This window comes from Drosophila hydei, unplaced genomic scaffold (assembly GCF_003285905.1).
Source record: "Drosophila hydei strain 15085-1641.00,03,60 unplaced genomic scaffold, DhydRS2 tig00000060-arrow-pilon, whole genome shotgun sequence".
Classification (NCBI taxonomy): Eukaryota; Metazoa; Arthropoda; class Insecta; order Diptera; family Drosophilidae; genus Drosophila; species Drosophila hydei.
In genome coordinates this window covers 1,888,406-2,023,848 of record NW_022045656.1, presented here as the reverse complement: position 1 = coordinate 2,023,848, position 135,443 = coordinate 1,888,406, and the positions used below count along the sequence as shown (strand labels likewise).

The window sequence follows — 135,443 nt, the reverse complement described above, 5'->3', positions numbered from 1 at the left end:
TCCTCCATTAAAGAATATGCTAATATGTATGTGTGCGTATGTAAAAAAAATTGTTTGTTTTTGTGTAACTTAATGTGTATTGTGACATTGAAAATAATTTTCAAATTTATTGTGTCAGCTGTTACTGATTTCAGTGCTACCCATAAACGCAGACTTGCATTCCGATTGTCTCTGCCATTAGTAGCTAAACAACACTGGACACATTTCGCGCATTAAGACTGCAGCATTTCATAAAACATTTGTGAATGTTTATGTAAAATGTTAGAGGACGAACTTGATATCTATGATGATTTGGATCAATTCCAAGAAGTTGAAAATAAAGTAAGTGCATTTTCGTAATCAGCTAAATGAAATTAATGCGTTCCATTGCTAGAAATGCAAAGAGTTGGAAGCCTGGGAGGCGAAATACGACGCAGCCCAGTTGGAAATTGAGAATTTGCAAGCGGAAAAAAAAGCACTTGCCAAGAAAATCAGGACCATGGAGATAAATTTTCAAAATTTACTTGACACGGCTAAGGCGGAAATCAAGCGCAAGGATGCACAAATAACACAACTACGCAAGGAGTAAGTAACTCGGAGAAAACCGCAGATGCATCAATATCTGATGTTTTAATATTTGCTTATTTGTTTTAATAGGAAAGATGATATATGCTTTAGACGTAAGCAGGCGCCCAATTTGGGGCTGTCCAACTCCCAGATGCAGCCTTCGCCCGAGCTGCAACGTCAGCCACAAAAGCGTTTTAAACGCGATGAAATAACAGACAATAAATGTGAAATTGCATTTAACAACAATAACGAGAACTGCCGTGAGGAAACAAAGAAACATCGTAAGCAAGACACTATTGACGAGGATAAGAAGGAGAAGAAGACACAGGACAAGCGTTCTAATGCAACAGCAAAGGCTCAGTTGTCAGCGAATATAAGGAATCCACACGGCAGAGATCGAGAAAAACAACGAGAAAGAGATCGAGGACGAGATAGAGGTCGCCGTCGCAGTCGCAGTCGTAGTGGGAGTCGTAGCCGAGAACATGGTAAAGGCATAAGTCATGACAGGCACAATTCTAAAAGCAAAGATCAAAGAAGAAAACGATCACGATCACGTTCACGTTCGCGTTCGACTAACAAAACAAGCAGCAGGAATAGGTAAGCTCAATAATTGCAAATGATACACTACTTCGCAATATTTACATGTTTCTAAAGACACCTATCTCGCTTAAAGTAAACGCAACAGCTCACGAGAAGTCGACAGAGGAAATGATGCTAAATCCACGGCCAATACCAAGCATAATAAACAAACAACGATGGATGCACTCTTTGGCAGCACACCTACACAGAATAGTCCAGCGGAAGCTTCGAATGATGACAACAGCGGCGCAGAAAGCGACAAAGTGATTGCAAAGCTCATAGCCAATGTGGAACCGCTTACACCAAAAGAGCTATACACCCCACAGAGCCAGATTGCAGCTCCAGAAGTGACAATGACTAGCAAAAAATTCGAACAAGAAAAGCTACCGGAGGATATTGATAACTATTTTGAGAGCAATGTTGAAAGTAAAGAAAGCCCGCAAAGAGTCGAAAGAAATGCGCATCAAGTCGATGTTGGCAACACAATAAACAAACTAAATCCAAGACAGCATCCCTTAATAAATGAAACTGAAACTTCTCCGAAATCCGAAACGAAGTCGATTGAATTAGAAAATGAAACAGACAAAGAACTGAATAAAAGCGCGAAAGAGCAAGCCGAAGATGAAGGGGAAAACCAAACGTCCCCACAGCAAAACTTGATCCCAGCCAAAGAGGATGTAATAGAACAGCCACCTAAAAGTAAAGTGCTAGACGACGTCAAGATGAATGATGCAGCAATCCATCAGCAGATACCAGGCTTGACTATTATAGCCGCAGAACAGACTCGAGAATTCGGAACTGACAACGGCATAGACAATGTTCATATTCCTGGCTTGGATTTAATCAATAATGAGGATCAATTAAATGAAGTGGAGAAAGCGGAAACTATTGAGCATATTGAGCATCCTGGGTTAGATTTAAAGAAGGATGAAATCGTGGAAGTAATGGAAGGAGAAGAACAGAACTTAGTCGATCATGAAAAGTTAATTGATGTGAATGATAGACAAGTCTTAACTTCTGAAGAAGGAAAACCCGGTTTGTGTAAGACAACTGAAGAAACAGTTCTAAAAGAAGTTAATTCAGAGGAATGCAAAGTAATAGCTAACTTGAATTTGACAAAAGATGGTAAAGTAAGCAAAAAGAAGAAAAGAAAAAATGGAAAGGTCAGTGTAGATAATGAAGCTCAACAGAAGACAACAAAAGCCCCGGATAATATAAATACAACAGAACACATTTCTAATCTAATTTCGCTGAATACTGAAGAAAGAATTACAAAAGATGTGGAAGCAGAAGATCAGGAAAGCAATTTTATAGATATTTCAATCAAAACGAAGTCAAATAATGACGAAGAACTGCCGGTTATGGTATTAGCTGTTGAAGAAGAGCTAACAAATGAAACAACTACTAGTAAAATGATAGTAGAGAGTGTCAATAATGAAGCTTCGCTAGGCAAGCAGTTGGCCACTGAAACAGAAGTTGATGTTGCAGCGAAACTCAATGTGGAGTCACATGAATCTGATAAACAGAACTGTGTGACTGCTGAGGAATTAAAGAGCAACCCAAATGAAACTTTGTTGACTGATAACACTGAAAATATTAAAGCAAATACGTCTAAATGCAACAAGTCGCATGAAGATATAACGCATGAGCCTCATCAGGAGCAGACTGCAGTAAAGACAATAGTGAGGAAACCCAACCTGACCACGAACCAACACCAAAGCCCTTCTCAATTGGCTTACACGTTGCTGGCAGAGGAGAATTCAAAGACGCCCAAGCGCCCAGTGCGCAGCATGGAGAGCATACAAATTATTGAGGATATACGCTTGCCCATCAAAATGGACATTGAGAATATTGCTATTAAAGTAGATGGCTCTAACGAGGAGCACACTTTGCTGGCAGAAGAACAAACAGAAGAAGTAAGCTTAAATATGGACGAAGTACCGCAGGCAGCGTCTGAGGTAGAAGAGTCGAAGTTGCAGTTTATTACAGTCAATCAGAATGAAAGAAACTCAACAATTGTTGCTGTTAATACGACAATTACGCCGAAGCTAACAGTTATGGCAGCCACCGTAATGTATGCCCAGCCGGATTCTACAAAGATTGATCACAATGAAGACGATGCCACGCTCGAGGCAGTGATGAATGAGCTAATACCAGATAAGCAGGGCACTGCATTAGAGAATTATCAGAATTTAAGCCTGGAATCGGATACCATTGAAATGGCACTGAAGCAGCTGCATCAGCCGTCGAGTCAAAAGGAAGAGCAACCGGATGAAACAGCTGTCACATCCACCTCAATGAAGGGCGGACAAACGCCCAAGCAGGATCTCATACAAATACTAATGCAATCGCCATTGCAACAGACTGCGGCGCTTTGCCCTGCGAAAGGGAAAAACAAAATTAAAAAGTCTGGAGCACGTACAACCAGCGAAAGGACAACCCCAAGCAGCGAAAACGTTGACAGAGTAACACCAGATCAACGTGAGCAAACGCCATTGAAGAAACGCAAGATAGAGCTAAATGATGAGCACATAACTGCTGATCCAACTGTACCGCCTACGCCACCAAGGGTACCAGTGGCAACGGAGCCATCGATGCAACATGTGACCATCGATGAGACATTCAATGCCAGCAGCCTGGACCAAAGTCATAGCCTTAACAGCAGCGACTCATTTCTGGTGACCAAACGCTGTTCCTTAGGCAATAGCGACTATCAATTCGAGCGGATCAATGATGAAGTTGTGCTCCGTGTCACTCGACGTCGACGACAACGACCAGTAGCACCAACGACAACCATCGAGAAGTAGTATATATATATATATATATATATATATATATATACATATATATATATATATAAATATATATATGTATGTATATGTATATTAAACTGACCACATAGTCTGGTCAATTAAGCTATAGATACAAATACATAAATGCCTATGTAAGTACAGGAGAAACGTAACGTTATATAATAGTACATATATTAATAATAATATTAATAATTTTATACAATTAAAACTTGTGATTTTAGATAATAAATAATATTTTATTTGATGAAGTGCTTAACAAAATTTATATTAAAATAATAAAATTAATAAAAATTGTGTTATTAAATTATTGTTCAATTAACAATCCTTGACGATATTTACAATAAATAATTATATTACACATTGCTTACAATTTTCATTTTTATTTCGTCTTCTCTATTCTAAGTAAACAAAACAAACTGGTTTTGCCCGCGGAAAATTTGAAATTTAAAATTGCTATCGTATTGTAGTATTTTTATGTATCATGTTGCGATGATTCTTGTCGCAAATATCGTAAGAAAAATGTAAGCAATTGTGCGCTCTTCGATAATGCATTGATGTCTTGGGTCATAAATTATCGTGTACAATTAGACAATAATTATCGATAATAATGTTATCCATAATTAGTAGATCGATCATCTTAAAGCTGCTGTCAGTTGTGCATAAATAGAAAATATGCATATACTTTTTTGTCGAAATGGGCCACAGTTAGGCCTGCTTTTCCTTTTCCTCTCCCAGCAGGAAACGTCGCACTACACGAAGTTTGAAAATGGGTACTGATAGCAAAGCGCCTAGGCAGGCGCCAATCCAATATACGATTATATGTTCCAGATTGCTGTGGCCTCGGCAGCCCCATTTGAGGGCCGTGGCCAGTACCGGGTTGAAGTAGCCGCCGGAGAAGTTAAAGGCTGCAAGCAGGGCATAATTAAAAGCGTAAACTTTTTGAGAGGACATGGCGGCAACTGGTAGCCACATTTTAAGCGGGCGAGCACTCACCTGCCACCACGAGACTGGTGCCAATGAAGGAATCAATATAACTACTGAACTTCGGATCCTGTTCGCTGATTGTTTTCGAGGCGAGGCGGCACAACAGCGTAGCCACACCCTCAATGACAGCACCCACGTAAGGACTGACCTGCAAGTCGGCATTGCACTCCTCAAAGGCGCGTCCCTTGTGCGTCTCAGCAAACTCCAGCCACCAGAAGACCTGCACAATACGATACACACAACAGCCTCCCATCAGCTCCGCCCAGGTGCGCAACGCCATTTCTTTGAAGCTGGTGCGTCCCTCCAGCACATCCTCCATGTGAGTGTACGGGCAGGCGGAGGCATCGCCCCACACCTTGCCCCACCAGATGGTCAGCAGAAACAGAAAGATGGCATATGTGGCCACACCGAAGTTGTCAGCCACTGCCAGCCGAATCAATGAATCTCATATTTAGTACCGGGTGCTCTACATCACTTACCGATGATCAGTTCAAAGCAGCAGGCGCACAGTTCTGCCGCGGCAATCGCCTCGTTCATCAGCACCGGCACAAGACCATCCTGGCTCAGCAGTCGTTGACTCACTCGGCGCGCAATCTGTGCTGCAGTGCAGCAGCCGACCATGAAGCCGGCGCTAATGCCTAGTGCTGTCAGTGACATGCTGTTCAAACTCTCTTTAAAGACTGGAAATATTACTATACTAGAATTATTAGTTTTTATTATTAATATTTTATTAATTTTTTTAAATTTATTTTATTATTTTTTTATTAATTTCTTTTATTATTTTTAATTAATTGTTTTTATTTTTTTTATAAACTGTTTTTATATTTACTTTTATATTTTATATTAATTTTTTATTATCAATATTTTATTATTTATTTTTTATTATAAACAGTTACTATTATTACAAGTCTAAAGTAAAAAATAATACTTAACTATTATTTTTATTAATCTCATGATATTTAATTTTTAGTTTGATTGTTATTAATCTTTGTAATTTTTAATGATTAGTATTATTTTTCATTTTTTTATTACTACTCTTGTATGACAGTTAATTGGATAACCTTAAAATTCTACTTTCTTAAAAAAAACATTTTTTTCGAACTTATTTCTATTTTGAAATCATTAATATTTTTGAAAAGTCTGTTAAATCTATATAAATTGCGTATTTCAGTTCAGTACTTGTAATTGTAGTCAAATCATATCCATGTCCACATCCCGACTCAGGCTGTACTGTACCTTAAAATGAGTTTTAATTTAAGTAATTTTGCAAAACAAATCAAAAATGGTTTTTAAAAATCTTAATTTTGTGTATAAATTTGCAGTGTTTTGTTTTGCTTTTATTTGTTTTTTTTTTCCTATACATGTTTGTATATTTACATAAATATATAAACTTTTTTTATTTACATACTGCACTTGTGAGATATTTGGGTAAATATATTTACGCACACACAAACTTTGAAAACTATTTTCGAATTTAGCAGCACGCCAAAATTGTGCTAAAAATATTTGCAGCTTGTTAAACACCGCGAACGAAACAAATTGTCACGATACATCAATCTATTGTATTTTGTGTTTAACATTGATTAGTTGAACTATTATTTAATCTTTTGTTCGGCAATTTAAAATTATATTTCGATTATAACACATGTACATAAATATATATTTTTTTCACAATTGCCTTTTACGCGTTAGGCGCTAATTGGGTTTGCCAAAAAACGAGTTTTCTTCTATTTTCAAAAATTTTAAATATTTCCTTAAGTTCAGCAATCTTAAAACAGTATTATTTATAAGCTTAACGAAATACATACTATGTATTTCTTTATTTTGTAACTTGCCAAATGAAACCAACCACACACGATCGTAGAAGCGACAACGAGCTCGCAGTCGTTGTCGACTCGTACTGAACAATAATAATTTTGATCGCTCTGGGCTGTGTCGCTCATCGTTGGATCTATTAGATCTATTATTAAACAAATGCGCTGTGCTCAAAATATGCTCACTTTATATTAATGCCAATCACGTAGCTTGTCAAAAGCTCAGCTGGAAATTGAGTGCATAACTATTTCACGCTCAGGTTCTTTACTCTCTAATTATGTTTTCGCGGTTCATTCATTATGACAGAATCATTTTAATTACAGTAACCGTTATATTTAAAAATTAAATAACCGTGCAATAAGTACAATCGTGTTGGCATATCGATAACAATTTTAAATGTTTACAGCGCCAAATCGAGTATAGCAGCACCAATTTGAGTTAGCTTAACAGCGATCAATAGTGTTTATCCAACAGCCGCACAACAAGTGAGTTTTTACTTTTATATAAACAAAAATATAAGTTTATCGATTTTATAACTCAGAACAACATGTTTTGCAGTGCTGCAACGCTTCTGCAGTAAACAAATTTTTAAATTGCCCTTGTCATATTGTGGGAGCAGCTGTCACCGCCATGCAACAACAAAAACTCCAACGTCAACAACAACAAATGCTGAGAAATGCACAGCTTTAGACGACGGTTTTACGGATTGGCGGCCTATATATAGGTTGCCCTTAATACGCCTTGTAGCTGCATTTAATCGTCTTAAAGTCTATCAGGCAATATTAACTGCAGCTGGAACACCTCTCGTTTTTGCTCTGCAAAATGCTGGTCACGTCTCGGGTGATGCGCTGGGGATCTACGCAGCCATTGGAGTCTCGGGTCTGATGACGCTCTCGCTGGGCAGTTATTTGTCGTCTAATATGATTGGTTTCATCTACGTCAACGATCAACATGATCAGTTAAAACTGGCCTATGTGGACTTCTGGGGACGACGCAAAGAGTCGCTCGTCGACATTGAGGATTTGCTCCCAGATTGGGAACCAAAGAGCAAGCAACGTCTGGGCTTCTATCAGCCCATCTGTCTGCGAGACAATGAAAAGCAGCGCTACAAGCTCATTCATCGCTTCGGAATCATAACAGATCCTCTTCTATTCGAAGGTCTGTTTGGGAAATGATTTGACTTGTTTCTAAATGATCATTCGCTTGTTTTAATTATAAAAATGTATATATATATACTTTAATATAGTTTATAAATGAAAACAAAACAAGTTAAGCTACATAGCAAAAAGTTTAAACAATCTATGTGCGTTGTTTTATTTAGCTTGTTTATATAGGAATAGCGAGTATTGTAAATAAACTGAATAATGGCGCTAAGTTAAGATTCATACGGACATATATCAATATATATATACATATACGTATATATTATGAGTACAAATTAAGGTGCTACATAAAATAAAAAACAAGTCTACAATTTCTACTAGTGCTTTGTACTAAATGAGATAATATTTTCTCTAAAATAAGCCTCATCCAATTATGGAATCGTGCGGTTGTTCGTTTGAGGATAACGAATTGTCGTTCGTATTTAGTGTGGAACGCGTCCTGCTACCCAAGGCGATCGCCTCTGCGACCTGTAGAGAAACATATATATAAATATATGATATAAAATATATGATATAAATGATATAAATATATAATATCTTTGTGCAACGCACCGTATCGGGCAGCTTCTTGTGAAAGGTTTCTGGCAGCAACAGCGATAAGAGTCCTGCGAGCATTGAAATAGCTCCGAATAATAGCAGAGGTAATGGCTCGTAGTAGCTGCCCTGAAATAGATAACATATATTATTAATGAATAATAGCTATAAATGTTAGTAATACTGGAATACACACCAACAAAGGCACAAAGGGCGCCAGCATGGCACCAAAACGTGCAAACGTTGACATCACTCCAACGCCTCCGCTGCGTATGACCTGCAAATCAATTTTCATTATTAATTGAAACATTAAATATATGAGAAAAGATCGTTTCGGACCGTAGGCATCATTTCCGCCGTATACGTATAAATGACGGCAAATGACGAGGTAATGCCCAGTTTGCCCATCAAAAATAGAGTTACGATCAGCCAGTTGGCGCCTGTGGATCAACGGAATATATAAAAGTTTATAAATCATTTGTAAAAAAAATAAAAGTGGAAAAAAATGCATAAAAACTATTTGGAAATTGTTTACAGATATAATATACAGTGTCATGGGCTTTAGCTTACTGAACTACAGTAAAAACTTTCTTGAACGAATCACTTCTCAGCATGAAATAATTTATTTATTTTAAAATCTTTTTTTAATTGTTTAAAATAGTATTGACTAGTAGTACTAAGACTACAAGTTCGGCACGATTCGTTCATAGAGCTTTTACTGCATATATTATTTTTTTAGTTTAGTAAAAGTTCAGGTGTTATACATACAATTTAGAGCCTTAACAAGATCTTAAAATCATTATACATTTTTAAAATATTTCTTTAATAATTAATATTGAAGGTTTACGTTTTCGTTTATCGGCATAAACTATGCAGGCATGCGTGGAGAGTTAAGATTATGAGAATATGAGTATTATAGACACATTTATATAGAGTATTATTGGAGAGGTTAGGGACATACCCGTTGTCAAGTAGCCGCTGGCTGCGCACGTGACGGCGCAGAGCAGCAGCGAACCAGACAGAGCCAGACGACGTCCGAGTTTACGTAGACACAACTATTTTTGGTGAAGAGAAAATATATAAATAGCTATAATTTTGGATTCAGTATCGTATAGTATATGACATTTAGAACGTACCCAGGCCAAGCTATAGCCGGGTATTTCGATCAGGCAGACTAGTGCGAAGTTTAAGTATTTGTTGCCACTGAGGTTGGTCGAGTTCAGTGACAGTCCATAGAAGACGATTGCATTGACCGCCCTAAAGAATACACATGGGGTTAGAATGTCAACTCGAACTCGAATCTGAGAGGGCTAGACCGTACCATATAAACAGCAGGATAATGTAGCGTCCAATCAGCTTTTTGGAACCAAACACCTGCTTCACGGATGGCCATATCTCGCGTTGCTGCTGCCGTTTCTGCAATTGTTCCTGCTTGTCGGAACTGTTGTCCGTAGCATCGAGCTGCTGCTGCTTTAAACTGGCCATCAGTTCCAGGGAAAGCTCGCGCTGATTGACGTGCGCCGCTCGCCGGATAATGTTGCCCGCCTTAACGTGCTCGTTGCGTGCCAGCAGCCAGCGCACCGACTCCGGCACCAGCCAGAAGTAAACGACAAAGAAGAGCGGCGGTATAGAGAGCGCATACTGCAGTATCTGCCAGTTGGATAGCAACCAGGCAGCTAGTCCCAAGAGCGCCTCGCCCACCGCATAGAAATAGTTGAGCACAATGGAGGTCATTTCACGCTTGCGTGGTCCCACCATTTCCACGCCTATGATGAAGGCCAGCGGGTAGACGCCGGATGTGCCCACGGCATTAAGCAGAGCAAAGGCCAGAAAACTCGAATAGTCCCAAGCGAGCGCCTGGCCAATGCCTGTCAAGCCCATAAAAATGGTGCAGAAGAGAAAGATAAGTTTACGCCCGAAACTGTAAAGAGAGAGATTAATGAGTACCCCTAATGGCACAATCACCAATCAATGTCGACTGCTGCCACCTGATCGCAAATCTGTTGCTCTAAAACAACTGTTGCACGTTTTAGTAAAAGGTAATTTCCCAGCCGTGACTCACCGATCAGCCAGATAGCCAAAGAGCGCGGTGCCAATCACCAGTCCGGCAAAGTGTGTGGTGCCGACGAAAGCCAACTTCCAGGCATTCTCCTTGCATGTCAGCTGCCAATCCTGGACAATGGTATACTCACCCGTCTCGTAAACGAACTGCTGGCAACGCTGCGTCTGCTTTGGTAGAAACAATGAGGCGTTGCAAGTGTCCCACTGATCCAAGTGGCTTTCGTTAGCGGCAAAGCGAAGGCATGGGTCATGTGGCGTAAAGTGGCCGTGTTTGTCCCTTGTGCCTGGTATGGCAACGTCCAGCCAATCGGTCTGGTAGTAGAGCTGCTTGTTTGGCTCACATTCTTCAATGTGGCAGCGATATTTTGGTGTGCCGGCCGTAAATACATACGACAGACTATTCGCGGCCGCAAAGAGCACCGGCAGACAGATGAGCAAATAGTTGACTCTCTGATACCGTCCGAACTCGCCAATTTGACTGAGTATCTCGTCAAAGTCCATAGCTGCGACTGATTCTGCCATTCTCAGGCAGATGTTGAGTTTCGTTGATTTTCGTCTATTTTCGCTCTTCAAAATGGCCAACGCGCGTTTGCAGAACTTAACGTGACTTTGACACTTGTGCAAACACAAAATGCAGTCTCTTTCGTGATCTGATGCCGGCCACGTGCGCGTTTGTCTGATTTTTCACTCTTAAATAAAATACATATAGGCACAGCGAAGTCTTTTTGCTCTGGTGTTCAATTCAGTAATAAGACAACACAAAGGAAATTTGTAGAAGAAAGGAAACCAAACAAATGGAAACTTCGGACGTGTAGTAAATGGTGAATTCAATGGTGAGCAACGGTATTGGCTCAAAACTGGATATTTCTGTAATTTCGTTGGCAACACTAGCAAGTGCAGTGTACTTATTGTCGAATGCCTGTTAGAAGGGAAGAGAGAGTCCGAATAATAGTCAGAGTAATGTGCGTGTGCGTGTGCCTATACGTGTGTGTGTGTGTGCGTGATGGGCCATCCCCAATTGAGCGTATGACGTCGCCGCACAAGTGAACAGGCTCTCTCAGTTCTTATTGGAAAATCTAGTCGGCTTCTTGTGTATTCGTATTGTTAATATTTAATGTAAATTGAATTTATTTTTTGATTAGCATTAGTAGTGTTAATAACGATAATAGCTGTAACTTTTATATGTTTTAAAGTAATTTTTGCCTGTCGTTTGTTGTATTTAGTTGTATCCAGTTATGATATATTAAAATGATTTTTTAAATAAACAATATTATTTGATAATTATCAATAATAATTGATCGCTTATCACTCTATAAAACTTATCTCTTAGATTAGTTATTTTTATTTTTATTCATGATTGGGCTTAATTTTTGTTTGATCGGGAGTCCGGTCTGAGCTTGTTTAAGTTGCATGTCTGTTAAGGCGCATGCAATTGTTGCCAATTGATACAAATTGTTGCATGTTGTAAGTATGCGTCAGTTGGGTTTTTAACGTTTCACATCTACAGCTGTTGCTGCTGGATGAATCTTAAAACTGAACACCAGCAATAATTGAACGAATCAATCAATCAGTTTAGATAGTTTGCGTTTACTATTCATTATTTATGACAGTCACATTGTTTGCAAATTCAGCACATTTATAATTCATGGACTTTATGAGAACTTTGGCGGTTTGTGCACTTAAACGTGGCCTTGATTAATATTTAAGGTTATCTGCAAGGCGAGTCTGCCTTTGCCGGTGATAAGTCGATTGCGCTTTGCTGCCAGTCGAAATTATCTTATCAGCACCTCCTGCACTGCACTGCACACTGCCAAGATTCTCCTAATTAACGGTTAACAGAAATTAATGTGGCCTAAACACTTGTCAGCTGTTTACGCCACCTGTATCTGTTAACTGTAAGGGCCCAGTTGCTGATAGTCACCTACCGCACGATGCTATGCTTGCCAATGCACTGAAATTTCTAAAACGTTTCAGTAACATTGCAGTTCTATAGACTAGAGCTTTCTTTTGCTTGTGTGTTAGTAAATTTGTATACTTCTGAGTGCATATCAAGACGCCGGTCTGCTGAAAATCAATAAACACAGCTAAGAACGAAGCGCACCGTAACTAAAGATAAAGAGAAATATAGAGACAGGCAGTCAGCGCGTGCTTTTTAAGAGCAACGTAAGAGAGTGCCAAAGCTACCAAACGCATATTTTTATGGAGCTTTTGATCTTTTTTTGTTATTATTATTATGCACGCGTATCTCGGTAGTTCTTGGAAATTTGACTTTTTTGTTGAATATGTAACTGAAATAATAAAAAGCACAAAGCAAAGCTTTGGCATTTGCCAAAGCATTTTGTGTAAATGGTAAATTAAACATTATTGGGACTACTTTTGGTATTTTAACTAAAAAATATACGAAAATAGCAGCTATAAGTAGATACATACATATGTACATATGTATGTATTTGCTAATAAAATGGATTAATTCGAGATGTTATTAAGTAATTTGGTATTACAATACACCGATATTGACTACATATTTTTTTTCAGTCAGCAAAAACAATTATTTTACTTGCATGTCAACATATGCATATACTCTGTTTATACTTGTATCCGAAGGTAAAAGAGAGTATTGGTTATACCCGTAGGTAAGAAGTTTTGCACTGCTCTCTAATAGCTTTCAATGCACACTCTCGACCGCCGCAGTTCCCGTTGCAGCAGGGAACAAGAGGTGAATAAAACTTAACGTAACTCAACGAACAAAGCGCCGCATCGCTGCAAAAGTTTGCTCGCCATTTAGTTTCTTCCCTAACGTCTGTGTGACTGTAACTCAGAGCACAGAGTGTAGTTAGGAACACAAAAGAGAAAAGAAACAGGCATATAGTGTGAGCACAAAGTTCATCAGCGATAGCGAAGGGAAACGACAATGGGGTTTTTTGCCGAAAATATGTTAATCGATGATAGCACTGGTTCCGATTCCAATAACGATCAGGCGCTGCCACAACATCATCTAATCACAAGCGCTGCCAGCGTAGCCAATACGGCTGACCAGCAATCCACACATAGCATGAACCCCAATCCGACGGTGAATCACAGCCGACCGGAGGAATTGGAGGTAAAGCTGGAGCGAACATCTGTGTCAGAAAACAATGGCCGTACTGTTACGCAGTATGTGGAAGCTCAGCAGATGGGGCTAAGCCCCAGCCAAGCTGTCTCAATTTCTAACGCTAACTCATATGCGTACGATCCTTCTGTGTCGCCTGCTCGGCTAAAGCCACTCGATGCAGGCACAATTATGGCGGGCAATGTATCAGAAACTAGCACTCCCTCTGAGCTTTCCAATCCCACAGTAACTAGCTCTGTGACTTCCAACTCGTCTGTGTGCTGTCCAATCCAGCCAACATCGATCTGCACTGTCCTTGGCACAAAGCCAACACTATCGACCCCAAGGACAACCGATGCGAAACTCTTCATAAGTCTTCATTCTAGCATAGGCACAAGCCCTGAAAACTCCATGGGGGCACAGTCCACTCAGGGCCCAATACCCAAAGGCGAGCCAGATATCAAGAAAAGACTGGAGCCCGCAGAAGTTGTCATCTTCAACAATGCGCTCTTCGACAACAACAAAGAGTTTCAGTTGGGCAGCAATGACGATATCGGATTGCTGGAGAGCACGTTTAGCGCACTCAAGTGTAAAGTGACAATCTTTTCGGATGCAACGCTCAGTGACATAAGGAGCAATATGCAAAAGCGTGAGTCTAATCTTATATAATTGTTCTTTCTTGTGGTATGAAAACGTAAAAAGACTTCAAATCGAATCAAAAGGTTCAATATCGAATTGCATATGGATTGATCTCATTGGAGCCCAAGCCATCCAGTTACGTAATATTATTGTTAACAAATTTGTTTATTGTCTAGTATAAGACAAATTGCAAATAAAAACAGCAATTAAAAAAAAAAAAAAAAAAAAAAAAAAAAAAAATTTTACATTCTTGAGTTTTCTATACATTTCTCGATTGTTTTATGCCTTTTTGGATTTCCTGATTCCTGGTTCCTGACTCTAATTTACAGTGGAAGTGAAAAGTTTCGAGGATCGGTCAGCTGTGGTGTTGGTTGTCTTGAGTCATTGCCACCAGTACGAGACGATAGCAGCCAAGGATGGGTACTACAATCTGGACACTGAGATCATCTTTCCCCTACTGCGCAATGAAACGCTGATCAACAAGCCGAAAATGCTGTTCGTTCAGGCCGGCAGGGGCTCTAGGGAGTTGCTCAGATATCGCACAGATACAAATTCAAATAAGGTAATATATATATTGTTTATCGATCAACTACTATCAGACATTTTGACAGTGCCCTCAGCTTTATGCTGCGCCCAGCGATATACTAAAGTGCTACTGCACCTACGAGGACTCTAAGTCCTGTCAAAATACTAGTGGCACGTCCTTCATTCGGGAACTCTGCAATACGTTGAGCTCCCGTCCGAATGTTGATATTGAAAGCAATGTAAAGAGCGTCTCGAAGTGTGTAATGGCCTCTACCAGGTGAGTCTAATTACCTTTAGATCCAGTAATCATGATTTCTTTAGTACGCATGTTGCATGTTGTGCCTATCACAGGAAAAGCCAAGTGCCATTGATGACTAGTACAATGACCAGAAAATATACTTTTGGAGACTATATCTGAGTCGCTAACATTGGCTGTTGAACGTATGCTGCTTGGAGAGCACTCGAAAGATATGCTTTGACTGCGGCCAGAGAGAGATTGAGAGATGGCAATGTGTCTGTGTATGGAGGAGCGTGTGAGTGTGAGAGAGCGAGAGGGAGAGTATTTTTCTGATTGGAAAATAGTTTCTCATTCTTTTTGTGTACGTATCAGTAAAAGTATTTAGACTTAACGCAATTTGATTAGCAATAGTAGCGCTAACAGCTGTAATATTAATAGGTTTTAATGTAATTGTAATCGTGTCTGTTGCTTGTAACAAAGCCTGTTGATAATTAACTAATGTAAACGTTGTTTTGTTGTTGCTTAAATATACTTATTTACATTCTTGTTTGACTATGTACCTGATCCGGTGTGAGATCTGAGCTGGCTTAACTTACATGGCGCATTCAATTGTTGCCAGTTGATACAAATTGTTGCATGTTGTAAGTATGCGTCAGTTGAGCTTTTAACATGTCACGGCATTTGCTATTGGCTTAATCTACATCTGTTGCTACTTGACTAAGCTTACAGCTGAACACCATCCATCAGTCAATCAATCAAGCAATCAATCAATTTAGATATTTTGTTTTAATTTTCGTTATGAGAACTTTATCGAATGCTGCATTTAAACGCGACCTTGATTAATTTCAGAGGTTATGTGCAGAGTCTGCATTTGCCAATGATAAGTCGGTTGCGCTTTGCAAGGCAGTTGGAATTATCTTATCATTGCCTTCTACTCATTGCACTCTCTACTTATTGGGAAACTCTCTTAGCTAACGGTTAACAGAAATTGACGCGGACTCAGAGATCTCTCTTAAACAATTATGCACTATTTACGCCACCTGTAATTGTTAACATACAATGTAACTCTTGTCAATGTACTGACATTTTGAACATAGCTTTTTTTATTTATTTATTGCACATAAAGAAAGATACAGATCTACTGAGACACAACGAAACACAGCTAAGAGCAGCGGCGCACGAAACGCAAAGAGAGATAGAGTGAGAGAGGAAAAGCAACGCCAAAGAGCGGCGAAGCTGCCAACTGCGCTTTTTGTTTGCTTACGGTGCTTTTGATCTTTTTTTATTATTCGCGCTCGTATCATGGAACTTCTTGGAAATTTGTTTTTATTTTGAGTGTGAACGAGACAATAACAAACAATAAACAAAGAGAACTTGCCAAAAAGCTTCCAAATTGATTTGGGTTTTATGCACGCGTTAAAATTGTTATTTAACGAACTTGCAATAGGAAGTGTCCAACATAGATACGATGTACATTGTATGTATGTGCATATGTACATATGTATGTCGATGTATGCATGTACAAATAGAGCTTATACGATAATCAGAATATATTTATAATTATAGATATATTATATATAATTATAGATATATATACATACATATATATATATATAAATATATGCATTTATATAATTCAAAAAGATTTCTTTAAGGCGTGGCTAATCAATATGTCATATACATACATTTATACATGCATGCATATATTATTGATATTTGCGAATGTTTTATTATACGCCACATACTTTTGCTAAAGCTTTCATGCTTTCATGCGCAAGCGCTAATTATTTAAATACTAACTTCAACAATATTGTGGTAGCTTTTGCCTTTTTGACTATCCCAACAACATATAACTTATATGTTCATACAACCCGGAAACCGGCTGATAAGCTGGCTGGCATTAGTCGTACATCTGTGTATAAAAATAGTTAACCAGATTGTGATTAATGTACGTTGATATTGTTTCGTTCATTCATAAGACAATGCATATATGTTTATTAGGTCAACGCGTGAAAACGGTAAAAACAGTTCATTGTGTACATATCTACATAATCTACCTTCTTTACTGTTTAAGAAAGTTGTATTTTACAGATTTGGCATTGGGTCCGATTGGGACTTAGCTGTAGGTGAGCAGATTTATACAACTTTTTGGTAGATTACGCTCTGCGTATGAGTAATAATCAGGGGTATTTTCAAGTAAAATAAGCCACTGCTGTGGTCCCCGTCGTTAATGTGGGCAAAGGTGAATAAAACTTAACGTAACTTAACGAAAGCAGCGCATTATCGTTGCAAAAGCTTGTTCTCCATTCAGTTTCTTCCAGAGCGTCAATGTGGACGGAGTGAAGTACGCGAATCGGAAAACGTAAGAGAGAAAGAGAGGGCAGAGACAGGCAAACCAGCAATAAATCAAAAAGTTCTTAAACGAAGAAAATAACAAAAATGGGCTTGTTTACCAAAAAGAAGAAGTTCACCGATAATGCCAGCTCCGATTTTAATAACGAGCAAGCGCTAGCGCGACAGGATCCACGCACGCGGGTGCACACAAGAACCGCTGCCAGCGTAACAACTAATACGGCTGTGCAGAACTCTACGATAATTGATAGCAACGCAAAGACGGTAACATACCAGTCCACCACACAGACAGTGACTCACAGCCAGAAAGCGTGTGTGACGGAAATGACAACGCGCCGCACACCAAGCCAGGCCGAACTGGAGGATCTGTTGGCGCAGCTAAGGATGAATGGGGGTCGAGCAGGCAGCAGCTCAACCACAACAACAACAAACAACAACAACAGTAGCAAACGTGCTGGCCCCACCAGCCTCTATGGCGTGGCTTTGCGTTCGACCACATCTTTCAAGCCCAACGCGGAAGCCAGGAGATCCAGCACCTTGGTCAAGTCGGAGCAAACATCTGTCTCACAGAAGCAGGGACGCACTGTCACTCAGCATGTGGAAACCCAACGAGTGGTGCTGAGCCCCAAGACAACTGCAAACCCCACTTCCGCAACAGCTGGCGCCAGCTCTTCTTACAGGTCGAATATGTCGCCTTTGGCGCTAAAACCAATCGATTCAAGCTACGTATCACCCTATGCTAAGACGACCCCTGGAATCAGCTCTGTGTTCTCGAAGCCCTCGCTAATTACGTCTTCCGCGCTGCCCAAGGCGGCTACTAGTAGTTACATTCCGTACAAGCCCACAACACCCAGCTTTGTGCTACCTAAGTCTACATCAGCTAACTCCGTGTTATCCAAGCCTGCATCCACCAGCACTGCTCTTGGTACAAAGCCGACCCCAAAGACAGTAGTTCCCAAGCCTTTTATAAGCCTTAATCAAAGCAAAGGGGCCGTGCCCAAAACTTTTCCAAGCAGTGCAAGCTCCGTAGATGCACGTGCTGAAGTGAATCCCACAAAGTCTGGAATCGGCCCAATACCCAAAGTGAAGCCGGCTATCAAGAAAAAGCTGAAGCCCGCAGAAGTGGTCATCCTCAACAATGAGCGTTTCGATAACAGCAATGAATATCGTTCGGGAAGCGCCAAAGATGTCGAATCACTGGAGAAAACATTCCGAACACTGCTCAAGTGTAAGGTGAAAACCCATACGAATCCATCGGTCACCGACATCCGGAAGATTGTTGCCGAATGTGAGTATCGAGATATAGAGGGCTCGCTCGAGAGGGCTCGAGTGGAAACCAAGAGACTTACTTCACTTCAATTCAGTTAAATTATTTATGCCAAACTTATCATAAGAACATAGTTTTGGCTGTCTAATCGCAGTTGTCACCTAATCCAAGGCAGATTATTAGAAACGACAATGATAAAAATCCCCATTATTGTTAGCCCAATTATCAATTAATTCAGGTGATACAAAGTAAGCAAATGATGTCATTTCCTAATTGCAACTTGCAGTGGAACAGAAAAACTTGGAGGATCGTTCAGCACTGGTGCTGGTCATCTTGAGTCATGGCCAGCGCTACGAATCGATAGCCGCCAAGGATGGGAACTACAAGCTGGACGATGATATCGTCTTTCCCATATTGCGCAATCAATCGCTGGACGACAAGCCGAAGATCCTGTTCGTCCAGGCGTGCAAGGGATCCCGAGAGATGGGCAAATTCAAAACAGATGCCATAAAGGTGACATGAATACTTCTAGTCAATAACACCCTTTGAACTCTACCCACGCCTTTCACGCGCAGCCGCATGGTAATCCGAGCGAGATTCTCAAGTGCTACAGTACCTATGAGGGGTACGTCTCCTATCGCTTGGACACTGGCACGCCCTTCATTCAAACACTGTGTGACACATTGGCGTCAAACGTAAATATGGACATTGAAGCTATTATGAAGGAAGTCATGAATCTGGTCAAGGTCTATACCAAGTGAGTCTATGCCCAGTACCTCTTCAATGAGGTAATCAATGTTGTCTCCATTGCAGTGGCGGTCAAGTACCATCGGTAACCAGCACAATGACCACCAAATACACGTTTGGCGATTATATTTAAGCGGTCTCAGTAAATATAAGATGTAAAGAATTTGGCAAAGGCCTTTATGAGGTGAGCCTAATGAGCAGTTCCTCGCTTCTTTGCGTAACTAAATCTGGTCTTCTTTGCAGGGGTCGCCGAGTACCATCGATAGCCACTACAACTACGGAGATTGATTGTATTCTTGCCTTGTGATCATGGCAACGCTATAGTCACACTATATTTCCTGTGGCCAGACACAAAGCCAATAGCAAATGAGACTGCATTCCGGCTGTCATGTATTCTGGCCAGAAACGAACCAAAACAAATAGCTTTTAATAGGAGTATATTTTATTTTTTAGCTACACACAACTGTGCCCTCTTATTGTATCAGAAACATTCAATTTATTTAGCTTAATACATGTGTACAAAATTCCACAATGAGACCCGCAATCCTTCTTTTACTTTCACGCGAATCATGGTCAAACTAGAAAAAAGATTGCAGATCTCATAGCTTCCTTAGGTGGTGGCAGTGTAGGGAACGCTTAGCTGCCGGTAATACGAGAAGACAACGTACCAACTATACGTGTTTAAAACTGAAACCCATTTAGAAATAGAAATATTAACAATTCCATAATATATGAGAAGAGTCTTATGTTGGCGGTACTTACACACCATCGTGAAGCACACAATAATCATGACTAAGTTAGCAGGAGCATAGTCATGAGCTAACACTATGATGATAATCAAACTGATAGCGGTGTTGACCACGCAGGTGATCAAATAGAATACCAACAGTAGCGTTGACACCTAGAGAAACGAGCTGATGCAAGGCGGTCGCTTCAACCAGATATTAACTTACGACCAAGGCCCCGATGAACAGCAGGCTACATCCAATGCAATGACAAATGGTCATAGCGCGCTCAACCATTGTGACTTGTGCTTCTGTGAACAGCATATTGATATACATATTTATTGACAGGAATAGGAATACTTGGGAGTTACTGTTGGTGAAAATTATGATATTTAAATTAATGACGAGATCGAGGACGGCAATAATGTAGCAGCCCGTACGCAACTGAAGAACGCAACAAAATTTCCTTAGCAGGAACATGGTTCAGCTAATAGCAATAAGAACAATAACAGTAACAACAATAGCAATAACAATAAGAATAATAATAATAAATTTGAATAAAGAACAAACAATTTTTGTGGAGTAGTAAATATATTTCGTATTTCTCTTGTTTTGATTGCTAAGGCAAGGCAATTTTGTTGACATCCACATTAGAATTTGATCACAACGATAATCCACTGGCAGCCGCTGTCTAACACTCAGATGAATAGACTGCCTCCGAGGGCGGCGTAAAACGAATAGACGACAAACCAGAAATATATGCCGAGCACTATACAGAAAGAGAAGTACTTGTATATACGTACATATCCAACTGCAGCTAAATGTATACAGATATATGGAGTACTTACCAAACATAACCACATACATGATTATAACTGGCACCCAGATCAGCAGTATTATGTCCGATATGATCAGTATGACCATAGCCAATATTTTGACCATGGTCACCAATATATAGAACAGCATGCAACCCGGACGCAGCTACAAGATGGACATATCAATAACTATATCTGTATCTATACCGACTGGACACTCACCTTTATTGCGCCAAACAGGAGACATATAGCGCTAATCAAGTGCAAAATCATGAATGCAATAAATAACTTGTGGCACAGATCGGGTGTTCCTGGAAAGACAGATCGTTATCATTGGACAGTCCTACGGAACAGAGAACTCACCCGACTCGCCAAACACCGCTATGAATATTCCAAATATGATATCCATTAGTATTTCACAGGCTGCTATAATGAATGTGCCAATGCGCAAATCCACACAGAAGCAACAATATTGTAAATAGATCATCTTGATATACTTCTTCAGATAATGCTCCTCCTCGCAGTTTCTATACAAATATAGCTCACGACTCGAACTAATTCACTTTCTTCGCTCTATATCTCTGCAATTCCTGAACAACCGTTTCGAGCTGCACAGAGTGGTTCAACAGTTGCCCCTATCTGCGGGCCTTGGCTTAATTTAGTTTTGGTGTTTTGCTTTACTTTACGTATAAATCTTAAATAAGTGTGTGTATATAATGTAAGCAAAAACTTATTAAATACTGATACAAATACAAATATTACTTCATGGACTTTACTTCCGATTTGACAGTACAAAGAAAGCTTGGCTGATGTGAGTGCTTGTCGAGTGAAATTTGCAAACCGAAGTCCAAACCAGAAACCATACCCAAACCCGTAGAATCCAATTGTGATTCCCATTACCTCTATCGTATCTCTGAATCGAGCCTAAATGAACAGGATCTTCGGTTTGTCGAATCATTAGGATGTCATCGTCCAGATGCTATTTCCCAGTCGTGACCATTGCTCAATGTGAACACCACCAGCAGTGCTGAGTGATCCTCACAGTTTCTTTAAACCACTGCTAATTGGCATAGAGGAGTGCCCGACTAGGAGATACCCTGAACCTCGCCCAATCTGCGTTTTTTAATCTTTTCCTAGCATAAAAAGAAAAAGCTAAACCGACTTTAGGATACCAGGACTCGAAACAACATCTGCTCAACGCACACAAGCTCTAGCAACAAGAAGCAAAAAAAAGTAAGACAACTCTAGTCGGAGATGCCCGACTAGCAGATACCCCGAACCCAGTGAACATAGACATTTTTTAAAATATTTTCTATAACTAGCAGACAAACAAAGAAAATGAAAACCCGACATTAGGACACGATGACGCGAACCTGCGCGAAATAAATAAAACCCACTGCACCCAGAACTTCTCGACAACGAGGTCTTACAAACACCGCCATCTCAAATAAAGTAGCAGTTTCTATTCGAAGCATTACACCTGTTGGCCCTATTTTCAACTCAACTTAAATTGAAATTATTTGTGATAATTTTTAAATTTAAATATTAAAATACAAAATCAAAATTGTATAAAATATACAAAAAACTAAATGCAAACTTTGGAGGGTCTGGCTCTTAAGCCGTCCGAGATATATTTTAATAACTACATTTGGATCATGTTGTTAATCGATAACTATAAAGCGGCAACAGTTATCGATAGCTAGCGATAGCGATAGCTAAGCGGACCTAGCCACAGGTATTGTGAGTTGGTTGAGTTGAGACACAGAAATGCTGGATTACTGGAAAAATTTTAAAAAATTTGTATTTTTTTATCAATCATATATTATATATAAATATGTGTATCTATATAAGAATGATTAAGACAATAGCTCTGCACGGCGTCTATGTTATCTTTATCACAGGGTAATAAGAGCTAACCCTGTGCAATTTACAATTCGACATTTAAGTATTATCTATAATAAATGTCTCAATATTTGGTGAATCTAAACAGTGCTAATAATAGAAAAGATGATGACTCTAACTATATATATATGTATATATATATTCATATCTTTATGACTAGCTTTCTAATCTGACCTACATTAATCTAATCTTTAAGGTAATTAATTGTGAGAGTTTTACGCTTAAAATTTTGCTCTTAATGGTTTTTAATGACTTGAACAGGAAAACCCCATTGAAAATATTATTTCATATTTATGTAATTGCATCCAGTGCAATTCACAGAGTTCGTTCCTTTGCATCAATCTGCAATTAATGTTCGAGGGAAAGTTACCAGACGAAGTCCAAATTGAATAAAGATAATTTCTCTTTGCTCTAGCATGCAGAGTCCCCTAAGCAATACCCCAAATATGATTTATTATTGCTTAGGTGGAGCATAAGCTGCACTTGTGAGCTAGTTCCAGGCGAGGGCGTCATACTTACATACGTTCTTATAGAGGTAGGGGTAATGCCATAGAAGGTAGGGGCAGTGCCAGTTACACATTTTACTAATAATGAAGCTTCTAGTGCTAATATTGCTGGGCAATTGCCACAGTCCTATGGCAAAGGGTCTTTAAGTTTTATTGGCTGAGGCCCGGTTTGAAATTGATTACACAAATTTGCTTATTGACTCTAGTGTCTGGTCAACGCCAATGATGTGTTTCTCTAGGACTCAGACGTAATCCCCAAAAACATAGTCGCTGCTCATTGTGCTGCTTATCGATGGGACTTGAGCACCACTGCAGTAAGAGAAACAACATTAATTAATTCTAAAAGTGACAGGCATCGGCAGCTGATTAGACTCACCGGGTTGAATTTTTTACCAAAATGCGAACATGCTCCATATTGGTTTGAATGTCCACAGACGGCCTGGAGCGCAGCGTTTCGCATAGTGCTTTAATAAAGTGCGTGCCATCCTCATTTCGATAGGAGACGAATCCCTCAAAGGTGCTGAAGCACATTAATACATCGCTGGGGAGAGATGGAATCTAAGGAAAAATTTGGGTGAGTGATAAGAGCTGATGAATAAAGAATATTTTAATTACCGATTGAGCCTCTAATATGTCCACCTCTTTTTCGCCCTTGCAGGCCTGAATGAAGAGGATCTTCGGCTTGTCGTTCAGCGTTCCATTGCGCAATATGGGATCGATGATCTCAGATATCAGATCATAATCTTGACCATGAGTCAATATGACCAGCACCAGAGCTGAGCGATCCTCATAGTTTTTCTTTTCCACTGCAGTTAAAGCCAAAAGTTATCAACTGGCAAATAAATATTATTGCCTGTAAATGGCCCTAATAATGTGTGCATTTCCTATCACGGTTAAATTTATATATAATATATTACGTTTTTGGCCTGTCGGATTTTATTTTTAGATCTAATTGAACCACTTGAAAAATAAAAAAATATATATATATATATTTATATATTTACATATATATAAATAAAAAAATAAATAAATATATATATATATATATATATATATATATATATATATATATGGACACTGTTCGATGATCTGCCTTTCCGTCCTAACTAATTATAATTTGGATTGTTTACCACATTTCAATAAATTCCGCTAGAAATAAGCTATTAAGCATTCGAGCTTATCTGACGGAGTGCATGACTCAGTCAACCAATGTTCGTCTGCCCAACACTAATATGGGAAATATATATTGAACTTGCAATATGAAATATATTAAATACTTGAAAATAAATCGTAAATACCTAATCAGATCTTCTACAGATCAAACATAATTAAGACTAAAGGGGGATGGCAATATCGTTCACTGTTCGCGCTATATAAAAATATGTTCTTGATATATCTGTGAACATTGCAACATGGCGAATGTGAAGAGTTTTATAGCTGGAAAGAACACTTTAGAATTCAGCTAGTGTAGACCTTTTCTAATGATTTATCAAAGAGTTTCTATGGCCTTGGGTCTGGGACAAATGATTATACTACTAACAATTGCTACGTTTTTACATGAAAACCCTCCAAAATTATTTAGTTTCTTTTAATCTAAGCAGCACAGACTAAAATTGCACTCACACTTATTCATAGTGTTTCTGATCTCTTTGAGCGTTGCATCCTTAATGGTTTTCACGTCACACTTGAGCTTGCTGAAGGTTTTCTGCAACAATTCTGTATCCTTGGCGCTTCCCACACGGTTCATATTTTTGTCATTGAAATGCTCATTGTTAAAGATGACAACTTCTGCGGCCTTTAGCTTTTTGTTGGCATTCATTATGCAGCAGATTATGAAGGGTTTCACTCCGGTTGCCTTTGGGGTTGCAGCAGTTGATAATACGAAGACACACAGCAGGCGTCTTCGACAGCTCTGTGTAGTTTGCAATTGATTTTCAGGTAACTACTGAATAGCTGGTGTAATGATGTTGATATTTATACCTATGCGTATAAGGCCCTAAGGCAAAGAACATATATAATATATAAAATTGATTCATTCAGATAAGAAAGTAGCCGTACAAGATAATAGTCATTGGCAAGCAAGTGCAACGACCAAGCATTTGTTTCGAGTAACTGCTTCTTGTCGTCCTGGAGTTTGCTGTTTTGCTTCAGACTGTTATGCATAGATCGAAGATTTCGACTTCTTAGCGTCAATTAACTTTTTACAATTGTCTATGATATGATATCCAAAGAGAACATATCATCTCCTGCAATATAGATTGTATACTATTGCCACTACTGCTCAAGGCTGCCTCTGTCTCAAGACAATTGATGCAGTGCCTCAATTGTTTCTAGCTGTTTGTGGACCACCTCACGAACTGCATTTTGCAAAAATCAATGGCCACATTGGACTTCATGGCATTAATGTTTTACAGTGGTTAAGTGCGTTGCTTCAACGTCAAAAGTCGTAGTTGGTTGATCGAGACTCCTGACTGGATTGTCCACGTATAAACATATTGATAAATTAATTCCACCTTTTGAATTTCTCAACTTTAAAAAGGCGAAATATAGCTCGTAAGTGAAAAATATATATGATTGCTGAATAATGCCTCGAAACTCCCAATTTCAATGGCAACAGGTTATATAATTGTATATAAATAAAATAAATAACAAATAAAAATAATAAATAAATTAAATGCTTCAGATTGTCCTTAAAGACCTTTGCTCTACGACATATGTAAGTCTGATTGTGTATGAAATTGGCCAGCATAAGATAAGATTAATTGGACTCTCCAGTTTGATTATATTTTGCCATGGCGCACATACAACAATTTGAGGATATTTCAATTGCCACAGAGCTTATCAACTTTTTTGTTAATCAGAATTTGGCTTTTAGTTTCTTGTTAACTTAAGTTAACTTACAATAAATTACATTTAATTGTTGAGCAGGCTACATCGAGCTAAGCTGATTGTCTTGAGGAACGCCTTCTATTTAAAATTAATTTCTGATAGAAACATTGAAAATGTATCTCTAAAAGAAAGCATATTCCAACTAATTTATAGATATATATATTATATCTACGTGTAGATAAAAACTAGGTATCTTAAAATATCGACATTAATTCATGCATATATTTTTATGTAGACTTATGCATAAATTTTTCGGCTCGTACAAGTCTACAGATTCGAAATGATCGTGCAACAGAGAGGCAGACCGATAAAGGCAAACTTTGCTTAGCTGTTGACCTTGATTAATCAATAGATATATATGCTGAGGGGTCGGCTATGTCTCCTCCAACAGTCAGATTAACCAAATGTATGCCCGCCAGAGCCATTGCCAGTGGATCCAGGGTATGAGGCAGGTCAACATAACGTCAAGCTTTCGGAAAATCGGTTGCAATGACCGTCCATGGCCTAGCAACGGTAGTTTCGAGCGTTACCCGTACAGGTGTTATATCATAAATAACAGGCGTGCGTAACGCAATCGAGTTTTGTTAATGTTTGTTAATGGTTTTTGGCAAATAGCGGCTAAAACCGAAAATAAGGCCGGGAAGTCCAGGAAAGGCACAGAACGTGCCCGGCTCAACAACACTTGATGTGGGCGGCGGGGTCGTGGGGGGCCGGCAGCTACTGTTTACTGTATGTGTTTGCAATTTCGTTTTCAGTATTGAAATATCGAAAACGAAATTGGGCACAAAATGCGCTAAACAATTCGGGCTCATTTGTATGCCAAGTGTGCAGCGGCGATGACGACGGCAACGCCTCCGTAACGATTGCATTGGGAGGCAATCAGAAATATTATGCAAAGGGCTGTGGCTGCGAGGGGGTTATACAAACACGATCCAAATCAAAACTGTTGCGGCCCGCTCATATAAAATGCCACAGCAATCTGGCTGAATCGAATCATTCAAGTGTGAGCCAACGACGAGCTGAGCCAACAATGAAAACGCAAGTAGCTTTACTGTTTGTCCTGGCGGCCCATGTGGCCATCGTTGTGGCGCGTCCGGAGCCGCCCAGGCCACGTTATGGCGCACCACCGCCGCCAGCACCACAAAAGGAATATGGACCACCTCAGCCGGCGCAGCCGCTGCCCATTTATGGACCGCCTGCTGCCTTCTACGGGCCGCCAGCTGCGCCCACGGCCGAGGCGATTGTCACCAAGAACGTGTATGTGCATGTGCCGCCCGAGGAGCCAGAGCTGTATCCGGCCGCGTCGCCGATCCAAACGTCCGTGCCGAAAAAGCACTACAAGATCATCTTTATCAAGGCACCGAACCCACCGACACCAGTGCGCCAGGTGCTGCCACCTCCGGTACAGGATGAGCACAAGACCTTGGTCTATGTGCTGGTCAAGAAGCCCGAGGAGCAGCTGCCCGTCATCCTGCCTTCGCCCGCACCCACGGAGCCCAGCAAGCCAGAGGTGTACTTCATCAAGTACAAGCAGCAGCCAAAGCCAGCCACCCAGTACGGACCACCAGCCGTTGCCGCTGTGCCAGCCGACGAGTACGGCGCACCGCCTGCGCCACGCACCCTGGAGCAGTTCTAAAGATAAGGCCAAGTCCCGTCCAAAGACTCATATACAAACATGTGTAAATATTATTTATATGTAATTGCAACGTTCAAGTTGAGTTTCTTGATATTAAACGATATAAAATATTGAAATTTGAATATGGATTATGGAAGATAGTGAAGATTGAAATTTTAATATGGAATATGGAGGATATGGAAGATTGAAATTTGAATATGGAATGTTGAAGATTGAAATTTGAATATGGATTATGGAAGATATTGAATATATTAGATATCTCTAGTCTTTGAAATATTAAGATCTATTATAAGTCAAACATAGTAGAGATAGAAAGAAAGATATATAGATAGAGAGAGAGAGAGATGGGGAGAGGTAGCTATATATAGAGAGAGATAAAGACTGAGAGAGAGAGAGAGATATATTGAGTAAGATAGAAAGAGAATAAGAGAGAAAGATATAAAGTGAAAGTGATATGTATATAAATATACATATATATATAGAGAGAGAAAAATAAATAGTGGGGGAAAGTGAGATAACGAGCGACATAAAAAGCGAGAGAAATATAGTGTGTGACAAGGGATATAGAGTGAAAGAGAGATGTATATAGAGAGAAAAATAAATAGAGAGGGACAGTAAGATAATGTCAGGGAACGAGATAAAGAAAGAGACTTATATAGTGTGAGAGAAGGCATACAGAGTGAAAAAGAGATAAAGACTGAGAGAGAGAAATTGAGTAAGATAGAAAGAGAATGAGAGAGAAAGATATAGAGTGAAAGTGATATATATATAAATATACATATATATATATATATATAGAGAGAGAGAGAAAAATAAATAGTGTGGGACAGTAAGACAAAGAGTGTCAGAGAGCGAGATAAAGAAAGAGATATATAGAGCGAAAGATATATATATATATAGAGAGAAATACAAAGTGAGAGAGAGTGTAGGAAAGAAAGATATATTGTTAGTTGGTTGGCTTTCGATTTGAATCCTATAGTACTTTGGTTTTCCAAATACATTAATGAAGGTTGCAATTGGCTTATTCAAACAATTCCATTTTTATTTATAATTTCTAAATGCTCTAAGAAAAATGAGTCAATAAAACTAGGTTATCGCTTTCCTTTTATAACATCAGATTAGATTAGATTAGACTAAAGATTAGATTAGATAAATTAGAGTTTATTCAAAGATATTTCAATTTAAAATATTATAAAATATAAAATAGAATTATAAAAGTCTTATATAGTATCGTAATATGAGTAGACAACCAGGCAAAAGTACAAGCTGAGTACTATAGGCGAAATTAAAAAACATTTTCTTTTCGGTACAATACATGGTCTGTCAGCTTACCCGCTTGAAATATATCAAATACTATGAAATCGTAGAAGTCGTCCACCAACATGACATAAGCGCATTCCCATATTAAAACGATGACATGTACCACGGCAACGAATATATATGGCAAGAGGAGATAGCGTGTGCCCTGCAAATGGGAAAGACGTGAAGATCTGTGCTCACACTTTGGGAAATACCCACTAGGAGCGCTCCAATCAAGAGAACTACGCAGGATATCAGATAGAGCCCGCTTACGACTAATTCAGTGTAGCCCAATATAGAGTTGGCTGGGTGTACGAATATGGCTCGATGAAATATTTCGCTGTCTGCGATTGTCTCACTTACGGCCCAAAAGAAATTGATCTATGCCGCGCAGTATCACCTCGAATATAGCAATTAGAATGCAGCCACATCTCAGTTGGACGCAACAGCAGCAATTGTCGGTATAAAGCATTGCGATCCCACGATATATAATCTACAAAAAAGGGTTTATATAAAATGTTCTATATATGATTTTTGGCTTTATTGTTGGCATAGAAGTCAGTCCTACTAGGCATAGGGCTAAAATCTGTTCGACGTTTGCTTTCGACTATTTAAATTGATGTGCTTATAGCACGTCTAACTGTGAATTGTATCTATAGCTGCCGATCAGCGACCATGACTTACATTGCGGCTACGAATAATTATGGTCATTGCGAAGACTCGACATCGTATTCCACTCACGTCTCTTTCAAATTTTAGAGACTGCATAATTAATTTAATTTTGGGTTTATGCCGTTTGGCGGCTGCAAATAAAATGATGAATTTGTTATGAAATTCTCAATAAAATATAATACTTTTTGTGTACTAATTTCATTTAATAATTCTTTTATCTCTTGTGTACATCGAACCCAAGGAGTTAAGGGTTATTTTTGTTTTGTACCATTGTGTAATGCTGATATATTCTGGACTAGGGTGCATTGTTCGATAAAGTATTGTCAAGTACTTGACTATTGTAAACAAGTAGCAAAACTCTAGTCGAATTGCCCGACTAGGTGATACCCTGAACAAAGTCCTATTGGCGTTTTTTAATATTTTATCTAGCATCAAAATAAGGCAAGTGTAAATAAAAAGGACGCTGTGGGGGAACTGAACGCAGAACTTCCCATCAGCGAGCGTCGCTTCTACCTACAAGAGATTATTATAAGAGATTATTTTAATAGATTAGGAGAGTGTCCGATCTAAACTCAAGTAGCAGCTGACAATTTAAACACAAAAGTAAAAATTCAAAAAAAATGCATTTGAATGTGTGAATATATAATAAATTTGGTTTTAGTTAACGAATTCGAATGGAATCTTCAACATTTAATCTGCGTATTCGATTGGTGTATTTGCCAGTTTATTAAAAATACAAAATCTTTCACATACACTACAGTTGCAACTGAACTTAAATTGAACGTATTTTGTCAAATTTTGAGCAAGTATCCAAAATATGACAAATATTAAGATTTTATAAAATATACAGAAAACCATATACAAAATTTATAAATTTTTTATTTACAAATTTTTTATATAGTTTTCTGTATATCTCTAGCTCTAGCTCTGAAGCCGTCCGAGATATAATTTAATAACTGCATTTCGATCATGTTTTTAATCGATAACAATAAAACCGAAAAAGTTATCTATTATTAAAAACAAACTTGATATAGCGCGGGCTATAGACGGAACTACAACAAATTTCTAGCTCTTATAGATTCTTATAGTGCTAATTCGACTTGGTTCGTCATCCTGATCAAGTTTATAAATACTGTCTGCTACATGTACTTTAACAAAGCAATTATACCCTGATTTTCCATATTTAATGGGTTCAGGGTATCAAAATGTATATGTAGTAATTATTTTGATATATAATTCGATTATGCAGTTATTTTATTGAGGTAGTGTTTGCACGCCATGGACTTTCCGGGAATTTTTCCTCTGATAATTGTTGCAATAGAGTCGAATTATAAATTACAAATTTCGAATGTTTATCGATAATGTTACGAAATTATTTACCCCGCATTTGAGCCTCCACATAATAATATTAATAACAAAAATAAAAAAAACATTTCAAACATTCAATTTTATAATTTATTTATTTTTTTTTAAAGTTTCTTGGGTTTGCGTAAATTTCTCACAACAACTATTTTACAACTACATTAATGTAATGCTGTAGGATGCCCCAAGATTGAGATGCTCGAAGCATTGGTACAGTTAAACATTTATCATGAATAGCCTCTCTATGCGCTTCTCAATTTCACGACAACAAATAAATAAAAAACGAAGGTGTACCAACTGGAAACAGTTTGATGACGTTGACGTTGACGTTGACGTTGTTCATCGTGTAAACCTACAGCTAAGTATAGTTATATGTCTTGTATTTCGGGCATTAAAATACACACAATGCATTTATCGAATATTAATATATATATATATGTATATATATATATCGATTTATATATACACCCATAGGTTTTATTTGTTTTTCTTATTTTTGGTGTTCATGTCTTTTTAACTCAGTTCTTTGCGCAACTTTCGGTGCTTTTCATGCTTTGGGATAACATTATTAAATACACAATTGTTGCAAATATTTGATAGGATAAACAGGCAGATGATATACCATAAGTAAGCACTATATGCAGACGTGACGAACCTAGGATTGCATTTAAGTGTTTCCCTTAATGTGTTTAAAGTGTATGAGAGCTGAGTAAAGTAAATGTGGCTTTGGGTTTCTTGTGTTAGAGTATCAGTAAGAGTATCAACGATATCGGTGAGGCATTTGAACTCAGGTTGTTAACGTTTTCTGTGTCTCTTTGTATTTGTACTGGTATGGAAAACATGCTTAGGTGTAACTGTAACCGCTACTAAAAACACGAACAACAAACAAGTATTTGTTTATAACTTTGCTAAGCAACAAACTGAACCAAGTGTGTGCCCTAGGCCTCCTCGCACTCGTCCTCTTCGTGCTGCACGAACAGCCGATGGTTGCGTGCCTCCAGTATGGTCCACACCACCAGGGGCGTACAGCCCAAGGCCATGCATGAGCCCATGCAATAGAAACAGATCTCGTAGTCCCCGGACAGATCCCGCAGCAAGCCCGCCAACGGCGGCACCGATATGGCCCCTATGCTCTGGAACATGCGCACCAATCCATAGCTGGAGCTTATGCGATCCGTGCCAAACACATCCGCCAGCAGCACGGGCATCAGCACGTACCAGCTGCCGAGACAGAGGCCGTATACGGCAGCTGATAGACCCACCAGTACTAGGGTCTTGGCAAAGGGTATTGTCAGCACTGCCAGGCCAGCTCCCAAGATGCTGGGAAAGATTAAAAGATGTTCATTAAATTTTACGGAGCTCCAGAGCTTCTACTTACCATAGTGTATAGGTCTTCTTGCGATCAAAAAGCTGCAGATCCGATAGCCAGCCCAGACCCAGTCGTCCACACAGATCCAGCACAGCGCTGATGGCCACCAAATACCCCGCTTCGCTTTTATTGTAACCTAAAGAAAGAATTACAGCCTTTAGCCTCTATACAATGCATATTCATTTTATAACTCAGATGGCTCTATAAACCAAAAAGGAATCTGAATAGCTTGAATTAAAATCGAGAATCGAAGGCAGTTTAAAATGAGTTCATATGTTACATCTGAGTCTAATCTAAGAGAAAACTAATCCAAACTTACTTTTATTAACTCTAGAGAATTATATATCTCAAGGACTATGCATTTAAATGAAGGATATACTGAATAAGTCTCTCAATATACTCTGTAGAGCATGTTTAGATATTTATTATATTTATTAATTTGCCAATTTGAAACTCAGTTATAGATATGGTTAGATTAAGCTATAGACAGACGATCGATTATGATATTTATATCTCCTCATTTCTGCGTCCTAATTCAATAAGTAAGCGAGACCGACCTGAAGATACCCTGACCAGAACTGATTTCTTATTGATTCTATAACTATATAGCAAAGATTAGAGTAAAATGAAGTTGACAACTAAGTAGAGTGATTCATCAATAGTAAACCCACCGATGGATATGACATGCGCGGGTAGATAGTAGAGCATATAGGGACAGCCGACAGACATGAGCGTGACGGACAGGCACATCAGGATGAATCGGGGCTCCTGCAGCAGACTGAGGTCCAGATACATCTCGATGCGTGCGCAACAGCTGGGCTTCAACTGACGTTCATCATCGTCATCCTCGTCGGCAGCATCATTGTCATCGTCGTCGTCGTCAAAGACGGCCGTGGACTCTAAGATCTGAGAGTCAAGAATGCTGCCATCGGATGGCTGTTGCTTCAGCTCGCTGAGATTGCTGACGGGCGTGGGTATTTCCATGCTTTTGCTGAGACCGCGGCTGACCACGCTCGGTGGGGAGAGCGGCTTCTCGAGATGGGCATGGATCTTGCTGATGGTCTCGTCGTTGGCAAAGACATTGCGACGTCGACGACTGCCGCGATTCGAGTCGGTACCTGAGTGTTTGCGATAGACCCAAGTGGAGTCTGTGCTCAGATCCTCCACAGAGTGCAGCAGACCGGAGCTGCGCACCTTTTTCATGGGCTTTATAAAGGTGGTTTCGCCAATGATGTCCTTTACCTCATCGTCGCTCTCCTGCGCCGACTTGTCTTGAGCTGCCGAACAATAGACTATTAGACTATGAATTCCTAAGTCTTCTGCGGTGCAACTCACCTGGCTGCTTGCTGGCATAGTAGTTCAGGTGATTCTTACATTCCTCCAGAAACAAGTGCTCTATGAATTTGTCGTTCAGCTCATTGGCACCCACCTCGCAGGTGCCCAAGTACGTGGATGTCGTCAGCATGCCCGTGGTGCTGGGATTGATGTCATCACTGAGGGGCTTGCTAGCCGCATCCTGCGCCTGCGCCTGCTCGGCATAGTCGCTTAGCGGTCGGTATAGAGTGGCCGACACACACACGTGCAGCATGCAGCCGCCAAGTATGAGTATCGTGCCATGGAAACCACAGCTCTCCGCCAGATGCTTAATCAATATGGGCAGCACAAAGCTGCCGGCCGCCGTTCCCGACACGCAGATCCCATTTGCCAGGGCGCGATGCTTGTCAAAGTACTGCGAGACAATCACAATGCCTGGCGTCGTCGAGAGACCGCCACCAATTCCTAAAAGATATAACAGTGGCTTCAGTTCTTGATAATATCAGAGTTACTACGGTAATTGTTTTACTATTTTATTTTAACTACTTGGAAACACAAAAGAAATATGTTAATTACATAAGTATTTGCAAGCTAATATAAGAATTATTTTAATTGAAATATCTAATTATTTATATTTAATTTAATTCTAGTTTAATTATTCAAGAAACTGGATATACGTAATTTACTTACTTAAGTAATTGGACCTATCTCATTTAATTTCTTATGTAATTGCATTAATCAAGTTTAATTACTGAAGTAATTGTATCTATCTAATTTAATTACTTAAGTAATTGGATCTATACAGTTTAATCGTTTAAGTAATTGAATATATTCACTTTCATTTCGTAAGTAATTACAACAAGCGTAACAACTTAAGTAATTGCATCTATCTAGTATAATTACTCAATTCATAGCATCTAACTAGTTTGATTTATGAAGTAATTACATCTATCTGGTTTGATTGCCTCAGTAATTACATCTCTCAAGTTTAATTACTTAACTAATTCGATCTATCTAGTTTAATTACTTAAGTAATTGAATAAATGTACTTTAATTTCTTAAATAATTGCATCTATCTAGTATAATTACTTAAGTCATTACGTCTAACTAGTTCGATTACTTCGGTAATTGAATCTATCGAGCTTAATTTTTTAAGTATTTAAATACATTTCCATTAGTTTCTTAAGTAATTGCATATATCTAGTACAATTACTTACTAAATTGCGTCTAACTAGTTTGATTTCTTCAGTAATTACATCTCACAAGTTTAATTACTTACTTAATTCTATCTATCTAATTTAATTTCTCAAGTAATTGCATGGTTCAAGTTTAATTACTTAAGTAATTCGATCTATCTATTTTAATTACTTAGGTAATTGAATCTATTTACTTAAATTTCTAAGGTAATTGCATCTATCTAGTATAATTACTTAATTCATAGCATCTAACTAGTTTGATTTATAAAGTAATTACATATATCTAGTTTAATTACTTAAGTAATTGAATCTATCTAGTATAATTACTTAATTAATTGCGTCTAACTAGTTTAATTTCTTCAGTAATTTAATCTCACAAGTTTAATTACTTAAGTAATTCGATCTATCTAATTTAATTTCTCAAGTAATTGCATCGTTCAAGTTTAATTACTTAAGAAACTGTATATATCAAGTTTAATTACTTCAGTAATTTCATCTATCTAATATAATTTCTAAAGTAGTTGGAACTATCTAGTTTAATTACTTAAGTAATTCGATATATCTACTTTAATTACTTAAGTAATTTAATCTATTTACTTTAACTACTCAAGTAATTGCATCTATCTAGTTTGATTTCTTAAGTAATTGCAGCTCAAAAATTTAATTACTTAAGTAATTCGATCCATCTAGATTAATTACTAAAGAAAATAAATATATTTACTTTCATTTCTTAAGTAATTGCGTCTATCTATTGCTTTCATGTATCTAGTTTAATATTTTAAGCATTTTCTTCTCTCAAGTTAGATTACTTAAAAAGTGTGTCTATCAAGTTTAATTACTTAAGTAATTGGGTCTACTTAAAAGCATTCCCAAAGTAATTATACGAACATTTTATAATAATTATACTAATTCTGCTAAAAGTATTTAAAAACTAGTTGTTAAATGAAATGAGTCTAAGGTATTTAAGGTATTTTAAGGTATGTATGAATCATTTTCTTCATTTGATTACCAAGTAATCAATCCTGTTTGGCAACAAGTCAAGTAGTTTCTACTGAATTAAGTAAGTCTAAGTAATTTTTCAACTCAAGACTTCAAAAGGTAAACAAAAAGCAAATTGGTTTATGATGCTAACCGCTCACCTGTAAGAATGCCAAAGGTGAGGAGCAGGTGCAGCAGACTGGTGGCAAAGTAGCTGAGCACCATGCCGAGTGAACAAAAGATGCCGCCCACAAAGACAACCGAACGGCAGGAGAAGCGCTGGCAGAGAGCGCTTGAGAGTGGCGCGAGGACCAGGCAGAGCGCAGAGAGTATGGCTGGTATCCAGGAGGCCACTGTGGCCGTGGAGCTGGGAAATGTTTCCATAATCTCTACGTAGAGCACGCCATAGGATTTGACCAGCCCGGCCACCCAGAACTGCACAGAGAAGGCGCCAAAGACAATGAACCAGCCGTAGCCGCCATCGGGTGGCTCTGCAGCACAGCCGCCGCCGCTCTCCGTCGTGCTGGTGGATGAGTCGCGATCCTTGGCCAGCTGCTTACTGCGACGGACTGGCGCGCGCTCCAGCTCCTTGGCGCGCTTCAGACATTTACTGCGAGCCGTGCCCGACGACAATTGCTGCTTGTGACTGCTGCGCAATTCATGCGATTTGGCTATCAACGGGCGAGCCGTTATGCTGGACACGGTCAACAGGTTCTCATTGTCATCCTCCTCCAGCTCTGAGATCTGATGCTCCAGCAGGCTGGCGTGCAGCGTGCGCGGGCAACAGGGCGCATCCAAGCTGAGCGTGGCGGGTCGCAGCGCTGGCGAGGCGCACGGCGAGGGTGAAGGCACGCACAGCGCCTCCATTTGCTTGACATCCAGCTGGGCCAGGGCCATAGTGGGCAGCGGTGCAGGTGGTGCGGACACAATCGAGAACAGTGAGCCGCTTGCGGGCTGGCCGGCAACACTGCAACCAGCATTGCCGGCTGGCCCCGCCGTGTCGTTGAGAACGAGCCCTCCCGACTCGTACTGGACTCTACCAGCTGGGTCCGGTTCACTCGCGCAGTAAACCGATCCCCGTGAACCCTACAATACAGACACAGAAATCAAATCAATTTTGCGAAGCAGCTGGAAAATTAAACAATCAACAACTTAACTTAGATCCTTAACTCTGCTTCATTTTAAATTAATATCCCAATGACACGCAAACCGCAGCCGAGGAACAGGCAGGCATACGATATCGCCGAATGGTTCTCGAATGCTTGTCAGGCATTGGCTTTTCATTTAGTTAATCTTTTCAGGCTATGGCTTTGTCATAACTCTATAAATAGTTTTCTTTATTTGATAGCCAAGACTTGCGAATCAAGCTACGAGCGACTTATTTATTGTGAGCTCAATAAAATTTCTTGCCAAATCAACAGCCAATCAAATGTGACTTTTCCTCAAGCAAAAATAGTTGAGCCTGTGGCCCTTGACCTTATCAACTATGTTTCAAATTATTTTTTATGATTATCATCTGCATCTACAAAACTCAGCTTAGGCCTACAGCGAGCTAAATGCTTTGCAGTCCTGAGTTTGTAAACTGTTAAGATTTTTTCGGTTTTTCCCACCTAGGGCGTAGCTAGTCTGTAAATACTTTTTCTGGTATAACAAAAAAACTAATAATTAAGTTTCTAGAAGGGCACGTAATAAATAGGGGCAGATTATCTTCCACTGTTTTTAGAACTCAATACAGATTGAATTATATTAAGGTAAATCGCAATAAAAAGCTATGTTCTTTACAGTTTTGTAGCGAGATCTTTAACAGTTGACAGTTAGAATAGACATCTTCTTGAGATTAATCAAAATTAAATTACGACTACAGAAGGTGAAAAAGAAAACAGAAATCAACTGTCTCTATGCATGGTACTAGGAACTCGGAAATCGGAAAATAATTACTTTTAAATACACTTAATTTTAATTTGAGTCGTGTGTGAATATCATGCAGTCGGCATACGACAGCAACATTCTTATTTTGGGTAACATAATCTAATCATCACTCCAGATAAACTATTTAAAATATCCATATTTTTCTGAAATTTGTATCTCTTACTGTCCGTTCCTCTTTCGAAAATTAAATAATTTGAGATAATTTCATTCTCCAGATACACAAAAAAATAATATATATAACCTTTTCGATTGGGGTACATAACCACTAAGACTACTGGATGACTTAAGCAACCACAGGCGACTCAAAACATTTCATGTCCTAGACATGAACCTTCGAAATAGATAAATTTGGTAAATAAAAAAAGATAAAAATAGGTAAATATATGGATTGATCTCATTGGAGCCCAAACCATCCGGTTACGTAATATATTGTTAACAAATTTGTTTATTGTCTAGTACAAGACAGATTGCAAATAAAAACAGCAATTAAGAAAATTAAAATTTAAAAAAAAAATGGGGTAGATGAGTAATTGCCAAAACTTGCTTGTGTTTCAGTGCTTAAATCGGCATGTGAGCATTTTCATTTCGATGACTTTTGATCTCTCCTAGATTGGGTCATGGCACATCCATTTTATTTGTGATTTTAAACATGATCTCGAAATGTCTAGCTTACAAGTAAATTAATTTTAGTTCAGTTATATATTGGTCAGCCAAGAGGGATACTATCTTTATCTTTAGCTTTATCTCAGCAGCTTCCAAGTTTCCAATATCATCTAACTGCTGAAATATTTTCTATGAGATTTGACTAGAAATTTGCTACTAAGTCAGCTCACGATGATTGGTCTGGGGCCACGTCAAGTCGGCAGTTTACGCTAACAAGCTGGCCAACTGGGCAGAGCTAATGGCCAAAATAAAAATTTCAAAATTACACGACTCATATTGAACCGAAAGCAATACCGAGGCAACCAGTTGAAATCCTATTCCATAAATAATGGCTCCAATGCAGTGCCAAAATATAAAATCGGAAACAATGTAAAGTCCTAAAGCTTTCTATTTATTGCACTAACTTTTTCTACTACTCTTCTTTGGTCACATTGCTTTCCACATCAACTATATGAACAACATATCTAGATGCCCACATACTAACTAAATCACTGAAGTTCTCTTCCCTTGCCTTCCTTGGCTTTTACTAACATGAATTTTGACAACTGAAAATATCATAAAATAAAAATGATTTCTTCCAGATCTTAACAGATATAATACTTGAACGACTAAAGTAAATTACCTCATTACTCAGTGAGCTAAATTGATGTAATTCAATTACTAATTTAACGAGTAAGAATTTCTTTATTTGCTATTAAATGTAGCATGAGTCAGCATTTAAATGCACGCCATAAATTATCCCTTAATTGGCTTAATCCTTTGGCAAACAAACCCGACAGCTAAACACACACACGCACCTGCTTCTGTACGGTCTTCATTGCCTTTGGCAACGTCTTTTCATACATATTTTATTGTAATTATCCGCAACTACAAATATTTGCTGTGTTTTCTTGTTGTTGCTCGAAAGTTAGTTTTTTGTTAAATCGATGCCCCCCGTGTTGTTGTTAGTCACTAGTCGCTCCGCCCACACGCCCCTAAATATCGTCATCTGCATGCTGTATGAGCTGGCATGACGTCTAGCCATTTTCCATTTCCCCATTTGCTTTCAGGTTTTCCCCACATTTTCCCCATTTTCCAATTGCTAGTTGCAAGCTTTTCAGGGTCAAGTGCATGACAGTGGGAAGTTGTGGGAGTCCCTGGCAGACATCTGATAAGAAATAACCCCAACAAATTCTACTCCATAATCGACTAAAGCACAGAAAATGACAAAGATTAAAGGCGACATTTAATTAGTCGCTGAATGAGTCCATAAAATATGTGCTCTCAAATGTAGACTGTTGCATATACCTAGAAAATGTTACTTGAAATTTGTGTATTTTAAAGAGACATCTTTTAGGCAGAACTTATAAAAAGAATTCTAGTATTATTGAAAGCTTTAACCAGTTAATTCTACATTTCTTATATATAATTAATTGACTAAACTTTGTGTTTTATATTTTAAAAGGTTTTTATATTTAAGTGAATATATTTAGTTTACATAGTCAAATTTTATATACATATATAAATTTGACGTTGTTTGCGCGTGCAGACAGATATAAACTGGTTTTTCATGTACTCCAACAATTATTTTCTAACAAAGCTTTAAAGCTTTATTACCTGCAGATTAAATATATATATATATACACATCTATATATATTTATTTGTTTTGACAGTTGATTGTGGTTGAGTTTAGAACATGCTGAAGATAATTCTTAAAATTATGTCAGGTATATATTTTCTTTAATTTTTCTGTATTCTTCCATTAATTTGTTTGTGTTTTTAAATAATTTACGTCTATTGTTAGTGTAGCAAGTATTTTTGCCAATAAATCAATAAAATGAGATTTCTAACGGCCGACACGCAGTCGATACAAATATATATTTAGCGCCGGATCATAACATGTGACTCCGTGGCGCAACGGTAGCGCGTCTGACTCCAGATCAGAAGGTTGCGTGTTCAAATCACGTCGGGGTCAAGTGAGTGAAATTACTTTTTTTTAACTTTTTTAATTGATTTATAAGCTTAAAAGTGTTCTCGAACTACTTTTTAGCTTAGATAATTCATTTACTTGTGTTAATTTTTGTAAATATAAGAGTCCAATGTCTGAATTTGTATTTTTTAATATGAACTCAGTATTTTAAATGCAGATAGTTAATAGAAACTAAGAATGATCAGGTTTTAATCTATAAATGTTGTTGAACCTAAGATTATAAATAAATGACTTATGTGGAAGTTAGTTATATAGAACTACAATAATACAGAAATTGTTGTTATCAAGTCCCACGCAGAATAAACTAAAATTTCGGCAATTAAAATTCGCAATGCCTATTAAAAGATTGAGGAGACTCTTTAAGCAATCATTTGCATAGCTAAGCAGCTGCAGCTGTATCTGCCTTATAATGAAGTCAGTTGTTTATTCGGGTGCGACGCGTTGCATACGTAATCGCATTACGTATACGACAGCGCGCACAAATGAAGCTGTTAAATGTATTTTTTGCTCTGTTTTGCTTTTAATTAAAGTCGACGGCGAGGCGCGTGTCTGGTATGAGGTGACTCATTGCATTGGCATATGTCAATGGGCGACAACGTACCACTAATAGTTGCATGCCACGTGTTGATGGTGTTAAAGAATATGTGCTGCAACTAGGAAAACATGGAATCGATTGCAAAGCTGCTTGCTAATGAGTCGAGCCTTGTCATTCGGTTCTTTGGCAGGCAACGCGTGGCAGCATCCACGCCCTTTGACCTTGCCAGATGTCAAAGGTTTAGCCCCACTGTTTTCACTGTGCACTGAGCTGTGGGCTGTCGCCTGTCAGCAGGAATTTGGCTTAAATTGCCAGGAAGCGTACAGCAGATGGGCGGAGAAGTGGGCGTGGGTGTGGCCGTGGCCCGCGGGCTCAAGTTCTGTTCAAGTGCCAATGTTGTGTTTCGTTTTCAATTTCGCAACAACTCAAGGCCCTGACGCAATCTAATGAAATGAAAAACTTTGGCTTGGCTTAGGCGGGCGGATGGTTGGGCGGTTGAGCTGTTGGGTGGTTCGGTGGTTGGGTGGTAACGCAGTTGGTTGCTCTGCCAATTGGAGGCGCGTGGATAGAGATTTGTTAGAGCTTAACTTGTTGCAAGTTGTATGCTTTCTAGAGAATTGCTATTGATAGGTATTGAAATGCGTATAAAATATATTATAGCCAAATAAGAAAAGGATTTAGGTAATAAGTTTCCATGGAAAATAATGGTTATCATTTGCTTTTCGTTTCGTTCTATTATTTACTCCGAAAGACTGTTAAATGTAATACAAATTATCGTTAACAAAATAATAATTATAGCTAAAATAATACAAATTTAATCTCAATTCACCAAAACTCATGGCTAAAAGATTTATGTTAAAATCAACACATAAAAGGTTTTTACAAATAAATAAAAAATGTGTTTGGATGCTCAGTTTGTATACAAGAGCTCTCTCAGTTTACAGTTATTTGCCATTGACTTAACACGCAAATACTAGACGCTGACTTGCTTGACTTGCTTTTGCTATTGTTCCAAAAGCTGGAACTATAAAATTCTCAAATGGTTTTAGCATAATTAGAGTAGCAAGGCGAAGGCCGAAGCTCGCTGATAGGACCTGGAGGTTTATTAAATGGTCAGAGAACAGGCTAAGCCTTGTTAATTGTTTGATTAGTAATAGTCAATAAATACATGAAAAAATGGATATCAATCAATTTAGCTAGTGCACGCTTAAAGGAAGAAGATATACAAAGCTATAGACACATGAAACATATCGGAGCATAAGGCAAAGGCAAAGGCAAAGATTTTTCACTTCTGCTTTGAGTATATAACTCATCCAGAGAAAGGCAGAAGGGAATATCCAGTTTAGCAAAAAGTGGGTCATGATGTTGACTCTGATTTAAGGCAATGCAAGGGGATTTTAGCCAAGATCTGTATACAATTTGATGCTTCACAATCGTTAACTGGTCTTGACTCATGCCAGTCCTTCGCATGCTTTTGCACTCCCAAGAGAGGGATCAAGTTAAAGTTGTTATTGGAACTATTTGCTATTTGCAAGGAGCATTGTAGTTGCATTGTTGGCTCACAGTTGTGGCCGCCCCTCAAATTTCATTGTCAAACATGTGTTGGATCCGGCTTTGACCCACTCCCAGGATTTCGCATTAGCTACTCCATTGTTTACGCGCACTTGAGTGATTCGCTTTGTTGTGGGTCTTGGCGAGAGTGAACGATAGAGAGGGCAAGGCGCATGCTCACCAAATCGTGGGCCAAGCGACCTCAAACTACCTCAATATATTTGCGCTTGGCCCAAAACCCACGGCAGCCTCTACAAATGAAGCGCGTTTCTTGACCTCAGCTGTCACACATATTGCAATTAGAATGTAAACACCTTTGGAAAATGAGCTAATCAAGGAGTTGGAGTTGGGCTCGTTCACCTGTAAATGCCAGTCACGCTGCAGGGATGACATTGTCGTCCTTTGCGGTATGCTAGGCGCCTTCTCTGGTGTATCTCTTGTTGCTCGCGTTGTTGTTGTTGTTGCTTGGGGCGTTGTTGTTGTGCACTCAAATGCATTGGTTTAGCTCGATGGGGCCACACGCAGACAGCACAAAGGACCACAGCTGCAGCAGCAGCAGCAGCAGCAACGGCACGGGCAACTCCGAAAGTTGGCCCAATTTGTTGAATGATAACGTTTAGCGCGCACACGGCGTATGCGTAATGTGGAAAGCGTTTCCGTTTATGCTTTGGCACTGAGTTCAGTATGTACAATAATAAATGTTCGTTTGATATTTTGTATTCTATGTAAGGCTTTGCAGGAACTTGTGTGTCGCTTTTGAAAGGGTTTTCAAATATATTTAACTTTTGTAAGGCGCATTCGTGTCATTTTGTTGTGCGCTAATGCCAGTTGCTGTTCCTGTTTCCGCTGCTGCACGAAACACACACACGCACACACACACAGTTAACGCCCGTACACACATACACCCTATCAGTGTCTCTTTGTGTGTTCAACAAATATTCTGCTGAACAAAAATTTCTGCTACAAATCGATAAAAAAACATTTCTTTTGTTGCACATCGCCCGATCAGAATGCGCTCAGTAATTGATTTACAGTGCCGTTCATAAGCCTATTGCCTGAAATTCAAATATCATTCGTAGTGCACAGTATATAAAATTGTTTAATTTTAATTGTTAGTTAGTTAGTTTTGATCTGTTACTTATATACTTTAAATCATTCTTTGCGGGGTTTGTGTTTATTTCTTGGCTTCGATGTGCATGTCTCACTGCTCTGCGTAATACTGCTCGACCGTGTGTCCTTTCGATGCCTTTGAATCGATTCGAGAGCAAAGCAGGCAGCCGAACTCAACTTCAACACAGTGGGCACAGTGGTGAAGGTGAGTTTTGTCGCAATGTGCAATGGGTGAGCGAGACAACAATAGCCAGATATTGGTGTGACATTGGTGCGATAGAGTTGATGCATTATATTTCCATTTTGTTTTGCTCTGCATTTTTGGCCGCTTAGGTCAGGCCACGGTGGCAATCTGATAGGACAGCAAGGAGGACCCGTACATTTCTTGTGATAAAGCGTGTTTCCGTTTAACCATATCTATAAACATTCTCAAAACTAAGAACCATATGACAATGGCTAGAAGTAGAATTCGACAATTTACATAATGTATATATATCTAATTAAACATTTTACATACATATTACCATGGATGCCACAATACTCCAAAAAGTATCCATTACTAAACGCATCGGTATGGTAAAGTTAAAAATAGTCAGAGGCAAGCACACCAGCCAAGGTATCATAAAAATATAGTTCAGCTGCAAAGAGGATTTGTGCTTCAAATCATTATTTGGTCCCGATACTACTTGCCTTACCAGTTTCACGCCGATTATCAGAAGTACACATGTAATAATATCTACGATTGTAAGGTAAAAATTTATCATATTGATTTTGCCTTCCGTTGTTTCATTAAATGCGTTTCGCTCTAAATATACGCAAAAAATACATACTCCTATACATAAGATTCCAAAAAACAAAGTTAAATATTTTAAAATTTGTGAACTCGGCATATTTTACAACAAACCCAAAGAATGAGTTTACCCCAGGCTAGTTATTTTTTTATTGATAACGTAGGGGAGATCAAGCGTAACTCAATAATAGTTTTTGTTATTGAGTGTTAGCTTTAATACCGAAGTTGTAGACAAGCTTCCTAAGGTCGTTCATAAATAATCCATATCCATTTATATGCGGATTGTACATACAAATTTATATTCCAAATTTTAAGTCTCCGAGTTGCCAATTTTTGGAGACTCTAGATCTGAAACTATACAGCTTTACAGCTTTATCATTTTGATCTACATTGTCAGCGCGGGTTTGTATTATAATTTTTAAGTTGCTAGCACTTTAATATAATTTCTGACATTTAGTATTTCCCGATTTGCCCCAACAGCCAATAATAGCTACGAGTATAATAGAAGAAACTAAAACTATATCGAAAATAAATGCTAAATTTGGAGCCTCTAATTCCATGATTTAATCTATGATTTAGTATTAAAATAGTAAAGGTTATTGATTACTTGAAACAAACTGAATCTGCGCGAGACATGATATACTTTTATGTACAACAAATCTCTAGCTTTTATAGTTTCCAAGATGACTAGAGCGAGTCGGCTTTTGATCCTGATTAAGAAAAAACATATAGACGTTTTAGGGTCTGTCACGGCATACCTAATACGTTTCTGCCAATTAAAACACTCTAAATCGATTTTAACTACAGCAAAACCCATAAAATATTTTAAACAATTCCGATCATGAGCGCTAAGAATATTGTTTTGCCACAAACGTAGTAATGTTAAGCAACGAATGCAAATATAAAAGTCGAGAATATGATCTATGTACTATGTTTTTAACAGCAATTTGGTAGCTTTAACCTAAAGCATAATATTTGTACAGCTATACAAAAATTGGCTATGCCTGGCATTAGTAAGAAAGACAATTTTTCCTTTAAATATAATTTATAAGACTTAAACTATAAACAGACATAAGTCTAGGCCATAGATTTTAGTATATTTATGTGTTTTGTTTATTCAGTTCAGTGGACACAACGCGTCAAATTCAGGTAATTCTTATATTTTAATTATGTTTCATCTATTAAGTCTTAAACAGTCGAGTGCATATAATATACATTTATATTCAAGTGAAATCGTAACGCTAACAAGGTTGAAGTAGAGCGCGAAAATAAAAGTAAATTAATTTCGCATTTGCTCAAACAAAAGCTTAAATTTGTTTCAATATATGCTCCATTTCTACAAGTTATTTGTATTCTTATAAAAAGTTTACTAATTTATTTAAAATTTCTTGTACTGTTCGCTTAGTAAATAGCTGCGAGAATAACCTTGGAGCTGTTTCTAAGAGTTGGCCTTCACATTGACTTGAACTTGCAATTGTACGAGCGCTGTCCAAAACGTTTCCAAGCGAGAGGAAAATATCTGTGTACATATATATAAATTATAAATATAAAAGATAAATATAGTTTATATATCTGCTTCCTTTCTATTTACGTTAAGCTTGGAAATGTTTAAAACCACTCTCGTATTTACAATATTTATATTTCTTAAAAATGAAATGGATTGGACTTTTTTGACTTCCGTCTCAGCCGGAACAGCCACGGCATCCGCAGTGGACGCATTCCACAATTCGTCCTTCTTCCAGCTTGGACTTGGGCACGCGACAAATGCAGTTCGTGCCGAAATTCGTGTCACGCGTTTGTATGCACCGCAAGCAGCAGAGGTTTTCGTAGCCCGACTTTTTCCACTTGGCTATCAAGTTGGCATCGGCAATTTTCTCCTTCAGACAGTAGTCGTACAGCTCGCGGCTAATAGCCTTGCGGCGATAGTACAGATCGTAAATATAGCGCGTCTTCTGATGATGTATCTTGAAGATCGGCCACAGTGATTCCGTAATGCGTTTTCCTTCGTGCGGTTCTGTTTCGGCTTCGCGCATTTTCTGCTCCAGCTCTTCCAATGTTGGTTCAATAAGTTCCCAGCCATCTGGTGGAGGTTTACGACTGCGACGCACTTTTGGCATTGCTTACTTTATGACAATATAAGAAATTTGTTGAATTATGCAGGAAGTTAATTTGAGGAAAAAATGCTTGTTGCTTGCACAAACGTATTATATATATAAATATATGAACATATATTTAAAGTATGGCAACACTCCGCTTTATGTGATGCTTATTGAAAAAGGTTGCCCAGTATGCAGAAATTGTGACGTCAAGGTATTGGCACTCGAATTCTGCTGTTGGTAACAGTATAATATTAGGTTGTCCAGATTGTTCACTAATTCACATTTATATTTTTAGATATAATAGAAGCAAATACATTTCTATCATATTTTTAAGCAACTAATTACAGTGACATTCTGTCCTGTTGACCAACCTCATATATTTCTTGGTTACATGTTTAAATGCTGTCCATCTATGCAGACAAAGCGAGTTGGCAGCTCGGTTGCTGCACAATCAGCTGTTCGGCAAACTGCTCGGTTAGAACATAAAAAATCAACAACAAAATTTAATGACAATAACAATGTGCGTCGTTTGAAGTATAGCACAAAAGTAAACACAACAAATAAGCGCACAATGGATCCCATAATATTCTTTACAGTACTTACGGTTTTATATGGCGTACTGTACTTTTTCGATCGTTTTTTTAAGGTGTGTAGTTTGAGGTATAAAAAATATCGAATCAATTTAATTATTAAAAACTTCCTGCAGAGTTGCATGCACTATCCATACGATGCCTTTCTACGCAATACAGGACTGAACGTCAACTTTATGAGCCTTCACTGGCACTCAAATGCCAGCACATTCAATCGTATGCTTATACGCTGGGGCTCCGCTGCCGGCAATAGCTGCACGAGGAGTTTTCTAGTCAAATGCTTTAATGTAGGCGTCCTGCTATCCTTTCTGCTGCTGCCCATTGGCATAATACTGCTTATCATTACCATATTCAATGGCAGTGATGGTGGAACGGCAGCTGCTGCTGAAGCGACAGCAACAGCAGCAGGAGCAACAACAGTGGCCACAGCAACTGTGCAACTGGAAATTTTATTGCCTGGAGTTAATCTTCCGCTGCAAGAGATTGGCTATTATGTAGCCACCTTGGTGCTCTGCACACTGCTCCATGAGATCGGACATGCACTTGCTGCCGTGCTAGAGGATGTGCCGGTCACGGGCTTCGGCTTTAAGGTGAGATAGGGAAGACTCCAAAATTATCTTAATAAAATGTATATGTTCGTAGGTCTACTTCTGCCTGCCGTTGGCTTACACGGAGCTCTCGCATGATCATTTGAATAGCTTGCGCTGGTTTCGCAAGCTGCGTATTCTTTGCGCCGGCATTTGGAATAATTTTGTGTTCGCTTGCGTCTGCTATTTGTTCATCACGACGCTGGGCATAATCATGTCACCCTTTTATCAGTACAACGAACATGTGATTGTCACCGAGCTAACCGCAAAGTCGCCGCTGCGAGGCGATCGCGGCCTACAGGTGCAGAATGTGATCACTCAGCTGAATGCCTGCCCTATCAGCAATGAGGACAGCTGGCTAAGCTGTTTGCAGCAGGCGCAACAGCAGCGCCTGGGCTATTGCATCAGCTCCGATTTCATACGGCTAAACGATGAGAGCATCGACATAGCTCATCACAATGCTGAGGGTCGATTGCAGTGCTGTGACGAGCGCAATCCCAATGTCAGCTGCTTCGAGTACATAGAGGATGCCACTGTGGATGCGCCCGCCGAGATACCGCAGCATGTTTGCCTGCCCATGCGACGCACGCTGGAGGACTCGAGTGGCTATTGCAGAGCGGGCACTTGTGCCCAGGGATACTGTCTGCGCCCCATGTTGCGCAATACAACGAGCATTTTGGTGTTTAAGAGGCAGAGTCTGGACCAACAGCCACTGCCGCCTGTGATGTACGTGGGCCAGCCTCGTGACGTGCTGCGCTCGGTGCGCGTGTCGGCTTTTGTGCCCCGCTATAAACACATTAGTTCCGCTTGGCCCGATGCCCTTTCACTGCTGCTCAGATATAATGTGGTGTTTAGCATTGGGCTAGCTTTAATAAATGCTATTCCCTGCTTTGGTTTTGATGGCGCCCACATTACCAGCACAGTGATACACAGCTTCCTGGTGGGACGTGTCGAGGAGCATGCCAAACGGGATCTTATCTCGTTGATCATAACCAGCGTCGGCTCACTGCTTTTTGGACTGGCTTTGTTGAAGGTCGCCTGGCTGAGTCTTCTGCGCCCACTGCTGTGAATCTCTTCGTTCCGCTCCCCTCTCATCCGTGTTAACATCTACCTTAATGCTAGACTGCTTTTCTTCACACTTAGACACAGACTTTGCTGTAGCACCTCAAAGGTCTTTCTCTTTAAGCTTTATTTATTTATTATTGTGTTTAAATGTCGCTGTAATTCGATTGCAGCAGTCAAGTTTGTGAAGCTCAAATAAAAGATACAAGCATTTTTCTCACTTAACGTTCGTGCCACTTAACTGTAGACTGGTCTGAAGCTCCGTCAAGCTGCGTCTCGCACTCTGCATCAGCATCTTGATGGCCACCTCGTCATTCTGATTGCGATTGGCTTTGAAGTCATGACGAGCCCATTCCCTGAGCTCTCGTCGGCTATGCTGATCCGGCACCAGGCGTGTTGTCCTCCAAATTTCTCTGTACAGCTTCAGCACCTCCTGGCGAAGCATGAACTGGACGGAGAAGAGAATTGTTTCTTGAAAAGTCAACCCGCAATGGTTGTGGCTGTCGCTTACCTGTTTTAAACTAAGGGCAGCTTTTGGCAATTTCGACATTTTGACATTTTTTGTAATATTTATTTGAGTGTATTTTATAATTTATAATTACTATAATTCATTTAATTTTTCTGTTTGATTACGATTCTGTTATTCGCGTTCACTATTAACAGCTGATTGCGAACAGCTGTTTTTTGTTGCCCACAGCTGAGTCTCTTTGGAGTTAAGAGCATGCGCTCTCTCAAATCTTAAGAGTGTCGTTTGGCTGCACAAAGTAAAGACGAAATGTACATACATACATACATACGTATATAATAATTAATATAATATGCAGAGAAGTTACACAATGTATATATTTATTAACCTAATAATTATTTTAAAATGCAATAAACATATTTCTGTTATGAGTAGCATGTGTTTTATTTTTTGTTATAAAATGTATTAATAATTGGACAACGCTTCATGTGTATTTGGCTTATTTATTTGTTAACTAACAGAATACACATAATATTAAAAGTAATAGTTGAAAATTTAAAAAAAAAATGAACGCACTTTCATTACAATTGACCCCGACGTGATTTGAACACGCAACCTTCTGATCTGGAGTCAGACGCGCTACCGTTGCGCCACGGAGTCACATGTGATGATCTTGACTAAATGTCAATATGAACATTTTGCATTCAGCCGCGCATGTTTGTTCTATGTGAAAATTATTAAAAATAAAACGAACAAAAACGAACAAAATTAGATTTCAGAATGCAAAACAAAATAAAAACAAAATCAAAAACGTTTTGCATTTATAATTTCATTGACATAGACCGAAAAACAATCAAATACTTAAATGCATTTTTCAACGGCTGTCATGAAATGCGTTAGTCAGCGCTTATGCATGCAACATATTAAACGAACATTCAATTTGGCACTTGACTCGCAAGAGAATTATGTATTTCTAGTCGTGAATGTGAGCATGCATATATTTAATCAGATAAATTGTTGAAATGCTTAATTTATCTCCTGCTGCATTGTTTGTTCATTGCGCGCCCATTATGATTGACACGGCAGCTGCTTTGAATTATTTTTATGCTTATGATCTCTGCTGTTTCTGATGATTATAATGATGTCTTATTTGAACAATTCATTTAGTTATATCTTTTGTTTTTTGTTCATTTCATAGAGCAGAGTAAATGGTGATGCATGCACAAGAACAGACGACAGTCAAGCTAGCTAGCCAAGTGCATTGTCTTGGCCAATTTATGTTCTGTTCTTTTGCCAGTTCCAGGTACCATGACTTAAAGGGCGACGACGACTGGCACCAGTTGCAGCACTTTAATAAATATATATACATATATGCATATATACATATATATAGTTGTTACGAGCTGCATTATCGGCGCAGGGCACAATTGCCAGCTGTTTTTTGCATTGCATTGCCATAAACCTGTCCCATTACCAATATTGTCAGCTAGATCTTAATTCTTGTGCCATCTCTGTGGACCTTGGAGTGTTCAACAGTTTTGATAGTTAATTATTATTATATCAAAGAAATTCCATCTCTTGTTCTCCTTTTAACTTCCAACCAACTCTTAGCAAATACTTCCCTAATCAATATCAGCTTGATCTCTTTAGCTCGCAACAAACATTTTTCAAATTACCTGAATTTCCTCACATTAATTTCGAGCTGAAAATTGGTTTTTTTTGCGCTTTTCTTTCAAGTGCGTTTTTATCTCAGTGCAGCTTGAAAGAATTTTAAATAAATTAAAGCAAATTAGACATAACACAATAATAAATTTTCTAAAACGAACAAAAACAATATTTAAAATATATATATACATATATATGAACAGATATATCTGAATCGAGCAGGTAAGCAGCCAGCAGCCACACGATGCAATTTATTTTTAGCTTACTATAAGTTGCATCCACTAGAGCGCTGAGAGCTAGAGAGGCACTGAGACACTGCCACAAAGAGACGCCAAGATACAGAGGCACAGAGAGAGGAGAGAAATAAACTGAGACTATTTCGTTTTCGTTTTCGTTTTCGTTTTCATGAGACGGAAAATTCTTCTTAGCATTACTTTGACTCATCAGAGCCACCCAGCAGCGAGGTGGGATGGGTTGTTGCTAGGAGAGGGGCAAGGGGTCTTTGGGGACGCTCTGCATTCAATACGTCATCAGCGTCAGCAACAGCCACTCGGACTGGGGAGTCGTCGCCATCGTCGTCGTCGTCGTCGACTGTTGGGGACCCACAGCTGCGCGCAAACGCAGCAGAGGACAACAGAACAGTAAACACGAAGCAGAGCGCAAGCAGCAGTTGCACAGTGAAACGAATTATCAAAAACTTTATTAAAATATTAGCTTGATATATAAAAATTAAAAAAAAAAACATATATCTCAAATACGATTCTACTTACTTGTATATGGCTTATATATCAAAAATAAATTATATATAAAAATAAATTATACTTATTGAAAAAAAAATTTTTTGTTCAATTTGTTTTTCTACGTTGAAATATTAAATTACTTTGTCATTAGCTAATTTTAATATTAAAATGTTAGACATAGAAGTATACAATATTATCATAGTTTTTTAGTCTTAACTTAATAAGCGGATATACTTCGATACCTATTTTCATCTATAGGTGGGCTTACTTGAGACGTATTGTAATGAGTATATATTTCCTATTCTAGATATAGCACTTTACAATTTAAGTTTTCTGAATCTTATTAAATTGTGTGAGATTTTATTAAACTTTTAGAATTTTTATTGGGCTCATTTTGGCTATGTAAAGTTATATAAGTTCAAATTCGCATTATGGAAAATATTAAGTGAAATATATTTTATTTTAGAGTAAAAGATTTTTTAAACTATTTTATGATTATTTTACTTCACTTAAGCTCATGTTCTATATTCTTGTGCTCTAGCCCACGCTAGATTTATAGGCTAACCATAAGATTTATATCTTATTTGAGACTTTTTCTATGTGGCTCATTTGAATTCACTTCACATAGCATTTATTTGCCTGCACAATTGTGTTGCTTGCACCACTGTGCGGCACAAGCAGCAGCGACAAAGTAAAATTCACATGGCAGTGGCCGCCAGTGTCAAACGTTGATGAAACGCAGCCGCATGCGGACGTCGCTCGGAGCGAACGATTGAAATAAGTCGAAAAGGCGAGACGAGCGAGAGAACCGTTCAGAATCGTTCAGAATCTCAAAAGCGTTTTTGAAACAAGCCAAACACACTCAGAATTGTCTTCGGAACAACGTATTCGTGCCTCGATGTGCATGTGAAAAGTGAAAAGTGAAAATGAAAATGAGCATTGGGCATGGTTTTCCTTGACGTTCGGCTGCGGTGTTTGTTGTAAAGCGGAAAATCAAATCAAAAAAGAAAAAATAGAAATAAATTAAAAAATACCAAAAGGAAAAAGAAAGCCAATTGTGAGTGAGAAACGGCCGTACACAAAATATATACAAAATGTCGAAAATATAAAGCTATTTTTGGAATATATATTGGACAGGCGCGCTGCATTGGAAAACATATATATATATATATATATATATATATATATATATATATATATATATATCTTTCTAAGTGAATAACCAAAATATATACTTAAGCGAATTTGAATATATACATTCACATGGATACGTCCAATATATCATGATACTCCTTGAGCAGCGTTCGTACTTGAAATTGAAAAACTTTTCAAAAACAAAAAAAATTAGTTTAATTTGCGAAAGCTAACAAAGCAAATAATTTAATTGTTTCAGTGAGAGAAAAAAGATGACAGAGAGCAAAAAAGAAATGAAAAGAAAAACCGAAATTCAATAAAGATCAACAAAGAAAAACACATAAAAGCGGATCTATATAAAACACAGCAGCCTCTTCAAGAATTAATAAACAAAGGTGTAAAACGAAAATAAAAAACAATTGCGAAATGAATTCAAAATGAAATATTATGTTAAAGAGATGTGTACTCTTCTGTGGGGAGATATATAGCCCGATACACAGATCAGATACTGATTATAGTCTGCTGAAAGTTTATCGCTTATAAAGTATATAGGGCAAACAATCTGATATAGACTCGAATCTTTCTGATTTCCTTCCAATGCATTTGAGGCAAGACAAGTTCGCGCTCAAATTGTATTTACTTCTTATTGTTAATGCATGTGCCACAAAATCCACTTGGCTCTTGTTGTGCATTTGTTATTGTAAATTATATTTATGTGTATAATGGCAGCGCGCGTGTGTGTGCTTGTGTGTGTGCCTGTGTGTGGCTGTGTGTGTATGTGAGCTGTGTTATGCGATAGGTGGTAACGTTTCGTATGAGGTATTAAATTACAAGACACCAAAGTGCGCGCGAACCAAACACGCTCACATACACGCACACACGCACACACGCTCGCACGCTCACACGCTCACACGCACACATGCACGCAAATACAGCTATGTATGCGTGTACAGCTACAGATACATGTTCGGGTATATAAATACTCTGCCGCCGTCTGCTTGCGTGCGTATCAAATGGATGCGAAACAATATGCAAAGCATAGACACAAACAAACACACACACACGCGCAGAGAGAGACTCGTGTAGAAGGCGCTCAGTGAAAACTAAGAAGACGCTGTAATTAATTATGGACCCAAAAAGCAGAAGAGCTAGAAGCAGAAGTAGAGAGAGAAAACGGATTATGAGGCGGCATCAGTGGGCGTGTTTGGCTCATAATGTGAGCGGATGCAATACACTCCATGATTGATCGTTGGCTTCAATAATGAGAAGAAGCAAATTATCTGTCTGATCTCAAGCAACGGAATTTCGTAGAACTACAAAAGCTAATAATATAATTAAAATTTTGATAAATTGTAAACTTCCTGAGAGTAATCTAACTCTGAAATTCATTAAATAAATATTTTTGTATATTTTGAATTTCATATATTTTATTTAAATTATAATTTCATTTATATATTGAGCCAAAAAAAATTAAAAAAAATATATAAATTATGTATAGCTAAAGATCTGAACAATCACATTGATAAAAGTTGTTTAATATTATATAGCGATAAGAGCTCAGCAGATTATTTTTAATACAAATTCAAAGATCAAACGAAAATTTAATTTTTTAATATAATAATTTTATTAATATATAAAAAAATTAAAGTAATTGTGCTTCTCGTCTAACTCGTAATTCTCGCGTTTCAGTTGCCTATTGAAATCGGCTAGCCAAAGCCAAGGTGCATCGCATCCAGTTAGCAATGTCTGCCAAAACTTCTCCATCGAATTCGCGGGATGGCAATGTGGCAGCTGCTGCCAGCGTTGTGCCACCAACTGTGGCAGGCGGCGTCGTTCAAATCAAGAAAGAGCTGCCCAGTGATGAGATAAAGGTGAGTTTCATGAATGAAAGCAAGCCCACACACACACCCACACATACATGCATATCGCATCGAGTAATTGTCGCGTAATTCTCACCTCAACTTTTGGCACAGAACAAACACATTTATAATTAATTACTTCTGTCTGCACATTGTTTTTAAATAGTATTCAATAACAAGGATGAACAAGCAGCAAATAAAACAAAAAGAAAAAATGCTACTAACTATATATATATATATAGATATATTTTATTCAAATTTTCATTTTTATTTTGAATTTTGTTGCTGCATTTGAAATATTGCGGTTATTTATGGTTTATTTTTGAAAATTTTTACTGCTGATAATTCAAAGGGGTGAATAACACGCGGATTTTCGAATATTTTTTAAAAAATATCTGTGTAGTGTCGAGTCAACTGTTTCGACTATTTGAGTTTCAGTTCGAGTGGTTACAATATCATTTACAAATCCTTTAAGGCCTCCTTAATTTGGAATACATACGCACCCTCGTCTTCAGATTTAGAAGTCTGGGAAATGCGTGAAAGCTAAGTAACTACACACATTCTCTTGAGATTTATAGTTTTGGATATTTTGGAACATTGCTAACTTATAAATAAAAGAACATTTATTTATATAATATATATTTTTTTTAAATTGCAAGATATTTGGGATTTTCTTTTTATTTTTATTTATGGGAATTGTTTATTATTTTGAAGAGCTCGTAGACATGCTTCGACAGACTTATATACAGTTAGGAACACATTGGTATTGCGCACACTTAAGCATCGGGCACATAAAGGTCATTCATGATTTATCGCTTTTCAACTACATGTCATTCAAAATGTTATTCGAACAGCTTATTTCACTTGCTCATTATTCATGAATCTATTTATGGTTAAGCAAACACATTTTCCACCTTTAAGAGTGCATAATGGAATTCCTGAATAACATGCCCAACAAATGAGAGTTCATCATTAGTTTCCAGTTACGAGAAAAACCATGAAAACAAATACATTCCGACCAAACAATTTTGCACAAAAATAATGCAGAGAAAAACGTAATAATCCGAATCCTTAATAGCTAGAAGATGAAGCAAATTCAGTTCAGTTTCAATTACAATTTTGCATGTTGCGAGCATTGCGAAATTTCAAATATGCAACTGAAATGAAATGTTCTCTCGTTCATCGAAACTCCCAACAGCATCCAACATCCCCTACACACCCACACCATGCCCACTGTACTCAGTTGTTGCTTGTGACTCGGTTTACACTGCGATAACAAAAATTGCAGAATAACTGTGCTGCTGCGCTTAGAGCCTGGGCTCTGCAATTAGCGTTACACCGCAGCGCATTTGTAAATGGAGTTGGCATCCCCTGCACAGCCAGCGTCAACGTCGCCGTCGCCGTCGCCGTCGCCGTCGACGTCTTGCAATTACGATTACCCCAACATTGTGCGAGTTAACTGTAAACCGAAGCAGCGCTGGTAATTTTATATTGATAAATTTTTATAATCATTTTAACGAGTGAGTGAACGAGTGCCACACTCTGTCTGTGTGCCTGTGCGACAGCGTGTGCGTGTGTGTGTGTGTGTGTGTGTTTGTGTGCTTGTGAGTGGGCTGCAAATAGACGCAGACTGCCTGCCTCTACTCGCATTGAGTCTCAGAGTCTCTTCTTACCTCTTTTGCCTGTTAGCTCGGCGCGCTGCTTAAGCGCCCTACCCTACCCCACCCCTCGCTCTATGCCGCTCTCCTTCTTCTCGTTCTATCAACATTCTCTTGCGCTCTGTGTGTGTGTGTGTGTGTGTGTATAAGTTTTTCGCCAAATGAGCAAAATTAATTTAATGCCAGAGACCCGCGAGAATGACAACAGCAACAACAGCAACGTTGATGGCGGTCGCAGCAACATTTTTGTAGCTGCTATTGCTGCTGCTGTTGTTGTTGTTGTTGTTGTTGTTGTTGTTGCACGTGTAATCGGATCGGTAAATTGAAATTGTAGCCGTTGGCTTGCAGTTGAGCGCAATGATATTATTAAACAGAAAAATTATTATAATGAATGGAGCTGCGTTGGGATTGAGTTCAGGTTTTTTTTTGGTATTTTTTTTTTTTTTTGTATTTTAGTTTGGGCTTTGGCTGTGGCGCTGACTCTTGCTGCTCTGCCTCATCTCTGAGTCGGCAACTTTGCTTGACTTTGGCGTCGAAATCGGAACTTTCAAGGAATTAACGTACTTCGCTTCAATTTACTTATGAAAATGCCAAGGATTTCGCATAAAAATGTATTAAATTGGAGTACTTTCAAAATGTTTCCTTAATATTCAAAAGTCTTTACGGTTCTTTATTAATTAATACTTTATGTATTAGTCATTACTACTAAATATTATTTAGTAATGTAAATATATAGAAAGTATATTGTATGTATAATGTATGTACTATATAGAATATATATACAAGTATATATATATATGTAGTATATATAGTATTTATAACACATATGCTGTAGACCTTCTTTGAAAATTGACCATTAATTATATAGTCACGTGAATACTGTGAAGTGTCAAGTCGAAAAAATCATATCTTCCTCAGTCCCAAAGTTAAAATCGCCCCCAAAGATCTTGAGCACTTTGGGCAGTGAACGAGTATTGTGCAGTCAGTAGCGCCAGTACTGAAATTAAGGCGTCCTAACCTTGAGTCGGCTATGGCACACTTAAAATAAATCAGTTCGTTTTACGTGGAATCGCATAATCTGAAGCAGTTAAGTTTTTGTTCGTAAACAACTTTTACAACACTCTGAAGATATTTTTATATATTTAATTAGCATTCATAAATATAGAAAAATTCCTCTTTTTCCATTCCAAATTATTTGCAAGTTGAGTAGAAAGATATTCAGATTTTACCTGTCATACATGCAGGCATATCACCCTTTAACATCCCCTATTTGCTGACCCAAAAAGTATGCAACGCTTTCTGCTGAAAGGTATATTAATTGCATTGTGGAAATTGAACTGAGTTTTCTTTTAGCCCGGCTCAATGGCCGTGGCATAATTATAAGCTGCATTTGCTGCAAAGAGAGCGGCGCAAATTTAATGGAGAGTGAAAAGAGAAACAGACAACATAATTAAAACTCAACAATGACAACAACAAGAGCAACATTAACGCGCCTCATGGGTGCAATTGGATAGGACTGTGGTAAGACGATACGCTTCAAGGTTTCCGCTTTATGAGAGCGACGCGTCGTCGATCCACAGCCAAGCCAAACCGAACCGAACTCACTCGAGCCGAGCCCAATGTCTCAAAAGGACATGCCAAAAGGGACACACACAACTCGAGGGGTGCTATAACAGTTGCTCCCCATATAGCCCAGTTATTTCTTAAGGTAATATACTCTGGGAAGACACGCTAAGTAGTGTGTTTAGTCTAGGTTTAATGGAGTTCGTAAAGTAAATTTAATTTAGTTTAGCAATATTTGAGTTTTAAAGCTGAATTATTTTAATTTTGAGCTCGCATAATAAATTATATTTATTTTAGCTGCAGCTTGCTTTGCCAGATCTGAGTTTCTAAGATAAGTTATCTTATTTATTATATTCGATGTCTAGGCGAATACTATTTCAAAACAAGTTTATCTGATTCAAATATGATAATTCTGATAGCCAAATATGGAAATGGTAATTGAATAAGAAACCAATTATTTACTTTTAGTTTTAACTTAATAATAATAATATTATATATTATCAGATATTATCAGATTTGCATTTTCAATTTTTCAAGTCTTTTCAGTATTTCAAACTCCTATAATGATCTTAAAAAGTGTATTATAACTTGCTTTTCATCAACAGATATCCTTTTCGACATCAGCTCTGTATTAGCTTTACTCTAAGTAATCATAGGAACTTTATTGACTACCCTCGCCTATTGACAAATTTTGCGCACTTGAGGCAAAAGGCTAATGTTGAGGTAGTAATTTATTAATAACTGCCAACGGGTGGCGTAAACGATATATATATAATATATATTGTCAAACACAATAGTTGTTAAGCTGCCCACAGGACACACATTTGTGTCCTGGACATTCTTAAGAGCACTAAACAGAGCGCAATAAACTACTATAAGTTGTTTGTGCAGCGATTATTCAATTAACTATAATTTTGGAACAAGACATCAATGTTTTATATATCTAACAGCTTACTTAGGCAATCTCTAAAAAAAAAATATTTTTTTTCGAATTTAAATTTTTAAAATGTTTTATTTAAATGTTTTTCATGTTTGAGTAAATATTTGATAATATTTGTGCATTTATGATATTTCTATTTAAATATCAGCAACGATTAAAATGATATATTATAGAAAATAATGTGATGAAATCTTCATTTAAAATAAAATAAATAAAATAAAAATAATAAAATCCCAACAGTCTGACATGAATTAGATTTATATAAAAAATCTGTCAGTTTTTAAAATATATTTAGTCAAATCGTGCTCTTTTTAAGTCTATGTGGCATCCGCCATATAATATATTTCCATTTTACTAATCATGCAGAGGTATTCAGTTAAGGTAAGCCCAAGGTTCTTCAACTATTTACTTACACTTGCCCACGCACATAGCTAACCGTGTTATATGTATAGCCTTCTGCAGGGCAGGGTATTAAGTTACAAACACAATGACAACGCTGGCCTAGCAGCCACTCAAAGTCCTCTCCTCTATTGATAAGCAGCCATGGGGAAGGCGAGGGAGGTCGTGTGTGTGGGGCTGGGTGGGGTTAGGCACAGGCGCAGCTCAAATGACACGGCAGCAGCAGAACTTTAATAACAGCGTCTCATATTGAATTACAAACAAAATAGAATATGATAAATTCTAGACGAAACACCAGCAAATGCAGTTGCCAACACACTTACACACACAAGCGCATGGCGGGTGCTGAAAGGCGAGCGTAACGTGAGGCACCCTGTGGAGGCAGCAGCATCAGTCAGACAGCCCCTACGTCACAGGTGGCGCTCTCGTTCCACGTTAGTTAGAGCGAAATGGCAGCAGCTCAAATTAAAATAACGTTAAATTAATTTGAGCCACTGAGTGGGCGACATTATGCGGGGAGCAGGACTGCTCTTCCTCTTCCTGGGTCATGCTGTGACCTGCTGCGAGCTGCTGTTGACTCTACTGTTGAATGTTGAATGAGTATAGCAATGCACAAAGCAATAGATAAGACCCCTGTACAGAATTTGATATGGAAGAGACTGAAGAGTGGAGTGTGCCCTCAATAGAGCAATAGAAGCAAATTTAACATAGCTGTGACTAATAGAAAGTAATAGAAGAGCTTTGTTGAATAAACAAAAAAAAAAAGGGATGGCAATGGACGATACATGACTAATAAATAATATAAAAAATAAAGCATACTTACTCACTATATAAAGAATTTATATATAAGAATTTAAAATTAAAAATATTAATAGTTGGTAGAACTATTGAAGACTCTACAAATCATATATTTCTCTATAAATTAAAAAAATATTTAATTCACAAAATATAAAAATGAAATTTTAAATATTTGTTGATAAATTAGTTAAATAGAAAAAGTAATTATAAAGTTGAAACCCGAATTTAAATAAACTGAAAAAATAATAACGTAACTATATCATTTCTGATCCATACTTCTAATATTTTAGCGAGCTGTATATAGCAGGTTTAGCTTTAAGTCAATCTTCTCTAAAGCAGAAAGGTCATTGTAATACAATATACATGTATGTATGTATGCATATATGTGTGTGTGCGCATGCATGTATGTGTGCTGTCCAATACACATACAGATGCATATTGAGCCAACCCATATCTGATGTACACACATTAAAATGAAATAAAATATTAAGTTGCGAAACAGCCACAGCCAGAACATATGAGGAAAACTGAAAATTCACACAGATACAGAGAAAGAGACAGGGAATCAGAAAGAGAAGGAGAAAGAGAGACAGCTAGCCCCCAAGTATGTCATGTAAGAATTCAAAAGAAGGACGCGCGTCATTCAATCCCGAGCTATCGATATTCGATTACAACAAACTAAAAACCGACTGACTTTGTACATGACACACACACACACAAACACACACACTCACACACTCATGCATGTGTCTTTACGTTGAGAAAACTAGCGTAATTCTAGAATTTGTTGTTGCTGTTATTTTCAGTTTTTTTTTTTTTGGGTGGTGCTGTTGGTGGTGCACCGTCTTCGTCTTCGTCTCTATCCTCGTCGCCACTGCAGCTTGGGTTAGTTCGCTTTAGTTTTAACAGCAGCAGCAGCAGCAGTAGCTCAGTTGAGCTAAGCTGAGCCGAGTTCAGTTTACGGGGTTCAGGGTGAGTTATTATAAGCGTATTGGGTTGCCCATCGTCTCCGTCGTTAGCCATTGCCAGCGTATACTTTACATTATTCTATTAGGTTTCTTTTTGAGTAACCGTAGACATGTATTAATGTGGCTGACTCGCATAACACACAGTCCCTCCAAACCCCAAGTCTCAAGCTCCAAGCGTCGAGCATTGGCTGTGGCTATAACTATGAAAAGCCAATCAAGCAGGAGTTATTTATTACCCATAGATGTTAAAGGAGCTTGTATGAGAGTTGTCAAAACTAAATAAAATACTCGAAATGATCTATTGATTGATGATTGATAATTGATTCATGATTGATTTAAAATTAATTAATGATTGATTGATGATTTATTGATGATTGATTGATGTTAGTTAATGATTGTTTGATGATTGTTTGATGATTGACTGATGATCTATTGATGATTGATTTATGATTAATTGATAATTGGTTAATGATTGATTGATGATTGATTTATTTTTAATTGATGAATGATTGATGATATATTGATGATTGATTTATGATTCATTGATAATTGATTAATGATTGATTGATGACTGATTGATGATTTGTTGATGATTGTTTGATGATTGACTGATAATTGATTGATGATCCATTGATGATTGATTTATGTTTAATTGATGATTGACTGATGATTTATTGATGATTGATTTATGATTGATTGATGATTGATTGATGATTGATTAATGATTAATTCATAATTGATTGATGATTGATTGATGATTGACTGATAATTGATTGATGATCCATTGATTATTGATTTATGATTAATTGATAATTGGTTAATGATTGATTGATGATTGATGGATGATTGTTTGATGATTGACTGATAATTGATTGATGATCCATTGATGATTGATTGATGTTTAATTGATGATTAATTGATGATTTATTGATGATTGATTTATGATTGATTGATGATTGATTGATGATTGATTAATGATTAATTCATAATTGGTTGATGATTGACTGATAATTGATTGATGATCCATTGAGGATTGATTGATGATCTATTGATGATTGACTTATGATTAATTAATGATTGATTGATTGATGATTGGTTGATGACTGTTTGATGATTGACTGATAATTGATTGAGGATCCATTGATTATTGATTTATGATTAATTGATAATTGGTTAATGATTCATTGATGATTGATTGATGATTGGTTGATGATTGTTTGATGATTGACTGATAATTGATTGATGATTAGTTGATGATTGATTTATGTTTAATTGATGATTGATTGATGATCTATTTATGATTAATTGATGATTGATTAATGATTAATTCATAATTGATTGATGATTGTTTGATGATTGGTTAATCATCAATCAATCATCCACCAATCAACTATCAATTATTAATCAATCAATCATCATTCAATCATCAATCAATTGATTGATTGATTGACTATTCATTGATGATTGGTTAATGATTGATTAATTATTGATTGAGGATTGTTTAATGATTGATTGATGGTTTATATATGGTTGATTGATTTATGATTGATTATTGATCATTATTGATTGATCATCTATCGATGATTAATTAATTGATGACTGATTGATAGTTGATTCATGATTGATTAATGACTGTTTGATTGACGAAGATTGATCAATCATCATTCAGCACTGATTGATGATAGGGGTTTTTAAGCTAATTTGATTGTGTGTGTGATTGAGTGTCTCCAATATGTTTGGAAAACCCGTGGCGGGTATTAATAATATAATATAATATTTAAAAGGCTGAATGTCTGATTGATGATCTTTACTTTAGGATTTCATTACCGGAATAAGGAAGTAAAGATTTGTAACTTAATCGATTTTAGTTTACGGCTTTTCACAGCTTCAACTTTAGGGTTTTCTCTCAGTGTACGCAATAGCTTTGACAACGATGAAGTGGTTCTCGCAACGGGAATTGCTACTTGGATTTGGACTCGCAAAAAAAAAAACAACAACAAAACAAAAATGAAGAGAAAACAAAAAACACTCGTCAAGTCAGCTCCAGTTCATTCGCGATTCATAATAAAAACGAAAATTTGATATGTTTTTGTAAGTTGAGATTTTGCGAAATTCAACAGACAGCGAGACATTGACAGGGGAAGAGCGAGAGGCAGAGAGATAAAGAGGGAGAGAGGAGAGGGAGCAATTGCCAACTGTATCTGTCTGATTCTTTCAGCATTAATTATGAGAATTCAAGAAAAAGGGGAATATGTAGGGCTATAAAATATGCTGAGGAAATATGGCGGGAGGCAAGTGAACAGCAAACAGACAGATAAAGCTCCATGACAACAACAACAACAACAACAGCAACAATAATAAAGGGCATACAATTTCATTTTTTAATTAATTGATTTTTATTCGCATTTCGGTTTAGAATTTCACAGCTTGCACTGAGCGCAAGTTTAAATGTCGTCGTTGCTGCTAGAGGCTGCCCGTAGTCCGCCCGCCCCTGCCACGCCCCTCAGCCAACTGTGTCCAGGCGAACGCACAAATCAGAAATTAAAAACCAAACATAAATTAACAGACAAATGATATTAAAAACCCACAGAAAAAGATAACAGAGAGGTACAGAGAGAGAGAGAGAGTGAGAGAGTAAGAGAGAGAGACAGAGAGAGGTATCAAAAGGTGGAAATAATATGCTAAGAGCTAACAGCAATGCGCCTCCAATTACCGCACAGTTGGACTTGGCTCTGCGAGTGGCTGTGACTGCGACTGCGACTGAGACTGAGACTCAGCTGAACTTGAGCCGGGCGTGCGTCTCCCAACCTACCTGACCCCCTACCTCCCGCCTTCTACCAGCTCCTGCCCAGCCCCCGCTCCACACGCACAGAGCGACGAGGTCGCACCTGAGGCGTGTAATCGATACGCCTTGCAGCTCAGTCACAAGATTTGTATCGTGCGAATTGTTAATACTCTACAGACAGCAACAGCGACAGCAACAACAACAAACCCGTCAAAACGTGGCTCAGAGCTGCCGGCTGAGTCAAGCGAGCGTGTGAGCGCCGCTGCAAAGCGTTGGCAGAGACGTGCAGCCGTCGCTGATTGGACATCTTTTTGCGTGAGCTGGTGACCACTGTGCAGCGGGCACAGTGGGCCTCGTCGAGTGGCCAGCGTCTCGGTGTCGCATGACAAGTGCCAAGCTGCTGTTGCTGTTGAGCAGCAGTTAGTGAACGAAGTTAGCCGCCAAAAGACATTGGCATAGATTTCACACCTCGAAGTGATTCATGCGATTTGCCATTAATAATTTACCCAATGAATGATTTGCGCAAGATTTGCCAAAAAAAAGTACAAAAATACAAATGTCTGTCGGCTGCCACGCCCATATGTTGCATGTTGTTCTTGTCGCATTCAAGCTGTCAGCGCTTGTGTCAGCACTGGCCACATGTCGTATGAGTAATTTAGCATTCCTCAGAAGCACCAAAAATGTTCTCGCTTTGCTCTCAAATGCAGTGGCGTAGTTCGTAACGGGGTTTCAAATTACCACTTGCCTCGCTTGACAATTTTCAAAATACTTCAGTTATACCGATATATATATACTCTGCATTATATGCCCAGAATACCACTGTGAAGTCATGTGACATTGCGGGCCATTCAAGGAAAGTTTTCTTTTACTTGTGTAAATATAAATGAAATAATTAAAAAACATTCATATAATTTGCAGACAACAAAATTCGCTGTCTTGATCGCATTTTCATGGCTAATTATCAGCGTTGTTGACTACTGATTTCAGTGTCGGCGCATCGCATAGTTTAGCTGACATTTATTTCTGTTTTATTTGCACCTATTAAAATGTCAAATTCGTTGATTGCCAAATAATTTCTGAGTGGTTGAGTGGTTGAGTCTCTGTTTGCTGAAGACAATAAAATTCTTGAAATCTTTCATTTTATTTCTTCATTTGTCTCTTCAAGCTGAGTAGTAACAAAGCTTTGCACAGAATTTTATAGGCATGTCAATTTGATGTATGTGAAAAATTTATTTATACAAAATTCAACTATAAATATATAAATAAATAAATTTTAATATGAATAACAATTAAATAAATTGTACTTTAAAATCGGTTAAACTACACATTTGTTTAGTGTGCGCTTAAAATTAATTTATTTATTAATTTTATACTATAAAGTATAGTATATATATAAAGTATAGTATATATACTATAAAATATAGTATATAGATATATTGGTTTCATATAATTTCAGTCTTGTTCTGCGCTCGCTTATCTCGTGACTTTTGAAGCCGGTGATTGGAATTTGAGACTTGAATTTGGAATAAATACTCGTTGCAAATCTAAGTTTTTAGATTTTTCCAATACGCCCACTAGAGCCGTGGCAAATTGAAAAATACTATATCTGATATGTTGGAAACGCTATTAATAATAGCATACTCGCGTTCAAAAACCAAGAACAAAAACATATAGTCGTTAAATATACGCCCATTGGGCGTGGCTAACTGCATTTTGGACAATAATAGAGTTAGAACTTCAAAATTTGGCACGTGATTTACTGTTAAGACCCTTGCAGATCGACAAATTATATATTATATATGCACGCTTACTAATAAATCCTCAGAAACTGGATCTGATTCTGTTATATGTTGACTATTTGGAATGGATACTAGAGATATAGATATAGATTACCCTTAGCATGGCATATCAAACAAAGCTAGAAACTTCAAAACTCAATAGCTGAGAGACTGTTGACATTCTCTATCGATGCATCCTCTAACGATGCCACTTCGGGGGCGTGTCTTAGTTTCTAAGTTACGTTACATGCCTAGTGGGGGCGTGGCAAAATGAAATACCATATCTTTATCAATATTGTCGCTTGTTATAATTGTAGTTTACAATGAAAACAAAAAAGCCGCAATTAAATTCAATTAAACATTTTCATCTGATTTTCTTCAACAAAATCTTGGCTAACTCTAGCCCAGCTCCGGCACTCAAAGGCAAGAGCCCCCTTGGAGCTATGCCTCTGTTCTTATTTTGACGTTTTGCTTTTGACTGAAACAACAACAACGACAGCAACAATAACGACAGCAACAACAACGACAGCAACAACATTGACGACTTTGAATATGAGAATTTCAATGTAATTTGATACGTCTTAATGCAGTTGCGTAGCCTTGTGTGAAATGTTTCTGTATCCAGACAGAGACTGCAGGCACATATGCATATGTACTTGTATGAGCATACATATATCATTTTGGTTTGTTTCATTTCAGAAACAAGAAACGAAAAACCCGAAACAAACTTTTAAAGCCGCAGCCAAGCTCCTTGCGCCTTTGAACTGGCTTTCCAATTCGATCAGGAACGCACACACAGAGTTCTTGTTCAATTTTAAAAGAGTATTATATGCAAAAAGACAGAAATTGTGTATACACACACATACGCACACACACATTCATTGGCCCATTGCATATCAATGTCATGCCCAGCATCTGAGTGGGGGAACTGCAGCTGCTGAAAGCCTGATCCCATTGCAAAACGAGCAGCAACAACAACAACAACAACGAAATAGATTATACATGGTCTCCTTTCCTCTAACTTACCTGCACTTTCTCACAATCACCCCAACCCACCTGGCCCCTGCCCCTACCCTTGCCCCTGCCCCTGCCCCTGCCCCGTCCTCTTGGCTTCCATTATAAACTTTTGTTTTGTGGGTGCGTGTGTGTTAGTTGATATCCTTATGTGTGTGCCAGTAAAGTGTGTACCTGTGTGTGTGTGGGGGGTGGGGGTCTGTGTGTGCTGCAAGTTTCATCAAAGTTATTAATTTCAAATGGGGCTTAATGCTAGCCGCAGCTCATTGATAAAAACTTATTTAAAGCACACTTTAAGAAGTGTCTAGTAAATCAAAGCTGAATTAAAACTTTATCTTAAATTTAATATTAAGTTTAATATTTTTAACTGCTTTTTTTGTACCGAATGCTCTGATAAAATGGAATAATTTTTAGGGATTTTTATTGCTTAAATGAAGCCGAAAGAGGAGTTGCATGCATGGAGAGCTATTTCATTGATTCTCTTCTCATCTCCACAATTTTACAATATTTGTAGCATGTGATCTGGAATACACACAACTCTTTATAATAAGCATCATTATAAGATATATATTCAAACTTAGTCGGAATTTAATGCTTTTATATATTATATAAAAATGATAAAACAGTGAACCATTTGCAAAAGTTTTTGGTTCTACTTCTACAACTGTTTGGCAAATATTTTTTTTAAATTATGCAAGTACACAACACTCTATTTTTCAAATTTATCTATTCCATATTCAAAATTTAAGCCTCTAGTTTTACTATTTGATACTCAATTCTAGTTGTTTAGCATTTGGGTCGCTGCGCTTCATATGACTCGATTCCTTAATAAGTTAACTGGAATTAACTGTCTTTTGTGATTCGTAATCGCTTAAAGATTTATTTAAGTATGATTAGATAAATGAAAGTGTTTATGAATATCATGAACGAAGCGATTAGTTTTTGGCGTAAATCATTTTTAAAGGTAAAAACGGTATCTGTTCGTTACTTGGCTAACTTTTCTGATTTATTAAAGCCTCAATTGAGGCTGACTATATACTCAAAGCTTCAGCTGCGCAGATCTATTTAAGCCAGCTTCGACTATGCTCGCCTATATTTTCCATTTCAAAGTATTTTATCAGTCAATATCAGAAAGGAAACCCCCAACTAGCTGCCACCGCACTTGCAACAAGTTGTGGTTGCCAAGTAGCCACAATTATACGGCTCAGTGAGCTGCACCTGCGTCGTTGGGTCTCCCTCTGTCTCGTGAAAAAAGGGTATCTATCGTATTGAATTGCCAGCAGGGACGACGGCTCTGCTTGGCACGCTCTCAACCAGCTCTGAAGCTGGCCAGAAAGTGCGATTAACGCTTTGGCAACTAACCATTGAAGTACTGAAACTGTGTCAGCATTCGGCTGAACTGCGTCACTATATACCATGGGCATGCCACACAATATGTAAATCTTTTCTTGTCTCTGGTTCTGTTTCGTTCCAGGAATTCGCGCAGCATACGATGAACGAGCTGCTTGGCTGGTATGGCTTCGATGGCGTCGACGTGGATCGGCTGGACTTAACGGCCAAGACGTCGCGTCTGCTGCAAAGCGCTGCAGCAGCAGCAGTGGCCACGCAGCAGCAGCAGCATCAGCAACAGCAGCAGCAGCAGCAGCATCAGCAACAACAGCAAAGTAGCCATCTACGCAGCAGTCGCAGAAGCGCACTGGCAGCAGCTTTTCTCAACAACAACAACAACAACAGCAATAGCAACAACAACTGCAACAGCCGCAAGGCGAGCAACTTGAATTGTCACAGCAACACGACAACTCCTTCGGACCACGACACCCGCAGCTCGCGTGAGGATGACTCCAAGAGTCCACATTCAATTGGCAAGCCGTCGGCAGCATCTCTGACGACATCGCATACTGAGGAGAAAATAGGTAAGCGTAGCTGGAAAATTCAAGAAAGGAAAAGTAGTTTCTTTAAAGGAGTCCTATATATATAGTAATTTATCAAAATTAGGCATGGCTGACTGATGCTGTTTGCGTTTACTTTGGCGAAGGCATAGACTCAACTAAACTGACTGCGTTTTAATTGCTTTTTAAGTTTTCGATCCTGGAAATGCCTTGAAAGCAACATCATCTGAGCGCTAGACAGCTGTATAAAGTCTGGATTACTCGATATTACTGCACACTCTAGGAACATCAAATATTTATTAATGTCACATATAAAGAGCCCCTTAATTGAGGCTCCATATTGATTTCATAGAAATGGGATTATCTGAGCTCTGCCTGCATATAGAAATCAAAGTTCTAGATCTCACAGAGGGACATCATATTAAACATTATTTTGGTAAATCAAGTTGAGCTCCTCAATAGTTGCTTTACTTGATTTGACAGACCTAAGTATATCTATATTTTGAATTTCAAGAGTCCAGCTTAAAAATGTGCCTTCATTGATATCAAATTTGCAGTTAACGTATCCAATCAATCTTAGCATTTAACAAACTGAGCAGGTTCAGTGCTTGGCACAAAATCCTTTTATCTTTGTGATAGGAAAATCATCATTCGAAAATCATAACAAACTCAGTTTAAGGACTCTTTCAGTCGTTTTGTCTGCTCGTGAGCATATCACACACATAATCCGCTTAGCCTTCGGTACTGCTTCTACTTCTAAGTATACTGGATATATCAACAACTATTTTGCTTGCTTTGGGCAGTGGAAAAATTAAAATCGTAAATTCGTTTACCTCAACATTGTTTGGTGCTTTTGCTGCTGCTGCTGCTGCTGTTATCAATATTCCTTGCAACCTGATAAGTTCGACTTGTGCTTGGCAGGAAAAGTTCCTCTTCTCTCCTCTTCATACCCTTTTTCCCTTACTACTCAGAAAGTCAATCATTATGCGAATTTTACGCTCAGACAGGCTTGAAACTTTGCTAACTTTGGCATCAACTGGTTTTGGCAGAGTTTTTATTTGGCCGCTGCGGCTGCATTATCGAACAACAGATTCATTAAGACCCGGAGATGGTTTACAAATATCCAAATAAAGTATTCAATGGTTTGTAGTTGCAGTTTGGAGCGAGGTGCAGGCTAAGGATAGAAAACTGTAGATTTCCTTATAAATTCCTTATTTCTTTTGTGTTCAGCAAATTTTGGTGTTGGCTTCTGTTGCTGTGGACCTTTCCTGTTAGTCTATCAAATATTATAAGTAGAGCTTTATACCAATGCTCAATGGTAAAGTCAATATTTTGCTCATTAATCAAATTATTCTGCTCTCTCCGCCTTTCCAATTATTTTGCAGACTTTAACAACTGTTGCTGGTGCCATCGCCCGATCGCTGAGAATGCGCCGGATTATCTAACGAGCTCGGATGGACCACGCTACTGCTCCGAGTCCTGCTTCACTCAGAGCCGTCGGGCATCCTTCAAGAAGGCCAAGACGTGCGACTGGTGCAAGCATGTGCGACACGCCGTGAGCTATGTGGACTTCCAGGATGGCGCATCGCAGCTGCAGTTCTGCTCGGAGAAGTGTCTCAATCAGTACAAGATGCAGATCTTCTGCAATGAGACGCAGGCGCATCTCGACATGAATCCTCATCTGCGGGATCAGGGCCTGGAGGCAGCAGCCTCTGGCGATGGGGCGGGGCTCATAACGCCCGATCTGTGGCTCCGCAACTGCCGCAGTCGGTCGGCCTCGCCTGCGTCCACAATTTCGGTGTCACCAGGGCCGGCGGCTGTTTGCATTGCGAATACCTCCAAGCGGAGCTCGCCCTGCCACTCGCCACCCACTCATCCAAGCAAACCTTTGATCTCAGTGGCGCCCGTGTCCAAGCTGTTGGCTCAGAAGACAACCGCCATGACTGGCGCACCGCAACCGCCAGCCGCTCAGCTGCAGCGGCACCACGCTCTTCACTCCGCATCCAAGCCGGGCCGACGCAAGCGTGCGCATCGTATAGTTGGCGCTGGCTCAGAGACAGTTGCCAGCTTGCTGCAGAAGCAACAGCAACAGCAACAACAGCAACAGCAACAACAACAACAACAACAACAACAGCAGCAACATCACCAGCCGCCTACGCTCAGCGCTGATTTCGCCGGCTCCAGTGTGCCGTTGCCTCCGCTGTCGCCCATGCAGGAGCAACAGCCACCGCAGCCTCAGCAGCAACATCAACATCAGCAACAGCAGCAGCCACAGCAGCAACAGCATCCACAGCCGCTGCCACCGGCCATGCCCTGTCGGCCTGCCACTGGCATACCAGCGGGCTACTTTGCCACACCACCAAATGGCGTGCTGGGTCATCCATTTGGAGCACGGCCTGCAGCTCCGCCGCCGCATCCCTTCCTCGCTCCACCGCCGGGCATGTTGCCGCGTGGCTTTGGCTCACACTTCGGGCCGCCGCCGCAGCTGCACCCACAGCTGCAACCGGAGCTGCATGGAGCGCTGGGCGCTCTGCTAGGTGCTGCTCCGCCAGTCACTGTGATGGTGCCGTATCCCATTATAATACCGCTCCCCATACCCATACCCGTGCCATTGCCCGTCGTGGACTTCTACAAGGCGCATTTGACTCCGGAGCAGCGCAAGCGTTACGATGAAGAGCGTGCGGCGGCAACTGCAGCAGAGGAGCAGCCACAGCCTCTGGACTGCAGCAAGGCCAAGCCGGAGCTGGAAATAGAGGAGCAGCAGATGGAACCGCAGCTGGAACTGGAGCTGGATCAGCAAAATGAGGAGCAGGAGGAAGAACAGAAATCTATACCAAAGACAACACCAGCTAGAACAACACCATCACCTGCAACATCGCCCGTCACAGACTCCTCGCCGGACACGTTGAGCGAGACGACGCACTGCATCGTTCTGCATAATGTGGAGTCAGAGGCGCGTGGTAACAATGCCAACAGCTCAGCTGAGGCTGAGACACAGAAGCTGCCCAAGTTGAAGATAACACGACTGCAAACCAAACGCACACTCATACAAACCAAAGATACCAGGGACGACAGCCCCACGTCGCCCACAGTGGGTAGTAGCAGCAGCTGCGCTGCAGCAGCGGAAAGTACTAGGCCGTTGCGCAAGCGCAAGAGAATAATCGATTGTGATTTTCAGAAGATTACGCTGCGCGAAGTTGAGGCAGTCGATGCACACAACAACAATAGCAATAGCAATAGTAACAGTAACAGCAACAGCAACAGTAATAGTAACAGTAACAGCAACAGCAACAGCAACAGCAGTAACAACAACAATATTAACAGCAGTAAAGAAGAAGAGAAAGTGTGCAATATGAACAGCAACAACAACAGTGCTAAATCAACAAAAAAGTAGTGTATTAGGCATAAGTATAAAAGCGTAGTGAAAATAGTAGTAGCCCCTATCAAATATTAGCTTATTTTATAAATGTGTGCGTGCTGACTTATATATATATAATAATAATAATGGACAATGAAGTGTAGTGGCACATAGTGCAGGCAAAAAAAAAAATTAATTGAATGAATAAATTATTACAAATATATGTACATAACGGAAACAAAATGTGTTTAAAACTTAAATTTTCCATTTAACAGAATGACCTACCAGTTGAATTTAGTTTCGAGTTCCTTTTGAGTAATTAACAGCAACAGTGCTGCCACTCAGTTAAAAAAAATGAAGCAACAGAAAGCTGTGTGATATGGCATTTGAAACGCTTTTTTAATTTTTATATTTATGTATTTATTTATTATTTTATAGTTAAATGCAAAATAAACTACATTACAGACATACAATACATGTTCATCATATAGCGCGCTTGGTGAAATTCTCATCGTCTATAACCGTGTAACGATTATTGCGATACGTATCCAGTTCAAATATATATTTCTTTCCGCAATCCTTCATTAGCTTTAAAATAACAGGTTTTATATTCTCAATGCCCGTCATATTGGCTAGCTCATTGTAGTAATCGAACTGTTGGAGATATGAGAGGTGAATACATTTCATATAAGTCATGTTAAGTGATTCCCACCTGTCGTTCACCCATTTGATGTGCCTTTTTACGGTTGACAAAGCCGCACTCCCAGCGCTCGCCCTGCTCCTTCTCCAGGTCGGCGATCATCTGCTCCTTGGTGGGTAGCTGGCGTTGTCCAGTGTAGAACTTAAGTGTGAAGCGCACCTGCATATCGAATATGTGCGTGGGTATCACATTGAAAGGCAGTCCAATGAACGACATTGTCGGATGGTTAATGTTGACGCAGTGCTTCCACAGTGGCTGCACAAAGTTATCGATCACCTGCACGCCCACATCGGTGCTGAGGCACGGAAAACTGTATTGATAGCCGGTGCAATGGACCACGTAGTCGAAGCTCTCCTCACTGCCATCCTTAAATATGGCGCCATTTTTGGTAAACCGCTCAACGTCCGGCTTTTGCGTCACATTGCCCATAAAGGCGGTGTTGGGCGTGGTCGGGAGATGATGGCTCAAGTATACGTGCCTAGCCTCCTTGCGAATGTGATTTGTAATATCCATGCCACTAGGACCGGCACCAATAATCAGCACTCTCTGATCTGCAAAGGTGAAGTTCATTTGCATTAAGGATTTAAATCAATTTGTTTATCCCACTAAAGTTTCCTGTGAATTTATAAGCATTTGTCAAAGGAGAAGGAACATCATTCCCAAGATAAATATTTCGTGTTGTTATGCCCTTATCAAAATAGTTTAAGTAATCCCCATAATAATTATATTTTAGAATCTGCATCATAAATCAGTGGAAAAGCTTTGCTGGAGCGCTTCCCATTTATCAGTTAGTGAATTTCCATGGGGCTTTATAAAAACTATTCTATGATTAAAAAGCCATCAGCCAAACATGCTGAGTGCTTGATAAGCGCTCACTTTTTATATAGTATACGAATCCCAAAGACTAACTGTAACTAGGCTAAAAGTTGACGGGACTGACAATTCATGCTCGTATAGAAACTGGAACAATCTTATCTAAATTGCGTCTATATGGAGTATGTTCTGCTCACCCTTAAATTTCTCCGCCTTGCGATAGACATGACTGTGCATTTGCTGACCCTCGAACAGATCCATGCCCTCAATTTTGGGCATGTCCGGTTCCGTGTAGTGGCCATTGCAGACGTAAATGAAGTCGTAGTAGACCGGATCGCAAGTGTTGTTGTTGTGATCCCAAACATAGACCTTCAGATGTGTCAAAGAGACAATCAGCATTGTATAATATGTGCGAATGAGAGTGATGAAATGATTAATGTCGTCAGCACTCACCTCCCAATCGTTCAATCTGGGCCGCACCCTGATGACCTCGTGTTGCAGCTTGATGTGCGGTCGTAGGTTGAAATGATCGGCGTAGGAGCGCAGAAACTCCAATACCTGCTGCGATGTAATGAATGAGTCTTCAATCTCTGTGGGATACGGATAGTCCGGATAACCCATGACTTCCTTGGGCAAATTTGTGCTACAAATCAGTTGTGGACGATCGAAAATGATCTGATTGGCTTTCAAGTTTCTTGATAACCTACCGCAAGCCCTCGTACATGCTGCTGTGCACCTCTTCGTGCTCATCCTTTGGCAGCTCTTCCGAGAATATCCATGTGCCCCCGATCTCTGTGCCCCGCTCATACGCCACCGCCTCCAGACCCGCTTCCAGTGAGTTCTTCAAGGCGCTTAAGCCTGCGGTGCCAGCTAAATAAATCCACACAGATTCCACAATATATTCGAATGGCTTTAAATATAGTTTTCATAGCTTTCGTTTACCTCCAATAACGCACACGCGACGCAGCTCGTGCATAGGCGTCTTGTTCATTTTTATACGTTATATATTACTTATTTTTGTTGCTCTTCACTACAAATCGTTGCACGTATTTTCGAGAGCCTCGTCGATGCGTCTCTCCAGCTCGCTGAGTGATAAGTGACTACTACTACTAGCTCAAGCGGTCAGCGTTAACAACATGTGTTTCAACGTTCACAGTTCGGATCGAATGCTCTTTGTGTAGGTCTACCTAGCTGAGATATACAGTTTGACACGCACGTAGTATATGTGGGTTAAGTTGGATGCAATTAAATTAACTCTTAAAGTTCTAACCGTCACAACTGCCAGTGCTTAGGAAATGTCTTTAGTAGAAAGAAAACATATATTTAAATTTGAGCATATTTTCTATATAAAAAAGAATTTTAAAAGAGTTTAAAAGAATTAGTTCACACATATTTTTATTGATTTTTTTACTATATGCCTAAACAGGAAATATTGGAAGAAATCCATTTCATTGTAGGTTCCTCTTGATTTAAGGTATAGAGTTTGTATTATTTGTGAAGTTTTTGAGCAGCTTAATAGTTAATTTTTTAGTTAGCATTACCCCTAAAAATCTTACTTCTGTCTGCTTGATTTAATTATTAGTATCTATATTTCTTTAAACTTTTCTTATTTTTATTTATTATAGATATTTTTTTCATTTCAGATTTTCTATTTCTCACAATTTCATACAGCTCACAGAAATAGAGTATTAAACAGTCGAGTCGAACTGAATTTGATTTTCTGTAAGTCACATAACAGTGGCGTTAACAACGGCGGCTGCGTTTGCGTTGGCGTTGGCGTCGACGTCAGCGTCGGCGTGAATGAAAGTGCTGGCAGATGACAAAGTATGCAGTAGGCAATGTTGCGTTTCTATTTGTGTGCCCTTTGCCGTTCGATAAGCCGGCTAGGCTAGGCTCGGCTTCTGGCAAAGGCATTTTAATCTTTTCCTTTCACTCGTGATCGCAGTTTCACAATTTTTTCTTTTTGCAACATGATGTTCTCTATTTATAATGATTAAACAACAAATATAGGTATTTATATATGTATATGGAACAATATATATTTCACTCGCATACACAAAGACTGTGTCACTTCAGTTTATTAGCACACTTAAGTTGATTAAAAGACCAATCTATTACATCTGTTTACTATATGCATGTAAAGTTGAGAAAACTCAAAATAAAATTGAGCACTAATTAAACATCAGATATTTATTGACGGAAATCAAAACTTACTAACATAAGGTAAATACTTAGGCACAACAAAGGCTTAGATTATAATGGTAGTCTTATGTGTACAGTAGATAGTGGCTATTTTGACTTATATAAAGATCACAAGATAAGTCACAAAGATAAGTTTTATTTATTATATCATATTTTGACCACTATCTCTAATAAACACTATAAATAATTAAAGAAAAAACAATGATGAATAGATCTGCTTCAATTAACAATATTTTTTCCCCCTCAGCCTCAACCGCCTCAGTTAATGTGTCGCTGCAAATTTCTAGCAATTAGCACAAAATAATGCTTTAAAAAACAATTTTAACATTGATTTACCGCTTCACTGCTTTTCTTTGACTGTATCTGTTAATCCCAATTTAACAGTCCAGCATGATGTTAATTTAGAAAAGTGATAAAAATATATGAGCATTGCCCGATTGATTACATTACAGCTTAGCTAACAGTGAGCAATATTAATTCCTACTGCTGGCTCATTAACATAGCAACACATGAACATTTCTCCGGGTTATCACAACATGAGGATCTATATGCATAAGAAAACGAAGATTGTTTGTTTTTGGGTAGACACAAACAGTTGCACAATTCCGTAAAACGATAAGAGATTTTATTTCCTTACCGCATACGCAGCTACTAACCAAAATATAGTATATATATATATATAGTCAGACGTTCGGCTGAGTTTTTATTAGACAACAACAAAGGCAAAGGCAAACAATTATGACAACGCACAGCCGGTGAACAGCGGGCAGTTGATAAGAAACTAGTTTCAAATAAATGCAACACATCAAATAGTACATTTGATAGAATCAATTAGCTTTATAAACTATTAGGCACTTTTCTACAATTTGCCAGTTAGCTCGGGCACAGCCTTGAACAGATCCGCTACGAGACCAATGTCGGCCACCTGGAAAATAGGAGCCTCGGGATCTTTGTTGATCGCTACAATCGTCTTCGAATCCTTCATGCCAGCCAAATGTTGAATGGCACCAGAGATGCCCACAGCGACGTATAACTCAGGGGCCACAATTTTGCCAGTCTGTCCAATCTGCAGATCGTTGGGCACATAGCCAGCATCGACAGCGGCACGAGAGGCGCCAACAGCAGCGCCAAACTTGTCAGCCAGATCGTAAAGCAGTTTGAAGTTGTCACCAGACTTGAGTCCACGGCCTCCAGAGATGATGACCTTGGCGCCCGTTAGTTCAGGGCGATCTGACTTGGTCAGTTCCTGCGAAACGAATTCGGACAGACTGCTGGCATAGTCGCCAGCTGGTGCCTGTTCCACAGCACCGTTTCCTCCGCTAGTGGCAGCTGGAGGGAAATTCGTGCCACGCACTGTGATAACCTTCACTGCATCCTTTGACTTAAGCGTGAGTATGGCATTGCCCGCATAGATGGTGCGCACAAAAGTATCCTCCGACTTGACATCGATAATCTCAGAAATAGGCGACACGTCCAACTTGGCGGCAATACGTGGCAGCACATTCTTGCCAAAGGCTGAGGCGCCGGCCAAAATGTGCGTAAACTTAAATTGTGATTGAGCAGCCAGGACTAAGGGAGTCAGGGATTCTGGAGTGAAGCCCTTGAATGCGGCATTCTCAGCAACCAAAACTTTAGTAACGCCCTCGACCTTGGCCACAGCTTCAGAGGCCTGAAATCAATTTCAAAATCAGACGATTATGCAAACCATTAACAACAACAATCCCAACAGCTTACGGGTCCACATTTTGTGCCTGCTACCAGAACTGTGACGTCACCACCGATCTTCTTGGCCGCCGTGATGGTGTTCAGCGTGAGTGGGTTTAGTGTCTCATTGTTGTGCTCCGCCACGACCAAGGTGCTCTTGCAACGCTGCAACTTTATATGTCCAATTGATTATTTAATGAGTAATAAAATTAATAAGTGATCGTGCGCCATTTTTTTTTTGCTGTTTCTCATTTAATACTTACGAAGCTGCCGCGTACGATATTGCGGGTGTTGTTAGCAAACATGTTGGTTTTTTATACAAAATTAAACTGTGAAAAATATATAGTTTAATTATAAACAATTAATGTTAATTGACTTGAAATGTACCTGCCACAGTATTAGACGCAGAAAGTCCAAAAGTCGCATTGCCATCTGTTTGCGTGTGGCATTATTTAGTATATTTTGCTGCTGTTAACTGTTAACAGTGTTGGCGGCACAAAAGTTGTTCGCAGTGGCAACGCCAAAACATCTGCTTGGAATATAGATGTAATGCGTATACAAATCTATTTTGTATATAACACGCGGTAAAATTTTTAGTAAACTTGTATTTCTTTTCGGAACCCATTATATTAGACATTATATATTAGACAGTAGTGATTGCAAAAATGGTTAAAGCAATACCAGATCGGTATGTGTTTATGATTTGAGTGTAATTCTTGTGTACATTTTAATAATGGCATTGTTTTGGTTTTTTTGCAGCTGGCTTAATTATCGTCCCATTGGCGAACGAATTGCTGGGACGCGTTTCATTGCATTCAAAGTGCCGTTGCGTAAGGTGAGTGTAGCTGACCTCATAAACCGGTTAACAGTTGCGGTCGCTGCAGTTTGATTGATGTTGAAATGCGGACCACCGGCTCAGAAGGGCCTGCTCTATAAATAAATAACAGAAGGGAACTGCATTTTGTGTGCAGTGCAATTATGCATAAAAGTGGCAACTGCTACAAGCTGTTCCACACAGCAGCAGCAGCGCAAGGAACAGCAATAGCAGCGGCAGCTGGACCCCACGCAAGCAGCATGAATATTAAATTAAATTGTTTTTTCCTTAATTAAATAACACCGTACAAGCGCTGATCCTTGCTCCTTGCTCTTCCTTATTAATTGTACTGCCGACGGGCAGCGCATAAATTGAGCAATTTCTGCATGTTTTGTATGTCTCATATTTGCTCTGTCGTATTTTCCGCAGAATATTAATGAGAGTGTCGACGACGAGCAACTGCGTCTGGCGCCACATTCGCTGCTGGAGTCGGTGCCAAATTTAGGTTTGATTGTTGACTTGACCAATACAAATCGCTACTACAATCCAAAGGCAAGTATATATATTGTCTACTACAACATCCTCAGCTCATATAGAGCATCACTCTTGCAGACCTTCATGGATCTAAATGTGGCGCATCAGAAACTCATGATACCTGGCCATCATACGCCTACCAAGGAGCTATCACAAAGGTATGACAGCTCAACAAGTAGTCTAATTAGTTTTTCTAATTGATTCTTTCTTTAGATTTTGCGAGTATGTCACAAACTTTCTGGATGCAAATCCGGATAATGGTAAGTATCCAAATTGTTCACCCACCAACAGGTCGCCGCCATTTAGGCCGTGGGAACGCTTTCCCCCAGCATCTCAGCTATGCAGATACATATCTGTCACATAATTAGAGCTTGAAATATGCAAAGAAATTATATCAAAAGCCAGTTGCCGTCCATGTGTACCATGCAAATACCTTGTGGCGGCAGATGCCTATCAGCTGGCAAGCGCACAATAAACATTCCCTGTATGTGAGTGACAAAAAAGAATTGGATGTATAGCTGGCGGATACAAGTGGGTTGGACGCGCCCACTACAACTGTTAGAGTTAGTTCCCAGACTCAGCTGTAAGCTCAAAGTGCCAGGCAAACAATTCACTTAAGCCAAGAGAACGTTAGGCATGAAAGTTGCGGGTCGCAGCGACGATTGGGAGTATATCATAGCAAACAGGTCATACCTCCTTTGCCACTGCGAATACTTAGAGTTGCCAGCCAGCGTAAATATAGGAAGTTTGCTTTATGTTAACAGATTACATATGCTGCTAGTTAGCACTAAAATAAATTCCCTATAATAAATATCCCACTGGCCGCGCTGCATGTGAAAACTGGCAATCGAAAATAAAATGCGCTCAGGAATAATAGCTTACATGTAGCTAAATTCGAGGTGGTCGGAACTTGTTAATGGACCTGTTAAAGAAACCGTGGTCATTTTGCGGACAGTGGGACAAAGCACTGCGAATATATTTAGTTGTTACTTAGTACCCAGTATATTTATAAGACAAATACTGGTTGTTAGGTTAAACAAATTGATAAAAATATTTAAATGCCAATTTAGTTATGCTTGAATTTGAAATTATTGAGTACCAAATATTCTTATAAATATTGAATAATAGTTTTTAGTCAAAGAGTGTAGACAGTCAAAGATCCCATATAGTTATCGTTAAACTTTAACGGTAACTTTATTATGACTAACTCAGCCAGAATTGTTTGTGACTGCCACAACATGAAAGAGTGCAGATATATAGAACGCCTTGGCCAGGGCAAACACAAGTTCCATTGTGCCCCACATTGCGACAAGGATATTGTTTGTAGCGCTCTTGTTGTAAACGCAGCCAAATACATGACGTACAACTGGCAGTGGCTGTAGTTGCCGGCTGTAGTTGGAGGCAGAGCAGCACCCGCATAGCGCACCACCGCAAAACGACTTTTTTGATGCCCCTGCCCTGCCCCTGCACCGACCACCGACCTGACATGTTTCTCTTTTTTGCTCGTATTAAATTTATTGCCAATGTTGTGCATATTGGCAAAGCGCGCTGTGTTTTCTAGATTTAGCTCAGGTCGCCGATGCAGTCACATGCATCTGCTTTTATGCCAATTGCGCAAGGCAGACGTTGTCAGAGCTTTGGTTCGAGTTAGAGTTCCAGTTGCAGTTGCTGTGGCAGAAAGCCGGTTTGTCATGCTTAAGCGTGGGCGATGCGAGGCGCATTCCTGTGGCTGTCTCTGAAATGAAATCTGTAGCAATTTGCGGCAGGTAAATGCTTTCTCTACGACGAAAAGCTACCAATCCCTTCTTGGCATGAATCTCACATGTTGTACATATGAATTGCTTGTCATTGTTATTATTGTCATAAAACCATTTACGTAACTACAAAAACGGAACTCTCAAATCCATTTTACAGACAAACTTATTGGCGTGCATTGCACACACGGCGTAAATCGTACCGGTTACCTGATCTGCTATTTTATGATCACAAAGATGAACATGTCGCCTAAGCTGGCTATACAGAGTGCGTAAGCTACAAGCCGAGCCGAACATGATCTATAATAATCCATTTCGATTCGTCGCAGCTTTTGCCGATGCGCGTGGCCACAAAATTGAGCGTGAGAACTACACCGCGTCCTTGGAGCACTTGAAGTCCGGACAAGATCGACACAAACTGCTTAGCGAAGGCAGCCACAGTCCCAGCCATAACGAGGGCAAACGCAGGCAGGAAGATCTCCGAGAGGATAGATCTATCAACTGGCGAAGTCGTCAACAGGAACAGGATAGTTGGCAGCAGCAGCAGCAACAGCAGCAGCTGCAGCCGCCTAGCCAGCAATGGCGAAATACCAACGCATATCACAACCAAGATGATGGCTCGCAGTGTAGGCTTTTGCAAAGGGAGATGCCGCGGTGGCGTCAGGCTGCTCACAGCGAGGATACCCCCTCTAAAAACAGGTGCTATGATGACTATCAGTCGGATAACAAACGTTATCAGCACCAAAGCAATTGGCGGCCAAACCAAGGTGCTAGCCAACGTCCCAGAGAGGATCCAAGTTACGCCTACAATAACAGCAGCAGCAGCAGAAGCAGCAACAGCAACTATATCAATTATCGCAGGAACAACTACAGCAGTAGAAGTGAGAACAATGGCTACCGTAATAGAGGCAATATATACAGCAGGGACCACAACAATCACAGCAACCACAGCAACCGCAACAACAACTACAACAACAATCATACCAATCAAGCAAACTATACGCGGCAGAATAGTCGAGGCTATTCGAATCGCTTTCGATGTTTGGAAACCGAATAATGGATTGCCTGCTACTTGGCCCTCTTAACTTCCATATAATTAGTGCACTTTGATTTTCTACTTGTTGAAAAAGTTTCGTTTCGCAATAAATTCCAGTCGTCTGTTGTCCAATTTGTTTGTAAATTATTGTCCATTAGGCAGCGGCCAGCAGGAACAATTAAAATTCATTTTCAACATGGCCAAAAGCCGCGGGTGCCGGCGGTTCAATCTGTAAGCAGTTAACAAGCAGCAGATCGTGTGAAGATACACTCCAAATTTGCATACGCTCTTATGACGACCAACCGGGCTGAGTCGCCAGGAGAGACCTGGCTGGGAAGATAAGCATAAAGCGAAGAGTGGCGTGAAATTCCTGGAAGTTAGTGCGTCGCCGGCGGCAAGCGGCTCCTGTGTCAAACAAATGTCAAAAGCTATGTGAGCTGCGTGAGTTGCAACACATACACATATGTGAGGCGCTGTGTCCTTGTCATTGCAGGTTGCACAGTGGGCGACATAGTTGATTTGTGTGCGCAAAATTTGATTAATCTTTTTACAGCTGACAAGCAGCTAACATGTGGTCAAGCTGCCACTGACAAGCCGGTCTAGTTTACTAGCTGGTTTAACTGAATGTTAAATATCTTACTTTCAGACTAAATATGTAGCTTGGTAATTAGTTTTATTGCCTGATGAGCTGATCTAGTTTACCAGCTGGTTAATTTGCATGTTAAGTAATGGGAAACTTTTACCTCAGGCGCCTTCTCAACTTGTGGCTAATTTAACTGCATTAACTGCATGGCAAATTTATCTTCTAGCCAACTAAACATATTCGGATTTGTTATCTATTATTGTGTACTTTGCAGCCCGCTTTATCCACTGAATTTAAAACACAAAAAAGGCTGACCAAGCGCCTCTTCTCTGCTCGCAGTGATGTGCTATAGAATTGAGCTGCCCTCAGGCGTAGCTGTCTATATATATTAGATATAGCTAATAGCCCACACTTGCTTCACTTGCAGTACTAAAATATGTATCTGTCATATGATGAGGGCCAATCGACTAGTACTGCATACGCCGGAAATGAAGCTGCGAACTCCTCGCTAAGCGCATCTCGCTTAGTTTCCACATAATGACCCGATACGCCCAACTGGAAGAGTGGCACCTCAAAGTCCCCATTGGCTTTCTGTGGACGGATATTGCCATCATATACATTTATATAATTCAGTGACTAGAGCTTACCGAAATATCCAGGCTGAAGTTCAGCGGTGAGCGATCCGTGCCATAGGTGAAGTAGATGTGATAGGAGAGCGGATAGGCTGGCGGATTCTCTAGGTAACTGCGATCGAAGGACCAGTTGCTCAGCGTTACGAAGTCATCTTCGTAGGTCTGAATGAACAGACTCATGTGATCAGGGCCCTCTAACTGGAACTCGAATCGTGCAGTTGTGTTGCTTTCCAGAATTGTTTTACTTAGCAGGGTCAAGTTTGCCTTAGCCAGTAGCTCAATCGGCCGTTCACGTGGCAGCCACATGCTCTCTAGACGATTGCCGACCCAACGCTCATCATATAGAGGCACGCCGCACATCATGTGCTTTTCGCAGTCGGATCTTATGCTTTTCGCATTTGTCATGCGAATTTTCATGGGCTCCGCTGCCCGTCGGTCCTGGAAGCTAAATAAATAGCCAGACTCATCTTTGCTGACGGTGCCATCGTACTCGTAGAACACTTTGCGCACATGCTGGAAGCCAATAAATATTAGTTGAAAGAATATTCATTAAAGGATCTTTCAAATACCTGATAGGATACACGTTCGCTACTCGCTCTAGGACGATAGGGAAACCCGATTTGAGTGCTGCTTGCGAGGATGACTGTGATCACAGTGACTGTTAGTAGGCTGACGATTATCAAATAGGGACGACGGAACATGTTGATCAGCGGTATCTAAGCAGGTAAAGGGTATACCGTTTGCTTTCAATATGAATATATGGAATGCTGAAAAGAGTGTGTTTACTTACCAGAAAGCCACAAGCGAAAATAGTGCCCAAAGCAGTCACTACAGCAATAACAAGATCCGGATTCAGAGCGCTGCCTAAACGCCCGGTCATTGGTATCAACACCACAAGCACGAGATAGATGCGATAGGTGCAATACAAGAATGGTGCCACCTGGCTGACCATTACCAGACCCGTCCAACTGTAGGCGCGATCGTGAAGCGTGGTCAATAGGTTAAGCGCCAAGGATGCGGCATAGAAGCAATTCAAAATTGTGATAATGTAGGCGGAGCGTAGACCATAGGCGGTTACTGCTATGCCCAGAAGGCAGAGCAGAATGGCCCAAATATGCAGAGTCAATTGTAGGCGGTAGCTGAATTGTAATTTACTCTGGAAAAGCTAATATTTGAGTGGGTTCCTAATTAAAGCCTTCATTTGAATACTCACATTCCGCCTTGACTGATAGTAAATTGTGATTGGAAGACTCAGTCCGATAAGTGTTGGACACACATAAAGACCGATAAGCAGGGACAGACAGCTGAAGTATGTCAAAGACAACCCGAAACTATCGAAGACATGCGCGACCAGAATAGACAGGCCCAGGCCTAGTACCAGGGCTAAGAGCTGAACCATCAGCTGGACTAGCAGTTGCACCAACACTTGATTCAAGGGGAGGGCAGAAGTGGAAGACATGCGCCATACGGACACGAAAACCAGAACAAGACCAACTACGGCAGCGCAAAAGTTTAATATTATGCCAGTGTCCTCAGAGTAGCTGATGAAAAATAAACCCAGAAAATCAAAGAAAACTGCGTGTCCTTTTTCATGGGCCTATTATGGGGAAGAGGATGATAAACGTGTTGTTCATGTCAAGTTGAAGCTTTACCTGAGTATCATGCAACTCAGTTGCATTCGCCAAGGCTCGAACTAGACTCAAAACATTATCGCCCGTGCTCTGAATAGAGCTTCGTGGAATTACATCAATGCGATCGTACTTAGTGTGATATATATAGCCGTTGATAACCTGGGCTATATCCAAGCCTGTGCACCAAACAAATTTGTTAAACTGGCTTTAAAGCGGGCAACTAATTCATACCTGGAATTTTTCCGTGTTCCACGAAGGCGGTGAAGTCTGTATCCGATGGTATCACACCCGACTGAAATATTTCCTCGCCCAAGGATGTGGCAAATGGATGCTTGGCGTGTTTCTTGTAGTACTTAAATACCAAAAAGATTTTATTAACTAATCTCGAGTGTAGTGCTTACAATCTTACATCGACGAGCCAGGGATGAAAAGGACCACTTTGAAATAGAATGTCACGCCCTCCACTGCCAGCGGCATCCAAGTTGACCACAGCCCTAAAAGGCACTGCATAAATAGACGTTTCCTTCATAATTGAAACACTTTTGAATCATACTTGCAATTGGGTGCCCATTTGTGCTGGGTAATGAAACCATGTGAGGCCTGGAATGCCGTTTCCTCAGCTCCATTAAACAGGAAGATGATAGGATGTTCGAAGGTTTGGGGTGTGGTGGCCATCACACGTAGCACCTCCAACATGGTGGCCACCATGAAACCATCGTCGCCCGCTCCCGGGGATTTCGCCACTGTATCGTAGTGGCTGTTCACCAGGAGGTACGACTCACTTGTTGACCCCTTGGGGCTCAGTTTGACCACAACATTCTGAACACCTTGATACATATTGAGCATATGGGTATATCTGAGTGCGCCCGAAGCAGTCTGAATGTCGATTTCCATGGTGAAATAGTCGTGTAGTAGAAGTTTTTTGATCTCTGCTAGCTCATTGATGAGGAAAATCACAGCCTCCACTTCATTGGCCTTGCTGCCTACCGTCCTGGGTCCTATGTTGATCAGATTGTTCAGAGTGTTATAAGCACGATCTCCAATGAACTCTCCTGTATTATCATCCTCGATGGTCAGTGCGGTGGGGGTGCGATAGAAGAGTGGCAAAACCACTGCGAAAAACATCAGCGCCCAGAAGAGCAGAAAGCCAGTGCCGAAGTACCAGGCGGGCTTTACATCCTTATTGACATCCTTTTTCCTTATTTTTTTGGAAACATCAACTCCATCCTCTTCCGAAATCTACGAATTTGTTATATAAAGTTAGCAAAAACAGAACATCTGGCTTACTGACTCACTTACCAGGTTAATCTCATCGCTCATTTTCGTAAGCAGTTTTTTCCGTTGTGAATCTATTGCTTTCCGTTGTTTAACTAATATCTCGCAACCAAATCGAACCATCTTATATAGGCGATGAAAGAAAGTCATAAAAGAATGGAAATTCAAGTCTATATTTTTCAAAATATATAATTTTATAGCGCCAATGTTTCAGTATATGTTTGATAACAAGAAACGCGTGGGTAGTTTTGTATTTATCTAAAGACGTGAAGAGCAAATCATTCAAAGCATCTCCATAAAATTGACTAGAGCACTTCAAATGTATTTTTCACTGTCAGCTTTTATTACGGAACTTCTGTTTTCTATGCATGCCCAAAAAAATACGCAGTTGGCTCCAAAATGCTCGGATTTTATTGAACTGCCCTCGCCAAATAAATTTACAACCGTCATTGAAGGAAGCACGCTTAGAATGGTTGTACGCACGACATCAGATCATGCTGATAAGCCATAATCTCCTGCCATAAAGTATAGTCCATAATCTGATTTAAGCTGAACACCCGATTTCGATTCGCTCATATCTGTCTGTTGCAGCACAATCAGTCATCATCTGACGGCTGCAGGTAACCCCAGCCCCAGTTTAGTGAGCTAATCTCTTTGTCATCATGACGAATCTCCTATCGCAGCAATTACTCTCTCAGCTCTGTACCGTGTCTACATATACACCAACTATATATCGAATTTGTTACTTCAGCCAATTCCTAGGGTAAAGATTGTTTTATTATGATCGCTTTAGAATATATATCGTGCATATAGGGAGGGCCAGTCGACTACTACAGCATACGAAGGGAATGTTGAGGCAAATTTGATGCTCTGCTCGTCTCCTTCTTCTCCAAGATCATGTGCCGAGACGCCCAGTTGGAACAGAGGCACATTAAAGTTTCCATTTGGTTTCTGAAGTTGGGCAATATTAGAAAATAAAGTATTCAATTATAGAGCACGTACCGTAATATCCAGCGAAAACTCTAGTGGGGCACTTCTACCATAGGTAATGTATATGTGATAGGCAAGTGGAGGAGCTGGCTTTTGTTCTAGGTAACTCTTGGAGAATGACCAGTCGCTCACAGTGACGTAGTCGTCTTCGTAGGTTTGTATGAACAAACTTAAGTAGGGCGGTCCAGTTAGTGTGAAGTTGAAGCGTATCGTTGTCTTGTTAGCCAATACTGTTTTGCTTAGCAGCTCCAGAGTGGTTCTTGTTGGGGGCACGACGGGCTCCTCACGGGGCAACCAGATTCCTTGCAGTCGGTTTTGAACCCAACGTTCATCAAACAGGGGCGCCGCACACATCATGTGATCATCGCAATTGGCTTTCTGGCTTATCGCACCAGTAAAATTTACGCCGGGAAATGCTTTCGTTTCACGTCTATCCTGGAAGTTGAATAAATACCCGGATTCGTCGTTGATAACCGAGCCGTCGTAGTCGTAGAAGACTCGGCGGACATGCTATATTAAAAATACAATATATTCAAGATTGGTAACTCAGATCAAAGAATATGCCAAGAAGTACCTGATAAAGAGCTCGCGCACTATTCGTCCTTGCGCGATAAGGGAAACCCATCTGGGTGCCACAGGCTAGGAAAATCGTAATGCCTGTGATTAGAAACAGGGTAAGCAATGCCGAACCGGATCGTCGGAACATGTTGGTCAAGGGCAACTGAAGAGACATGTTATAAGCTTTTAAGGAGTCAGTAATTGCTAACAAACTCACCAGAAATCCAAACGACAAAATCGTGCCCAAAGCTGCCAAAGCAGCAATAGTCGAATCCGGATTGGAGGCGCTGCCGGAACGACCATTCATTGGTGTCAGCACCACGATGAATATGTAGAAGAGGTAACTGATGTACAGGAAGGGAATCACCTGACCAATAATGACCAGTCCACTCCAGCTGTAACCTCGATCGTGAGACGTAGTCAGCAGACTCAACGCCAAGGACACGGCATAAAAGATAATCGGGACTGTGACAATATAGATGGAGCGCAGGCCGTTGGCTGTGGCAACTACATCCAGGAGACACAGTACCACGGCCCAGCTATGCAGAGCCAGTTGAAGGTGGTAGGTAAACGGTAATTTATTCTAGAGCAGATAACGGTGAATGGACTGCTCAATCAAAATGTAATTTAAGTACTCACATTCTCCTGTGACTGACAGTAAATTGTGATGGGAAGGCAGAGTCCAATAAGGGCTGGGCACACGTACAAGCCAATCAACAGTGATGGAGAGCTGAAGTAGGTAAGCGACAATCCAAAGCTGTCGAGGATATATGCCACCAATAAGGGCAGTGCCAAGGCCAATACAAAGGCTATAATCTGAAGAACCAGTAGAATGATAAAGCGCTGAGAAACCTGGCTGAAGGGCAGCCTGGACACAGCGGACATGCGCCACACACTTATGAAAACCAAAAGCAGTGTAACTCCTGCTGCGCTGTAGTTCAAAATGTTGCCAGTTTCCTCCGAGTAGGTGATGAAAGTGAGGCCCAAGAGGTCATAGTAGACAGAGTTGCCCCCTTTATGTGCCTGTGTTGGAGCATTAAGTAAGCCTTTTCAAAATATTTAATTTTTCAGTAGCCAACCTCTATATCGTGCAATTCAGTTGCATTAGCCAAGGCGCGCACCAGACCCAAGATATTATCGCCGGTGTTCTGAATTGCGCCTCGCGGAACCACATCAATGCGATCGTACTTCGTGTGATATATAAAGCCATTGACAACTTGGCCAAGATCAAAACCTGCGCGGTAATAATGTCTGTAGAGCATCATTAGATTAACCAACTTTGCCTAGTTTTACCTGGAATTTTTCCATATTGCGTAATTATGCGATAGTCCGTATCGGAGGGTATAAGTCCCATTTGAAAGAATTCCTCAGCCATGGTTGTGGCGAAAGGATGCTTCGCACTCTTCTTGTAGTACTACGAATTCAGACCTCGTTAAAATTGTCAATTTGGAACTGTTTTCTTTTGGATATCTTACATTGGCTAACCAGGCATGCGAAGGACCAGTTTGGAACAAGATCTCGCGTCCGCCACTTCCAGCACAATCCAAATTGACAACAGCTCTGCAAACGCAATTCTCAAATAGAAGTTCCCTTCATAATTGAAACAGTACCAAAGCATACTTGCAGTTCGGAGCCCATTTGTGCTGGGTAATGAAACCATGGGAGGCTTGCATGCCCATTTCCTCGTCTCCATTGAACAGGAAGACGACTGGATGTTCGAAGGTTTGGGGTGTGGTGGCCATCACACGTAGCACCTCCAGCATGGTGGCCACCATGAAACCATCGTCGCCCGCTCCCGGGGACTTCGTCACTGTATCGTAGTGGCTGTTCACCAGGAGGTACGACTCACTTGTTGACCCCTTGGGGCTCAGTTTGACCACAACATTCTGAACTCCTTGGTACATCTCTAGTAGGGAGTAATAGATGTGTGTACCGTACGTTGTGTGTACGTCCACTTCTAGGGTAAAGTAATCATCAAGTAAATCCTTTCTAATGTTAGATACTTCGTTTAGCAGAAAATCTACTGCGTCGATTTCGTTGGCATTGCTGCCGGCCACCCTGGTTCCAATGTTGACCAGATTGTTGAGGACGTCATAAGCGCGATCCCCAATGAACTCTCCTGTATTATCATCCTCGATGGTCAGCGATGTGGGTAGGCGATAAAACAAAGGTATGACCACTGCGAAAAATAATAGGGCCCAGAACAGAAGGAACCCGGTTCCGATGTACCACGGCAGATTTACATAAGTATTCTGTTTGACCATTATCCTCGCTGATTCTTCGCCATCCTCCCCCAATATCTACGAATTACGTCCACGGATTTAGTGAAAATTCATAATACATATTATATTTGTGTGTCTTTACAAGTTTATCCTTATCGCTCATGTTTGATCGGTTGACTTTTCTGCAGAAGTATGTTCCACGGGCTACCAAGTGAAATTAAATGGATCGGAGGAATCGCTTGAACATTTTATAGTAGTCTGGAACGGTGTCATAAAGTCGGTGCTCCAATAAATAACCAATTTAAAATACATTAATTTATTAGCCCCGTTTATGTACGTATTGCGTTCTGCTATCTGAAGCCACATTGCTAATCGTTATCTTGTGCTAAGTTCGGTGACTATCCAAATTTTATTACTTTATACTTGTTCGCAAAGTCAGCAGAGTATATTGGTTTTGTGCAGTGTCCGTCATGCTGTCTATACTATCCGTCTCTCTAGTTGATGGAACGCAAATCCCTTCTCAGCTATCGTTGGTAGCCTCGGCTTATAAAGTACTCAGATTTTCCTAGGTAATATCTGATATATCAGAAGGACTCTCATTAAGGGCGCTATATACTAGATAACTGGAATGCATACATGTATTGACCAAAGACCCAAAATGGATTCGAGCGTGGTAAATCGGTTGTCACAGACAGAACCCAAATTGATTCGTGGCTTAATGTTCAGCTTCTATATAGATCGACATGACTAATAGGGGACTAATGGCAAATCGGATCTCAATATTTATTGTTGTTCTTTTATTTTTATACGTGTAGACAACTCCGTTGAAAAAATATATATTTTCTCTATATAGACCCTATCAGAAAAACTTGTATCTTCTCATGTTTTAACACCTTTCGGGCTCAAGCCTTTATCTTGTACAGTATATCTATGATAAGTTACTGTCGACTGCCTCTTGAGGCTTATCAAAAATGATTTAAATGTTTTTGGACTGTGAACAAGTATTAGGCAGTCGGTAGCGCCATTTTTTTGCTGCTTATTAAAGGTTATAATTTTAAAACAATTCATTGGAGTTACGTAATGAATATTTATAAATTCGATAAAGCTATTCCTATTGAATTTTGGCTAAGAAGAATTTAATATTTTATAAGCAAAAAGTAGGTAAAAGGCAAGTAGATATTATTGGCTATGTTTCTGAACCTTTCATTGCTACACAGACCTATATCGACGGGTACTCACTAGCCGCACACTCCCCATCTTTTCATTTATGCTATTTCTTTGCTGTTGTTGCTACACGAAATATATGAGGACTATAGGTAAGGTAATATTTGCTCCAATTTCATTCTCTCCTCACAGTTTTGAACTTGTTCTGTATCCAAAGAGGGTTTCTTTAAAGCCAAATCTTATCAAATTGCTGGGAAAAATAGCGGGCCCTATGATTAGATTGGCAGATAATAGCTTTGATATATGCAACAATTAAAATACAATCAGCTTAGGGCAATGATGTGAATGATAAAGATTGGAACTGTATTAAGATAGCGAGTTCATGCGTGCGGGTTATCAATATTTTCTGTGTAAACGAATTAGGCATACCAAAAAAAGCATAAAGTTCAATAAAAATCAGCTATCATAAAGTAGCTCGATATTGGACTAGAATTTTATAGCGCAGCTCCACTTTTGCTTATGTAAGAGAGAACTTCACGCTCTTTAACTCTAAACATTTTGAGTTCGGATATCTGTCTTTAACACCTAATCAGAAACAGGAATAAGCCAAATTATATTTCCCTTTGGAATGCAATGTGCGCTCCGTACTGTGGCCTGTCACATCGAGGGGCTCCTGATCGTTTCATTATTTCGTCACGGTGGTCAAATGTCAACTTATTAGCATAAATGTGGCTGCTGTCGCCGTTTCTCGGCGCGTTTATCGCGCTGCGATCTTATCGCGGTACGATCGCCAATTGTTGCTGTTGTGGCCGCAGGTCCTGCGACAGCGACAAATCGTTGGCCATTTCAATGGGCAAGGCAAGAGAAAACGAGAGAGATGGAGCAGGGCGCAGGGAGCAGCAGCAGGCAGCAGGCAGCAGGCTGAGTCGGGCACCGGCGGCAATGCAATCGACTTGATGTTGATGTTGGATCTGATCGGATGGAAGTGATAAGCGCCTCGTGTGGCATGTGGCATGTGGCGTGAAGTTGTTTGTTGCGCTTAATTGGGTAGCATTTCGTTGGGTTTTCTGTAGCCAGCTAAATTTAGCAACTTGACTGACCCAAAGATGTCTGCCATAAGGTAAATGGGCTGGCAAAAAGCGCTGCTGCCAATTGACAAAGTGTTTAAGGCAGCTGGGATACTGCTGGCTGCCTCTGGTATATAGATAGAGCTTTGAGTAAGAGCGTGAAAATAATTCATTGACAATGATATTTCGAATGAGCAAAGAAACCTCTCACTGGTCGAACTAGCTTAGAAGCAGATTCAACATGGATTCAAGCTCATTCCATTCAAGTTATTGTATTCGAAGTTTGCTTTTAGAGATGCCCACAGCTGGTTCCCTCGTTTATTTTCACAGTTTACTCATAAGTCACTCTTCCGCTTGGCCAAAAGCTAAAAACACATCCCGAAACATTCATTTCAGAATATTCTTATATGTCACTCTTGACATTAATCCAATTACTAATAGGAAACGGCAGACGTGCATCGACTTTCAAGACACCGAAAATATGATTTATTATATTCTGATTAATAAAATAACGTGCAGTCATAGTGTAGACAAACAACTTATAAATTTTGTTTATAATCAACAGAAGTGCTTGAACAATATAAATACATAAATATTTGAGGAGTTTTTATAGTATTGCTGCAGACATTGGGTTAGCCGCTGAGAGCAGAATTCGCTGCATTTCCGAGCTGAAAAGGTAAAGATTTATTAATATATTATTTATGATTATATAATTTCAAAAGAAATGCTTTTTAGGCGCATAATAAATTCTGTATTATTACTCGAACTATTTTATGAGATGCGTTAAGTTTGCTCTTCCTGGCCCCTTACTCCCAGCACTTTCTGAAGTCCTAAATGCACGATATTAGCAACAAGCATAAGACCTCGATATATATCTGGGTCTTTTGGTCATGCCGCCAATGACACATGCCGCTGCCTCCTGGCCAGCTCCCGCTGCTTGTTGTGGTCATAAATTGCAAAATCAACCAAAAATTGCCAATTGTCAGGTTATTTCTTTATGACCGAAGCGCTGAACGTCTGGAAAGTGTGGCCAATTTTCACTGGCTGTGCGATGGTCGTTTATCTTAGCATAAGTTGGAGTGCGATAAATGCATTCCATGGAGCAGTGGAGGGGAGAATTAGAGGTAACGAGGCCACTTTGAAGTTCGCTGCCGACAATTAGACATGGCTCATAAATATCAACCTCATATATATGTTGGGCTGTGGACGGCGATGGCGATGGCGATGGCGATGGCGATGGCAATGGCTAAAGGCGAGGCCACAGCATTGATTTAAATAATAGCATTTAAAGAGCATTCCCAGATCGGGACCGGGTTGCCGGACATAGCGCCCAAGCACACGCTGTACAAACCCTAAGCACACAAAGGGACCTTTTCCAAAACTGCAATTAGCCTGGGAGTTTCGATTGGACCGCAAAAGAGGAGCCGAAGCCAAGCCAGAGCAAATCAAAGCAAGCCAACAAAGCATGCAGTCAATTATGTGGCATTGGAATCAGGCAATTGCCTTTGGGGCATGCCTTTCAATTGTTCTCACTGTGTGTGTCCAGCCGGGGCATGTGATATGTGCATCACGTATATACGGCTCACATGTCTGCCCGATAAAAGGGTCAGACGTCGCATACAGCTGAGCGCACCAGATAATCCCCCTATTGTCATATAGACCCATTCAAGAGCAGCGGGGTTGATGGGGTTGACGTTTAAATTTGTCATTTCGCTTACAGTCGGTTGACTTTAAGGCCCTAAAGCGTCACAATTGACGAAGTTCGAAATTTTTAATTTGCAATTTGAAATGAGGGTTAGCTTCTGGACTCAACTGGTCTATTAAGCCGTGCACACAGTCGGAGAAGTGAATAAATATTCTCAAATTTGTATTAGATTCACACTTTAATATAAGTTAATGTATGTGAACATTTGGAAGGCTCGATTATTTGGAAACTTGAAATATATTAATTCACGTCTTCTTGGTAATGTTTATCATTCATTTCATTTATATATTTCTTATACAGGTTAAAAAGGATAGCTGAGAAGCAATGGCAGCCACATGTGGGTGTATTTGGGAGGAGAGACCCATAATCAGCTAATCAATCAGCTGCCTGTAGCTGCTGTGGTTATAAAATAGAATTTATAATAAATAAGCATGTTCTTGTAATGTATTATAATAAATACAATATTGTTTTTATCTATATTAAGATAAAATATGATGTGATTATCTTGCTTTGACATAAAGCTAGGTATTATTGCCTGTGAGCTGAGTTGAAGACATGGCAACCCTATGGAGCAAGTGAAGGGCGCATCTGGTTTGATAAAACGGGCACACACGTACAGCATGCCACAGCCTCAATAAATATGTATATCAAGAGCGCAGAAAATCCGGAATTTATATTGAGATTTGAGCCGCCCCATTCTGCGGAATCGATTCGCCACAACACTTGCCACTTATCGCCCTACACAATCTTAATTAAAAGCCGCCCTGCTGGAAAAATAAAAACAAATGTTTACTTTAAAGTCGATTGTAATCGGTCTGCGACTGACTGGCCATCGGGCATGGGGCATGCCACATGTGACAATCGTGGGCAGTTAAATTGCGCACGAAATCGATTAAAGTCGCGATGAAAACACGAAATCAGCAATTAAGCGGCTGAAGGGCGAGATATATATATATATATAAATTCTTTTTTTTTTGGATTTTTATTTATCTCTCGTTGCGTCGACAGCAACGATATTGAGTCCAGGCACGCACGTGACTTGAACCCCGGAGTCTCGCTTTATTGCATTGGGGGCCTGGGTTTTAGGTGGGCGTTACCCAGTCATGCATGCAGCATGCCTGAAATCTGTGTCGCCCGCCTCAGACAGTGCAGTCAAAAAGTTAACGCTCCTGCACAAATAATTCGTATAATTTTTTACTTCACGTCAACCGCCAGGCAATTGGTGATTATCTCCCACACACACACACCCACACCAACACACACACAACTGCATTTGTTGACTGCCTTTTTTTGCGGCTGGCGCCGCACATAAACTTTATTGTCGCCACATTTGGGTTGCATACTTCGCGGCGCCAAGAACTGTGGCGCAAGTCAATGAACTTCAAAATGTGTCGAGCCACGCCTATTGGCAAACTGTAACGGGCAACGCCCACACAGCCACACAACCCCCTGGTGCTGCCCTATCTAAAGTAATTTTTGATGTTGTTCTATCTTCCGTTTTTCTTTTCGCCAAATATTTGTGCAAGTCAGCAGCTGTGCTTGAGGCTGACTGTGGGTGGGTCGATTCGCACCACCCTCTTGGCATGTTTTTGTGTTATCATTTGCGTTGCATACTTGCAGGCGCTCAGCCGGCAGGGTGAGTCGCAGCTGACAAATGTTTTGGAAATATATCTCAAGTGCTATTTATTTTGGTCGCTTGTCAAAGTGCTCGAGCTGAGCCAGGAGCTCTTCACGTCGTTTAAAGGGTGTTTCGCATAAATTTGATGCGATTCTCATGGATTTCAGTAGTTTATATTTGGGACTTGTAAAGCGGCTTTCCAATGGCTTGCAGTCGATTTACTTTTATGCTTATTGATCAAGAATTTTTGAGGCCTGATGCATTATGTCAAATTGTTAGGATGGGAGGTTTCTATTTGAGCAAATTAGTTTCAAGAATGAGCACTTAACATTTAACATTAAACTAGCTAAACTATTTATAAATTTCCTAGAGGTATCAAATTAGTTCTGAAATTTTCTTTAATCTCCAAAGAACATTGCATTATTTCTATGTAAGTGATGCGTGCAGCTTAAGTTTTAGATTTAAATCAATCTAAAATTGAGACATATTAAGAACTCGCATTAATTATCTCTATATATTTAAAAAAAACAACTACGAAATGTTAATTTTATATCCCAATACTTAATAAGACTTACCTTAACATTTCACAACTATCTCAGTTCCTCTCGCGATTAGGCCCTTGTACTAGCCGCCAGAGTAGCTCGACCATTAGGCAGACAAGTGCAATGATTAGACCCGATATGAGCATGATTAACGGCACATTGAAGTAGTCCAATGTCAGGGGCCTCGCCTCGTATGGCTCCGAGGGTATCAGATTCAAGTAGCCAATGTGTATGGTCTGTCGATTGGTGTCATCGGCTAGTTTTTTCATCAGTCCACTGCCAAAGCAGTTGAGCAGTGTCTCGCTGAGCTTGTACTTCAGCAGCCATTGGCGACGCATTGGGAAACCCGGCAGCGAGTGCATCAAGTCTATGGGGAGGGGGCGCATGCGGGGCTTAGCCATATACTGTTGCTGAAAATTGAAGAGTACCAGGCGATCACTGTGTGCCAAATAGGCGTAGTTAGCATCAAAGACCCGCCGATGAGCCAGTATGAAATCGTAGGGCACCACGCGGGTTATGTTCCACAAGATATCCGGATAGTCATAGGTCATTAGCACCGTCTTGTCATAGTCTCCGATGACAATGCTAATGTTCTGATCAACCAGCTCGTCAAAGCTGTCTATCTGGCGATCGTAAACACCTGTCGAGAGTATGGTAGCGAGGAAGGCCAGGTAATAGTTGGAGCACACAAAGCCCACTAGGAAAATGCTGGAATACAAAATGAAGTGCTGCCTGCCTCCAATATTAAATAGCCGAAAGCCCATGCAGAGTAGACTGGAAATGATCTCTAGCAGAAATTTGCTGTATTCCCATCGCCCCAGCTGCAGCCAGCAGATGCAGCTGACAAAACTGCAGATGACAGCTATGTAGAGGAGCATGAAAAGCCATGTCTTTAGCTGCATGGGCGCTATAATATAGTAGTTCTTGGACCTGGGCTTGGCGTTGGGTATTAGAATATTGCCATACAAGTACATATAGCTGGCTGTGAAGCTCACTTCGTTGGTGTAGGCCAGCAGATCGCCACAAATGTCGGACATATTGCTATGCAAGAACTTGAGACAATCGTTGGCCGAATAAACTTGGTAGTTGGGCGTTAACACGGGCACAAACTTGGCCCCACGATGGGCCAGGAACTCTCGCAGCAGCATAAGTGAATAACCGTCGTACAGTTCCTGTTCCGGATAGACCAAGGTGCGTGGCGGATTATTGTAGAGAGCCACACGTACCTCCCAGCCCTCGAGATTGTCGAACCAGTGCTGACGACTCCACAAATACTGATCAATGCTACAGCGGTGCAGCTCCTGCTGTGGATACAAATTGCTGCTATAAAACTGACCCCTAAGCCCTGTTCCATCAGTGCTATTGAATATCAGCACATTCGGGTAGCCCTCTTGCCAGAGGGTTGAAAGCAATTGCTGCCAGTTTGCTGCTGAGTTGCAGCCCACGAAAAGAAAGTCGGATTGCTGCATTTCGGTGGGAAACTGCTCGAACATGGCTTGGGCATGGCCATGCCTAGGCTCTGGCAGTATCATCAAAAGGGGCTTGGGCAGATCAAGGTGGTTGCTGCTCATCAGCCTAGCATTATCAGTTCTCTTCAATAATACGCTAGGAACTTGGCTTAGGGTTTCACTGATTTGCTCATAGATATCTAAGGGCTGTGCGGCTTCCGTGTAGACAACATTTGTTTTACTCTGCAGACCCCTATTGAGTGCAGCTATGCTCGAGCTGAGATCGTAGGTGCTTGAGTCAACGTAAGTGAACAGACAGAGCAGAAGAAGAAGCTTGGACATGTTTAAGATTGGTGGGCACTACTGAAACTGGTCTACGATTGCATTGGCGAGCTGTGAAGTAAGCTGTAGAAGCAAATGGTGTAAAATTCGTGTTTTAGTTTTGTAAGCTTCTAGAATAATTGAAATAAAGTGAGAAGGAATAAGTGATCTTGATAGCATAGGAAAAGTCAGAATGGCACGGGACATGGTATGTTAGGATAGCACAGAAGAGGATAGAATTAGAGAGGATAGAATAGGAAAGGCTATCACAGGAAAAACAATTTGTTTACTGCTACAGAATATAAGGTGTTCATCTGAACAGTGTTTATGAACAGTGTGAAGGATATGTTATGTGAGTAATGTTACAGGAAGTTTGCATATCAGATAGTTTATCTTAGTGCAAGAAAGATGTGAATTAAGAAGGATAGGGCAGGATGTTCAGGATGCTAAGTTCCATGCCTTTAGCAAACATACAGCGTTAGATAATGTGTACAATAAAGTGGCGTTCGCTTAGAAAGTATCTAGAAAAGCGCTTCGCAGCTGCTCAATCTCGTTAGAGCAGCTGTGGAGTTTGATAATTGTTCTCAGTGTAACTAGATTGTTGCTTTATTTGCAAAACAGAACTACAAGCACGCATGCAGATACTAGAAAGTGTTAAGGAACATGCAACTACTACACTACATCAATCCATCAACGCCAAGTTGTGGGCACGCTGCCTGTGCCTGCGCCAGGCCGTCAACTCGATGGCAAAGACGAGCAGAGCCAAGCCGTAACCGAAGGCCAGCGACATGGCCGGCATAACGAAATAATCGAGACTCAGCGATTGCGCCTCGTACTGGTCAGTGACGAGGAATCTGAAGCCCACGTTTGCTGTCATCGTCTCGTGGTCGGCATCCACTGCCAGCTTCTTCAGGAATCCGCTCTCAAAGGCATTGGCCCAGGCCTCACTTAGCGACTGCCTCAAGAAGTAGCTCTCGCGCATCGGGAAGCCGGAGAACAGAAAGAATATGTTGATGGGCATGCGACGCAGGCGCGGATGCCTCAGATATTTCTGTGCATAGTCATACAGCTCCATGCGATCGCTGAAGAGAATGTAGGCGTACTCCTGGTCAAAGCCGCTGCGATGCTTCTTCAGCATCTCATCAGGCACCACCTGTATGATTGGCCACAGCATATCCGGCAGATGGTATCTCCTTGACAAGTTGCGATCATATTCATCTATCATGATGCTGATGTTGGACTCTAGCAGCTGCTGAAAGCTGTTGATCTGCTTCTCGAATACCTCCGTGGTCAATATGCTCTTCAGATATCCCAAATAGAATGTGGAGTAGATGAAGCCAGCTATGAAGAGCACGGCAAAGAGTATATAGCGCTCTCGTCCATGCAGATGCTTTAGCGAAAAGCCCGTAAAAAGCAACGAGCTGATGGCGTCCAGCAGGAAGGTGCTAAAGATCCAGCGTCTCCGCTGCTGCCAGTGGATGAAGCTCATGAAGAAGACAATGAGAGTTATATAGACGATCAGGCAGATCCAGACCGTCGGGTGGAATGGAGCCACAATATAACGATAGGAACTCAGCTGCTTGGCATAGGGTACCATGACATTGGCATATGCCATTCGTATCGCCCTGGTCACAACGAAACTCTTGTCCGATCCCTGAGCCAGTGAGTCGCCGCACAGGTCCACTTGCTTCGAGAGCAACGCCCTAATGCAATGTCCGGGCGAATCGTTGGGAGTGTAAACAGGAACAAAGCTGGCATTGTGGACAGCCACAAAATGTTGTAAGAAGCGCAAGTAATAACCACCATACTTCTGCTTGCCCTCACTATTCTTGTAGAGGAGGCAGCGGGGTGGGTTCGAGTAGACCGCGACGCGTATCGCAAAGCCTTTCATATTTGTCAAGCGATTACGGCGTTCAACGTACGTATTCACATCAGCGCGCTCGATCTCGAGTTGCGGAAACAAACGCATTCCGTAGAGCGCTGCGTTTTCTGATCTATGCAGGAAAAGCAGCCTCATGTAGCCCAGCTGGAATGCCTGACGCGAAAACTCCAACCAAATATCTGTGCCTGGGCCTTCATCTAGTACCAGCAAAAAGTCCGATATCTGAAACTGCAAATGGAGCTGCTCGAAGAAGTCGATTGGAGGCGTCTTCACATGCAGCACAAAGAGCATTCGGTCACCCAAAAAGCTAACAAGTTCCGTGGCATTGAAAAAGGGATCATTTATGGAGTTTACTATTATCTGAGTCACAGGCTTCAGGTGGCGGGAATAGTTTAAGCTGCTCCGATGAGGATTGTAGACAATGTTTGTTTTAATTCCAATTTGTGTGTTCAGCTCATCAATTAGACCAGGCAATAAATCCTCTGTAGAGCTCTTTCCTCTAGTTATAAATAACAGAACTAAAACAAATCGCACTAAAAACGCCATCTGCAAGAGATTTATTTCCTGGTTTATTCAAACACTTTTCAATGAACTACTTGAAAATTATGCAAAAAGCTTTGTGCGATAAAAATTTTAATATTCTTCAGTTGATTAATGAAGCAATATTTTATTGTTGCGATGTCGTCTGCTCCTGTATAATATTTTCTATTATTAAAAAATAGAATAACTTAGAAGACTAAAATTAATTCTTAAAAAAAATGCTAAAAAATAAATACATAATTCATAATTGAATTTAAAGTTTTCAAGCCCACACCCAACACATTCTGATGAACATTTATATAAGCTAAAATAGATTATTTGCAGATATCTGGAAAAAATGTTTAGAATCGAACTATTCTTAGATATCGACTTACTATAAACTAGGGAAACTTTTCAACTGTTGGCAATCATGCGAAAAAGTCTGTTGATACGTTTCCGACTTCAGTTCCCAGAACTTGAAATGCAGCAATTGATAATTCAAATAATATATGTGCTTCCAATTGCAAATTGATATAACCAAAGTACATAACAAAAATAAAAAACATGTTTTTTAGTTTATAAACATAAAGTAGAATTTGTTGATTAACTTAGAAATTAATGAAAGGCTAAACATCATTTCAACCAATAGAAATACAGATATATGATATAACAAGATGAATAAAAAAATATATAAATATATATATATATATATATATATATTTATTTATATATATAAATATATTGTAAATTTTTCTCTGATCTTGCTTATATGTAATATATCTTGTACTTAAATCAAGCTCTGAAAATTATAGAAGAATTCTTAAAAGTTGTTAGTTGCTCCGCAACTTCTGAGACTACCTAGCAACGGCCATCTAATTACCAATTACTATTATTTAACCTGGTCTAAACACATGCCAGACTGTTAAATTGGCTCAATCACAGTTGTAATTGTTGTTGGTTCACTGCTTGTTGCCAATTGCTTCAATTAGCACATTATTGATATTTACGATACGATATTTGTTTGTTGCTCAACTCTCATAAATATTCCATGCCAGCTGATTAGCTCTCTGGCAGCAATTAACACTCACCCACCCACGCATCACATCCTGTTCTATAATAGCCTCTGATTGGGCCCAGGTGATATTTGGCATTTATCGATCGTAGTGGAATTTGTATTTTGCTTTACAATTTTCATGCCCATGCCAAAGCACAAAGCCAACAATAATGTCCCCCCAACCTCCAAAGCCCCCGATTGTTCCTTTTGTTGACTTTAAGGTCTGAGGCGTTTCAATGGTGTCAATATTATTGAGTTTCGCGTTGCGTCGCGCCGCCTAGACAGAGTTACCAGACAGTTTTTTGATAGCCCCAAGGCGTTTGGCACTGTGGCGCCATTTTTGCGGAACGACGACGATCGCAACTAAAAATAGATGCCATCAGTTGAAACGTTGTCTCTCTGTCTCTCTCTCTCTCACACACCCAGTGCTTCATACGGGCGCGCAGTGTAACCAATCAGAAAGCGAAGCATACAGCAGTGGGGCGCTGGGAGGGGCTGTTAATCGTTGTGCGCGCTGCGCGTTAAACAATTAACTGTTGCTGCTGTCGCTGTCTGATTTGTGGCGCCTGATTAACGGTTGTCAGGCACTGTAATGCTTAACTACCACTGTACCGGTTCCGTCTCTTGGCACTATTGTTGCTGTTGTCATGTTAGGCGCATGTTAAATGCCTGCTGACTGCCTGCTTATGTGCACTTGAGTAGGGTTAACGAATCGCCCGCTAATAGGCATGCAGAATTTGTGTTTTATTATATGTTTTTAGTTTTACGCCTTGTGGGAATGCTCCTTTGATGAGTCACTGTCCCCGTTACGTGTCAGTAGCTGCAGTCAGTTAGTGGGTCAGTGCACCGCAGATCTTGAAAATGTGCAACTTAAGCTGTCAGTAATTGGAGCGTTGACGTGGGTTAACAGAATGTTAACCATAGCAATTAGCATTAATTACTGCAACGGTAAATGCTAATCATCAGCGTGCACAGTGAGTCTCAGTAATCTCAACATTTGCTGTAAATGTTAAGCTTTTAATAAGTAGGTACTTGCAAAAATGTATACATATTTATATCTACATAAACAAAAGGAACTGTATGAGCTATATATATATATATATATATATATATATATAAATATACATATATATATATATATATATATATATATATATATATATATATGGATAGGTCAAAAGCTGTTGATATACAAATCGATAAAAATGAATCGAATAATGTATTTAAAAATTATGCTTATATTAAATTAATTGATTCATTTCATACGCATCGAATGGACAACAAGTTTGAGATATTTGGGATTAAATACTAATTTTTAAAGAACTCAATGGTTTTACAAGAAAAACCCCAAATTACCTTATATCAATCAAAAAGACCTCCCAACTAAAGATGTTTCATGGCCCGTTTTAAATCTATAATTTTATAGCATATTTATGCATTAAATAAATAAATAATAAAATATATATAAATGAATATAAGTAAAGTTGTTAATTTTGTTTTTATAGGATAAATTGAGGATAAAAAACTATTCAGCAATGCACATTACATTGGGATAGGCCTACGATCGTTGTGGAGCCTTAGGTTAATTTATTCTAATGAACGCTTACAGGCTTCATCGTTTAGTTAAAGCTGAGAGCTTAACATACTCTTCTCATTGACTTGATTTTCCCAAGCAGTAATATTAACTGTGCTCTTCTCTGTCTAAGCCAACTTGTTTTAACAGTACATCAACCTTCTGTTTCGCCCAGTGAAATGCATTCATAGAGTTCTTAGCTCTTTCGAGTGACTCACACACGCACGGTAGTCGCATGTTGCGGGAGGCGCATAATTAATAAGATAAGGAAACCACGTCGAACAAGTTTACAAGCCGCCCCGAATACCTCGGGCTGAAGGTCAAACTAATAATGATTTAGATAATAAAAAGAGGCTACCCAAAAAGCGACCGAGACAGCGCCATGAAGCTGAACGTGCGGTTGCAGACCAAAATCTGCCTTGCGGCTGCTGACAAACCAAACAAAACGCGGCTAAGATGCATTCAAGAGGGGGCAGGCTGGTTGGGGGACAGAGATGGGGGCAGTGCCTGGCAAACGATCATAAATACCAAAGGGTAACGCCTATTTTTACAGGTAAGAGTCTGCATTTCCTCGTACAGCCGTGGCCCATGAGCGCAGAAAATATTAAAACGATGCGACGTGACAGATTACAAAGCGTTTGACACCAGCGCCAAAGCCGCCAAGAGCTGCCTCCACAAAGAGGCAGCAGCAGCAGCAGCCACTTGCCACACGACGTTGCAGTCACGAGCTGCAGCAAGACCAAGGTAGAAGATGCGCGCATCTGGGCTCTCGGATGTTGTCTGCTGCAGTTGAGGTCGCTCTGGCATTGGCTGGGCACTGCGCACTGCGCACTGCGTGCGAGTAAATTGCCTGGCGGCTGCCACAGTGTGGAACGAGCACTCAGAATCGGACTGCAGTGAGGCAGCAGCGCGCGTCACAAATTAATTCGCTGGAGCTGCAGATCGGTATGGTTCCCACAGTAGTTGTTGCAGCTCCCACTTGGGCTGCTGCTGCTTCTGCTCCTTCAGCTTCTGCATTGCAGATTCAGCTTCTTGTCTACTAGTTCACCTGCGCCTGCGCAGCGGTTCTTCTCGCTACGGAGGCAGCTCGCTCGTGAGTTATGACAGACAGCCCGACTGTGTGGAGGCTGAACCAGGACTCGGAATTCAGATACCGCGAGCCTCTTACGCCTGAGCGTGTAATTTGTATACCCTGCTATAATATATGAGTGCGTAGGGCATATTGTTAACACAGATTATGGGTGTATATAGATCCGTGAATGTGGAGTTGTTAGGCTCTTACAATTATCAATTATCAGAGTGCATTTATACACATTTGAATAGCTAAAGTATAGAGTATGGATTGCTAGACTATAAAATAGCAAGACTGTACTGCCTCTACAGGGTATGCCCTAGTATACAGCTTTCAATTTAGGTATTAGGCCAGCTTCAACCTGGTGGGAATTGACTGAGGTAGCATTAAAGAGCAATCCATGTTGAGGAGTTATTTCTGGTGGCCCATTTAACAGGGTATTTAGCAGTTTCCCATTCATAATACGATCAATTCAGCTTGCTTCTAATTCAGTCAGTCAGCAAGCAACAGAGCAACAGGCCAAACGTATATGGGATTTTGCGTATGCGCCGCGTAATTGACTTGGAAGTTATGAACCTTTAAATGTGGCCACTGCAGCAGCGCCTCCACAGCCGTAGCCACAGTCACAGCTCCACTGTCTTGGCAGCATCCATGGCATTCCGAAGCACGGCATGTAATTTTAATTTTCTCACTTGATTGCCCCATAGCTCGACTCTGCACTCATTCATATGACTGTGACTGCGACTGCAAATGCGGCTGAGGCGGAGCTGGGGGAGCCAGGCGGGTGCTAAGGTGGGCTTGAACCCATTCATATGGGTCGCGCTGTGGTCATTGAGGTTCGTTATTGTGGCGATAGGCTGGTACCTACAGGCAGCCGTTGATAAGCCCTTGACGCATCGAATTTTGCACTGAGCGAGAGTTAAGCAAAGCCTGCTGAAAATAACAGCCAAACAACTGAGGCAAATCACATAATGATGTATCGAACAGTTTGTTAGCTGAGCAGATGAGCTGGACATTTGAGCAGGCTAGGATATAGCATAGTCATAGTGATGCTAATCTGAATCGCAATGAAAGTAATAATGATTATTATAATGGTCATAATGATGAAATTGGAATTGATAATTGAGTTATTTAGATGCGAAAAATTCGCTAGGTACACCTGTTTGTCGAATCTATCGTTTCTTCCTCTTAACGTCCAGCGCTCTTGCGTTAGTTACAGTAATTGCAAATTGAATGCAAATATCATCGGGTAGTGATCCTCAAATAGTCATGAGAAATTCCCGTGCAAATTGGCAAATTTGTCTAATTAGAATGGAAGAAGCTCTGTGATCTGTGCCGTTTTTAGGAATGGCATGATATAATGGGCGTATAGCAATAAGTAATTATTGCATATTTAACGAATACTTTGAACGTATAAATATTTGCGCAATCCGTTAGTGAAATTGCTGCACAGTGGGGCAAGCTCATCCATTTTACAAGTAAATTTTAGCTGTTCCTTAAATCATCGATTTTACCCATTTTTGAATGAGTTTTGCTTTCAATGAATATTATTTTCCCAGATGCTTCACAGCTTCTCTTTCTTTCTGAAGTCTGCATTTGGTAGCTTAACAATTATTTTTAACAATAAATTGATCAAAATATTATTGCTTCCTTCCACTGTGCATTGCGGATAAATTAAAGTTTTGGTAATTCATAGAACAAAAATAAACTCTGCCCACAAATTCGACGACGCACAGCGCGAAATTCGGCGGCTGTGCGAGTGTTGAACAGCGCACTTTGTTTATATTTATATTCATATTTTTAACATATATGTTTTATAATTATAAGTTGATGTTATTATTATAACTTTGCTGCTGCTGCTGCTGCTGCTGCTTCTCCTCTCATTTCACATGGGCCTGCAAATTTGTAGCGCAAATTCGAAAAAAGATTCATTCAACAGTTACGAGTTTGGAGCTCGGCTTCGGTTGTCTCTGTGGGGGCAGCCGCTGCAGATGTTGTAGATGATCTCGAGGCTGAGCTTGTTGGCTGAACAAATTATGAGCCCGCTTCTTATAAGAGTGCAAACACACACACACTCGATAGTGGGTGTCATGCGTCTTGGCCTAATGAAAATGTTTGTCTTCGCCCGCTTTTTAGCTGATTGGTGTTTTTGATTTTTATTTTATTTTTATTTTTTTTTAAATGCGACTCGCGAGTTGGTGGGAAACGCAAATTTATTGCGCATTAAATTACAAAAGTCAAAAAAACAAAATACACACGCACTCTTTTCGAACGTCATTTCTCGATTAGATGTACGATTGAGCATCTAATGGCTGGTAATGAAGCGCACAACACGGCTGAATGACCCACTCTCGAAAGACTGTAAAAGCCATTCGTATACTAAACGATTGAGAAAGATTTAGATGTGGATTTTTCTTGGCTGTGGAGATAGATATTATTTAAATTTGAGCCACGAATTTGTGAAAAGATGCGCAATGATATTGTTGGCATATCTTTTATCTTGGAATATTTTCATTTTTTAACTATGTCTAACTATAGTAAGACAAAAGTGAAGCTTATAAAATATTCTTAGGTTTCTGGATTGTAGATAGTCTAAACAATACTCAGAAATTAAATTAGGCTATTTCAATTTGAGAACAGTCAGAGACAGTTTTAAAATTCCCAGCGAGATCCCAGTTGAAATTCTTGAGCTCGTTATGTTTCACTTTTACTTTAGATGAACATACATTTGTTAATTTTCTGTGGTTTTCTTAACTTTAAGCAGTGCTGTAAGCTCTCTGTGGAGCTCATGAAAATAATTTATAAACAGATACTAAAGGCGAAAAGATTCACAAGACGCTCAATACGATGCTATTACCTTCGATTTTGTCTGTAGCTGAAACACTTGTGGCTCTTGTGTTTGCTCTAACAATTAACAGCACATAGAAGAAGAAGAACGAAAGTGAAGTTAAAAACAATTGTTTGCATAAAAGTGACTGAAAATACAAAATTTATGCGTGTCAATATGTAATGTGCGTTTGGACTCACATTTCCGTGGGCATTTTAGGCCAAAACAAATAAATAACAAGCAAAAATAGAAATCGAAATAGAAATAGAAACCTTTGGCTAATTTTGTAAAATTTTCGCTAATTAAAACTAGAATAAACAATTCACATAATAAGGCCCAATAGTTCGCTGAGTGCACGCATTTTGTATTGAGTTCGTATCCAGCTGCATTCAATAAATTCAGTTTTTCTCATTTGTGCTCAATATTGAAAATTGAGCGAACATTCAATGAGTGCGAATTTCTGCTGCCTTATTTGAGCTGCAAATTAACGTGTCTGCTCGAAGGGTTAAGGCCAGGGTCAACGGGGTTAATGTGGTTTTAAATACCCTGCTAATTGATGAGCGGCACTCCAAGGGCCAGCTTCACTCTGCACTCTGTGGAGAAGTCCAAGCAAAGCTGACTATAGTCAAATTGTTTGAGCATGATTTGCAAAATATAGTTATATATACCCTGTATTAGTAAAAGGTACCTAAAGAGAGGGTCATTCCTGTAAGAGTATATATGTTCTTGATCATTATTGCAATTGAAACAATTTGTGCATATTTTATTGTTTGCTTCTTAGAGACCTTTGCTTGTATTATAAAGTAGGATTACCCCAATTATTATGGTACAAGATATGTATATTTTTGTATGCAATAGAAATATATAGTCTCATTCGTATAGACCAGCTCTTCAACTGCTTGAAGTCCTAGAACATCAATATTGATTATATCTTCTCAATTTGTGGGCCAGGGGTTGGTTCGCAGTATCGAAGCATCGGTAATTGAGTAAATGTAACTATCTCTTTCAACCGTGATCCCGTATTATGAACGAAGCTTACTGTTATTTTAGGGTTTTTTTTATAAGCAGTAATAATCGCTTATGAATGTGGTTAGATTAGAAAACAAGATTATTTTGTCTTCTATTGTTGTTTCCCTATACATCAAACACACTAAAAGTATGCTACAGAATAACTTATGAAAATTTAAATACTATATATAGAGCTGTCGATATTAGAAAGAATGTTTCCATACAGCATTCAACGGACTTGAAATATTTCACTAAAATATTGTAATGTTTTAAGCAAATACAAATTTTTTTTGTGCAAATCAGATTCTGATTTTTAAAAATTTCTGAACAGAAATTGAACCTCAAGCTCGTTTAAATAAATTAAAAACTTAATAATATGGTCACAATTATATGGTAACAATAATGTTTATGTATTTTTATCTAAATAATACCTTCTTATAGTTTACACTATGCTGTAATTGCCTATAATCTGCAAACAACTCGGAATATTTAGAAGCCAAACGTTAAGAGATCCTCTTAGCTCAAATACATTATTTATTCATTTATTTACTCAGACAACCCTCAGGTTTCCCTCTTTACATTCCCGCCGTATGCTCATTGTGACATTTATGTTAACAGAAGTTTATTATTATTCAGAGTATCGCGATCAAGATGAAGGAAATTATCCTAGCATAAATTAGTGAGAGTCTCCGATGAGGGAATGGCCAGGCTTATCGGCTGTCAACTGCTCGAACGGACGAACATTTTCATTAAGTTGGGGGGGAAAAACCCAGCTGACAGTTGGCAACGACTTTCCCTCTGTATAGGGGCGGCTACGCAATTAAAGCGATCTGCAAGTGGGAACGAAACTCGTCTCCGATCGGACGAAGGGTTACCAAACCAAATGCGCTTTGTTTGTTTAATTGAATTTGCAGCTCACGACAAAGAGTACAAAGCAAACGAAAGGCCAAATGGAAAAAGATGCGTGCGATAGCCGCAGCGGTAAATTTTCGGCCATGGCTGAGCCCATCGATTGATCATGTGGTCAAGGGACTTTGCTGCACTGTTCAGCCAGATCAGCGACACCATCCGCGTTGAAAAGCCCTTGCTCCATTGGGAGCTGCGAATGAGCAGCAGTTCCTCGGAACCACTCTCGTCTCCACACATTATGTCTTTCGATATTCCTCTTTAGCCGACGCCCACCTCTGTTGCGGTTCGCCTTAAGAGCTGGCCTTTGCCTCTTTGCTCTTTAACAATAAGCATACTGCCTTTTGGCAGGCACTTTGTAACTTGTCTTCAAGATAATACAAATTTACTTTTTCTGTGCATGACTCTGAATGCTCTTTTTATATTATTCTAAAAAAATAACTTGAATAGAAACTAATTAAAACTGCAATTCATTCATTGGTATCTTTTAAAGGAATTACTTGATTTTCTCTTACAATTTAATTATTTTTGAAAGTTTTATTATTATTATTATTGTTTTTAGGTCACCATGAAATTAGTGTACAATTCTAAAAATCAAATACATTAAGCTGTTATGTAAAATCAATTATAAATTTGAATTTTATTTTATAATCGATAAATCGACAAACACTCAAGCTGCTTTATAAAACGTTTTGATAGTTATACGGACTATAAAATTCAACTAAATCAAGCTAAAGAAACTGGGGTACAGAGTTTTCAAGTTTCTTTCACTTTTCTGAGCTTTCATGATCGCAAGTGTATTCGAAAGTCGCATATAATTGCTCGACTCGATCATCTTGTTATTCCTGTGCTGCGTTTTCGTTTTTTTTTTTTGTTGGTTTTCGCGTTTATCAGTTAAGATCAGCCCCGGATACCTCGAGTAGTGGGACTGAGACTAAGGCTTATCCTGCCTGGATGGCAGCCTAGTTGCAAGGCAGGTTTTTGGTAATTTTTTTTATTTTTTTTGGGGCACTGAATTTTAATTAAAATATTTCTCAGGGCTTTTTTCTTTTTTTTTGCTGTTGCTTAGTTTTATAGGACTTCGCTGAGCTTTTCGTGAGTGTGACACATTTGCATCAGATATGATTTGCTACCGTCAAAGGACAATGGATACACACATATATATGTTTATATATATGTATATATCTTTGTGTGACTGATAATAAATCACTTAAAGGCCCACCGAGTGGTACGTGGAAAAGAAATAATGAGAGAAGAGAAAATTAGCTTGTCGCACCTGAGTTGCCAACAAGGTGGCACCACAGCTCATAAATAGTATAAACTTGTTTTTTATTCTTGTTGTTGCTGTTGTTGCTGTTTTTCCATTGTTCTTCGCACACATATATATCACATTCAATTGCAGTTACATTTGACACGTTTTTGTTTCTCTTGCGAAACATCTAAATTTCTTAGCTGAGGAGGCGACACGGCGCCAGCAGCTCGTTGCATGTCCTGCTGCGCTTGCCAAAAAGGACAAACACACACACACACCCTCACGTACACACAGCTTGAACATAGCAATTTTCTGGGCTATAGGTAGATGTTGGAATTCGGTGAGGCGTGAGACAAGATTTTGATTGGCCAAAATTGCGGTTGGATTTTTTGGGATTTTGGTTCGTTTTGGTTTTTCTTTTCTTCTATGTTAAGGATATTTATGAGTTAGATTGTGATTGGTGTGTAGGCGGATAGGCGTGTTCTGTAACATTTTGAAGTTGAGCCAAAAGGGAATAAAGTTTACCGCGTAGTTGTAGAGTGAGTGGATCTGAAAAGATTAAAAAGATATTATAATGTAGATATATATATATATCTAAAAACAATAATAAAATATATAAAGATAAAAACTGCACTACTTCGATATATATATATATATATATATATATATATATATATATATAAATATATAAATATATATATAACTCATGGGCAACAGTTAACGATTTGACAAGCATTGTATATCTACTTTCTTATCATTATTGTTGCACTTCATCAATTTTATTTGAATAATTAGTTTAATCAATAAAATGTTTTTTTTTTTCAATCTGTTTTATGTTTTATGTTTTTAAGTGCTCCGACATTTAATTTATCATTGTCATTTTTAGTTGCTAATTATTTCGACAGTTCCTTTTGAAAGCATTTCGGACGCGTTTGCCACGCATAAATCTCAATTAGCGGGCGTCTAATCTATCTTTGAGTTACTTTTTCGTGAACTGCGTAACAAAACGCACCTACAACTGATATTTGTTTAATGCATTGCCAAGTTTAAAATTGGAAAAAATTAAAAATAAAGAACTTTTAAATACGTTTCAATAATTGTCGAGCCAAAAAATGTGCAGCATTTATTGTTATGCCCTTGAGCTATTTGCTTGCGTGAGTTATTTCATTTATTTCATATATTTCATTTATTTGTATTAATAATTTAATTAAACATAATTATTGGAGTATATTATAAAAGCGCTTTGTTCTTTGAAATCGCTTTACAGTATTTAAAATTAAATTTAAAATATATGTTGTACAAATCAAATATTTAATTTATAGATATTATACTCTTAGTAATATTTATTTAAAATAAACATAAATCGAATTTGAAATGGCGCCAGACACTGCTTGCTTTGAAACGTTTGAACTGCTTGCCAGTTGCGAGGTGTTGTAACCCAACAAAAGAGTCGAACCGCAACGAACTGTTAAGTTTAAAATTCAAATTGTTTTTATCAACACAAAGTTAGAAATTTGCGCAATATTCGTTGTAATCAAGCATCTTGGTAAATGTATTCACAGAATTTGCATTTCGATATGCTGCCCGATTATGAGTCAGCGACATTTGACACAGTTTCGCGTAAACAAAATAACTGAAAAGGAAAAAGAAAACAGATAAAATGCGAGTGTTTTTGATAAGCGTAGCTACCGAATTGCCTGCACCTACATACTATCGAAAATATTTCATTGATGTCAAATGCTTTTGTTTTTTAATTGAACTGATTTGCTTGCTTGCCTATCGACGCATCACACTCACGGGCAAATACGTCGAACCGAATGCGATATCTGCTTTAAGTTAATTGGAAATTGAGATACGCGTTCAAAGTCCAAATTCAAGAATTTGGTATTTCTGCGCAAAATAAAGTTCTAAGAAATTGACTATTTGACAGACTGCTCGGATGCTGCTGCTGCTGTTGCTGCTGCTTCTGCTGATAGCCGCTGTAAACTGCTGTGTCGCTGAGCACGAGCTTCGCTTATCAGCATCTACCCCGACAAATTGCACTGAACTTTGAAGGGTTTCAAGATCTCATTAAGCGAAGAACAGATGAATAACTTGGGAAACTATTGATAATCGATTAGATTCTTAACTTTAACTGATCAATGGAAAACAAAGGAGATCGAGAGAGTTAATCGTGCCAATTGAACCTTGCGCAATGTGCTTGTTTAGAACTAAAAACTAGTTAAAACGTATCTGTTTCTTTGGCTAATTGTTAGTAGTACAAATTGGCATGTGTTTTTGCGTAGCTTTCTGAATGGCTTGAAGCTATCTCGAACTGGCTTGCATTAACAGTTTTCAGTCGCAACATCGAACTGGTACGACATGTTCGCTGCCATTTTGAGTTAACACTAACAGCATGTTGAGATTATTTAACAGTGCTCTGCTAACGTTTGGATAGCCATAGCGGCCGCACAATTGTATCTGTGTCTGAGTTTGTGTGTACCTTTCGTCGGTTCAAGATCGCTGCCGCGAACACAGCGGATAACAAGCTAACAAAAAAAAAAAAAAAACAAAAGAGCAAAGAGAATCAAACCAACACAACAAATGCGTAAAATTGAAATCGAAATAAAAGCCGGACGCAAGAAATATTCACAATAAAAGTAAAATAAAAACAAAAGGTTACATGAAAATTTTGGAAATGCCGTAAAGAAAATGCATGTAAAGTTTTATTTAAAATATGCATATGAAAATGAAAATGAAAGTGAAAAGTGCCTGAGAAAGATCCAATAACTGATTTTGTTTTAAAAATCGACTTACAGAATAAATATAATATTATTATTAAAAGCCAAACCAGTTTCACTACAAAATTGCCCCCAGTGCCAAAACAAAATTAATGATTAGTTTTATAACAAAATTCATGATTGATTGTGTAAAATACAAATCGAATAAAAATTCTATTAAAAGTGCAATACACACAAATAAAAATAAATAAATACATGTATAAATTTATTTATATAAATTAAATTTTACAAAAAATATTTATTACTACAACAACAACAAGAAAAGAGGAAATCAAATTGTTTGTTTAATAATACACAACAACAAGAACAACATCAAAAGTGCTGTAAAAATTAAGGAAAACAAAAAAAAAAAAACAAAAATCTTTTTTCGGCTTTTGTTGCATTTTTTTCGCTGTGTAATTTTTTATGTTAACGCGACACAATTTGCATGCAAAATAATCAAACATACACATAAATATACAATATATATATTAGGTACACACATATATATATTTATATCAATGTGTGTTTTCCACACACCTACATCACATGCATTACTTTTGATTTCCGTTTGGATTTCTGATACATTGCAACTTCAACTCGTCGCTCGTTCGCTTCCAGAGGGCAATACGCACAGACCCATGTTGGATTATAATTTATACCCTTAAATTTGGGGGCTACAATGCGGCCAGAAATATACAATGTAAGTATACAATCACACACATGCACACACACACACACACACACATGCACATACCACACCTCTTTCATTTGCAATAATTACACAATAATAGAAACGATTACAATCGCACTTAAATAGAACTAAGTCATACATAAATAAATATGTATATAGTATTTTGTGTATATGAATCGGTGATTATATAGACGCTAATTACGGCACTGATAACTGAATCTAGAATAAAAAATATTTCAGCCATGGTTTTCAACGATTGATTTAAAAGAACACAAGAATTTGTGGCTCACAAATAATTCCAGTGAAAGGCTTATAAAAAGTCGAGCGGCTCTTTATCATATAATAAAATGTATAATAAAATCTATAATGCTTGGTTATGGCCTGTGGCTATGGCAAATAAAATATATTTGTATGCATAATCAGGAACTCACAGAATTAGAAGAGAATGCGATTTCTCATCAAAATATACAATTATTAACTATTCGTACATTAATTTTTAATTGTGACAAGAAAATTTTTGAAAATTTTGAAAAAATCTAGAAGAATCTTTAAAATTGTAAAATTTGAACACGTCTTTAAATAATTGCAAATTTTATTATGTGAAAATGTGAAAGAATAATTAATAATGTGAAGGAATATTAACTAATAATAGATTTTGAAAATTGTTGAAAATTAAAATTCGAGAAGGACAATTAAAATAAACACATTTTAAGTATAATTAAATTTTCTTATTATATGTGTATACTTACATTGAATAAGCTCTTGCTTGCATATCATTTGACAATTATCACAATTTAATTCTCTAGATTACGCCAATATTCCAAGCACAACTGTTTTCATTAGATTCGACTTAAAGATAAATTGAAAGACTTAAAGAGTTGGCTCTGAGCATATGCCTATCCATTTTAGATGCCAGGCAACCACGTGTGAAAGCTCAGAAAACAGAAAGTAAAACAGCACGCCAGACAACCCAAGCCCAGAATCAGAAAAGGCTCAAAACTCACAACTGAAAATCCAATGCCATTTGGCATATCAAAAGCGAAATACAAAGGCAGTAAAAAGCACGCGGACACCATATGACCTGTGTGTGTGCGAGTGTGCGTGTGTGGCGTCCCTTAGGCAATATTTGCTCAAGTAAATATATCCGTTTCACACACACATTTCACTTAAAAACAGTTTTCGAACACATATAAAAAGCACAATTATATGTTTCAAACGAGAAATGTGAAACAGCGAAACCAACGAACGTGGTAATAATTGCGATTCATAACTTGTTATTGCACCAACACATGCGAAAAGCGAGGATAAAACATCTTCCTCTTCCTCTCGCTCGCACACACACACACGCACACACACTCCCTATAAGTGTGAGTGTATGTGTGCACAACCCCTTTTGAAAAATAATAAAAAGTAAAAAGAACTTTGCTGCAAAGGGTCGTCAGCTTCGGCCGTGGCGTGTCCTGATCTCAGGACAGTTACCTGAGCTATAAATCAATTGCAGCAACAGCAATTGCGCCAGCCGCCTGCCGCCAACTGTCAGTCGCTAGCGACAAAAAACGCTTCGAAAACGCCTCCATTAATCACACGAATTGGAACAATTTCAAGAATTTTTGGAATTACCCAAAAGTGTCAGCATATAAAAGTCAACCGGCCGCCCACCTGCCTTCAGCTCAAATGCAACAACACGAAATTTCATTAGTTAAATATTGCCACGCCTCTTATATAGCATATCTATATGTGTGACGGGCGCTTGAGGTCTGGTTTTGGTTTTGGGCTGTTTGATATGGGCACATTTAAGTTTGGAGCCACAACTCTAATTCGTTTATTAATTAAACGGAAAAGCACAGAGATAAAACACGAGCACACCCACCCAGACACACACATACAGAGAGTGAGAACTGTAGTAAAATGATAGACAATAAACCAAAGTATTTCAGTTTCATATATAGATATTTTTTGTTTGATAAGAGTCGCTTGTTTTTATGGCGCTTTAATCTGATGTGGATCACCGCTCAACTGAGGTGGCAAATTCTTAAGTAAGCATAAAGTTCAGATCTGTCAGAGATAGTCGAATAGATCATTTTAGATAATTGATTACAGTTCGAGCATTCGGTAAGCTACAAGTATCAAAACTCTCCAAATGCATAACTAAAATATTTGTAAGGATTTTCCTCAAGTTTCCTCAATTCAAAGATGAATATATCTTTGCATTCACTTTTTACAAATTTGTCAAGTTAACTAACTATTCTCCAAGGTTCTGGCATACAGCAAACATTAGATGGTATCTGCAAGTTCCTGGAGTACCTCTGATAATCTGTATAAATTTTAATCTTTCGCACGAGTGTATATACTTGTAGTTAAGAGCTTAAAATTTAATGAGCTCTCAAGAAAATACTCCGCATAAAGAAGCCTATAAAATAAACAGATTTCTTTGAAATATTTAAAAAAAAAACAACTTCAGATATTCTCCAGCTCCTTCATCTTCCCAGTCAGTCACATGGTATATTCAACCAACTGGACTTGGATTTATTAAAATTTACGATCTGATAGATACGAAACAAAAAGGCAGTCGAAGAGCGTAAATATTTGTATGACTTGGCACATATCTGCAGCTTTGATTAATGCAATCAATAAACAAGCAAATAAACATTCTCTATCAGAAGTAATCTTTCTTATGGTAACTGCTACTAGCAGGCTGAAGAGTTGGCTTGCGACCTGCTCAGTGTGCCAATTTGTCAACTTTTGTCAGTCTCTCAATTTGTCAGTCAATGATGTGGCGATTAGCTAGAAGCGTTAAAGGGTGCGGCATTTAGTGTTTGGGCTTAACGCATCAACAACTAAGTCGAGGGTTTGACAACAACGTTTACATCTCATAATGCGAAATGATGAATGCCAATGCGCTAATTATTTAAAGTGTAGACGAGACGACTAAGCAGGCAACTCGAATAAACAATGCAAAAATGCGCTAAAAAAAAACATTAAAAATAAAAGGCTGAGCAATTATTATTGCAAAGAAAAACATTAATGAAATATTACAAAAAAAATGTTATAGAGAAAACTGTTTAAGTAAAAAATATTATACAAAAATTGTAAGTCACAAAAATGTTAAAATAAAAAAAATACGATTTGGATCCTAAATTGCCAAATTTTGCAGTTAAGTTATAGATTAAATATAAAATTAAATACGCCTACTAATAGTTGCAAGTGTATCACCTGCTCCACTCGTAGATCTATAAATTAGTCCGTCCATTGGGCTCTGTCGAGTTTTGGACACATGCAACAGCAACATTCATATTTATTTGGAATGTTGGTTTTAAGAGCAAGTGCTTTCATAAGAACTTATTTTTTAGCTCGTGTCAAGCTGAGTTTAGCTAGCTGTAGCATAAACTTAACTTGATTTAAGCATACGTAACTGGAAGCTCAAGTAATGTAATCGTAACTCTAGCTATTTATGGCTTAGTTCTATTGTAGTTCTATCTCGCTCTCTGTCTGTTCCTCACCTTCTGCCTCTCTCGCTGTTTGCAAACAATTACGCAAGATCTGACGCCTAGAGCTGTGATGTAGCACAGGTGCACAACGTTCCAGGGCTAGTTCAATTACCCATTGATAGGGTTGTGTGGTGGGGTTCCAAGCCTCGCAGTGCCCCTTCGCCTTTGACTCTGAGACGTGTCGTGTCGAGTCGTGTATCAAATTTGACGGGCTCGACCATAATTTAAACGCAAGTCAAAACTACCTGTCGCCAACTTTCCACACACGACTCGACGATCCACTTAAAAAAACGACACTCACCCATACTCTACTTGAATATACACATAGCGGGTGGGCGGGCTTTAATAAGCAAAAAAACGTCGCTTGAAAATATAATAAAAAAAAACAACAATAAAAAATGAGCAAAAATGTCACTTCAAGTTTTTTTAATTAGGTTACGCGCGGGTGGCGAAAAGCTGCAAAAATTAGAGGGGAGCGCCAGTGGCATCCAGATAAACGAGAAAGAAAGCATACTCTATATGTGTCACTATATCATACACATACATCTACATTTATATATATATATATATATATTTTTTTTTTATTTGGATATATGCTGCTGCAAAAAGGCGCAAGTAAAGCCTATGCAGCGGCGTGGGTAGGAAGGGAATGGAGCCGGAGTTGAGTTCCAGCTAAAGCCGTGACACAGTCGAAGCGTAGCCTAAAAGTCACGTTTCATTATGAACGCTGATGCTTCACATTTGGAGCATATCGCATATAGCATATAGCATATATAGCTGAATGACTCGGGCGGCAGATATGAGTCAGATATTTTATAAATGAAACGCGCTCATGACTAGGCGATTGCTATTACTCTCAAATGCCTAAGCATCATAATATTCATATAAACATATACCTACATTTATCAGCCATATTTAACAGGGATTTGGATATGTCAATTGTAGACCAAATATTCACTGTACCCCACGCGAATTTTTAGGCAATTAAGTCTGTGCGGCTTTTGTATTCATGGCTATATCAATCGGGTTTGTATTGAATTGTTGTCGCCGATATGGCAACTTATAGACAAGTTAGTCTGTCGCCACAAGTGCGACGCGCTGTTTTTTATCTTATCGACAACACGTTCAATATTTACGCCATATACTACAATACTTACTACTTACTACAACAACTATAAAATTAAAAATAATAATAATAATAATAACAAAAGCGCCAAAAATGCTTTGAGCGAAAAACTATATTGTTATTAATTTATTTACTTAAGTTTTTTTGGTTAAGAAATAAAGTCACGGCCCTCGAGTGTTTGTTGTTTTGTTTTGGCGACTGCCAGCTGAAACTTTAGACTGGGCATTATTAAATACATACGTATATATATTTGTGTATGTATATCTCTCTCTCTATATATATATATATAAATATATATATGTCTATGTAAGTAGATTCGCCATAGAGCAAGTGTCGCCTGGTCGAGTCTTACAATTTACTACGTTTTGTTTGTTGTTTTTGTTTTCTTACTGCGCTTTCTTTTTCTTTTACGCGCTGCTATTATAAAACAATTGACATATTTGTGCTGTGCGATGAAGACAGCTGGAGCTGGCGAGAGCGAGTCAGAGGCAGAGACAGAGACAGACAGAGTCAGAGCGAGACAGTTGCGCACGCAGCGGCAGATAAATCATAGCAAAGTCGAATACGTGGTTGTAAAATTGTTCAATTTATGCAAATATTTGCATTACAAATTACCAAGTCGAGGGCTAAAACTCAACCAACCCCGCCCCTCGAGCAGGCCATCTCGCTCACTCCCCTAGCTCCCCCTAGCTAGACAGCTGCATAGGGCCCAGCGCTGATCGCCGTTGCACCTGACCTACAATGCGCAACGCAGTCTTGTTGTCTCTTCTGTTGTGTAAAGCAACAAACACACCCACTTAATACACACACACACACACACACAGAGACATGCACAGCGATCAAAAGATCAAGTTGCATTGCAAAATCAACGCTAACCAAATCAGTGGTAAAATTTTTGGGTGAAAATTAGAAAGTTACGAGCTTTTACAGCTAGCGGCAATTCTTTATAATATAAATGATAAAAAATTAAATAAAACATGCATAGCTCGGAGCTTAACTTAATTATATTCGACTTACGCTTCCAACTGGTTTTACTATAAATAAAATTATATTATATATTGTAGAAATAAAAGGGAATTTCGAGCAAGCAGCCCTGCATTTTCCACCTAAATATAATTTTATAATTTTATATAAATATAATTTTCTATCTATAAATTATTGCATTGTTGAGCATTTTAATTTAGCAACTGCCCAAAGCAAACAATATCAGTTTATATAAGACTAAACAGTGCACCACTTCATTTTCCACTGCATTAACAGCTGTTTTTGGTAGCAGACGTATTTTCCCGCTGGGTCTTCACTTCACTTTTTAATCGACTGATTTTGTGGGCCCATTCAATGCACTTGGCTCTGTGTGTTTACCTTGGACTTGCGCCCATCTGTGTCTGTGTCTGCGTCTGCGTCTGCTTAGCTGAACCCCCTTCTACTCGGCCAATATTGACACGTTGGGAAAGTTGCGCATGCCTAGCACAACAAAATTTATTTGGCTTTGAATGCTGCTGCCACTTAAGTAGCTTCGAGTTATTTGGCTTATCAGCTCGGTGCCACAGTCCGCACCCCATTCCTTCAAAACCAAAAGCAAAAAATAGAAGCACAGGAAAAAAGCAAAATTGTGCGACAGTAAAAGCGGCTTATCAGCCCAGCAGCTGCTGTCCCACAACACCCCGAGCCTGTACGAAAATCGCATTAGATACAAGCACTGCACAAACCCCTCCTTCTCCCGGCAATTGTCGCTGTGTTATTTTCACGCCTATTTGAGAATTATGCAGCAACAGACCGAGCTACATTCCAGAAGGGGTACCGCTAATGAGCCCAGATTTGTGTACCGGCACGACACCAGCTTAAGCACAGCCAATTGCCATCCTCCGTCATCCGTGCGCACTCCACGCTCCTTGTTCCACCTCGCATATATCTGTTACCCGGCGCTTCCTATGCTGATGGATAGATACATAGATGTTCTCCTCCCACAGAGGCGCGCAACGGCAAGCAACAACATTGGCTTATCTCTGGAGTACACTGAACTTCTGAATTGTTGTTGCTCGGTTGCTGCTGTTGCTTTGTCCCTAACTCGACTCTGCGGTTCCATATTTGGGGCGTTGTTGTTCCTACAAGTTCAAGCAAGTATCATGTATGTGACTAATCGAACCAGCTCGGGTGAAAGAGAGTTCGCGAGTTTTCCGGAGATCAGTGCGCAATGAAAATCTAACTATATTTACGAATAAAAAGCAAAATATTAAAAACAGTAATAAAAACTTAATTTATATATTGCTGGCAGTAAAACAAATGCAAGCGAAAATTTCTATATGCATTTTTACCAAAAATAAAATTTACATTTCTCACAAAATTACAAAGCTGTAAAAATCACTGTGGCAAGCTGTAAACCTTGATTTATGTTTTATTCACTTGTAGTTCCCAAACGTTTTTAATATAGTCTTGACGGTTGCATAAAAATGATATAAATATTTTCATATAACACACACGCCTGCCTGGCTGTCCGCCTGTCCGCCTGCCTGCTGCATAGGAAAAAGAACAAAGAGCATAAAACAAATCCACAAGCTGCCAACTGTCAAAGTCAGTAAACCCAGCAAAATGTTTCCCTTTGGAACTTCATTAAGCGCACGCCCCTAACGTACACAGCAGCAGCAGCAGCAGCCACAACAACAACAAGGGAACAAGCAACAACCAGGAACCAGAACAAGGCAAGAGTTGCGATTGCAGCAGAACAGAGGCTGAGGGAGAAGCAGGACATAGGTAACAGGATCTGGGCTGGGGGTTGACTGAGCAGGACTAAAAAAGCGCAAGGTGGATGTTGCAAGAGCATTAAATAACATAAAGTTACGCAGCAACCCCTAACACAAAAGTAAACGAAAATTGCATTAAGTGCAGCATGGCAGCCAAGCATATAGCAGGGGTAGGAGGCGCGCTGCAGCAGGGGTATCATTGCATTAGGGTGACCATCATTGTCATCGTTATACGCACAATTGACAGCAGGAAATTTCACACTAGGCCACAAAAAAAAAAAAAAACACGTGGCAGGAACAGCGGAAAGCGGAGCTGCTGCTGTAATTGTTATTAAGCGATTACATGATTCATGAGGCAGTTAAACAGCCACAAGGAGAGATATGTATATATAGAGAGAGTGAGAAAGAGGAAAGAAATCCAAAACACGTGGCAGTAATCAGACAGGCAGACAGAGACAGAGACAGCGACAGCGACAGCGACTCATACAAAATAGTCCTGGCAAATAGTCCTCGTCATATCTCGTTTGATAGTTGGCACGCTTATCACGTATCTTGACCCGCCATACATTTGAACATCTACTCAAGCGATAATCTAATCAAGCACGAATTCTTTGCATGCCAAACAACAAGTTCTTTGGGCCTTACTCGTTCTATAGATTAGGCGAAAGCAACAAGTTCACATCAAAACAGGCAAAACGTGCGGCACGTGCTGGCCAAAAGGCAAATCAATTTGAAAAGTAAACAACATTGTGACATTTTGGCATGGCTCAAATCAAACAGGAAAATAGGCAAAATGCTTTGAGTATTAAAATCTGATTTCTAACAAGTGGCTCGAGTTGACAGCTTGAGTTTAATCTGTCAAGTCGATCACAAGATGTCTGTGTTCTCTTTCCCTTTTCCTGTGACGATTGACGTTTGGGAATTGTGCTGGTGTCGTATTTGATTTACATTTTGCAAACTAATTACGACTAGCAATAAGTTGTGTCTGCGATTAGATTGCCTGTGACGTAGGTGGCTCAAGTATGTCCAACTCTGCATGCCCCAGCAACTCATGCTATTCTAGAGTTGCTTTTCGAAGGTCTAGCCTCTGTATAGGTGAGCTTTCGAAAGCTTCTCTTTTGTCGTTGCCTGCAGGCTGGCGGCTCAGCCGTGCCCGTATGCGTGTGGCCTGTGCGTGTGAAAGCTTGTCGACTCGACTCGAAACTCCCAACTGCAACCTTTTGTGTGGTCCTGTGCATGCAGGCACGTCTTGGCCCAAAACCACATTCCTCAATTGCAGTTAGACCTTAAATAAAATAGCTAAAATATATTTATATATAAATCTCTGTATGTTGTAGAGGAGAAAAAATAGAAAGGAAAATACGGAGTGAAGTAAGAACTATTCAGTATGCACAGTGCATGTCATTGGGAACGTCGCGACGCGTCGTCTATTGCGTCAGACACAATCAGTGAGTTGAGCTGACGGTAGCTGAAAAAGGCTCCGAAGATCCGAAACGTACGAAAAACTTTACTCAAGTTCATTTGGGCGTCTGCTCTGCGCTTCTGTCTGCATACCAAAAAGGTAATTATGAGCCGCATTGTAAGGGGAAACAAAAGTAAAGCACAGACGGCCATAGAAAGAGCCAATATCAAATTACATACATGAGAAAAGTGGCATAGAGACAGTCAACAATGAGGAGGAAGAAGAGGAAGAATAGAATATGCGTAGACAACAGCAGCAACAACAAAAAACTGTGCTTTAGCTACGGGTCACATGTCGGCATTAACTGAGCTTTTGTGTATTAGAAACTGGCCGCTGGGGTTCCATTTCGGCTTCAATTCGCCAGGAATTGCGGCGCTAGGGTTGATACGCTGAACAGTTAGCTGAACTTGAGATGGACTTATAGATGAATGTCTATATTAATAGAAGACAAGCTGTGCTTAGCAATCGTGAAACTGAGACGGGGTTCAATCTACAAATAAAAGAAATAAAAATAATTCTGACTGCTTAATTCTTTAGGCTCAACTATTTTGAAAAGCCTTTATCAAGCTTCAGACTTAAGCTAAAACACAAGATATATTTTTTCTAATTAATTCATTAATGAGCTTTAAGCAATGCCTATAAACTGCAAAATAATAAGAGTTGAAAACTAAATATTAAAATTAAAAAAAGTTTACAAACTGCATCAAATTTTAGTTAGTTAACTTAATTTTCTATAGAAATTGTAGGCAGCAGTCGTAGCTACTCCATAACCATTAGTTAATTCAAGTAATTTTCCCCAGTTAAATAGTAGTTTTTAATTCAGCTCAATACAGAAAAGCAACTTTCAATGAATTCGCCTCGTCAGCTGCGGTTCATTGAAATGTGAGTTGCCCAAATCAAAATTGTGTCGAATGCAAGCTAAACATAAAGTCAACTACAAGAAAAAGCAGTACAAAAAATAACGAAAATAAATTATAAACACAACTCATTTAGTTGCTTGGCTATGCGAATCGAGACTCGCCCCATCAGTGCGAAAATGTTTGAAGAGATATTTTCGATGCGATGCGATGCGATGTGATGGCATTTGCTTGGTTTATTTGATTTGAACTTTTTTATTGTCTGTGTGAAATTGAAAAATGATGATAAAAATCGAACCAGAGTAACGCGTACAAAGCCAAAAGCTATTCAACTTTTTATATATATAAATATATATATGTGTATATAGTATATGGTATATAGTTTATTTGGGGACTGCCTACTGTGAGCGCAAAACGCCTTGGGAATTGGGCCCAGTAATTTGCACATGGCATTGGCCTCTTGCCTCTGGCCGGGACTTGGCTTTGGTCTGTGGCTTGTGGCTCACTCAGGTTATTCGATGGTCCCTTCTATTGATTTCTCGTGCACTTTCAAGTCGGTTTTGTTTCCATTGTGGCTTGTGCGCGATTTTCACTTTTCAAAAGCAGCAGCAGCAAAAAGTAAAAGAGGCAAAAAAAAAAAAAATTAACAAGAATAAGAACAAGCCCAAGAACCGAGAACAAGGGACCTTCGTCCAAAGAAACTACCCTCTCGAGCTGTGCTTCTTCGAGCTATGGGTCTGGGCAGCTCTCTAAGCTGAAATCAATGACCTTTTGCCTCTGCCTCTGCCTCTGCCGCTGCCAAAGGGGATTAGTCAGCGACGCCTGAAACAAAATATATGCACTAAAAATATAAGTATGGTATATATATATACTATATATATGTATGATCCAATCGATAGGCACGACAAAAACAAAAACAAAAAGAGAGAAAAAAATCAGAAATGTTTTCTTGGCATTTTCCATAACCATTGACATTGAGCCAGAGCAATACTTATATTCATGAATACTACTCATGAATACTACTCAAATGAATACTAGTCGTGAATTCCGCTCAAAGCCAGTAGTTCATCTTTTGAGCTTTCAATAATATTGACGCTTTTGTTTAAAGAGCTCACGATCAGGCAGTCGAATGAACTGAAATGACTTAATTGTTTTTTTCTGCTTCCCAATCCCAGCCCCGAGACGGAAGTTGTACTCATCGAGATGAAAAAAAAAAAAACAGAAAAAACAAAACAAATCAATAAAATAAATAATAATCATTAATAATCTGTATGATTTATGCTAATTTTTTTTGGCATATAACACTTTATTTATAGTAGATATCGTAAGTCGTATGTTATCCTCTTTAAATGATATTCATCACCTGCTTCTCTATATTACAGGTTACTACAGTTCATGCTGCTCAATGTCAGAATTATTTTTATACTGATGGTAAGTGCAACTACTCAATTAGCAATAAGTAAAACGGTTTTCATAACAGTAAAGCAGGACACACATTAGTAGGCTCTATAAGACTAAAAGAAAACCAGATCCTACAGCATTAGAATAGCAGAATGCATTGAAGAGGGTATCTCATAGTCGAGCCTTCATTCCTCAATCGGTTCCCATTGTACTTGTACTTTAATTAAATACCACATAGCCCAAGATGACTTCGCACATTTGCACTTTATCTCAGGCTCAACTTGATAATGGGCGGGTACATATTATTATATTAAAGATCAGATTGCGCAGTTTGATTTACTATACGATGCGGTGTAAAAATGTGTCTAATTACTATGAATACTACAATTGAAAAAAAAAACGAAAAATGCCATTTAAGCCTCTTGTTGCAGTGTATTGAGAGACTGTTAACAGACTGTTAATAGACTGTTAATTGACTGTTATATATCTGCTAGATCCATTGAGTTTTGAAAGCCAAAAAAGATAATAAAATTTGTTGTGACAATTGTTTTTCAGCACTCGAAATAATTATCGTAAAAAACTCATATTTATATATATCAATATGTGTGTGTAGTATTTCTTTCCGTTTGATTATTATAACAAGATCAAGTGTGTAATCAAGTGAAGTGAAGTGTGGAGCAAGGGGGTGGCGACAGTGGCGGGAGGGCAGCTGGGGAGTTGCGGTGTCTGATATCTGAGCCGGTCAGCACGTAGTGTGTACACTGGAGTGGCTACGTCTGCGGATCTGCTCAGGGTCTGGCTGGGCCCTGTTGCATAGCCACTTGAGTCTGGCAACATAGTAATAAAAATAAAAAAAATAATAATTATTATTATTATTATTACACATGCACACTCACAACTACACTCAGAGTCGCACACACACGCCAAAACGTCATTGAACTATGAAAAAGGTCGCCCATCACAAAAAAAAAAAAAAAACAAAAAATTGAAAACTCAAAAAACTGAAACCAAACAATTTGGTTTTTTATGAGTAGTACAAACAGAAGGCCTCCACAAGGGGTGTACGGGACGGGTATAGGGTATAGGGGCAAAGGAGAAATAAACTGACACTGTTTGATTTTGTGTCAACTTGAAGTATGATGAAATGTCTGACAAGCAGCTGAGAAGTAAAGTTCACGAATTTCGTCAAGTGCCAAGTGGCATTTGTCAGAGGCGCTGATTTCAAAGGGGGCGATTCTGCCTTTGGCGTTGGGTCAATTTGTTTTGCGTTGCGCCTTCGCACATTAATTTCTCTGATAATTGTTGGCAATCACTTATGGCCAAAGTCTTCTTATAAGCCCTCGATTTAGATACACGCACATATTTTTAGCCATTCGACCAAAATAACTGCCATTAGATGTTTGCAAGCGGAGCTGTAGTGCCGTGTGGCAAGCTCTATTTCACTCTCTTATGCCAGAACATATCCATTTAACATATATATATATATATATATGTATATATATATATATATATATATGTACTGTCTGTATTACAGCATGTTTCGCTGACTGCGCATATTTTTGGGTTCTCTAGCAAAGTGCGCTATCAACAGATTTTTTGCAACATACTCCCTCGCTCGCACAGGAGTCGCTTATGCAAATGCTGTCAGACTTGGGTAATGTAAGAACAAAAATAAAAAAATAAATAAATAAACGTGTCGGGGCTAGACAGACACGGCCCAGACACGTGTTGGCTAACACAGTTGGCAACAGCAGCTAAATACTTGATTGAGGCATCGTACATGGCTAGCTTGCGTAATTTGATTTGATTGATGCTTTGCTTTTTATTTTCGATTGCTCGTTGATAAGCAATTTAATTTCCTCTTGCGGCTTATCTGCAGATGTTGACTTATATCTCTGCCTTTTACATGTCGTTGACAGCCCCAAGCAAACTGTGAATGATACACATATATATATAAATCAGACAATAGCAATGCGACCAAAAGTGCGTTGGTTTCGAATTGGTAATTGAAAACATATCAATCATACAATAAAACTTTTACAAAATATGTTTATTGCAAATACCCACTGTAGAAAAAATTAATCATTTTGGAATTCAAATCAAATTAAACAGAATTTGAAATGAGCTCAATCCAGAGCATAAAAATCAATGAAATAATAACAAATGAATGAGCCTGAGCACTTAAAGCCTTTTCTCCTTAAGTTTGTAGTTCTAACGCCCTACACATTGCCGTCTGCAGACGACCCTCAGCAGAGCTGTTGCCACAATGTGCAGGATTAGCTGATGTTCCATTCGGGAAAAAAGCAATTTGCTGAGAGCTGCTTTAATGGTCAGTGTTGTGTAGCATGGCCTGGCGGCTTGCTGTAGCACAGGTGTGTAGCCGCCGGCCAGGCTCAGGTGCAGTTGCTGTTCGCCAGGTCTCTCAGCTCTCATAATAAAAAGTTTAGCGTATTAATTGAAATTTATGGGCAGGATTAAGGCTGCAGTTTTTTGGGCTTATGCTGTTCCGACCATACCACATATACCATATACCATACACCACATACTCAATTCTCCACTTGTTTCCTTTGCAGGTAATGCTTGCTCTTGTATCTACAACATGTGCAAAGAAAACGGAATACATTTTAACACTAAAGACCGACAACAATCGGGCGCTGCATATCAATGCGCACGGCTCGGTAACAGCAGAGGATATATCACTAGCACGTAAGTACAGCTATACCTGATATCATTTCCACACTCTCTACATAATATATATAGATATATATATATATATATATATCTATGATTTATGGTTTGTTTCGGCGCCCATCAATTTCCATTGTTTGAAGCAGGGCGCGCGCGCGTATCTCGAGAGCTGGTCAAATGGCTTTTAAATTGAATTGGCATTTATTTTGAACTCTGGTGCTGTCTGTGCATATTGCGGGCTTAATTAAATTATTGGTAATTTAATATTTGATTGATGTTATGTGGTCCGCCATGGGCGCTACGATTGCGGTTTCATGCCAGCCTTCTTACAATTTATTTGAATTCATGCGGTTCTCTTACTTCTCGACCTTCCCTCTTTGCTCCCTCTCTCCCTCTGCTTCCTCATCTTTCATATTTGTAATTTTGCCGCGCGCTCGGACCGCCTCAGTGGGTGAAGTTCAGGAGCAGAGCTTCGCATACACAAATGGGTTGTTATCTACGCGCTAGCGACAGCAGTCACATGCAATAAGCGTGAGAAGTTAGCGGTGAGTGCAGCCTACTCAATAGGCATAACAGATTCAGCTATATCAGGGGCATTGGCGAGCAATATGTTAGATCGTAAAAGGTCTGCGATATATCAATACGAAGAAATATAAATTTTTAGATATATATTGACTAAGGCAAATCTATAGAAACATATATTCATATATCATTATAGATAGGTATCGAGATACATTTAGATGCAGATACAGATACTGATATAAATAAAACTTACAACTTACTTATCGAGAAGGAAATAGAATAGGTATAAATTCAGATACAGATGTAGCTATGGACACATATGCAGATATAGATATTTCAGTCTGAAAAATCAGAAATCGATATACATTTATGAAAGCAATAGACATAGCTATAGATACACAATATACTGGAAACAATTTGAACAGATCATTTCGGCTTTTATCGCTTTCAAGTAATGTCATAAAATTTCTTTAGATTGCGTCACGCTCCCCGCCGATCGTTAACCACTTGACCGGTGCAAAGTTCAGATCGCATAAATAACACTCCAACGTTGTTCGCACGTGAAGTTCGCATAGCAGCTGGTCAGAGATAGAGCGAGAGAGAGAACGAGGCGTCAGTCTCCTTATAAATTAAACGAAAAACTTTGTCAGTTTGGTATTTTATCTTATCTCATATGGTAGCAAGTGCTACGCATTGTTACTATTGTTGTTGTTCTTGTTGTTGTTCGAGTTGTTTTGGTTGATTCAAAGGGAATACTTGGACTTAAGCTACAAGAACTTTGCCAGAGCTTAGCCAGTTTGATCGATTTGTTTTTGTTTTTCTGAGGCATTGCCGCAGCGAGGGTCCGTCGCATGCAACGATAGCGTGAAGAAAGATGCTTGAAGGTTTTCAGGGTTAACCATCTGCCAAATACAGGCCCTTATGGAGAACAACTGCGCCTCGGCGAGGGTCTCTCAAATTATTGTTGGCTTTATGATTGGCGCAGCTTGATAAGAGCTCAGTTCAGTAATTGACTGACACGCACCTTGCTGATTATACGGAGAATGAAGTGAGCTGGGAGCCCAGAGCTCCGACAGCGGGCGACTGTAAAATCCACGCTCATTTAATTTCATTAAATGTTTGACTCTTGTTCCTATCGTTAGCTGCGCCGCAGCCCCCTGCCTACCTAATCAAACCTTTCATAACTTTATCGAAAACCTTTCAATTAAATGGGTTATCTGGCCAATGAAGTGTGCGTGTGCGCGTGTGTGTGTGTGTGTGTGGAGAGCAGCTGCCCCACTACTCATATAAGCTGGCTCAACTAGCATTATTTATATATTTACTTAACTAACAGAAAGAAAAAACTTTGTTTGTTTATAATTAATTAAAATTGATTTGTTTCTCTTGATAATGCCCATTGCAGAATCCCTAACAATGAACAGTGTTGGCGATGTACTCAGCGAGGATTTCAAAATCACCATCTATGCCAAGGATGTGGACTACTATTTATGCTTTGCCCAAGGCAAACTGGTTGGAAAGGTAAGCAACGGCATTTTCAATTGTTTACTAAATAACATTCCACTTAGATATCATTGTTGAATTTTGAGAAATAAAATCACATTAATAGATATCAAAAAGCATATATAGATATAAAATCACGATAAGGTTTCCTTCGAAATATCGATTATAAGGCTAAATTTATTGTCGATCCGAAATATTTTATTTACAAATGAGAAAAGTCTTTACTTACTAAGCCCAAACTTTAACTTTATTTTTGTTTTTCATTTTCTTGGTTCTCTTTAGAGAAACGCCACAAACGATTGCCACTTCAGAGAGTCAATGGATCGGGGATATTATCAGTATACGAATGCCTACAATCCGGTGCTGCGCGTGGGCATCAAGTCAAACTTTCGCCCGATCGGGCCTAAGGGTATGCAGAATTTGAATAGACGTTCCCGTTTCCTGTTCAATCGCGTGATGGCCGAAGATTTTCACAGCAAATTGGCCGGCTGGAAAAGCAAGGCTAACAATGCGACAACAACGTCAACAACAACCACGACATCCACCACAACAACAACAACAACAACGACGACGACGACGACAACAACGCCCAGACCAGTGGCTGTAACAAAACGCGCACGTGGCAAGCCACTGCGTCGCACGCAGCCAACAGCAGCAACAGCAACAACAACAACAACAACAAACACAAGTATTAATAGCGATAGTTCTTCTAACCCCCACAACAACAACAATAACAATAGTTATAATAACAACAACAACAACAACAATAGCCGTAAGTCCCCCAACAAAGCGAATGAGGATGCGCTGCGCGAGCAGAAGATCATCAAGCGCAACCAGCAGTACCAGCGACGCGTGCAACATCGGCAGCAGCAGCAGCTGATGCACAAGCGCCAGCGCCAACGCCAGCGGCAGCAACACAAAGCCGTCGGCGCCATGGTCAAGCCACAGCCGAAGAACCTGATGGTGCGTCATCATCACAACAATGCGACGTTGCTGGAGCGACGACGCCGCCGACGCCTGCAGCGACGTCAACAGCAGCGGCTCGAGCAGCAGCAGCGCGAGCAGCAAGAAGAGCGTGAGCAGCGCAAGCAACAGCTGCCCACAGCCTCGTCCTCCTCATCCTCCTCGTTCACAGCGACTGCGGCGTCAACAGCGCTGACAGCGACTGCCTCGCTGGCGCCCTCGGCGCTCAATCTGTTTGCTGGCATGTTGGCAGCGAGTCGACGCAAGCGCGGACGGCGAAAACGCGCAGCAGCAGCAGCAACAGCAAGCGCTGGCAGCAATGCGGCTGACATGGATATGCAGCTGGTAGAAACGTCTTCACAGCAACAACAGCAGCAGCAACAGCAGCAGACACAGGACGTGCAGCAGCACCAGCAACAACAGCAACGACAGCTACAACAACAACAACAACAAAATGAATACTCAAAAGCCTATGTTAATAGTAACTTAAACTTAAAGCTAAAGCATAAACAAACACTAAACGTAGAACTAAATTTAAATAGTAATAGCCCTAATGTTAATAATGCAATACCTGCCTTGCCAAAAAACTACAACTACTTGTACAGTAACGAGCATTATAATATGAATACTAAAAGTAGCACGACTGATTCTAGTAGTTTAGAGATTAGCACTAAGTTCGATAGTCCAAATAGCCATAGCCATAGCCATAGCCATAGCCATAGCCATAGCAATAGCCAGAGTCGCAGCGAGGAGGGCGTTGTTCAATTCAAATTCAATGATACCATTGACAATAATCTTAAGAAGTTGATAAACGATCGAATTGATAGCCGCAGCAGCGCAGCTGCACCAACTGTTGTTGCGCCCAGTCGCACTCATATTGTTGAGCATAATATGAGCGACGATAGCCATAGCAACAACGACAGCAACAGCAATGACAGCCACAAAGCAGGGAACTACTTCTCGGCCTTAGAATTGCAGCAGCAGCAGCAGCAACAGGAACAGCCACAACAGCAGCAGCAGCAACCTAATATTAATAACTATGATGCTAATATTAATGTTGTTAACGATAATCGCAATGATAATAATGCGGCGCTGCAGCCCAATCATAACCATAATAGTAATTATAATGAGCAATTTGCGAATGACGATGAAACGATACGAATTCAAAATAAATATGAAACACATGTAGTACAATACAAACCTGCCGTATTCATTGCACATGGGTTGGGCCAGCTGCTTCAAGGGTAAAGCGCATCTAACGGGGGTTACACGGGCGAAGCTACGCCCATTTGTATCAAGCGACTTCCAAGGGTCAAGATGAGGTGAACAAGAAGTTGTCGAGCTCGATGCCATGACCTGAACTCTATCTATATTTTTGTATTTCTAGTGACTGTAACTCTTGACCTCAGTCAACTCAAGGGAAATGGATAGAACCTAAAAGAAATGTTAGTTCAAACATCCATAGCTTGAGGTAACTTGAGGCTTCGCGCTCTATCAGACAAATGGCTGCCAGCAATGATAGATCGACTCTGATCGATTGGCTGTCATCAGAAAAACACATTACAGCGTCGGTCCTTCTCTGCTTCTCTTGCAGTTCAGACATTAAATACTCTTCGATATCTACAGATCTCTGAGAAGTATTTCTAGTCGAAGACTCCAGCACTTGTCGGCATGGTTAAAGTGACAATTGGACTACTCTTGCAGTTGTGCTGCATTTATTCATCTATGTATATATTAGTTATGGATGCCATTTGCCATTTATTATTTGATTTTAAACGTTCACTTTCTCTAGATTGATATCGAGTCATAACTCGACAATCTTTCATTTAGTGGCCAAGCAGCTGTAAACGATTCCGCTTTTATCAAATTCCCTTCGATTCATTTTTTGGCTTTTAAGCTTACATCAAATCACTTCTAAGTCGTGGGGTCATCTGGCAAACTGAAATATCGCGATTAGTGAATGGAATTTCGTTTCACAAATGGACATTCCAAGAGCATAATACAAAAATCGTGTAACACTTGATAAGAATCTCCAACAATGTGACAATGTGTTAATCTCCATCTATGACCTTAATCCGAGCGGCTTGTCACAAGACAAAAAAAAAAAAAAAGCAGAAAGGCCGCAAGTTCGAAGCGCGTGGGCGTTCGAACTTTAGAGCGAGGGAAAACTCTTGATACGTACGATTTGCTGGAATGTCGACGCGCCGAATAACTCATAAAGAAATATGTAATACTAATAATAATATATGCAAAGTATACAAGATTTATGGCTTGTCCAAAATTAATTACCCAACGAGAGAAAAAAAACGAGCAACAAAATTGTGTGCGTGAATGCTAAAGCTATTTTCGAGTCAACGATATGCAAATTGAGCGCAAGTGCGACGAGTGGTCAAGCCAATCCAAGCCATCAAAATAGATGCCGTTGTTATTGAGATTTATCAAGACCTGCTCCACACCTCTGCTGTCTCCGCCACGGGCCGCCAGTTGACAGATCTGGCCAAAACAAAGGCCGAAAAGCAAGGCGGAGGCGCGAAGTCCCCACAACAGCGACAATTCAAACCTGGCGCCGTCTGCGCGCGCCTCAAATACAACGCCAACACGCCGTCGGCGACGTTCGCTAATGAAATTTTATTATGCGCCAAAAGTAATAATTTATGAATTTGCTTAACAAAATATATAAATAAATATGTTAAGCAATAAATTGAAATACACAAATCAAATGTCAGCGAAACTCTGTAGCCGATGCAGCCCAGAGCAAGTTTGCGTAACTTTCCATTGATAATCCAGAAGATTTCTGGGAAAGAACTCAATTCTCGCTTTCATTAGGTCTTCAATTCTATTCTGAACACTTATGAGCTCTAAGCCAATCTCAAGTCCACCATCTTATTAGCCATAATATATGCCCAGCGTTTCCAGAATAACCCAAATATAAGAGCTTAGCATAACGCGCTTTGGCGTCATTCACATATATCAACGTTAAGTAGCTGTGCGATTTAATATAATATTTATGAATCGGGCACAAATGGCAAAAATAAAGATCAATTTAGAAGACATTTAGTGATTGAATGTGAAATACCCTAACCACTTATTTATTCCTATAAAACTTACCTTACCAAAGTCGCTTATCACTTTCATTGCTGTGTTCACAGGGCATAGTTAGAGCAACTTTCATTGTTATGCTTTCATACAGGGTATTACAAGCTGGCCATGTATTAAGTATAATAAAGTAGTTAGTCAAAGGTTACAGTTGCTATAACTCTGTTAATTAATTATCCGCAAGGGAACTCGTATTAAATCATCCTTAGAATTGAGCACATAGATCACAGAACTTATATAGCTCATATCCGTCTACAAGTAGATAATCGCTTATAAAAAGTTCTTATTCTTGAAGATATCTTATCTTATCTTTAATGTAATCATATAAGTCTTATCCAACTTCTTTTTCAAGATATATCAACACTTCCAACAGGAAGGGTATGCAGTCTTCGACGAGCGGAACAGCTTTGTTCCTTCGTCATTCTTCGTTCAATTCGATATCAATAGGTGTTCCTTTATTACTTTCTTGTATAAATATACATTTTATTTAAATATTTTTCTATAGTTACCTTCTTCTTTGGTATTCGTTTTTTTATTATTTGTTGACTTTGGCATCGCTATTGTCACACTAATCCAATACGGGGGCTCAATGGCGCCTTCGCTTCGCACATTTGATGGCTTCCATCGAATTTTTTGTTGCTTATTGTTATTAGTATTGGGTTTAAATTTTTTTTAACATTTTTGGTGTGTTTATTAGCCAAATTAGCGCTTCAGGTGAAATTTAAGCAGATTTTGCTTGAGCAGCTGCGTCTCTTTATGGGAAAATGATTAGATCCGCTTACGGTGAGTATTTTGAAATTTTATGCGTTTATTTTTATGACAGTTATTCTAATGAAGAAACACTTTAAGCCGCTGCTTAAATGACGGAAATACCACAGGTTCACACACACACCGACACGCACACACACTAATTCTGACTGCTTTTGTATTCAGTTGTATCTTTGTATCTGCAGCGCTTTGTATCTGCGTATCTCTAACTAAGCCTGTATCTCAGATCGCATCATGTTGACTTTTCAGCCATTTTCCAAGTTCAGCTTACGATGGGATTTGCAGTTTGCATGTTGTCCACAGCAGACATTACGGCGCATTAGATGAGGCTTATTTTAATTGATCAAAATTAAAATTAAATATGCATAGAAATGTGATTCATGATTTTTTTGTTGCTGGTCAGCAACTTAAGTAAAAGTAACAAGAGAAGTAGCTGTGCTCTAGTCGAGATTGCCCGACTAAAGGATACTAGGAAATTGGCAGAGCTGCAGAGTTAAATGTAGAAGGCTACACGCACGCTCACACACACATGCATACAATAGATAGAAGTGTAAACATTGCAAAATTCTCAACTCAAAAGAATTTGAGCTTAAAGGTTGTGCAACATATTTAAATAATGTAATTGATTTTTAAAATTATGAAATGAAATATAAAATGGTATAACAATAACAAATATTTTTAATGAATTTTAAATTTACATAATAATTTTAAATTAAAATTGAGTTCATTTTTAAATAAATTTAAATAATAATATAAAAAAATAATAATAATATAAAAAAATAATAAATTTAAATAATAAAAATAACGAAAAAGAAAATTCAAAAATTATAAAAGAAATTAATATAATATTTTTTAATAATAATCATATCTCATATATAAATAAAATAATTGTTTGAGAGCCGACTTTAAAAATATCTGCACACTATGGCATATGGAATATTATTTTTATTTCTTACTATCTCCAGCAATACGACTCATAATTTCCTCCAAAATGTCATGTAATGAAGACATATTTATGGGAAGAATGGTTAAACATTATATGATAATTTATCATTATAATTTAGCGTAATAGTTGAAAAATGCTCAGATGTTAGAAACAAATCAAGTAAACCTCTGCTTTCAATATTTTTACTGAAGGCATTGATTTTTGGACCACAAATCAATTAAATAACATAACATTCTTAAAATAGAAATGCCATTGCTAGTAATACAAATCAATAAATTAACAAAATCTTTTTATGTTTAATAATTTTTAAAATTAGAATATACACTCAAGCCCAACTGGAGACAGAGAGAGAACGAGATAGAGAGAGAGAGAGACAGACAGTGAAAGGTAAAACAAGTGGAGCGCAGTTAATAGCGGTTCGCACCACTTGCAAGCCACGAAAGTGGCCAAAGAAGTGCGTCACATCTGTCTCCTCGTAATGTCGATTTATGGCTGCTATAAGGAATATTTATCGCGACCACAAATTCCAAATTAATGATGACCGAACCGAGTCGATGATATACTATGAAGTGTGTTCTGGCGCCGTTTAAACGGAATATAATAAAAGTGGAAATTTATAATGCAACAATTAAATCGCAACTCAAATCTGAACAACAGCCAAAAGAAACAGTATATATATAAATGTATTTATATGAAATGCCAGCGATTTTAATGGCATCATTAAAAATGACCGAAAACAGCGTATCTTAACCCATGACGGCATCAAAGATATTTAACGACTTCTCGCCTTCATATCGACGCATTCTACCAAATTATTTTTAAGCATTCACATCTATATACATATATATACATTTGTGTATATATTTATTTATACTATTTATTCTATTTCTGTGCTTGTCTGCTGTGGAAACCGGTTCACAGTTCGACTCCCCGCCTGACGGTTTAAAATTAAAAACTGACGCGCACTCAATTAAGTTTATTGCATTGCAAATCATGTCCGTAGCCCATTTTTATGACATCCAATGCCAAATAGTGTGGCGAGCGAGGTGTCAAGATGATTTGTCAATTTGCACCACGCCCCATGCTGCATGCTGCATGCTGCATGCTGCCCC

General features: G+C 39.3%; 25 protein-coding genes and 2 non-coding genes across 31 annotated transcripts in view; 10 read left to right on the top strand and 17 right to left on the bottom strand.

The window, feature by feature from the left end:
- Positions 1-93, bottom strand: part of LOC111592126 — a 1,105-nt gene extending 1,012 nt beyond the window's left edge. Inside the window, exon 1 of one of the 2 annotated variants that reach the window (XM_023304162.2) lies at positions 1-93. This exon is cut by the window's left edge and continues 120 nt beyond it. In XM_023304162.2, coding sequence (XP_023159930.1) covers positions 1-8 — 8 coding nt within the window. In that variant the 5' untranslated portion in view covers positions 9-93. The other variant, XM_023304161.2, reaches the window with a different exon arrangement.
- Positions 94-170: 77 nt separating this feature from the next.
- LOC111592242 (glutamic acid-rich protein) lies at positions 171-3,932 on the top strand. Its single transcript, XM_023304326.2, has 4 exons — positions 171-321; positions 374-564; positions 637-1,143; positions 1,220-3,932. Exons 1-4 carry the CDS (start codon positions 259-261, stop codon positions 3,930-3,932), a joined length of 3,474 nt encoding a protein of 1,157 aa, XP_023160094.2. The 5' UTR covers positions 171-258.
- Positions 3,933-4,620: 688 nt separating this feature from the next.
- Positions 4,621-6,819, bottom strand: LOC111592132 (aquaporin-11). Of its 3 annotated transcripts, none has more exons than XM_023304168.2 (4): positions 6,758-6,819; positions 5,402-5,619; positions 4,932-5,345; positions 4,621-4,843 (listed from the first exon to the last, which is right to left on the bottom strand). In XM_023304168.2, the coding sequence occupies exons 2-4, from the start codon at positions 5,577-5,579 to the stop codon at positions 4,644-4,646; spliced, it is 792 nt and encodes a 263-aa protein (XP_023159936.1). In that variant the 5' UTR covers positions 5,580-5,619; positions 6,758-6,819; the 3' UTR covers positions 4,621-4,643. The 3 variants fall into 3 exon arrangements, with proteins under 3 accessions (XP_023159936.1, XP_023159939.1, XP_023159937.1); XM_023304171.2 differs by having other exon boundaries at positions 5,402-5,602; positions 6,731-6,814; XM_023304169.2 differs by having other exon boundaries at positions 6,731-6,802.
- A 365-nt stretch (positions 6,820-7,184) lies between these two features.
- Positions 7,185-8,018, top strand: LOC111592133 (transmembrane protein 186; the record flags this gene model as incomplete). The annotated part of the gene is made up of 2 exons (XM_030226130.1): positions 7,185-7,222; positions 7,279-8,018. Coding segments are annotated over 2 exons (672 nt in total), but the record flags the coding sequence as incomplete, so codon positions are not given.
- Positions 8,019-8,185: 167 nt separating this feature from the next.
- Positions 8,186-11,036, bottom strand: LOC111592101 (organic cation transporter protein). Its single transcript, XM_023304127.2, has 8 exons — positions 10,497-11,036; positions 9,756-10,355; positions 9,571-9,691; positions 9,396-9,489; positions 8,774-8,874; positions 8,631-8,711; positions 8,453-8,563; positions 8,186-8,368 (listed from the first exon to the last, which is right to left on the bottom strand). The coding sequence occupies exons 1-8, from the start codon at positions 11,015-11,017 to the stop codon at positions 8,264-8,266; spliced, it is 1,734 nt and encodes a 577-aa protein (XP_023159895.2). The 5' UTR covers positions 11,018-11,036; the 3' UTR covers positions 8,186-8,263.
- Positions 11,037-11,299: 263 nt separating this feature from the next.
- Positions 11,300-19,910, top strand: LOC111592102 (uncharacterized serine-rich protein C215.13-like). The gene is made up of 6 exons (XM_023304128.2): positions 11,300-11,328; positions 17,297-18,625; positions 18,891-19,117; positions 19,180-19,361; positions 19,418-19,535; positions 19,595-19,910. Exons 2-5 carry the CDS (start codon positions 17,425-17,427, stop codon positions 19,482-19,484), a joined length of 1,677 nt encoding a protein of 558 aa, XP_023159896.2. The 5' UTR covers positions 11,300-11,328; positions 17,297-17,424; the 3' UTR covers positions 19,485-19,535; positions 19,595-19,910.
- On the top strand, positions 13,702-15,374 carry LOC111592103 (caspase-7-like). Of its 2 annotated transcripts, none has more exons than XM_023304131.2 (4): positions 13,702-14,232; positions 14,552-14,784; positions 14,843-15,024; positions 15,099-15,374. In XM_023304131.2, the coding sequence occupies exons 1-4, from the start codon at positions 13,776-13,778 to the stop codon at positions 15,163-15,165; spliced, it is 939 nt and encodes a 312-aa protein (XP_023159899.2). In that variant the 5' UTR covers positions 13,702-13,775; the 3' UTR covers positions 15,166-15,374. The 2 variants fall into 2 exon arrangements, with proteins under 2 accessions (XP_023159899.2, XP_023159898.2); XM_023304130.2 differs by having other exon boundaries at positions 14,834-15,024.
- Positions 19,911-19,961: 51 nt separating the features above from the next.
- LOC111592241 lies at positions 19,962-20,626 on the bottom strand. The gene is made up of 4 exons (XM_023304325.1): positions 20,448-20,626; positions 20,305-20,387; positions 20,114-20,252; positions 19,962-20,038 (listed from the first exon to the last, which is right to left on the bottom strand). Exons 1-4 carry the CDS (start codon positions 20,554-20,556, stop codon positions 19,962-19,964), a joined length of 408 nt encoding a protein of 135 aa, XP_023160093.1. The 5' UTR covers positions 20,557-20,626.
- Positions 20,627-20,636: 10 nt separating this feature from the next.
- On the bottom strand, positions 20,637-21,650 carry LOC111592104. The gene is made up of 4 exons (XM_023304133.2): positions 21,255-21,650; positions 21,114-21,202; positions 20,925-21,057; positions 20,637-20,845 (listed from the first exon to the last, which is right to left on the bottom strand). Exons 1-4 carry the CDS (start codon positions 21,376-21,378, stop codon positions 20,775-20,777), a joined length of 417 nt encoding a protein of 138 aa, XP_023159901.1. The 5' UTR covers positions 21,379-21,650; the 3' UTR covers positions 20,637-20,774.
- A 1,754-nt stretch (positions 21,651-23,404) lies between these two features.
- Positions 23,405-25,230, bottom strand: LOC111592184 (caspase-3). Its single transcript, XM_023304249.2, has 4 exons — positions 24,923-25,230; positions 23,915-24,105; positions 23,676-23,857; positions 23,405-23,608 (listed from the first exon to the last, which is right to left on the bottom strand). Exons 1-4 carry the CDS (start codon positions 25,116-25,118, stop codon positions 23,542-23,544), a joined length of 636 nt encoding a protein of 211 aa, XP_023160017.2. The 5' UTR covers positions 25,119-25,230; the 3' UTR covers positions 23,405-23,541.
- A 1,972-nt stretch (positions 25,231-27,202) lies between these two features.
- LOC111592198 (extensin-3) lies at positions 27,203-27,888 on the top strand. Its single transcript, XM_023304267.2, has one exon. It carries the CDS (start codon positions 27,219-27,221, stop codon positions 27,822-27,824), a length of 606 nt encoding a protein of 201 aa, XP_023160035.2. The 5' UTR covers positions 27,203-27,218; the 3' UTR covers positions 27,825-27,888.
- Positions 27,889-29,044: 1,156 nt separating this feature from the next.
- On the bottom strand, positions 29,045-29,908 carry LOC111592219. Its single transcript, XM_023304295.2, has 4 exons — positions 29,487-29,908; positions 29,343-29,428; positions 29,157-29,289; positions 29,045-29,097 (listed from the first exon to the last, which is right to left on the bottom strand). Exons 1-4 carry the CDS (start codon positions 29,593-29,595, stop codon positions 29,045-29,047), a joined length of 381 nt encoding a protein of 126 aa, XP_023160063.1. The 5' UTR covers positions 29,596-29,908.
- Positions 29,909-31,646: 1,738 nt separating this feature from the next.
- LOC111592222 lies at positions 31,647-44,631 on the bottom strand. The gene is made up of 8 exons (XM_023304298.2): positions 44,468-44,631; positions 44,290-44,410; positions 43,023-44,228; positions 36,176-37,100; positions 33,862-34,305; positions 33,198-33,803; positions 32,536-32,662; positions 31,647-32,477 (listed from the first exon to the last, which is right to left on the bottom strand). The coding sequence occupies exons 3-8, from the start codon at positions 43,053-43,055 to the stop codon at positions 32,096-32,098; spliced, it is 2,517 nt and encodes an 838-aa protein (XP_023160066.2). The 5' UTR covers positions 43,056-44,228; positions 44,290-44,410; positions 44,468-44,631; the 3' UTR covers positions 31,647-32,095.
- Trnaw-cca lies at positions 40,490-40,561 on the top strand. The gene has a single exon. It is a non-coding gene; the product is annotated as a tRNA-Trp (tRNA).
- A 1,158-nt stretch (positions 44,632-45,789) lies between the features above and the next one.
- Positions 45,790-47,269, bottom strand: LOC111592196 (protein BUD31 homolog). The gene is made up of 2 exons (XM_023304263.2): positions 47,033-47,269; positions 45,790-46,892 (listed from the first exon to the last, which is right to left on the bottom strand). The coding sequence occupies exon 2, from the start codon at positions 46,677-46,679 to the stop codon at positions 46,245-46,247; it is 435 nt and encodes a 144-aa protein (XP_023160031.1). The 5' UTR covers positions 46,680-46,892; positions 47,033-47,269; the 3' UTR covers positions 45,790-46,244.
- Positions 46,887-48,921, top strand: LOC111592195 (membrane-bound transcription factor site-2 protease). Its single transcript, XM_023304262.2, has 3 exons — positions 46,887-47,307; positions 47,368-47,841; positions 47,894-48,921. The coding sequence occupies exons 1-3, from the start codon at positions 47,053-47,055 to the stop codon at positions 48,905-48,907; spliced, it is 1,743 nt and encodes a 580-aa protein (XP_023160030.2). The 5' UTR covers positions 46,887-47,052; the 3' UTR covers positions 48,908-48,921.
- A 53-nt stretch (positions 48,922-48,974) lies between these two features.
- Positions 48,975-49,582, bottom strand: LOC111592197 (LYR motif-containing protein 2). The gene is made up of 3 exons (XM_023304265.2): positions 49,412-49,582; positions 49,122-49,348; positions 48,975-49,056 (listed from the first exon to the last, which is right to left on the bottom strand). The coding sequence occupies exons 1-3, from the start codon at positions 49,448-49,450 to the stop codon at positions 49,047-49,049; spliced, it is 276 nt and encodes a 91-aa protein (XP_023160033.1). The 5' UTR covers positions 49,451-49,582; the 3' UTR covers positions 48,975-49,046.
- A 372-nt stretch (positions 49,583-49,954) lies between these two features.
- Trnaw-cca lies at positions 49,955-50,026 on the bottom strand. The gene has a single exon. It is a non-coding gene; the product is annotated as a tRNA-Trp (tRNA).
- Positions 50,027-52,806: 2,780 nt separating this feature from the next.
- Positions 52,807-72,194, top strand: LOC111592240 (sine oculis-binding protein homolog). Its single transcript, XM_030226129.1, has 5 exons — positions 52,807-52,828; positions 54,595-54,776; positions 68,142-68,580; positions 69,942-71,813; positions 72,190-72,194. Exons 2-5 carry the CDS (start codon positions 54,648-54,650, stop codon positions 72,192-72,194), a joined length of 2,445 nt encoding a protein of 814 aa, XP_030081989.1. The 5' UTR covers positions 52,807-52,828; positions 54,595-54,647.
- A 190-nt stretch (positions 72,195-72,384) lies between these two features.
- Positions 72,385-74,518, bottom strand: LOC111592159 (senecionine N-oxygenase). Its single transcript, XM_023304211.2, has 6 exons — positions 74,370-74,518; positions 74,135-74,297; positions 73,881-74,070; positions 73,625-73,796; positions 72,627-73,165; positions 72,385-72,568 (listed from the first exon to the last, which is right to left on the bottom strand). The coding sequence occupies exons 1-6, from the start codon at positions 74,416-74,418 to the stop codon at positions 72,398-72,400; spliced, it is 1,284 nt and encodes a 427-aa protein (XP_023159979.2). The 5' UTR covers positions 74,419-74,518; the 3' UTR covers positions 72,385-72,397.
- Positions 74,519-76,307: 1,789 nt separating this feature from the next.
- LOC111592203 (electron transfer flavoprotein subunit alpha, mitochondrial) lies at positions 76,308-77,814 on the bottom strand. The gene is made up of 4 exons (XM_023304270.2): positions 77,721-77,814; positions 77,597-77,662; positions 77,364-77,504; positions 76,308-77,298 (listed from the first exon to the last, which is right to left on the bottom strand). The coding sequence occupies exons 2-4, from the start codon at positions 77,636-77,638 to the stop codon at positions 76,489-76,491; spliced, it is 993 nt and encodes a 330-aa protein (XP_023160038.1). The 5' UTR covers positions 77,639-77,662; positions 77,721-77,814; the 3' UTR covers positions 76,308-76,488.
- An 80-nt stretch (positions 77,815-77,894) lies between these two features.
- Positions 77,895-81,597, top strand: LOC111592202 (RNA/RNP complex-1-interacting phosphatase homolog). Its single transcript, XM_023304269.2, has 7 exons — positions 77,895-78,021; positions 78,093-78,168; positions 78,577-78,699; positions 78,760-78,839; positions 78,895-78,941; positions 80,596-80,703; positions 80,765-81,597. Exons 1-7 carry the CDS (start codon positions 77,999-78,001, stop codon positions 81,490-81,492), a joined length of 1,185 nt encoding a protein of 394 aa, XP_023160037.2. The 5' UTR covers positions 77,895-77,998; the 3' UTR covers positions 81,493-81,597.
- A 584-nt stretch (positions 81,598-82,181) lies between these two features.
- On the bottom strand, positions 82,182-85,681 carry LOC111592239 (endoplasmic reticulum metallopeptidase 1-like). The gene is made up of 10 exons (XM_023304323.2): positions 85,617-85,681; positions 84,871-85,556; positions 84,727-84,811; positions 84,549-84,669; positions 84,339-84,493; positions 83,900-84,283; positions 83,477-83,842; positions 83,256-83,402; positions 82,702-83,199; positions 82,182-82,645 (listed from the first exon to the last, which is right to left on the bottom strand). The coding sequence occupies exons 1-10, from the start codon at positions 85,635-85,637 to the stop codon at positions 82,484-82,486; spliced, it is 2,625 nt and encodes an 874-aa protein (XP_023160091.2). The 5' UTR covers positions 85,638-85,681; the 3' UTR covers positions 82,182-82,483.
- Positions 85,682-86,336: 655 nt separating this feature from the next.
- Positions 86,337-89,565, bottom strand: LOC111592160 (endoplasmic reticulum metallopeptidase 1-like). Its single transcript, XM_023304212.2, has 10 exons — positions 89,505-89,565; positions 88,761-89,440; positions 88,616-88,700; positions 88,434-88,554; positions 88,220-88,374; positions 87,780-88,163; positions 87,358-87,723; positions 87,157-87,303; positions 86,595-87,092; positions 86,337-86,543 (listed from the first exon to the last, which is right to left on the bottom strand). The coding sequence occupies exons 1-10, from the start codon at positions 89,523-89,525 to the stop codon at positions 86,382-86,384; spliced, it is 2,619 nt and encodes an 872-aa protein (XP_023159980.2). The 5' UTR covers positions 89,526-89,565; the 3' UTR covers positions 86,337-86,381.
- Positions 89,566-95,511: 5,946 nt separating this feature from the next.
- On the bottom strand, positions 95,512-97,248 carry LOC111592238. Its single transcript, XM_023304322.2, has one exon. The coding sequence runs from the start codon at positions 97,246-97,248 to the stop codon at positions 95,512-95,514; it is 1,737 nt and encodes a 578-aa protein (XP_023160090.2).
- A 661-nt stretch (positions 97,249-97,909) lies between these two features.
- Positions 97,910-99,400, bottom strand: LOC111592237. The gene has a single exon (XM_023304320.2). The coding sequence runs from the start codon at positions 99,398-99,400 to the stop codon at positions 97,910-97,912; it is 1,491 nt and encodes a 496-aa protein (XP_023160088.2).
- A 13,145-nt stretch (positions 99,401-112,545) lies between these two features.
- LOC111592236 (myb-like protein AA) lies at positions 112,546-130,769 on the top strand. Its single transcript, XM_030226128.1, has 5 exons — positions 112,546-112,782; positions 123,830-123,878; positions 126,422-126,554; positions 128,461-128,576; positions 128,841-130,769. Coding segments are annotated over exons 1-5 (2,229 nt in total). The 5' UTR covers positions 112,546-112,780.
- The last annotated feature ends 4,674 nt before the right edge of the window (positions 130,770-135,443 follow it).

Excerpts from the sequence above, each read along its gene's own strand:
- LOC111592242 (XM_023304326.2), top strand. The coding sequence starts at position 259 with ATGTTAGAGGACGAACTTGATATCTATGATGATTTGGATCAATTCCAA. Across the intron at positions 322-373 it reads TCCAAGAAGTTGAAAATAAA|AAATGCAAAGAGTTGGAAGC; the intron begins GTAAGTGCATTT and ends TTCCATTGCTAG. Across the intron at positions 565-636 it reads ATAACACAACTACGCAAGGA|GAAAGATGATATATGCTTTA; the intron begins GTAAGTAACTCG and ends TTGTTTTAATAG.
- LOC111592132 (XM_023304168.2), bottom strand. The coding sequence starts at position 5,579 with ATGTCACTGACAGCACTAGGCATTAGCGCCGGCTTCATGGTCGGCTGC. Across the intron at positions 5,346-5,401 it reads CTGCTTTGAACTGATCATCG|TGGCTGACAACTTCGGTGTG; the intron begins GTAAGTGATGTA and ends TTCGGCTGGCAG. Across the intron at positions 4,844-4,931 it reads CACCAGTCTCGTGGTGGCAG|CCTTTAACTTCTCCGGCGGC; the intron begins GTGAGTGCTCGC and ends CCCTGCTTGCAG.
- LOC111592101 (XM_023304127.2), bottom strand. The coding sequence starts at position 11,017 with ATGGCAGAATCAGTCGCAGCTATGGACTTTGACGAGATACTCAGTCAA. Across the intron at positions 9,692-9,755 it reads ATTATCCTGCTGTTTATATG|GGCGGTCAATGCAATCGTCT; the intron begins GTACGGTCTAGC and ends TGTATTCTTTAG. Across the intron at positions 9,490-9,570 it reads CCGGCTATAGCTTGGCCTGG|TTGTGTCTACGTAAACTCGG; the intron begins GTACGTTCTAAA and ends CACCAAAAATAG.
- LOC111592103 (XM_023304130.2), top strand. The coding sequence starts at position 13,776 with ATGGCGGGCAATGTATCAGAAACTAGCACTCCCTCTGAGCTTTCCAAT. Across the intron at positions 14,233-14,551 it reads AAGGAGCAATATGCAAAAGC|TGGAAGTGAAAAGTTTCGAG; the intron begins GTGAGTCTAATC and ends TCTAATTTACAG. Across the intron at positions 14,785-14,833 it reads CAGATACAAATTCAAATAAG|TGCCCTCAGCTTTATGCTGC; the intron begins GTAATATATATA and ends ACATTTTGACAG.
- LOC111592102 (XM_023304128.2), top strand. The coding sequence starts at position 17,425 with ATGGGCTTGTTTACCAAAAAGAAGAAGTTCACCGATAATGCCAGCTCC. Across the intron at positions 18,626-18,890 it reads CCGGAAGATTGTTGCCGAAT|TGGAACAGAAAAACTTGGAG; the intron begins GTGAGTATCGAG and ends TGCAACTTGCAG. Across the intron at positions 19,362-19,417 it reads CTGGTCAAGGTCTATACCAA|TGGCGGTCAAGTACCATCGG; the intron begins GTGAGTCTATGC and ends TCTCCATTGCAG.
- LOC111592241 (XM_023304325.1), bottom strand. The coding sequence starts at position 20,556 with ATGTTCCTGCTAAGGAAATTTTGTTGCGTTCTTCAGTTGCGTACGGGC. Across the intron at positions 20,388-20,447 it reads TATCATAATTTTCACCAACA|AAGCACAAGTCACAATGGTT; the intron begins GTAACTCCCAAG and ends TGCTGTTCACAG. Across the intron at positions 20,253-20,304 it reads TGTTCATCGGGGCCTTGGTC|GTGTCAACGCTACTGTTGGT; the intron begins GTAAGTTAATAT and ends TCGTTTCTCTAG.
- LOC111592104 (XM_023304133.2), bottom strand. The coding sequence starts at position 21,378 with ATGATCTATTTACAATATTGTTGCTTCTGTGTGGATTTGCGCATTGGC. Across the intron at positions 21,203-21,254 it reads AGCGGTGTTTGGCGAGTCGG|GAACACCCGATCTGTGCCAC; the intron begins GTGAGTTCTCTG and ends CTGTCTTTCCAG. Across the intron at positions 20,846-20,924 it reads CATGTATGTGGTTATGTTTG|TGCTCGGCATATATTTCTGG; the intron begins GTAAGTACTCCA and ends CTTTCTGTATAG.
- LOC111592184 (XM_023304249.2), bottom strand. The coding sequence starts at position 25,118 with ATGAATGCCAACAAAAAGCTAAAGGCCGCAGAAGTTGTCATCTTTAAC. Across the intron at positions 24,106-24,922 it reads CAGAAACACTATGAATAAGT|TGGAAAAGAAAAACTATGAG; the intron begins GTGAGTGCAATT and ends CTTTAACTGCAG. Across the intron at positions 23,609-23,675 it reads TTGGTAAAAAATTCAACCCG|TGGTGCTCAAGTCCCATCGA; the intron begins GTGAGTCTAATC and ends CTCTTACTGCAG.
- LOC111592198 (XM_023304267.2), top strand. The coding sequence starts at position 27,219 with ATGAAAACGCAAGTAGCTTTACTGTTTGTCCTGGCGGCCCATGTGGCC.
- LOC111592219 (XM_023304295.2), bottom strand. The coding sequence starts at position 29,595 with ATGCTTTATACCGACAATTGCTGCTGTTGCGTCCAACTGAGATGTGGC. Across the intron at positions 29,429-29,486 it reads AGATCAATTTCTTTTGGGCC|CCAACTCTATATTGGGCTAC; the intron begins GTAAGTGAGACA and ends TCGTACACCCAG. Across the intron at positions 29,098-29,156 it reads ATTTGATATATTTCAAGCGG|TACTCAGCTTGTACTTTTGC; the intron begins GTAAGCTGACAG and ends TTTCGCCTATAG.
- LOC111592222 (XM_023304298.2), bottom strand. The coding sequence starts at position 43,055 with ATGTCATCCCTGCAGCGTGACTGGCATTTACAG. Across the intron at positions 37,101-43,022 it reads AGCGTGACTGGCATTTACAG|GGTTCACGGGGATCGGTTTA; the intron begins GTGAACGAGCCC and ends TCTGTATTGTAG. Across the intron at positions 32,478-32,535 it reads AAGAAGACCTATACACTATG|CATCTTGGGAGCTGGCCTGG; the intron begins GTAAGTAGAAGC and ends AATCTTTCCCAG.
- LOC111592196 (XM_023304263.2), bottom strand. The coding sequence starts at position 46,679 with ATGCCAAAAGTGCGTCGCAGTCGTAAACCTCCACCAGATGGCTGGGAA.
- LOC111592195 (XM_023304262.2), top strand. The coding sequence starts at position 47,053 with ATGTTTAAATGCTGTCCATCTATGCAGACAAAGCGAGTTGGCAGCTCG. Across the intron at positions 47,308-47,367 it reads TTTTCGATCGTTTTTTTAAG|AGTTGCATGCACTATCCATA; the intron begins GTGTGTAGTTTG and ends AACTTCCTGCAG. Across the intron at positions 47,842-47,893 it reads TCACGGGCTTCGGCTTTAAG|GTCTACTTCTGCCTGCCGTT; the intron begins GTGAGATAGGGA and ends ATATGTTCGTAG.
- LOC111592197 (XM_023304265.2), bottom strand. The coding sequence starts at position 49,450 with ATGTCGAAATTGCCAAAAGCTGCCCTTAGTTTAAAACAG. Across the intron at positions 49,349-49,411 it reads CTGCCCTTAGTTTAAAACAG|TTCATGCTTCGCCAGGAGGT; the intron begins GTAAGCGACAGC and ends TTCTCCGTCCAG.
- LOC111592240 (XM_030226129.1), top strand. The coding sequence starts at position 54,648 with ATGTCTGCCAAAACTTCTCCATCGAATTCGCGGGATGGCAATGTGGCA. Across the intron at positions 54,777-68,141 it reads TGCCCAGTGATGAGATAAAG|GAATTCGCGCAGCATACGAT; the intron begins GTGAGTTTCATG and ends GTTTCGTTCCAG. Across the intron at positions 68,581-69,941 it reads GCATACTGAGGAGAAAATAG|ACTTTAACAACTGTTGCTGG; the intron begins GTAAGCGTAGCT and ends ATTATTTTGCAG.
- LOC111592159 (XM_023304211.2), bottom strand. The coding sequence starts at position 74,418 with ATGAACAAGACGCCTATGCACGAGCTGCGTCGCGTGTGCGTTATTGGA. Across the intron at positions 74,298-74,369 it reads TCGCGTGTGCGTTATTGGAG|CTGGCACCGCAGGCTTAAGC; the intron begins GTAAACGAAAGC and ends GGATTTATTTAG. Across the intron at positions 73,797-73,880 it reads CCAGATTGAACGATTGGGAG|GTCTATGTTTGGGATCACAA; the intron begins GTGAGTGCTGAC and ends ACACATCTGAAG.
- LOC111592203 (XM_023304270.2), bottom strand. The coding sequence starts at position 77,638 with ATGTTTGCTAACAACACCCGCAATATCGTACGCGGCAGCTTC. Across the intron at positions 77,505-77,596 it reads ATATCGTACGCGGCAGCTTC|TTGCAGCGTTGCAAGAGCAC; the intron begins GTAAGTATTAAA and ends GGACATATAAAG. Across the intron at positions 77,299-77,363 it reads CAGGCACAAAATGTGGACCC|GCCTCTGAAGCTGTGGCCAA; the intron begins GTAAGCTGTTGG and ends AATTGATTTCAG.
- LOC111592202 (XM_023304269.2), top strand. The coding sequence starts at position 77,999 with ATGGTTAAAGCAATACCAGATCG. Across the intron at positions 78,169-78,576 it reads TCAAAGTGCCGTTGCGTAAG|AATATTAATGAGAGTGTCGA; the intron begins GTGAGTGTAGCT and ends TATTTTCCGCAG. Across the intron at positions 78,942-80,595 it reads GGATGCAAATCCGGATAATG|ACAAACTTATTGGCGTGCAT; the intron begins GTAAGTATCCAA and ends TCCATTTTACAG.
- LOC111592239 (XM_023304323.2), bottom strand. The coding sequence starts at position 85,637 with ATGAGCGATGAGATTAACCTG. Across the intron at positions 84,284-84,338 it reads CTGAGTTGCATGATACTCAG|GCCCATGAAAAAGGACACGC; the intron begins GTAAAGCTTCAA and ends TCCCCATAATAG. Across the intron at positions 83,403-83,476 it reads TTTTCGCTTGTGGCTTTCTG|ATACCGCTGATCAACATGTT; the intron begins GTAAGTAAACAC and ends TTACCTGCTTAG.
- LOC111592160 (XM_023304212.2), bottom strand. The coding sequence starts at position 89,525 with ATGAGCGATAAGGATAAACTT. Across the intron at positions 88,701-88,760 it reads AAATGGGCTCCGAACTGCAA|AGCTGTTGTCAATTTGGATT; the intron begins GTATGCTTTGGT and ends TTGCGTTTGCAG. Across the intron at positions 87,724-87,779 it reads ACTGTCAGTCACAGGAGAAT|AATAAATTACCGTTTACCTA; the intron begins GTGAGTACTTAA and ends TATCTGCTCTAG.
- LOC111592238 (XM_023304322.2), bottom strand. The coding sequence starts at position 97,248 with ATGTCCAAGCTTCTTCTTCTGCTCTGTCTGTTCACTTACGTTGACTCA.
- LOC111592237 (XM_023304320.2), bottom strand. The coding sequence starts at position 99,400 with ATGCTCTTTGTGCTGCATGTGAAGACGCCTCCAATCGACTTCTTCGAG.
- LOC111592236 (XM_030226128.1), top strand. Across the intron at positions 123,879-126,421 it reads GAATTATTTTTATACTGATG|GTAATGCTTGCTCTTGTATC; the intron begins GTAAGTGCAACT and ends TTTCCTTTGCAG. Across the intron at positions 126,555-128,460 it reads AGAGGATATATCACTAGCAC|AATCCCTAACAATGAACAGT; the intron begins GTAAGTACAGCT and ends TGCCCATTGCAG.